The sequence below is a fragment of the Phocoena sinus genome, chromosome 1, assembly GCF_008692025.1.
Source record: "Phocoena sinus isolate mPhoSin1 chromosome 1, mPhoSin1.pri, whole genome shotgun sequence".
NCBI lineage: Eukaryota > Metazoa > Chordata > Mammalia > Artiodactyla > Phocoenidae > Phocoena > Phocoena sinus.
Window position 1 is genome coordinate 184,177,253 of NC_045763.1, and position 129,953 is coordinate 184,307,205.

The 129,953-nt window shown below is 44.9% G+C and overlaps 1 protein-coding gene, 1 non-coding gene and 1 pseudogene across 4 annotated transcripts; 1 reads left to right on the top strand and 2 right to left on the bottom strand.

Moving 5' to 3' along the window:
- The first annotated feature begins 21,233 nt into the window (after positions 1-21,233).
- Positions 21,234-120,178, top strand: CAMSAP2 (calmodulin regulated spectrin associated protein family member 2). Of its 3 annotated transcripts, none has more exons than XM_032631011.1 (17): positions 21,234-21,517; positions 40,586-40,845; positions 78,428-78,589; positions 87,265-87,348; positions 96,026-96,167; positions 96,463-96,602; positions 100,720-100,828; positions 102,557-102,641; positions 105,716-105,798; positions 106,066-106,135; positions 106,450-108,604; positions 111,294-111,430; positions 111,871-112,091; positions 114,028-114,100; positions 114,852-114,967; positions 116,501-116,619; positions 117,256-120,178. In XM_032631011.1, the coding sequence occupies exons 1-17, from the start codon at positions 21,379-21,381 to the stop codon at positions 117,559-117,561; spliced, it is 4,401 nt and encodes a 1,466-aa protein (XP_032486902.1). In that variant the 5' UTR covers positions 21,234-21,378; the 3' UTR covers positions 117,562-120,178. The 3 variants fall into 3 exon arrangements, with proteins under 3 accessions (XP_032486902.1, XP_032486917.1, XP_032486908.1); XM_032631017.1 differs by having other exon boundaries at positions 21,379-21,517; positions 100,720-100,813; positions 117,256-119,401; XM_032631026.1 differs by lacking the exon at positions 78,428-78,589 and having other exon boundaries at positions 117,256-119,401.
- LOC116753347 lies at positions 61,428-63,001 on the bottom strand (annotated as a pseudogene).
- On the bottom strand, positions 72,516-72,660 carry LOC116745357. The gene has a single exon (XR_004347402.1). It is a non-coding gene; the product is annotated as a small nucleolar RNA SNORA62/SNORA6 family (small nucleolar RNA).
- Positions 120,179-129,953: the final 9,775 nt, after the last annotated feature.

Consider the following 129,953-nt stretch of genomic DNA (forward strand, 5'->3'; position numbering starts at 1 on the left):
TTTCCTCGTGTCTTCCTCCTCCTTGGACTCCCACTTTGGTCTTATGTCTCCAGACTTAGCCTGCAGTAGATTCTCGGGAGTGTTTGTTGGTGGTGTCGACGGTGCTGATAATTCAGTGCTTTCCCGCCTCCTGGGAGCTTCCTGCAAGTCCTTATTGCCCGTAAATTATCTCCTGGACCGCCCAGCTCTGAAACATCCCAACACAAACCAAAACACGAGGATCGGTCATTTTACAACCACTTCCAAAAGGCCAGAATAACTAAACTGTATCTCTAATGAAGGCATTTCCCGACTGAAGGCATGAAGCGTTTCAACACAGCAGAGTCAGGAAATAGGGAAAAAGATAGCACGTCAAACCATGGGGGGCGGGGCTCCACCGGCTCACTCCCTGTTTTGCCAGCCATCTGTGGGCCAGGACTCTAAAAGGGCTTTGTGCCACTTTCTCTATTTCTGAGACGGGAACAACAATATATTTTCCTCTGCATAACCAGTAAACATATCCTCTAAAGGCTGAAACTTGTACCTAACTCCCGTCTTCCAATTCTTTCTCCGTTAGTCACCAGGAGTCTTCTGTGCCCTATGACGGCACAGGGCAGGTTAAGTACAAAATCAGCATTTGCTCCCAATGAAGCAAGTAGCCATGCTTTGTCTCGAGAAGCTGCCAAATGAAAGATGATGAGATTATCTGGTGAGCTTTAATTGCCGAGTTAATTGTCTGGCTAATTCAGGAAAACAAGTCCAGAAATGGAATTTGGACTAGATTATCTGTCATCACCTGGATCTGAATTTGCCTGTTCCACAGGTAAGTCAGTCCAACCTCCATCTTCCCCTCACTTGTTTAAAGCTAATTTGTAGTGTTTAAAGCAACATGTCCGACACGTGATCTTTATCCCTGGTGGTGGAAAGCCCGGGCTCTGACCTCAGCTAGTATCTCAGGAGGGGCAGTTAAGAGTGAGCAGTCCTGCCTGGGATGCAGGCAAAGAGCAACGGGGGCCAGAGGCTGGGGACTGATGAAGGGGTCCCGGGAAGAAGGGACGGAAAGTAAGGCAGGCTCAATACACGTGTGATGACAAGTATTTAATTTTCCCAATGAAAGATTTCTTTGTAAAATTGGAGCATGTCTTATATTTCCAAATATGGTGGTTTGGAAAAAGAAACCATCACATCCCTCAAACTTGCTTTTAATCTCGTGAAACTCCAGCTATAAGCCAACTCGAAAATTAATAGTTTCCTTCCTGAGTTTGGTGAATGAAAATAAGAATTCTAAACTTTTTAGATAATTGTTGAAAAAATCACCTTTACTCCTGAGCCTTGAGTCTAGTTGTTAGATATGACTACCTGAAATTAGAGAGTCCTTTCATACATTTTCAGGTTTACGTTATGATTATACTTGAGAGCAAATGGAGGCAAATGTTTGACTATGAGCACAGGGAAAGAGGTCTGCAGAGAGAAAGAGAGAAATGTGATGAACACAGGAAGCCACAGAGTCCCCAAGTAAGAATGCAGAGGCTTAGTTTTCTAGTTTAGTTGTCTAATTCTTCACATTGCCCCATTCTTGAGGTTCCTTGTGATAACCTAATGACTTATAATAAACCCCTTATATAGTATATTTTCAAGATGGCTCGAGTAGATTTCTATTGCCCAAAACCAAAACAGTTCTGATTAAGAAACCCTGCCATGTCATTGTAGCTGAGTATTTAGAAGTTGATTTCACCCAAGCACCACTTAAAGGACTTAGGACAGTTTTTATTGCTAGTGTAGATGTACGTCGGCTCTTTCAAGGTTTTTGGTAGGCAAAGTTAAGCCTAAATGCAAGTACTGGAAATTGATTATTGAAAAAATGGTTATCATTTCAAGTATGTTATTTAAAACACTTTCTATAAAATATTTAAAGCAATATGTTATTGATTTGTCATCAAAATTTCCCTCTCTGAATATTGAATAAGAGTAGTAATTCCAGGACTTACCTGGTGGCGCAGTGGTTAAGAATCCTCCTGCCAATGCAGGGGACAGGGTTCGAGCCCTGGTCCAGGAAGATCCCACATGCCGCGCGCGGAGCAACTAAGCGCGCGAGCCACAACAACTGAAGCCCTCGCTCTGCAACAAAGAGAAGCCACCGCAATGAGAAGCCTGTGCACCACAATGAAGAGTAGCCCCCGCTCGCCGCAACTAGAGAAAGCCCAAGCACAGCAACGAAGACCCAATACAGCCAAAAGTAAACAAGTAAATAAATAAACTTATTTTTTATAAAAGAGTAGTAATTCCAAATTTCCTTTAAGAGACACTTTAGAATTTAGGCAAAACAATTATAATTGATATTTAATTTTAGGGAATGAGTTACAGAATGCATTAAGATGATCTCATCTACTTTGCTGTATATTATAGATGTTATGCAAGATGAAACCCTTCTTGGCTAACATTAGAGTAATAACAGAATGATTAACGCTTCATGTGATAGTTGACTTAGTGCATGTTCAGATTTTCATACCAAATTTATTAGGAGATATTTGACTAAATGTTTCTGATAAATTCTCTAAATTTAAATAAATATAAAAATAACCTTACATCATTTACCTTACCTCTCACTGCTCATGCTGGAGTTTTTCTCAGGCCTTTTGTATGGCTCTATTTGGAGGTGGGGTCTTTAAGGAAGAATTAAGGTTAAATGAGGTCATAAGGGTGGGGCCCTGATCTGATAGAATTAGTGTTCTTATAAGAAGAGACATCTGGGGAGCCCGGTGTGTGTGTGTGTGTGTGTGCGCGCACGTGTGCACATGTGCACACCAAGGAAAGGCCATGTGAAGACACAGCAAGAAAACATCTGTCTGCAAGCCAGGAAGAGAGCTCTCACCGCAAACTGAGTCATCTGGAGCCTTGATCATGGACTTTCAGCCTCCAGAACTAGGAGAAAATTAATTTCTGTTGTTTATGCCACCCAGTCTATGGTATTTGTCCTGGCAGCCTGAGCAGACTAACATATACCACTAGGTACATGTGATGGAAAATTAAAGTGCTGTTTGTTGAGGGAACTTAGAGGCCGAGAACAACAGAGGGCACACGATCTTCCCATCTCTCATTATCCCCCAGAGAAATGTGCTCAAGTGGGGACTTTGTGATGTGTCACAGGATCCAAAAAGAGGTCCCCCCTTTATTGTTCTACATATTTCTAAGGATGTTGGAGGGAGAGGCAAGGAACATCTATTTTACAGCAAAACAGTGGGACCTTCTTGATGGAAGAAATGGACTTACTAGGAAGAGGAAGCTGGCACTACTAGGATGTGGTATCAGCCTGTCCTTCCATCGAGTTAATCTGCTGAGCTACTTTCTCCTTAAGCTACCAAATGTAGGAGGGAATGAGCCTCCAGGACGACCTGCTTGTCTCTCATCAGTAAGCAGGAAACTTAAAATGTAAGGACACCAAAAGGGTGAAAAGGTAAGATGGGAAAAGCTATGTTAGGTAAATTCTAACAAAAGAAAGCTCCATGATTAAGCCAAAGAGCATTATCAGGGACAAAGAGAGTAACTGTCCAATGATAAGAGGAAACAATTTTCCAGAAAAATATAATAACACTAAACTTGCAAGCACCCAATAACATAGCTTCAGAGTATACAAAGCCAAAGTTGTCCAAAGTACAAGGAAAAACTGAAACATGAACAAGCATATTGTTGAGGTATGAACAAAACCCTATGCAAACATGGTACTTAATTGTGAATTGTTAGAAGCATGACTTTTAAAGTCAAGAACAAATCAAAGGTACCCGTTATCACAACTTACATTCATCATTGTATTAGAAGTTTAAGCCTCAGCAGTAAGAGATGAAAAAAGAAAAGTGCAAAAGTTGGAAAAAAACAAACTAAACTATAATTCCCAAATGACCAATTATCACAGTTATCATAGAAAATCCAGAGAATCAATAAATTACTAGAACTAAAAATAGAGTTTTAGAAAACCAAATTGCATTTCTACATATCGTCAATATAATAGTACCCAAACCCATAAGATTCTTAGGAGTAAATCCGACAAAACATGTTGGGAACCTGTAAAAAAAAGATCTGAGGCTAATCAAAATAAATAAAAGGAGATATATAAACGTAGAGCTATATCTTGTTTATTGGAAGATTCAATATTGTAAAAATGTCCATTCTCTTCCAACGAATCTCTGAACTCATAGTATTTCCAACCAAAATCTCTACAGGGTTTTCGCAAATGAATTTTAAAATTTATATGAAGAGATGCTTTCAGAGAAAAAGAACAAGGTAAAAGAATTTTCCCTGCCATGTAAGAAAGCTTATTATAAGTTATGACTGTGCCTATTATAATTAATGTTGGTTCAGTGATGGGAAAATAGATCAAAAACACCAAACAAAAATTTGCAGAATGAAACCATTCCTACATGGAAACTGCATATGACATTACAAATTTGCGGGGAAAGGACAAACACTTCAGTAATTGACGGTGGCAAAACTGATCAATCATGTGGGAAAAAATAAAATAACATACCTATCGCACACAACGCACAAAGGAAAAGCCTAACTAAAATAAAGACTACTCAAAAGCAAAATGAGTGAAGGGTGAAAATAGGCAAGTCACAGAAGAAATTCAATTAACATGAAACAAGAATGATCCAACTCACTTGCAATCAGAGAAATGCAAATTCTAACGAAAATGATCTTGCATTTCCATACATCGGATCAGAAAAAATGTAAACATCTGATGATGTCAAGAGCTGGTATGGATGTGGACCAGGAGAAACGCACACACTTTTTTGCAACCGAGGAGACATCTTTTTTTCTTTTTAATTCATTCATTTATTTATTTTTGGCTGTGTTGGGTCTGTTGCTGGGCGCAGGCTTTTGTCTAGCTGCGGTAAGCGGGGGTTACTCTTCGGTGCGGTGCGCGGGCTTCTCATTGCGGTGGCTTCTCTTGTTGCAGAGCACGGGCCCTAGGCACACAGGATTCAGTAGTCGTGGCACACAGGCTCAGTAGCTGTGGCTCGTGGGCTCTAGAGCGCAGGCTCAGTAGTTGTGACACATGGGCTTAGTTGCTCCGAGGCATCTAAGGGAACCCGGTCTCCTGCATTGGCAAGCAGATTCCTAACCACTGCCCCCGCCACCAGGGAGGTCCCCTGAAACTCACACACTTTTGAGAGCCTTTGAGAAATACATATTTAGGTTGAAAAGGTGCATCTTTGTAACCCCCAGCGACTCTCACACACGTGCCCAAGAAAACAGGTACAAGAATATTTACTGTAACCCTTGGCAATAGCAAATAATTAGAAACCACCTAAATATCCACTAATAGTAAAGTGGATCAATAAACCGTAGTATATTCATATAAAAGGATGCTATACAACAATCAAAATGAATGAACTTGGGCTTCCCTGGTGGCGCAGTGGTAGGGAGTCCACCTGCCGATGCAGGGGACACGGGTTGGTGTCCCGGTCCGGGAAGATCCCACATGCCACGGAGCGGCTGGGCCTGCGCGTCCGGATCCTGTGCTCTGCAATGGGAGAGGCCACAGCAGTGAGAGGCCCGCGTACGGAAAAAAAAAAAAAAAAAAAAAAGAATGAACTTGAGTTGAGTGGGTCAACATGGGTAAATGTTAACATTGAAAGATGGTCTGATATCATTAATATAAAATTTAAAAGCATATGTCAGTAATGTGTTTTATTTGTTACACACTCATATGTACAAAAATTATAAAAAGAAGTAAGGGAAAAAACGTTCAGTGTATAATGTATACATGGGAAGCAGAGGGTGAGGAATGAGATGGGGAAAACATACAGAAGGTTTTAACTGTACCTGTAACATTTTATTTTTAAAAACTTGGAGCAAATATAGCAAAATATTCAGATTTGACAAAGATCAATGGTCAGTACTTTATGCTATTTTCTGTAACTTTCTGTAATGTTCTTGAAATATTCTAAGCAAGTTTCCTGAAATATTTTAAAACAAAGCAAAACCAGTCCTGCCTGATTTATACCTTCGAACAGTAGTTGCTGAATACAAGTCTTATTATTCTAACATTTTGAACTTGAGTAGGAATGTCTTATGATACATTGATTTAATACTAGCATTTTCTACTTATAACACAGTAAATGAAGAAATCATTTAAAATCAAGCAGTGTTTTCCAAAATTACTTTACTAGGGTGAAAGAGTGAAGACGCAGTCGTATTTAATAAAATTGGGAGAACGATGAAGGGAAAAGTGAACCAGGCTTGGTGGGGAGCATAGGGATAGAGAGGAATACAGCTGAGCAACCAGGAGAGAAGGGAACCAGAGGAAAGGAAAATAAGTTTTAAATAAGCAGGCCCAACACCAAAAATAAAGGGAGCAAATTGAAAATAATATGAGTGGGTAATGTTTTTTTTTTAAAGTTCAGAACCTTAATTTTCAATTTAAATATTTTTTATTGAAGTAGAGTTGATTTACAATGTTGTGTTAATTTCTGCTGTACAGCAAAGTGATTCATATACTTTTTAAAAAAATATTCTTGTCCATTATGGTTTATCATAGGATATTGAATATAGTTCCCTGTGCTCTACAGTAGGACCTTGTTATTATCCATACTATATATAATAGTTTGCGCCTGCCAACCCCAAACTCCCAGTCCATCCCTCCTCAATCCCCTCCCACTTGGCAACCACAAGTCTGTTCTCTATGTCTGTGAGTCTGCTTCTGCTTTGTAGATAAGGTCATTTGTGTCATATTTTAAATTCCACATGTAAGTGATATCATATAATATTTGTCTCTCTTTCTGATTTACTTCACCTAGTATGATAATCTCTAGGTCCGTCCATGTTGCTGCAAATGGCATTATTTCATTCTTTTTTTGTGGCTGAGTAGTATTTCACTGTATATATGTATAGAGTGGGTAATTCGTCATGTAATTATAGAAACGATTTTAAAAGGCAGACTTAGATGCCAAATGTGATTTAATTTAACTTAGGCCATTCCTAACGCCTTCTTCAACACCCTACTTCGAAATGGGAAAACTGAGTCCCAGTGAGGTAAGTCACCCTGTGGTCAAGTGCAGAGCTGGAAGAACGCACAGTCCTGAGGGCACCTGGATGCAGTGGTTCTTTCTCTTCACAGCACCACCTCATGCACCTGGGTCTCCATCTGCCACGAAGGGGTGCTGGGTGACAGTGGGGTGCGAGGGCAGTTCAAGGGACACACCCAGGCTGAGAAAAACCCAAAAAAGGCAGCAGAGGGACAGAGTGAGTTAAACTTTTACACCTGTGTAGTCTTCCTCTTGTGTTTTTAAGCCTTCTTTTTTTTTTTTTTTTTTTTTTTTTTTGCGGTACAGGGGCCTCTCACTGTTGTGGCCTCTCCCGTTGCGGAGCACAGGCTCCGGACGCGCAGGCTCAGCGGCCATGGCTCACGGGCCCAGCCGCTCCGCAGCATGTGGGATCTTCCCGGACCAGGGGAAGAACCCGTGTCCCCTGCATCGGCAGGCGGACTCAACCACTGCGCCACCAGGGAAGCCCTGAGCCTTCTTTAAAAAGGCTAAGTGGGCATGCTTCTTCTGTTTTAGGTATTTAAATTGGCAAATGATATAGGGAATTAAAAATGGACAACTGAGAATAAAAAATGTTGAGAACTGTTACATTAATCCATTCTTATACTATTTTTATTTCTGCTTTTCCGGGAGAACATTCTCTGTAACTCATTCCTTGAGATCCAGTAAAGTATCAAAAAGGAATCTTCTCTAATTAGGCCCTAAAAGAAGAGTACAACCTGCAGAGGAGAAGCTGGCCTCTGCACACCTCCAAGATGATGGCAATGATTGCCTTTTTTTAAAAAAATGACATAGATTTAAACAGTAAACTGTGGTTTTTGATGATTGTTTGACGTTGATGGTTAGGAAGTGGTTATGTGCTTTAAGACAGAATGTGAAGTTAAGGGAAAACAGCAAACAAAAACCAAATGGGGAGCATGATACACTGAGCTTGAAGTGTCTTAGTTCTGCTGGATGGTAAAAGCTCATTATTAGCTAATGAAATAATCCATGTGCCAAAATAATATTTGGTCTATCAGAAGCGCAGTGCATGGGCAGATGCCAGGCACCCTTCAATGTGTTTCTTTCCATGCCTTTGAGTTTTCCAGATAAACCCCACTAACAGCTCCGGCAGCCTCATGTTTAGCTGGTGACAGACTGGAGCGTGCAGTGTCCTGGAGACTCCTGAATGCTTCTTTGTTCCAGGGGCTCTGCTGACCTGAGGGCTCCATCCTGCCCAGCACTTGCCATTCAAACCTCCCTTTGCAGAGATGTATAACTTGGCTGGAATACTTTGTCATACAACTTTGCTTCAGGGGATCGTTGTGGTGGTAAGTTTTTTCTTTTGTTTTGTTTTTTTACAAATTCTGAAAACACACACACCAGGTAAAGCAAACCGAACATGTTGTGTAGAGCCTGACTTTCTCCATTAGTTATGCTTTCACTTTTTATTGTAAGACGTTTTGGGAGAGGATGCAATTAGGAAAGTGTGTGTTTCAATAAGGCCTTTGATCAAAACCCAATCGTGCTCTTGGCAAGCATCTTTTACATAATGTAGTTTTAGTTGCATTTGGGATTTAGAAAGAACTAAGATATTTGCCTGGAAAAAGTGGTAATTTGTTTTCTTTTAGAGAATTTCCTCTGCAAAAAAGTACCTGGGGTCCTACTGAATCAGTTAAAAAAAACACCTTGTAGTAGAGACCATGTAATGTTGTTCTAAACTACAATAATTAATAGATTTTTTTAAAAAGAGGATGACAAAACCATTTTTATTAACTTTCATGAAACTGTGAGAAGCCACTGAAGTGTCACAGAGCTCAAGGGTTGGACAAGCCCTCTGAGGCCACTCAGTCTGTCTTTCCGCCAGGCTAGACTGTCCCCTTCATTGTTCTATTCAGCATTGTTCTCTAGTCCCCTTGGAATGTCTAAAGCAACACAACACAGTCCTTGGAATTACAGTTGTTATTCCAGCATTTCATCAACTGAAGCAGTGCTGAGTGGTTTTCCTAAATTGAATGCGGCTTCTAATCTCCGTTAAGAGATTTAAAATTAAGGCAATGACCCTCTTTTCTTACGTTGGAACTCTGTTTGGGCCTGGATGTTAGGGTGGTATGCAACTTATAGATTAGCACAATTCAAACATTTACTGTATTGGTCATTATGTTTCAGAAGAGATAGTTCTGTGTGGAGTCATACTATAATGTGGTCCTGCTACAACACATCATGATTTTGAGGTTTTATTGCTTTCTTACATACAGTTGTTCTGTAAAATGACATACTATCCTTTTGGATGTTTGGTTGGAAGTGTCTGGTGGAACACAGTTTATTGAAGGAAAGAACTTACCTCAAGACACAAAACATATTGTAGCTGATGGCCCCCAAAGAATATTTGTCAAGGGACCTATTTAAAAAAAGGAAGAGGCAGGGCTTCCCTGGTGGCGCAGTGGTTAAGAATCCACCTGCCAATGCAGGGGACATAGGTTCGATCCCTGGTCCAAGAAGATCCCACATGCCACGGAGCACCTAAGCCCGTGCGCCACAACTACTGAACCTGCACTCTAGAGCCCATGAGACACAACTAGTGAGCTCCCGTGCCACAGCTACTGAAGCCCGCGCGCCTAGAGCCCGTGCTCCACAACAAGAGAAGCCACCGCAATGAGAAGCCGTCACACCGCAACGAAGACCCAACGCAGCAAAAATAAATTAATTAATAAATTTTAAAAAATACATTTATTTTTAAAAAATGCTATAAGTGGGAATTCCCTGGCGGTCCAGTGGTTAGGACTTGGTGCTTTCACTGCCAAGGGCCGGGGTTCAATCTCTGGTCGGGGAACTAAGATCCCAGAAGCTGCGTGGTGCGACCGAAAAAAAAATGCTATAAGTAACATTAAAAGAGAAGTGATACTACCATGTATAAAATAGACAGCTAGTGGGAACCTGCTGTATAGCACAGGGAGCTCAGCTCAGTGCTCTGTGAGGACCTACATGGGTGGGATGGGGGGTGAGGGAGGTCCACGAGGGAGGGGGTATCAGTATGCATATGGCTGATTCACTTCACTGTACAGCAGAAACTAACAACATTGTAAAGCAGTTATCCTCCAATAAAAAGTAAAATAAAACAAATGGTGCATCCATTTGGAATAATTTTTTAAAAAAAAGAAGTGATAAATTTGGAAAAATGGCTATTTGAGAGACAAAGCTAATATATTTAATATATAGTATGTCTCCCACAAATCAATACGAGAAGATGAATACTGTAACAGATAAACGGGAAACTAGTCTTATAAGAGAAAAAAGGCAAATAAAATTATGAAGAAATGTTTAACATCGTTAGTTAGCAATTAAAGAAATATAAATTTAAAAAACAATGTGTACTCTTACCTATGGCTGGTATGCATGAAAATTTGTACAACTTCTCTGAAGAACAGTATAGCATATATATCAAAAGACAACAAAAATGAATAGACAATTCACATTTAAGAACTTATCCATATCTAAGAACAATCAGTGAAGTAAGCAAAGATGTATGTTCAAGGGTATTCCTTACAGCTTTATCATAAAAACAAAAATTATCGAAATAACAAAAATATCCCGTAACAGCGGTTTGGTTACAAACAAAAAAAGTAATGCATCCAAACAATGGAATTCTAGTATGCATTAAATTGATGTTTTAGATGAATAATTATTAATATCAAGGTATATTAATAATACTATTATGTGAAAGAAACAAAGTACAAATGGGATATACAATATGATCTCACTTTGGTACAAAATATATGGAAGTATATACAAAGCACATCTCTGGGTGGTGAAATTACAGGTGTTTCTTTTTTCCATTTGCTTTTCTGTATTTTCTAAATCAAAGAAATAAACGTGGATTGCTTTCGCCGTGAGAAAAAATTGCGTTTTAAGTTTAAAAAATATACTCAATTGCAATTAGAAGAAAGTATTCTAAATTGTTTTTAGTATTAACGTAGGGTTCCTGAAGTTATTTGTACTGTGTTCCCTTTTCCTAATGAAAAAATACATACTTTAAAAAGTGCTGGCCACGATTTGGGAACAGGCTGTGGTTCTGACCATTTTTTTTCCGATCCTACCCACCCCGTCTCTGCTCTCATCTCTCACTTCCACCCTCACTCCCAAAAGTTAACCAGGCTAGCTAAGTGGCCTGTGGAAGGTAAACAACAAAACTCAGTGCAAATGAAATCAAAAGTTAAATGATGTACAAGCATCCAACCTGCTTGAACCAGCCCCGCTCTGTGAATATTCATGTGGACAAACGAGATCAGTGGTGAGAAAATGGTTTACTATTCGCACATGTCCAGGTGGCTCCGAGCATTTCCCATCCTATTTACCTTCAAATAAAAATCTCCTGATCCTCTTTACAAATGGTTGTTATTATTCTGAATTGTGTCCACTAATGTAACAAAAAATGTTTTAAAATGCAATAAGAAACAGGTTTAAGCAGATTTAAAATGGATTAGCTAAAGCTCCAGAGTCTTTCTTCTGTTTTCAAGGACACCTCTTTTGTTTGGGAATCGTGGAGGATGATCTCTGCACATTTTTAACCCTCTGGGCCATTTGTTGCTTTTCCTGCCTTTTCAACTCCAGCTTTGATTTTGAAGACCCCAAGTGTTTCTCAAGTGGCAAAGATAATGTTGAGTTACCCAAGTGCCGTAAGCAATATCATTTTGGATGCCACAGGCTTTTTCCTTTTCAAATGCTCAAGCTCAAGCTGTAATTTTCCTCTTCCAGTTTTATCCAGAACCTTTAAATCAACAACAGAAGAAACTAAACAGGAAGCTGCATTTCTCTGATGTAGAAAATGGGAAGGAAGATGGGGACAGATGAGAAAACTAAATCTGGAGAAGGAAGCCACCATATTTTGTTTCTGTTCATCAAAATCATATATTCATTATCCTCCCAGTAACCTGGCCCAAAAGATCAAACATCGGGGGGGGGGGGGGCAGTACATTTTTCTAGCTGTCTATAGGGCATCACGAAAGGAACGACCATATCCTATCTTCAGCAACAGTTCGAAATCCATTTAGAAAGAGGTCCACAAAAGTTGAAGCATAACTCCTAACAAGAGGTTTAAAGGAAGAATTGATTTATATTTTTAGTGACTAAAAAAGAAGGAAAATTTAGCCCATGTGCCATCACTTGTTCAAATACGAACATATTTGAAATGAGAGTGATAACTGTTTCCATAGCAAATATGATAACACAAAAATAACACATCTGTGCTTTGTTTTTCCGAATGCTATTTGGAGCCAGTTTTGTTTAAGAAGCCTAGGCAGGACCAATTCACTTAGTTCGGTCGATTAGAGCAGTGACCTCCAGACTGGGATTTCACAGAGCAGCGATGGTTCCCAAATGAATGAATAAGTAAATAAACTGGAGAGGAGAAAATACGGCGTTGTCCACTTTTCATTTCTCTAAGTGATACAAAAAGCTCAACCATCGTCAATAATCATGGTTATTCCCTGAGAGAAAGGACATTTTCACAGAAAAAAATCAGGAAGGGAACAATCTCATAATAAAAAACAGTCCTTCAGAGGAAGAAAATTAGTTTATGGAAAAAATCACTACATTTTCTCACTATAAATTCTAATAAAACGTAAGAGACTAGTATTTAGGAACCAATGGAAACGACTTAGTATAGCATTAAGGAGATTAGCTTTCCATTCTTAATTCCCATATAAGCTAGTTAAGTTATACTGGTCTGTTAAACGGTCTTAGGATGTGTGTTAATGTGTATTTTTTGTTACCTGTTAATTCACTGATTCTTTCTTCTATTCAACAAATACTTGCTGTGGTCTATTATATATTAGGCACTGATGGAGGTTATGAAGCAGAATAAGATTGTCTCTTCTCTTTTTTTTGTCTGTTTGTTTTTTACAATTTTATTTTATTTATTTTTTATACAGCAGGTTCTTATTAGTTATCTATTTTATACATATTAGTGTGTACATGTCAATCCCAATCTCCCAACTCATCACACCACCACCACCCCGCCCCCCGCTTTCCCCCCTTGGTTTCCATACGTTTGTTCTCCACATCTGTCTCTATTTCTCCCTTGCAAACCGGTTTCATCTGTACCATTTTTCTAGATGTCACGTATATGCGTTAATATACGATATTTGTTTTTCTCTTTCCGACTTACTTCACTCTGTATGACAGTCTCTGGGTTCATCCACGTCTCTACAAATGACCCAATTTCATTCCTTTTTATGACTGAGTAATATTCCACTGTATGTATGTACCACATCTTCTTTATCCATTCGTCTGTCGATGGGCATTTAGGTTGCTTCCATGTCCTGGCTATTGTAAATAGTGCTGCAAGGAACATTGGGGTGCATGTGTCTTTTTGAATTATGGTTTTCTCAGGGTATATGCCCAGTAGTGGGATTGCTGGGTCATATGGTAATTCTATTTTTAGTTTTTTAAGGAACCTCCATACTGTTCTCCATAGTGGCTGTGTCAGTTTACATTCCCACCAACAGTGCAAGAGGGTTCCCTTCTCTCCACACCCTCTCCAGCATTTGTTGTCTGTAGATTTTCTGATGATGCCCACTCTAACCGGTGTGAGGTGATACCTCATTGCAGTTTTGATTTGCATTTCTCTAATAACTAGTGATGTTGAGCCTCTTTTCATGTGTTAGTTGACCATCTGTATGTCTTCTTTGGAGAAATGTCTACTTAGGTCTTCTGCCCATTGTTGGATTGTGTTGTTTGTTTTTTTGATATTGAGCTGCGTGAGAAGATTGTCTCTTATGGTGCACAGAAAGAATTATAATTCAAGACAAAACTTACCATGAGAGGGCACAAGTCGATCCGGGAAGCCAAGGGTGGGGCAGTAAAGGCTTCATGGGGAAGGTGGCATTTGGGGCAGATATTGAAAGATGAGAGGATTTCCGTAGCTCACGTTGGTCTGGTGGAGGGTGTTATGGAAGGAGGTGAAAAAAAAAATCATCCAAACCAGTCAGCCTGGGAAAGGATTCAATATGTTCGAGGTCTTGAGAGCAGTATGGCTCGATATGTACTGGAGAGTCCTGGGGAAATACGATCATAGCGAAGGCCATTTCGTAGGGGATCCTCAGAATCAAGGCAAATGTTTAGACCGCGTCTAGGAAGCTAGGCGGAGCAAGCAAGCAGGTGTGTGTGGATGGAGAGATTCCTGACCTTGAAATCAGGAGGCGTGACTTTGAGCGTCCGCGCTGTTCTCCCCATGAAACCTTGCGGAATTCTCTTACTCTCTCTGGGCCTCCATTTTCCAGCTGTAAAATGCGATTAATACCTCGATGACGTGCTGTCGTAGTATTCAGTTCAATAAGCCGCAGTATGGGAAAGGCCTAGGACAGTATCAGACACATAGTTGGAAACCATGACAGTTTGCTGGTCGTGGATATTTGCCGAATCACCAAAATCCAGGTTTAGGAAGATTCTCACATTCACCTGTGGACTCAGAAAGTGAGAAATAGAGGGAGTGGATGAGAGGGAACGGAAGTGAGAGCTCTTCGGATTGGTTGGGTGCAGGACTCAAGCACAATGACACATGTTAGCAGCACGTGTGAGGCAGAAGCTGAGATGCGGGTTAGGGAACCGCCTGGTCCAGTGATGAGAGTTGAAGCCATAAAGACATCCCTGTGATGCCAAGAGCAGGAGTGTGGAGGAAGGAGGGGACCAAGGGCTGAGTTTTGACCATCTCCTCTGCTGGGCTCGGAAGGACAGCAGAGAGAACACGGGTCTCCCGGAGCCCACGGAACCTGAGAGAGAAGATGGCCTCGGGAACAAAGGGGCAGTTGTAAGTGCCGCACGTCACAGGGGCCAAAGAAACAGGAGCACAGGAGTCACCACGGGAGCTCCTGAGGGACTGTTGTGAGCACAGTGTCAGTGGTTCCGGGGGGGCCGAAGCCACATCGCAGGAAAGAGTGAAGAGGTGAGTTTAAAATAGATTAAGTTAATATTTGGAATAAGTAAAGCTGCCTATGAATCAAAAGGTACCAAAGCACATAAAGAGAAACCTAGGTCTCTCACCTACTCCTCCAATTTCTGTTCAAACGTTCAGGAATATCCATGGAGAGTCAATGAATAGGTATTTCTGGTTTTTGTTTTCGGGTTTTTTTAGTCCTGAGAATTTTTTTTATTGTTATTTTATGATAGTTTCACACATTTTAATATATACCTGATTCTTCATAATCTGAATTTATAGTAACATATCAGGCACGTTTTCGAAATACCAACTAAAACCTACTACTCTGCACCCCTCTTTCTACACCATGTGATGTCTTGGAGATCTCTCTATATGATCCCGATGTACAGCGTAATTTATTCGATCAGTCTTGACACAGTCCTCTACTGGTGGCTATGCGGGATGTTTCCATCAAGAACTTGATAAAAAGAACAAAATCTTCATGAGTGACTAGGTGACGTTCTAAAACTCTAGACCTTGATGACTCAAGTAGCAGAACTACCGGATTTACCCACAAACAGCTGCATCCATTCCCTCTTGCTAGACTCCTTCCAGGTTTTTTTTTTGGCCGAGTCATGCAGCATGTGGGATCTTCCCCCACCAGGTATTGAACCCGCGTCCCCTTCCCTGCTGCGTTGGGAATGCGCAGTCTTAACCACTGGACCGCCAGGGAAGTCCCCTTCCAGTTTTTTTTTTTTTTTTTTTTTTTTTTTGCGGTACGCGGGCCTCTCACTGTTGTGGCCTCTCCCGTTGCGGAGCACAGGCTCCGGATGCGCAGGCTCAGTGGCCATGGCTCACGGGCCCAGCCGCTCCGCGGCATGTGGGATCTTCCCGGACCGGGGCACGAACCCCTGTCCCCTGCATCGGCAGGCGGACTCTCAACCACTGCGCCACCGGGGAAGCCCCCACTTCCAGTTTTTATTTGGTCCTTGCCTTCACTGGAGGACCCCATTTCTTGTCCCGTAACCTCCCCTAGCCTTTTTGCATTATCCTATCATAATGCTTTCTGGAAATAAAAAAAGTAACTTCCGCTCTAAAGATTTAAATCTTGAGTGCTAGCCAGCTGACTGATTAAACCTTCAGTTACGGTCTGGTAAAGTACAGAGATGTCACCCTCCCATTGTGGACTGTTGGCATTGCGAGTACCTTAGAATTTGCGTAACTCGACCTCCTTTGTTTTACAGAAGTGGAAATCGGAGAGCAGAGAAGTGACATGTGTTCCCCCAAATCATGTGGCCAAAGAGTAGTGGACCCCAGTATCCTCACTACCTTTTTCTTTTTTTCGGTACGCGGGCCTCTCGCTGTTGTGGCCTCTCCCATTGCGGAGCACAGGCTCCGGACGTGCAGGCCCAGCGGCCATGGCTCACGGGCCCAGCCGCTCCGAGTCATGTGGGGTCCTCCCGGACCGGGGCACGAACCTGTGTCCCCTGCATCGGCAGGCGGACTCTCAACCACTGTGCCACCAGGGCAGCCCACCTTTTTCTTTTTTAAAAAATAAATTTATTTATTTATGGCTGCATTGGGTCTTTGTTGCTGCATGCAGGCTTTCTCTAGTTGCAGTGAGTGTGGGCTTCTCACTGCAGTGGCTTCTCTTGTTGCGGAGCACGGGCTCTAGGTGCGCGAGCTTCAGTAGCTGTGGCGCAGGCTTAGTTGTTCCGCGGCATGTGGGATCTTCCCGGACCAGCGCTCGAACCCGTGTCGCCTGCATTGGCCGGTGATTCTTAACCACTGTGCCACCAGGGAAGCCCTCACTCCCTTTTTTGTTTTGTTTGTTTTTTTGTTTTTTGGCCATGCCATGCAGCATGTGGGATCTTAGTTCCCTGACCAGGGATTGAACCCGGCCCTGGCAGTGAGAGCGCAGAGCCCTAACCACTGGATCACCAGGGAATTCCCCCAGATTGGGTGTTCTTTCTGTTTCCTCCAACATCCTTACCTGTCTTCAATGATTCTGAAAGTGGTAGAAGCATTGCCCATTACTGGAGACTCAGGTTTGAGCAGGGAATAAAGGACAAATGTCTTAGGGATCTGGGAAACGGGAGGGCCGCCCCTGGGAAGCTGAGGGCCAGGCTTCACGGTTGGGTTGAGACACTGACTCACCTCCCGCCCCGCTGGGAGGTTTCGGGGATCCCAGTGTTTCAGCTGCTGCAGCTCCACACATGGCCTCTGACCACACAGGCCTTGCTGGAGTCATTGTGAAGGTTGATGAGGTAATCCTTGTAGAACTCTGTTAGCTCTGCGGACGAAAACCACAACCGTGTCTAGAAATGATGGAGTGCCCGCCATTCGGCCCACACTCTTCTACCCCAACTTGGTTTATCAGATGCGGCTATACCTCAGCCAGTTTAACATCTTATTGTCATCAGTTAGCTTAGCATTCCTGTCTTTTTTAAACCTACCCCACCCCTGCCGGTCATTCTTAACTTGGATGATTCAAAGGTGACTTATTCTAGTTCCTTGAGTTTCAAAATAACATAAGGTCTCCACCACCTCCTTAAGTCCTCTGTACCTTGGTTATTCCATTTGCCAAATGAGGAAAATAGGGCTGTGGTGAAGGTTAAAAAAGTTAATGTATGTGGAGCAGGGCCTGATACGCAGAAAGTGTCAATAAGCGTTAGCTCCTGTCCGTGTAACTAATTGAAAATGGATGACAGTGTGTGAATACATGCCTTCAGTTAAAGAAGTAACGTGCATTTACTGTAGTGTTCAGTGTAGTGTAGTGTATAGTGTTTCTCTGTTTCCGAGGGGACGCAATGAAGATTTCTGTGGGTGAAGTACCAAGGCTTTGAGCCTACGAAGATGTAATCATGACAACGGGAGGAGAGCTGGGCTGCCCAGGCCCCGAGATCTCTCCGTTTTCCCATTCAAAATTTGCTTTCTCAGCTGTCTTGTTCGACACTGCAGCCTCAGCACCCAGGTACTCAATCAATATTGGCTTATGAATGAATGAATAAATGTATGAGTCTATCCAAAGACAGAGAAATGGAGGACGGCCCCAAGGAAGGAAGTCTGGCTGACACTGTGGATTTTCCAGGAGAAAGGAGATCAACTTTTAAAACAGAGAGGATGAGGAATAGACATGTAGGAATGGTGTAACTGTTGCCTGATGGCTAGATTCCAAGCCTGGAGATAAAAAATAGAGGGATGGCTGTGCAGTTGGGCAAGTTGGCCCAAAGGATCATTGGGTTTTGTTTCTGTTTTTTAATGAAGTCAGATACCTCAAGAAGGCCGCGGAGAGCGTTTCTTTTTGACAGCGGTGCTCTGCAGAGATTTCCAGTCGTTAAAAGGGATCATTCGGAAGGTATCACAAAGAGGCCCCTATTAGAGTGTCTGTCTCCCTGAAAGTAAATCCTTCTCCTTTGTACTCAGGGTGTTTCTCTGTTAATAATAGCCTCCTACTATGACCCCAAGTTTCACAGCCTCCCTGAAAGTAAAAGCTGCTCTTTGTGTCGGCATTTTTTTGTTTTCCGTTCCTACACACACTCCTACCCAATTGGGGTCGTAGTTATGCCATCGCTACCAAATGCATCACCACTGAATCAAAGGACAAGCAGAACAACTGCGTGTGCTCCCTTCTCCTCCTCGTTGTGTTTATTTAGGTTGAAATTGTTTTCCGTAAGATTCAACAAGCATTCACCCAGCACCCTCTGTGACTGAAGCGCTGTGTTAGGTCACAAACACAGCACAGAGTTGGCCGGGCGTGGTTTCTGGCCTCGAGAATCTTGCATTGGTTTGCAGATGGTCACGGTGACTGGCGAAATGCTTTGGTGTCGCTCTTCAACCTTTCCAGTATATAGGTTTCTCTTAATTTGACTTGTCACTTCAGGATTTCATTGAAGGTGAACTTGAGTGCATTCGGTTTGACAGAGTCTCTACGAAACCCCCCTGATTCCTCTATCCGGATGTCCCCTCTGCACTTTATGTGCACTTACATCATTCTTTATATTTATTTATGTACATGTCAACCTCCATAATCTGGGGAGGGAACAGGCACAGGGGAAGGAGCCCTGGGAGTGGAGCCAGAAGACCTGTGCTTGTTTTTGAAGCCAGCCCCAGGTATGAATCAGCCATGAAATCTTGCCCACGCAACTTAATCCCTCAGATCCTCAGTCCTGCATCTAGAATTGGAAGATAGTAATAACGCCTATTTCACAGCATGGATGTGAGAATTAAGGTAGTTATCATATGAATGGGCTCTGTCAACTGTTATTCATATGCTAGTTTTATTATCCCCTGAATGATCTAGCAAAAGGCCTGGCCCATGAGAAATACTTTATTAATATGTATTCACTCATTGAAAAATGACATCAACCACCCTGTGGTGTATTGTTCTTGTCACTCACGTTCTTTTCGTAGCCCCTGTTGTTAGTAGGTTTATCTGTAATGCCCTACTAGGTTCTGGGGGAGTATTTGTAGGGATCAAAGGGGCCTGCTTGCCAGTGGAGCTGCCCTTTTAGATAGTAGGGTCCAAAGCCCCCTCCCCACCCCCCATATTTCATATGTCCTGCTTCTATCTTAAGGGCAGGGAGTACCAGAGAAGCCCTAGTAGTTAAAGCATGGGCTTTGCAGTAAGACGGTCCTGGGTTCAAATCTTAGGTCAACCAGTTTACTAGTTGTGTGATCTGGGGTAATTTTCAAATTTTTCTGAGCTTTCCTTTTTTTGTATGTGTGTGAAATGAGGATAACACAGGGTTGGACAATTAAAAGTCAATAATGTATTGAAAGGAGATAATGTGAGGAATTCTGAGTTAAATAAGCTCAACAAGAGTGAACGACAATGATATCCATCCCGAGTCCTTGTACATTAATTGAGCAAGTACTATGGGTTGGGCCCTACACGGGTGCGGGAGATAGACGCTGTCATCAGTGGGAAGACAGACGAGTCCTAGATGATTGCATGTACAGTATGTGCAAGAGCTGGGACAGAACAAGAACACGGTGCTCTGGGAACAGGAGAGCACCTGCCTGGCAGCCCTGACCGGGAGGATCAAGAGCTGTCAGGGAAGGCTTCCAGGGGGAGGTGATTCCTGTGAGAGCCTTGCGGGCCGAGTAGGAGTGAGCCAAGGGGACAGAAGGAGTACGGCCGAGCCAGAACACTGACATCTGAGAAGACGCCCCTTCGGGAAAACGAGCGGCTCTGACAATATGCAGCCACGAGGGTTTGTGGATGCCAGGTCATGCGGTTGGCTCCGTGCAGGAACTGATGCGTTGTTTCGAGGAGCTGATGGATGTGCCCCCTCCCGAGAGAGCACATTTAAGTGGAGAGCATGGAGTAAAGTATCCTGAAGTCGTGAAATCAACACCGGTGCGGAGCTTCCCAGATCCTCAATCCTGGTCAAGCCCCACGTGTGACTTAATCACCCCACGTTAACCTCTATACCTTTGTGGTCAACCAGCGATCACACCCAGCCCCTCGGGTTACTTCGAGGACTAGATGGAATTGTTTAGGCACAAGTTGGTAGCAAAGTGTGTGTCACCGAATAAGCATTTTACTAAACATCAGTTCTCTGTGCCTCAGCACTGCGTCGCGAAAACACGAAAGCCACGGGGAGGCCCGTCTCCCCCTCCCTCCCCGCCTCTCCAGCAGGGTCAGCGGCCGCCTCACGCCGGGCCAGGACGCCAGGATGTGCACTCGGCTGACCAGCAGAGCCACCGCCGCCACCGCGCATGCTCCGCGGGCCGCCTGGACCCCCCGCGGGGCGGCGGGCGGGGCGGGCCGCGCGAGGACGCGTGCGCAGACCCGCGCCGCCGCTCGGTCCAGTGCGGCAGCTGGAAAACCGCAGCTGCGGCGGCGGCGGAGGCGGCTACGGCGCGGGCGGCCGCAGGGGAAGCGCGGGGCAGGGCTGGCCGGGCGGGGCCCGAGCTCCGGGCTGACGGCGTCCGCAAGGCGGAGGGCGCGGGGCGGCAGCGCGGCGGCGGCGGGGAGCGGGCGCCAGGAGGGACGGCTGTCGGCGCCCGCGCCGCAGGGACTTTGACGTTCTCCGCGGCGGCTCCGGCTGCGCCGGGTGGGGGCCGCCCGAGTCCCGCGGCCGCGTCTCCGGCGAGTCCCAGCGGCCCCGCGCTCAGGCCGGCGGGCGCCCCGAGGGCAGGGCCGCGAGCGGAGGGCGGCGCTGCGGGCGGCGCGATGGCGGGACGGCCCCCGCGACGTGACCGCTGAGGACGCCCCCGCCGCGCCCGGGCCCGGCCGCGCCGAGACAAAGGGGAGGCGCCCGCACGCGCGCTCGCGGGAGGCTCGCGGGACGGCCGGACGCGGCGCCGCCTCATCCCGGGCCGGGCGCGCGGGGCCGATGCTCTGAGCGGCCCGGACCCCGGCCCGGACCCAGACCCCGACCCCCACCCCCCAGCGCCTACCCCGCGGCCGGCAGCACCATGTGAAGGGCGGGCCGGCGCCCCGAGCGCGTGAAGATGGGGGATGCTGCGGACCCCCGGGACGGGAGGAGGACGTTCATTGTTCCAGCCATCAAGCCCTTCGACCACTATGACTTCTCCAGGGCCAAAATCGCCTGCAATCTGGCCTGGCTGGTGGCCAAGGCCTTCGGGACAGGTACGTGGTGCCCGCCCCCCATCCCTCCATCCCTCCGTCCCCGCAGGCTGCGCGCGTCCCCGTTTTGTTTCCCATCCTCTGGTCCCCTTCTCGCGTGTCTCCGCGCACAGGCTCGGGGACGCGATGGGAGAAGAAAGGAGGGGGGATAACGCAGGTTTGCTCTTCAGTTAGGAGCCCTTGATTTGGGCAGGTAGGATGCAGCCAGATTTCTTTTATTGGATAGCAAAAGTGGGTGGTTTTTTTTTCCCCCCCTCCCAGTGACCAATTTTGTCATGTTTTTTACATGGGGTGGTTTTAATTTGTGGTATTTTCCTCATTGTGCTGCATTCATTTCCCCCACAGTCATAGTTGTGATTACACCACCGAGAAATCTGAGTTGGTTTCGTTATTATTGGAAGGAGGTGGATGGCACACAGACTACATTGATTTTGACATTTGTAACCATGGCTGCGATTCAGGATCTGTGGACTGTACCGTGGCCTCTGTCGGAGCGCAGTATTAATTTTTGTCGTCATTTTTGAAGCCCGTGTCCTCCCGTACACGTTTCAGTCTCTATTAAACCAGCTATTTAATATTTAGCTTGCTGAGTGTCACGTCCTATTTTTACTTCGTGTTCAGACACATTCCTTTTCGCAAACATTTTGGCTTCATAAATTAAGAAAAACAACAACTCCCTACTGTGGGATTTTTTTTTTTTTTTTAATAGAAGAGTTTTTTGAGGGCATGTGCTGTTGACACAAATTGTATAGGACAGTAGGCGTCAGACACTCCCACCTTTACCCAGTCTTTGCAAAATGACAGGAAAAGGGCCTCCTGTTGTAATTCCTTAGCTGTTGCTTTAGGAGCCCATGTTGTGGAGCTCTGGAAGCATTACCTTCTCATGTGGAGATGCTCCTGGAAGGTAATTTAATCTGATAACCTTGAGTTATTTTGTAAGATTTCTGTGGCCTAGTTCATAAAGATTGGTTGTGTAAAATATTTATTGAGAAGTTTCTTAGTATTTACAGACTTTTCTCCGGATGTTAAATACAGGGTTTATTTTGTTTTTTTTTTTTTTTTTGAGGGGAAGAGGATGGCTTAATTCCAACTTTAGGACCGTGAAAATTTGTGGGTAAATGTTTTAATTCATTCTTACTGTTTAAACATACACAGCTGGATACATACACAGGTGACTATCAGGGCTGCATATTTAGTTAACTAGCAAATGAATCTCGGTGTTTAGAAAACTGTCTGAATTAGTTTTGAGGGAAACTTCACGTTACAGTGACTTTGTGCTTATGACAGCTTCTGTTTTATTTGAATTATCATGCTTTGATATTGAAGTAGAAAGATGTTAAAGGTTTTATTTATTTATTTATTTTTGGCTGCAGTGGGTCTTCGCTGCTGCGTGCGGGGTTTTCTCTAGTTGCGGCGAGCGGGGGCTACTCTTCGTTGTGGTGCGTGGGCTTCTCATTGCGGTGGCTTCTCTTTGTTGTGGAGCATGGGCTCTAGGTGCACGGGCTTCAGTAATTGTGGCATGTGGGCTCAGTAGTTGTGGCGCGTGGGCTCAGTAGTTGTGGCACGTGGGCTTAGTTGCTCCACAGCATGTGGGATCTCCCTGGACCAGGGCTCAAACCCGCGTCCCCTGCATTGGCAGGTGGATTCTTAACCACTGTGCCACCAGGGAAGTCCCGATGTTAAAGGTTTTAAAACTAGCATCAGGAGTAAATATAATGAAAAATTTATTCTGAAATAATTTAGATTTTAAAGATTTCTTTGGAACTAAATGTGTAGAGTAACACCTCGGAGGAAACACAAAGTGTTAGTATATTTTTGTTTTCTGGCACCACTGATATCAGTGGTGAAAGTAATTGATGTATTTTGGTTTTAACTTAAGCAGCATACTAAAGCTAATATCCGTTTAGAAGAGAAATGAAAGCTATTTAAGTTTTGGGTTTTTTTAAAAGATTTTTTTTGATGTGAACCATTTTTTAAAGTCTTTATTGAATTTGTTACAATATTACTTCTGTTTTATGTTTTTGGTTTTTTGGCTGGGAGGCATGTGGGATCTCAGCTCCCCGACCAGGGATCGAACCTGCACCCCCTGCATTGGAAGGCGAAGTCTTAACCACTGGACTGCCAGGGAAGTCCCTATTTAAGTATTTAGAAAAGATGGAAAGAGTAAAATTGATACAGTGACCTCTGTGGAAAAGCAGTGTGTACAAAATGGAAGGCAGAGAGAATAGCAAAAATATTTTCTTTCCTTCTGAAACTGAGAGGAAACTTGTAGTACAGATGTCACAACGTTGCCCTGGATTCACAAGGGTTCCTAACCAGAAAAACGGCCTACTCTCTGGATGCCTGTCAGGCAAGTTTACTAGATCCTGGACCACTTGGGAAACAAGTGTTGAACACACTTGGCGAAGAAGAGAAGAGGAAGGAGCAGAGTGTCAGTGGAATGTGTGCCGTGCCTGGGCACTGCGCTAGATGCTTTGCATTATGTTGTATGTTCGGGACTTACAGCAGCTCTGTGATGTAGGTAGCGTACTCCCCATTTAAAAAAGAGAGGACGCCAGAGCAGAGAGAGGTTAAACAACTTCCCCACGGTCACAGTTTTAGTACGGGCAGACATGAGCTTTGATTTGATTGTCTGACTAAAGGGTATGGCGTTGGTGAGGGCAGGCATGCCTCTTGTATGCCCGATACCTCAAACACATTGCTTCGTTTATTCCCACAGCATCCCTCTAGAAAGATATTGTCCTCATTTTGCAGGTGAGGGAAGAAGCTCAGATGAATTTGCTCAAGGTTAAACATCTGGCGAGCGGTGGATCCTGCGGGCCAGTGCAGGTCTTTTTGACCCTTAAGTCTGTGCTGTTTACCCTGCTCTGCAGAGTAAGCCTCTCACCTGCCAGTGTGCAGAATGGGCATACAGCACGCGTTAGAAGTCTGATTGATTTATTTTCTTTGAAGGATGGGCAGATCTTAACACACTCTCAGATGGCTTAGATGAACGCTGTTGGTACTCGCAGTTGTCTTGGCAACAGTTAGGGTGGATGAAAGTCATATTCAAAATGGAATGAAAATCAAGCTCAGAAGACCTTAAGAGTCACTTAGTAACGAGAAATTATATTATTAAGAATGTTATCTTCGTGCATTCTGTTTATTCTTTAATCAACAGTATTTGAAAGTATAAATTTACATGGAGTGAGCTGAAAAAATGTCATGTTTCATTTCTTTTGATGTAAATTTTGTGCATTTGCTGCAGACACTGTCGTAAGGCAGATGTTAGTAGACAACGTAGAATTTCAGAGGTGTTGCTGGTGGTGTTCAGCTAATCATTCAAAACATTAGCCCGAATTGAAGTTACGATTTACTAAAATCACTTCTTTAATGATGACATGTCCGGTCCTCAGTCACCAGTTTAGTCTTTTTCTGTGAGAAAGTTTCTAACTTTTGACATATTAAAAAGAAGTCAATTTTAAACCCTATGTTGGAAAATTCATTGAAAATGATAGCTAGAAATCAATTTTGGGGCACAGAATGAAGTTACTGAACTATAAAAAGTAAATAAAGCGCTAGCATTGTAGTACCTAGAAAGCAAATAGAGTATTTACTTAATTTGAAGTCTTCTGTCAGAGCTTGGAATCATATTCTTTTTCTTTACACTAAAAATATTCCACATAACTCAAATCTTCATAGTTTATTTTGTGGGAGAATGCAGGTACGGTTTTGATCAAATGAAGAATAAGTTTGTTTAGGTGAATTTTAATCTGTAAACCAAATAGATACTTTAAGCAAATTGCGGAAGACGGGGAAGTTCAAGTGTGCTGTGTGTACTGTATTTGAACAGCTGAACCCATCTAGCAGTGATATTACTGAGTTTGCTTTAAGTGCTTTGCGGAAAATGGTGGGTGCAAACCCTTTTATGACCTTCTTCCTTACTAAATTCTGGCATTTGGAGGCAGCTCTGTGAGGCTTGCAGGATCTCAGTTCCCCAGTCAGGGATTGAACCCAGGCCATGGCAGTGAGAGCACTGAGTCCTAACCCCTGGACTGCCAGGGAATTCCCAGCATTTGGAGTTCGTAACATGGAGCTTAAGGCCCAATTCCTAGTGTCGCTTTATCATTTCAACTTGATCAACTATCATTCTCCCTTTCGTACAGTGTAGTTTGATGCAAACTACAAAACATATAGCAGAATATAAAATCATCTGCTCTTTTAAATACCCCTTATTTCATTTCTTTATATATCCCAACACGTTTTCTCAAAAATCCCGTCTCACACCTGACTCTCATGCACGTGTGAAGGATGTGCTGTCAGCGGACAGCGCTCTGGTTAAGAGAGACTGATTGCAGAGAGGCCTGTTTGGGAAGTTCTTGTAGAGTCTGGGCAAGAGATGGTGAGAGCTTCAAGCAGCCGCGCGGAAATGCTGCTAATATTTATTGAGTACTTACTGTGTGTCGGTCACTCTCCATGTATCATCTCATTTTAATCCTCATGACGGCCTTGAGAGGTGGAAACTGTCCATCACTCCAGTGTTACTGATGAGGGAATGAGGCCCAGAGGGTTAGGGACTCACGCAAAGCCACCCAGCTAATGGTGCTGTGTTCTGAACCTGATTTCAGGCCGCCCACTTTACCACGTGCTGTTTGGGGAGAAGTCAAATTAATGGAAAAGAGGCAAAAGATAGAAAAAACATTGCAAAGGTATAATCCCTAGTGTTTCTAAATGACTGAATTCGGGGTGCATGGGGGGAGGATGAGGCCCCCTGAGCTGGCAAGGAGAATGAGGTTACTTGAGCTTTTGAGATCTGGTGACTGGGAAGGGTGAGTCCAGTGCCGTTGGCAGAGATGGAGAGCAGCAAGTTAAATGGCAAGTCGGCTTTGTTCTGGGGAACCTTAAGCTTGATGTGTTGGCCAGATACCTTATCTGAGAAATCTAGTAAGGTAGGTAGCTGTAAATGTGGGTAGGGAGTATGATTGACCAGGTGAGGCTACACAGTAGCACTTTGGGAATCTTCTGCGTATAAAGTGTGATTGGAATCAGAAGGAGATGACACCACAGAGCGACAGAAGAGATTTGAGACAGAATCTAGGGTGGTGAACACTTCGCATAGTTTTGGGAGGAGGCTGAGGAGAAGAAGGTGGAATTAGAGCAGAGAGTTAGGAAGAGAATTAAGAAAGTGTAAAGATATTGAGGCCCTGGAAGGAGAAAGTTTCCAGGCGGGTGGTCTTCTTAACAGTGTCAAAGGCTACAGGTATTTAAACCATGCCTGAGTGGCAAATACGGGTGGCGGGTGGAAGCACGTGGTCCGCGTGCCGGCACAGAGCTCGGAACCCGAGTACCGTTAGTGCAACAACACAGACCAGTAGGATTGGAGGAGGTTTATGTGATGAGTAGTGGGAGATGCAGCTTGAAAGGTAAATTGGCATTGTTTGAAGGGCCACGTTAGGGAATTTGGTATTTGCTTAGTAGATAAATAAATTATCCTAAGCACGTTGGATTTTTGAAAAAGCTACCATGATTTATTGAGCACATACTTCGTATTAAGTACAGTTTTGAACATTTTATATGCCTTATTTTAATTCTGAGAACGACCCTATTAAGTAGATATTATTTTATTTCTTCGTCTGCCACTCTAAGGTAGGGTTTCCCACTGCAGAACTACTGGCTGGCTCCTTCCTTGTTGAGGGGGCCGTCCTATGCATTGTAGGATTTTAGCAGCATCCTGGCCTCTACCCACTAGGTGACAGTGGTATTCCCCGCTCCTACTTCTTCCCCAGTTGTAACACCCAGAAACGTCTCCAGACATTGCCAGTGTCTCCTGGGGCCAATACGACTCCAGCTTAAGAATCACTGCTACGAAGACTGTGAGATACACCTTCAATTTAAAAAGGTTTTTTGGACATTGAAGTACAAATTTGTTACAATGTGTCCCGATTTCACAGATATTCCAATGGAAAATAAGAATTTAGGAAATATGACAGTTTGCCCTTTTAATAAAAGAGGAAATGGGTTTAGAGGGGTTAAATAACTTGCCCTTGATCATCCAGCTTGTAGTTGGTGGAACACAAATTCGAGTCAAAACCTTTATGATACTAAAGTTTGTATTTTCACCTCTGTGTTATACTCTTCCTAGAGTTCATTACAGTTTTGTAGTATAATACTGGAAGTAAAGGCACAAAGAAAGCGTGAAAACCGTTCAAACGTAAGTCTTAAATTTTTTGTTTTTTGTGGAATTTAAAAGTATGTTTAATTTTTCTTCAACAAACCTGTTTGTATTTGATTAGTTAGTACAGAAATAGGAAACATATTTAGCATCGGTCTGTCATTTCAGGGTCGTCCCCACCCCCCACCCCAGTGGATCTAGTTTTTTAGGTACTAGTTCATGGACCTTTTCTATTGGTAAATTATAAATAATGATCTTTAAATTAATATTACACATTTGTTAGTAGTCACAGCGTGGTGCTTCTGCTGAGATAATAATTGTATTCACTGTGATCACGTTTAGCACTTTCCTTCCTGTGCCTTTCAGGGTCTCTCCTTTTCTTTTTAAACACGGATTCTGCATCAACTCATTCTGGGTTAAAGGGCTACACCCCAACACTGTAGTGTCTTTCCAGCTCTCCTTCTACCACCTGCTCCCTTTTTGGGGGCCTTTTTCCTAAAGTCTTTGTCTCAGTTTCCCTGCTTGCCAAATAGTCATGATAATAAGCATTTGTTTTGCCTTCTTTAGAAGAGAAAGCATATACATTGAAACATGAATTGATCCATCTCACACTTAGGCTACTTTTGGATATTCTGTTTCCCATTGTGGAATGGGATTGTATTTCTTTAATAGTTTCAAAGAATTCTTTTTATTCAAAATACTTTTTTCAGGAACGAAATTGGGTCATTTGTAGAGACGTGGATGGATCTAGAGACTGTCATACAGAGTGAAGTAAGTCAGAAAGAGAAAAGCAAATATCGTATATTAACACATATATGTGGAACCTAGAAAAATGGTACAGATGAACCGGTTTGCAGGGCAGAAATTGAGATACAGATGTAGAGAGCAAACGTATGGACACCAAGGGGGGAAAGCTGCGGCGGGGGCAGGGGTGGTGGTGGTGGGATGAATTGGGCGATTGGGATTGACATGTATACACTGATGTGTATAAAACCGATGACTAATAAGAACCTGCTGTATACAAAAATAAATAAAATAAAATCCAAAAATTAAAAAAAAATAAACTTTTTCAACTATGAACTGGGAGAAATAAAACAGAGGCTGGGAATCCAGCACTAGAGAGAAAACCGAAGTCCCTCTGTAACCCTCACAGTCGCACCCTGAGTGTTAGGCCTAGTCGTGTTTATGAAGCACCTGAAAATGGTTTTTTGAGGTAAAGAAATAGAATTTCAGTTCACTGAAAAAGTGTTCGTCTCCTTACTCCATATTTAACAAATATAGGTTCCTGGGAACATGTGTGTATGATCTTGAAAAGTTATTTTGAATCTACCCCCGCTCCCACTCCCAGCCCTCTCCTTCAAACCATTTTCTGTCTCTAAATGGGAGTTACAAGGAAATTTTAAGTACTTTAGGCTCTTGGAATAAAAAATATTTGAAATGTTTGAAATACTTTAAAAGACATTTGTCCTCAGCAAAGGAACGTTTCAAAGTAGATGGTTTCATTTTTTTCTGCTGGCATTTTAATGCTACTTTCAAGATTCTCTTTCAACTGTCTTCTTGTTTTCCATTCTTTCTGTTTTATGACATTCATATGACGAGGGCGCTGACTTGTAAATTTTTCTCTAATTTACGCGTTTTGTAGAATTTTGTATTGTAACAGATTTTGAAACAGCAGAAATAACCTTTTTTCTTTTTTAGCTACCTCCATTTTTTTTTAACATAGACTTTAGAGGGCTTGATTATAAGTTCTTGAAATTTTACTTTTGACACTTAATAGTTTTTGAAGAGGTGAGACAGGCACCGATTCAAAAGTCCAGATGTGTAAAAGGCTAGGTCTAGTGGAAAATCTTCCCTCCTGGACCCTGAGCCACTCAGTTTGTGTTTTAAACTTGGTAATGTTGGAAGACTGTTTCTCGAAAGATCCCTGGGAGTGCACTTACAAATGGTTGACATGGTGATTTTAATGCTACGTGTATTTGGCCACAGCAAGGAAAAAGATCTCTTGGATACAGAGCAGGAAATGCATTGGAGGGAGACGAAGGGTTGTGAAGGGGGAACAGTTAGGAAGTTGTTACCGTCCAGGTGAGAGGTGGCATCGGCTTGGAGGTGGATGGATACGGAAGGAAGTGGATGCGCGTCAAAGGTAAGACCTGGTGGTTGGTTGGACACGGCGAAGGAAAGATGATATTGTGGGGCGTGTGAAGACTGATTTTCCTTACTGGGGAACAGAACAGTGGGAGAGGGCCAGGTTGTGTGTGCGAAGGAAAGAGGGCGGGACAGAGCAGCGCCGAGACGGTGGGGTGTGTGCGTTGGGCCCTTGAAGAGTCCCGCTCAGGTGGGGCTCAGAAGATCTCGGGGATGAGAGGCGAGGTGGTGATGGAGACACACAGGGTGGGTAGGTGCCAGTCACCCCGTGGGAGAGTGTGGGGAGGCCCCCAAGACAGGAGAGCCACAGAGAGTGACCAGAGGGGAAGCGAGGAAGCGGGACAGGAGGCCCAGCCTGGGGGGTGAAGGCGCGGCCGGAGGCACCTCGGGATTTCGCAGCTCGGCAGAAGGTGTGGAGGGGAAGCGGGGGAGCGAAGCGGGCGGGGCGGCCGGGGCGTGTTCGCTGCGGCACGGAAAGCGCACCTGGGTCGGCGGACGGCAGCGGCGGGGTGGGGGGGGGGGGGGCTCCTCCCGCGCCCCGCCCTCTCTTACGTCCTTTCCCACGGCACCCAGGGCTCCTCAGAGAAACTTCTCTGCCCTTCTCCCGCCTCCTCCTTCCTCTTCGAGCAGACAAAGCCGTTTGACGATGGCACATCCCAAACAGCTACGATGACAGCGAGCTCCCTGTACCCCGCGTCTGACCTCCACGGCCGGCGGCTCACCCCCGACCCAGCCGCCGGTTATTTAAAGCAAGTCCCCGACATCGTGTCATTGCATCTGTAAACATACTAGTGTCTCCGGCAGCCAGGGGCTCCCTTTTTATTTTTTTAAATTTATTTATCGTTTAAGATTTTTTGATGTGGACCATTTTTAAGGTCTTTATTGAGTTTGTTACGGTGTTGCTTCAGTGTGATGTTTTGGTTTTTGTTTTGGCCCGGAGGCATGTGGGATCCTAGCTCCCCAGCCAGGAATCGAACCGCACCCCGTGCCTCGGAAGGTGAAGTCTTAACCACTGGACCGCCGGGGAAGTCCCCAGGCGCTCCCTTTTTAAACTTTGCCGTGGTGCTGCCATCACCACGCCGCTCCACATCACCGGTCACCTTTCTGTTTTCACTTTTCTGTTTTACAGTTCATTTGTTCTAGTCAGTATCTAAATAGGGGCCAGCCTTTGCAATTTGGTATGTCTCTCTAAGTTTTTTAAATATATAGGCTCCCCCGCCATCTAATTCTGTTTTCCTTACAGTTTACTTACTGGAGAAACCATAGTATTTGGTATTTGTCCTGTCGTTTCCCACGGCCTGGATCGCCACGGGATGGTTTAACAGGTGTCATTTTGTCCCCTGTATTTCTTATACATTGACAGCTAAATATAGAGAATTGTACAGATTCAAGTTTGATTTTTTTTTTTTTTTGCATACTCCATAGGTTTGTGTACTTCCACCGGGAGGCACTTAATGTCTCGTTATTTCTCTTTGTGTCCTGGCTTCTTTGTTTGTTAGTGGGAATTCTCTTCCCTGTATTAAATGTCTGGGTGCCCTGGGGGAGAAGTTTCCACAGCGAACTGCCAGGCAGCCACCCTGGAGGTCACGGAGCAGGAATATTCACAGACAAACTCAGAGAGCTTCAATCACAGGGATTGTTAAATCGGTTTACCGTGAGAAGCGAGGGCAAAGAAAGGTGGGGTGAATTAACACACCCTCCCTGAATCCTCGTTCTTTGTGCTCCATCAGCCTTGCCCACAGATGGTACGGTTGCAACAACCAGCGCTGAGGTTTGAACAAGGAGGCCCACAGTGACACAAGGCCGCACACTTGCTCCATCAGAGACGCAGAGGACGTGCATGCCTGCCGCAGCTGTGGCTTGTCGGGAAGCCTGATGAATAGCCTTGGGTCCTGTGCGCCTTGGGCAGAGCACACGCAGGCCAGAATGTGTGTCGCTGATGGGTGGCCCAGTTAAGCATTCATGAATTTTAAGTGTTCGTGTATATTTAGTGTTCATTGCCTATTGTTCGTTCAGCCTCATGTATATTTAATGTATCATGAATATTTATTGCCTGGTGTATCTTGTGTATCATGAATAGTTAGCACGTTGGGACCTCATGAATATTAGGTATCTTCTGGTTTTTTCCATTCCTTGCTATGTTTAACATACATATGCTGCTAACCACTTACTTTTTTTTTTTTTTTTTTTTTTTTTTTTTTTTGCGGTACGCGGGTCTCTCACTGTTGTGGCCTCTCCCGCTGCGGAGCATGGGCTCCGGACGCGCAAGCTCAGCGGCCATGGCTCACGGGCCCAGCCGCTCCGCAGCATGTGGGATCTTCCCGGACCGGGGCACGAACCCCTATCCCCTGCATTGGCAGGCGGACTCTCAACCACTGCGCCACCAGGGAAGCCCCCACTTACCTTTATTTGGTACATTCTTTGAGTTCTGTCCGTGATTAACAACTTTTTGCTTACTAGTACTTATCTATACTTCAAATATCTTAAAAGGTTTCACATATATTTTTACAAACGTAAGCATCTTTTATAACAGAATTGGTTAGCCTCGGAAGTAAAAGTGCATTTTTCTGAGGTACAGGAAAGGCAGGATAACTGTTCTGTTGTTTCCCTTTATTGGACCAAACTGAATGGATCACTGGCCCCCCCGAGAATCTGGAAGGGAGGTAAAGAACGGGTAGGAAGAGCATTGTGAACAGTGGTGAGGAGAATGCGCAAAGGCTTGCGGGGGGAGGGAGCGTGCGTGGTTCAGGAACTGAATGGGCGCCAGGGCAGGGCATGTCTTTCTGTAGGTCAGAGGAAGGCTTTGAGTCCTTAAAGAAGCAGAGGTCATTGAAAACCCTGAGGTCTGGCAGGGTGTGTGACCTGCTCAAGTTTGCCTACGGGAAGTAAGCAGATTCTGGCTACAGTAGAGAATGGTTTGGAGTGGGGACAGGTGTGGGCATTGCAAAGACAAGTTGAGGAGTGATGCAGTAGTGCAGACGCAAAGTTCCAAGAGCCAGGACCAGGAGGTGGGAGTTGAGATTGCGAGAAGGGGAGGGTTGGGCTGGGTTTGGTGATGGATTTGGTCTGGGGCTTGAGGGACGACGCCTAGATGCCGCTGTACTTCTGTGACGCAGGGAACACCGGGAATGATTACGCTTGGGGAGAAGATTGATTTGGGGCGCTTTGAGGTTTCATGACTCTCTTCAGCGTAATTTCAAATGCATAAGAATAGGACAAAGGGGCTTCCCTGGTGGCGCAGTGGTTGAGAGTCCGCCTGCCGATGCAGGGGACGCGGGTTCGTGCCCCGGTCCGGGAAGATCCCACATGCCGCGGAGAGGCTGGGCCCGTGGGCCATGGCCGCTGAGCCTGCGCATCCGGAGCTTGTGCTCCGTGACGGGAGAGGCCACAACAGTGAGAGGCCCGCGTACCGCAAAAAAAAAAAAAAAAAAAAGAATAGTACAAGGAATTCCTGCATACCCTTTCCCCAGGTTACCAGTTGTTAACCTTTTGTCCCATTTTCTCCCTTCCCCTTCCCCCACACAAATCCGTGTGTGTCTGTAGATACATACACACACACACACACACACACACACACACACACACACGTAATGTTTTCTGAGCTGTCTGAGAAAGAATTAGAGACATTGTACCCTCTACCCCTAAATACTTCAGGCTCTCTCCTGATGAGAGATGAACGGTAAGTCTCAGGTAATCTCAGTAAAATTATAAAAATACGGAACTTTAACTTCGACCCCGTATTATCTAACCCACATCCCCTACTCAGATTTGCCATTGTCTTAACGTCCTGTGTTGCTGCTTTTCCCCATTTCCAGATGCAGTCCAGGATTGTGCACCACATGTAGTAGACTTGTCTCCGTCGGCCCCTTAACCTGGAACGGCGTCTCAGTCTGTCTCTGTCTTCCACGATCCTGACATTGTGTAGCCTCAGCACCCCTGCTGCCTGCTGAGCTGGGTGGCAGGCCCCTGCCCTGGGCACTGTCTTTGCCCTGTGCCCCTGGCACAAGCAGGCAGGTCCCTGCAGGCTCCACCTGGGCCACCTCCTGCCTCGTGGTCCTCTGCCCTCTCTGGAACGCTGGGCCCTCATTCCGCCCCTGGGTTCCATGACTGGGACGACGATGAGATTCTGGTGTGGCTGCGGGCAGTGTCCCAACAAGAAAACCTAGACAGTCTGAAGGAACAGTACACAGACCCCTGACCCAGATAAGAAGTGATGGAGACCCAGGAACCGGAGACCTTTCCCGCCCCCCCATTCCCCCCGCCCCCCGCTCCTGTCCCCTGGTGCCACCCCGTCTTCTTTGGCTTTCTTCCTTCTTGTCCTTTGACCACCTACTCTCTACTCTCCCTCCTTCCCTCCCTGCTCGCCTCCAGCTGACCCGCCCTCGCACCCCCTCTCATCCCTGCCACCTCCGTCACCTGTCTCTCTCCAGCAGCAGGTGTGCTTCGTTGCCCCCTGCCTGGCCGCATCCCTGCGTTCCTCAGGGGGCTTGGGCAGGGATGCGCGGGAGGCACCAGAGATGAACCGCTGGGCAGCCAGGCAGCCGCAGAGGAGAAGTATCTAGACAGAGCGCAGTTTCCTTACCCTCTGTTGCTCCCAGGATCAGACCGCTTGACATCCTCCCTCATGCACCGAGATGCTGGGGAGGGGGGGTCAGGAAATAGGAAATCCAGGTTCTCAGTACCCCCGAAATGTCTGAGCCTGCAGTGTCGATTTGCTCCCTTTATTAAAATGTATTTTTATCTTATGAAAACAGTAAGCCAGTTATTTTATAGAACGTCCCTCATTTGGATCTAACGTGTCTTCTTGATGGATTCAAGTTACACAAACCTGGCGGGACGACCACAGAAGAGGTGCTGTGTTTTCAGTGTGGGTTGTGTCAGGGGCACGCGATGTACGTTCAGTTGGTGGTGCAGATTTTGATCACTTGCTTCAGGCGGTATCTGCCACTTCTCTCCGCTATAAAGTTAATATTTTCCATCTTTAATTAAGAAGCAATTCGTGGGGAGATAATTTGAAATACCCTGTTCATCAAACCCACCAATTTAGCATCCAAAATGATTCTTGCTTGAATCAGTTGTTATCCCATTTATTTTATCCCATTTTTAGTTGGTATTCTACTACAAAGAAGAGTTTTCCCTTCTTTTTCTTTCACATACTTATTCATTTATTTGTTTCCATCAGGGTGGACATTCTTGTTTTATTCAGTGGGTTCTAATCTTTTATTGTCATTACTTATTTTGATGTTCAGATTGTCTCAGATTTGGCCAGTGGGATCTCTTTCCGGCTGAATCCTGTGACCTTTTGACATGGTCCCATCATTTGTTAGCTTTCGCACGCGCGCGCACACACACACACACACACACACACACACACACACACACACACACACACACACACACACGTTCTTAGCTGATCTTGCAGTTTTCCTGCTCCAGCCCGGGAGGAAACAGCCATTTCTGGAGGAGTCCTGGTGCGTTTTAATGGGAGGCGTATTAGAAACTGAGATACAGGTGCGAGGCTTATTGCCGCTGGGATTTAGCAGACAGAGCTAGGAAACACGCACGTCCAGATGTGACTCTCTCTGTCACAGATACATGCCAACCACCATGTGTCCACACTGACACTTCCCATCTCAGTCCAGCCCCATAGAGCTCGCTCGGACCCCCCCGCCCTTTCCATGTTTCTGAGAAACCAGGCTCTGGTTTGGGGTTCGTGAAGGGTTGTGAGGACCTGGAGCTCAGGAGAGGTCCCTGCGTCTCAAAGTATCCCGTTCTCCTCCAGGCTGCAATGTAGTGGGAGGGGGTAGAAATAGGCTAACCTAAATATTATGGGATAGTAGTCATTGAAACAGGACGACTGCGTGGGGTCAGGGAAGGTGTATCTGGGAGATGACCACTGACTGAGCTCCCGATGGGAAGGGCCGACCGCGGGAGGAGGGTGAGGGGCCGGGGAGTAGCTGGTGCCCAGGCCCCGAGGGACAGACATGGCACCCTGTAGCGTCTGCGGTGTGGTGGGCCCAGAGGTGGAGGAACTTGAAGTCAGGAGCAACCGTGACTGCACACCTGTGCAGGCTGGGGAGCCCGAACTCAGGACAGACAGTTCCTGCACTCACGGTCCCGGGTCAGGGAAGACACAGCTTTTAAATCCAAAGCCCCAGTTTTCCCCGCTCTGTCATGCTGCCTCCTGCTGGTAGTGAATGTAGGTTAACTGGAAAAGGTTTGGTTTTGAGAGGGATACTATTGCAGAAGTAAAGAGTGGCCTAGGGGAAAACTGTCAGGTTTTTCAAAGCAGGTACACGGAGTAAATTAGGATTACTAGTACAGAATCTGGGAGTTGAGGGGAAATTTGAAATCTGGGAGTCCCTTTAGGACAAGACTGATGACTAAAATTAAAAAAAATAATAACATTTTCATTCATCAGATATTTATTTTGTGCTCGCCATGTATCAGGCACTAAGATGCTACGGTTTGTATTATGGGGAATAATTATGGTCCTTGCCCTCTGGTCATGTAGGAGGTACTCTTTTTTTTTAAAATTAATCTTTATTGGAGTATAGTTGCTTTACAACGTTGTGTTAGTTTCTACTCTACAGCAAAGTGAATCAGCTATAGTATACATATATCCTCTCTTTTTTTTTTTTATACTAGTGTTTTTTACTTGTTGACAGTTTTGCTTTATTTATTTATTTATTTTTGGCTGCGTTGGGTCTTCGTTTCTGTGCGAGGGCTTTCTCTAGTTGTGGCAAGCGGGGGCCACTCTTCATCGCGGTGCGCGGGCCTCTCACTGTCGCGGCCTCTGTTGTTGTGGAGCACAGGCTCCAGACGCGCAGGCTCAGTAATTGTGGCTCACGGGCCTAGTTGCTCCGCGGCATGTGGGATCCTCCCAGACCAGGGCTCGAACCCGTATCCCCTGCCTTGGCAGGCAGATTCTCAACCACTGCGCCACCAGGGAAGCCCTCCCCTCTTTTTTGGATTTCTGTGAGGTACTCATTTTAATACATCCTTGTCAACTGTGGGTTTAAAAAATTACTTGCCATTTTGATAGGCAGAGTCTCATTGTAACTTTCTTTGATTACCGGTACTATGATTTTTTTAAAAAATGTTAACTGACCATTTTTGTGTCTTTTGGTTAATTTAGAGTTCCAGGTGTAGGGCTTACTTTTACTTGGAGATTTTGAAACTCACAAATTCTGTCTTAGTAATTGCCTTAGACATAATTTTTAGATTTGGAAAATAAGGCAGTGTTCCCATGGTTGAGTGGTGATATTTCTGAACTGCATTCCCCTTGTAACCCCTGACCATTCACTGTGTTAAGGAAATCTGTGTCATTTGCTGGTGCATGGATGCAACTAGTACTAACTCAGCTTTATAGAAAAGTGCCTTGGGCAAGACTGTTTCTGTGCCCTCTGCCTGTGCCCAAGCGTTTCAGGTGATTGTTAATTTCAAAGCTTCGCTCTAGTCAGGATTTATAATAACATGAGTAAGGTAGGTTCTTGCTTAAGTCCTGGTGCACAAGAAAAACTTGTCTCTTATCCTTTGCAATTCTGGGAGTTTCAGTTTCTTGAAGTATTAATTTCTTACCTTCTTGTACTCTGGAGGTGAGGGGCAGGGTGAAACCTCTTATCTTTGATTTTGCCTGTTTATTTTCTAATATGTGGTTTCAGGTCATTCATTTTAAAAATGTGATACAAGTCCAAACTGTTTTCTAAAAAATGATAGTCTTGTACTGTTGGCAAAATGATCGACATTTTCGAAGTCTTCTTTAAGCATATTTAGTTCTTGAAGACTTGTTCTTAAAAGTGACCTACTTTACAATACTCAGTATGCAGTTTTGCATTCTTTTGGGGTGGAATAATCTGTTTTTGTCATATTCTTGAAACATTCTTTGACTTGCTGGATTCCTTCCCTTTTCCTTGCATTGAGATCTTTTTTTGAAACTTACATCTTCATCACTTAGATTTGTGGGTTCGTCATAATAAAATGAAAATAGCCCCTAAGCTGTATGTTTTCCACCTTCCAGCCTGTTGATCCTGGCAAACCATTGTTATTTTTGAATCTGTTTAGCTACAAGGTTTCGAGCTAAGACTCTGCACTTATCAGCTATGTGTCCTTGGGCAAGGTAACCTTTCTTGAGTTCCTTATCTGTAAAATAGGGACAAGAGGGTTGTTAGTATTGAACGACAGAATGCATGTTTGTGACAGTGCCCGCACATAAAGGCCCTTATTAAGTATTACACATTCCTGATATTTTTCTGCGTATTGTCTGATTTGACAGTTCCACCAAGTTGTAATAAAGATCGTGTGTGAGAATGGATGTAAAAGCCGTAAATAAATGTAAGCGGATGTACAGGTGCGGTGAAGTTTGCAACCCTGGTGATGAGCAGTCACTTTTCTTTGCATAGCAGATGTTTAGGTACCAAGTCACTGCATTCGTCACTTTTTATTGTTATAGGGGGAAAAAATCTGTTATGTGTACATTTTATAATAATTGTCTTCAAATCAAATAATTTCCCTTTAAATTTGCTCTACGAGTAGCTTCCATTTAGCTCCCGTGATACGAGAATTTAAGTGAGTGCCAGCGCCCGTGTTCTGTAGATTACAACGGAGCTCATGTGTCACGCTGAGGCCGCTGCTGAGTTTAAGGCTGGCTCACTACTGGTTAATGCAGCCACGAAGGAAGGAAAGTGTTTTCAATTATTAAATGAGGATGGTATTTTTAGATGTCTCCAAAATCCCAAATTGGTACATCTACTCTTTTTTTTTTTTTTTTTTTTTTTTTTTTTTGTGGTACGCGGGCCTCTCACTGTTGTGGCCTCTCCCGTTGCGGAGCACAGGCTCCGGACGCGCAGGCCCAGCGGCCATGGCTCACGGGCCCAGCCGCTCCACGGCACGTGGGATCTTCCCGGACCGGGGCACGAACCCGTGTCCCCTGCATCGGCAGGCAGACTCTCAACCACTGCGCCACCGGGGAAGCCCGGTACATCTACTCTTGACCTCTTTCCAGAGTCCTGTATTCCCAGCTGCTTTTTGGATATTTCCACTTGGGTATTTTTGCTATTGTTTCAGACTCAGCACATGTAAAACTAAGTTTATGATCTTGCTTCTGGAGTTGATGCTTCCTCTGATTCTCTTTTCTCTTTTATTTATTTTTTCCATTTTAAATTTATTTATTTATTTTTGGCTGCATTGGGTCTTCGTTGCTGCGCGCGGGCTTTCTCTAGTTGCCGCGAGCGGGGGCTACTCTTCCTTGCGGTGCGCGGGCTTCTCACTGCGGTGGCTCTTGTTGTGGAGCACGGGCTCTGGGTGTGCGGGCTTCAGTAGTTGTGGCACAGAGGCTCAGTAGTTGTGGCTCGCGGGCTCTAGAGCGCAGGCTCAGTAGTTGTGGAGCACGGGCTTATTTGCAGTGCGGCATGTGGGATCTTCGCAGACCAGGGCTCGAACCCGTGTCCCCTGCATTGGCAGGCAGATTCTTAACCACTGCGTCACCAGGGAAGCCTCTTGATCATTTATTGCTCACTGTTGTCTCCAGTTTCTGAACTGCTGAACTTTACCTGTCTGTCTAGATTATTTGTAGACTACCGGCTCCTTGAGGGTAAGGATTATTTCCAAATCCTTGAATTCCCCAGAACCATACTCATATAGAAAGTGAACGTGCAATCATTATGATACTGTTATTTGATGAAAATATTTTTCTAAGTGATAGGACCTGTCAAGAACTTGAAGGTAAAATTGCTACGTTGTATATTAATACTCGCGAGTACACCTTTTGGAAGGCTGGCGTGGCTGAGCGCTGTGGCGTCGTCGGGCTCACGCTGAAGCTGCCTGTTGAGGAGGCTCCTCGAAGCCGTGATGGGTGGCGGGTGGCCCCGAGCCCTCATTCTCCGGAGGAGGCAGGCGGGGGCCTGGCTGGTGTCGGGCCAGAGCTGCCAGGTTCTGTGACTGTGGCTCTACGCCAGCTTCCTGCTCAGATGCCCGCCTTTCCTCGCGGGGGACGACGCCCGTCCTTGCCTGGCGTTCTTCCCGGGCGATGGCCTGGCCACCAGAGAGAAGCTCAGAGACCATCCCATCGCCCAGCTGCCCTGTCTGTCTCCCTCGAAGGGAGCAGCTGGGTGCCCAGGAAGGCTTTTGGGGGTTGGGGTGGGGTCGGTGGGAAGGCGAAGGAAACAGGGCTTGCTGGCGTTCAGGACTTGTAAGGGTGGTTCTCCGAGAACCGCAGCTGTAGCTGCCGCTCAGCAGCCTACGCGGGCCAACAGGAGGGAGAGGCCAGAGGCGGCGGGAGGCGGAGGGACAGCGCGCAGTGGGCGCGTCCTGCTTGGCAGCCGGTGAGCCGGGCAGCTTTGGGCAAAGGATTTTTTACTCCCAGGCGTCGAGGCCTAGCGGTGCCCGGAAGCAGCTGTTATCGTGAGCGCTTGAATGTGAGCGGATCCGCTGGAATGGGCTTTTCGGAGCCTTGTAGCTCGCTCGCTCTCTGTGTTCCAGCGTGCACGTGGGAATACTTTCCGCAGACTGCCCGGACTCAGAAGACGTCTCTTCCTTGATGGCTTGGTAGAGTCGCTTTTTAGAATATTCTCGGAACCGTATCTTCCGTAAAGGAAAATTCTCTCTCTTTCTCGTTCCAGATTACCTGCCAAGGTCGAATAAATCATCTTTTCAGCTAAAGGGTTATTGTTATTTTTAGAAGGAATCTTAACTTTTAAGACACGAATGATTGTTAGATAAGCTGTGTTTCTTTTATAAAAACCTTGTAAGAAATTGTTTCCCCTTAATCTTTGTAGAAAATGTGCCAGAGGAGCTTCGAGAGCCATTTTACACAGACCAGTATGACCAGGAGCACATCAAGCCGCCTGTTGTTAATTTGCTTCTCTCGGCTGAACTGTACTGTCGCGCTGGGAGCCTCATTCTCAAGAGCGACGCTGCCAAACCCCTTTTGGGCCATGATGCTGTCATCCAGGCTTTAGCACAGAAAGGTCTTTATGTCACGGACCAAGAAAAATTGGTAACAGAACGAGATCTCCACAAGAAACCCATACAGATGGTGAGTCTTTATACACCCAAGATTATTTTGTTTCAAGTGTGTACGTTTGTGAATTGTATTATAATACAGAGGGACATAGGTTTTACCATTGCATTGTCATCTCTGCCTAGAGTTTAAAAAATACCTTTTTTCTTACAAGCCTCATTTTCAGATTAAGATTTTTTAAAATTGAAGTATAGTTGATTTACAGTGTTGTGTTTCAGGTGTATAGCAAAGTGAACAAATTAAGGAAGATTTTAATAAACTATTGTGGAATGTTTGGTGCTATTATAATGCCTGGGAGAAACAATTACATAATTCCCAAGTAAAGTAAAGTGATTTCTTTTTTGATTTAAAAACTTTTTTCCATCATAGAGACTAGAAGAGATGTAAAGTGCATCCTTTTATTCTCATTAGGAAAGAGATGGGATTTGTAAGTGTTCATTTACATGCTTGAATGACCTCTTGGTAAATGTCTGTATATCAGATACTTCAGTTTACTTAACAACTTGAATGCGTTCTTGTGGAAAACACACAATGAAGGGCTCTGCGCTGGCTTGGGACTAGCAGGCAGGCCTCTCTCATGATAGTCTGTGGAGACACACAGACGCTCAGGTGCATCGCCTGCCGCTTCAATCTGCGGTACCGCTGTAGCTCAGGTTTACAAAACGCTGGGCATCGTCGAGAATGGCATTAGAACAGCAGATTCGCACGTTTAATTAAATCATGCTCTTGCATGAGACATTCCTTACTTCGGAGGAAGGAGAGAGATATACAAGAAGAAGATATGAAGTTTTGAAATTGAAGAATTTCAAAGAATGAACGAAAATTAGTTTACCGAATATAGTGCTGAAAGAGACGATTGACCCGCTTTTGCTTTCTGCCTATTTTCCTTCTTAAAAAAAACAGTTACTTTCAAGAAATGGAGAATAATGTCTCAAGAAAAACGTAATGAATTTAGTAATAGATTTATAATAGAATTATTAAGGAAAAGTAAGAGTGTTTATTATCAGATGTGAGATTTTCACCTCTCACTGACGGCTTCAGGTCCACCTTGCGGGTTCCCCCATCGTTGTGCACCTGTCTCTGCTCAGGTGTCCCCACAGGCGCTCACCGCCACCTCTCTGCGGTCACTGCGCTAGTGGGATGCTTCTGCTCTGATTATTTTTGCTTCCATCGTTCAGGCCAAATGGATGGTTATAAAGCACGTCCGCAACGTTGAGTCTGTGTCTGTGTTTGCTCAGTACCCGTTCTTTCAGGTACCAAAGATACACGTCACATGACCTGGTCCTTCTAGCATTAGAGGAGGTTATCTATTTTAGATCCTCTTTAGTAAGAGTGAAACAAACCTACCACATTTTCTTCATTCTTTTTCCTAGTGCAGCTTGTGTGTGTGAAGATACAGGTTTGGTAGACGACTAATCGCATTCCTGTCAGGTTTCTTTCACTCTGTATCGATCCTGCTATTAAATCTGACTCCGGTAGATGAGATTTAAGGAACGTGATGTAAACGATACGGCCTCTGGTCCTCTGGGTCTGGCTTCTGTCTGTGGGCATCAGGCACTCATGCTTGACTACATCACCTGCACCCTTGCGGTGTCACACCTAATGATCTGTGTTTTAATCGCGTACTTGCAGTTTTTCTTACAGTTTGATTTCAGGTTTTCCAGTTGCTGTGAAATTTTGACCGATGATGCCGTACTCTAACTATTTTTCTAAGACCCCTGTGAGAAAATTTCTCAGAGTACTAGTAAAAGCTTTGTTTCCTGAGAAACTGTTTGGTCTGGTTTTAGAGGAGTAAGAATCAGTTTCCTGCCTTGTCCTGCTTTTTGAGAAGTATAATGAAAACTGGTATGTTTAACTGTCCTGAATATATTGACCCCCACCACACTTCCCACCTCTAAATTATCTTGGTATGTTTGAGATCTTTTATTTCTGTATGCTGCCTCCCAGCCTTTTGGGGGGAAGAAATGTGTGGTGGTAGCAGAAATATTCTAAGGCAAGTTTGACTAACCAGATTTTATTAACTCGGGGTGGGTGGGGATTGAAAGCAATGCCTTTTTTAAAAAATGACAACACCCGTTGCAGAGCACATGCTTTCTATCACAGTGCTTTTAAAGAGAGATTTTGAGAGTATAGCCTTTAAAATGTTTTCTTCTGTATTTATATCCATGGGCAAGTGTTTTCAGGCATTACGTTTCAAAGCCAGGTAATAGTTATGATGTATTAAAGTTTATTCATAACTATTAACTGAATTATCTGTCAGATCGCTGGAAGGGGTTGTAGAGTCGTGGTCTGCCTGATGGCTGTCACACATATGTGAGTAAAGGACAGATTGTGAACCAGGCACAGTTGCAGGGCCGGACGCACAGGCTCTGAGAGCTGACGCTAATGCGTGAGTCAGCGTTAAACGTATGGCGAGTTGTGTGCATTAAAACCACAGGGGAGCGCCTTCCACCAGAAGTGTGTTCTGACCCAGATCAGGTTAGCTGTCAGATTATTTGTCAGCACAAACACTGGTATGTAGGATGGCTTGAAAGTTGAGGGACTTGTACAGCAAATGGAGCCAGATGTTAAGAATGATAGCTTTTGAACTTTCCTGCACAGCAAAATGAAGTTGCGCGTGGACTGTGTTCGATATCATCGGGTTGGGCTGGGGGACTTGATCCATGTCATAAAATCTTAAATTCATAGAACTTCAGAGCCATAAAGAGCATTAGAGATCAGAAACCAGTGTGTAGTAGAAGACTTCCCAAACAGGAGGAGCCTGGGGAACACGCGTCCGTGGGAACTCTGAACACAGACCCCCTGGCCCCCAAGGCAGAGCTGCTAGCATAGAGCCTTTAGAAGAGGGGTCAGTACGTGTATTTTCAAACAAGTGTTCAAGGTGATTTGTATGATAAGAATGGGATCTGGGAAATTTGATCTAATCCAGAGTCATTTCAAATATGTAAAACTTAGAATTTAGAGAGGTTAAGTGATTTGCCTAGGGTAGCACTGTTATTTAGTAGCAAAAGTAGAATTAGAATCTGAACGAGCTAAAACTGTGACTTTCTAATTTAGACTGCTGTCATTTGAAGGGAATTTGAGCACTTTAATATTTGGACTCATGCTATCTAAACCGTAGACTGCTTATGAATCAAACTCTTGGTTGTAAATCAGCTTTCCAGCCATGTTTGTATATGTAGGAAATAAGAGTTGATATTTACATTTATAAAACTCCATAAAGTAAATGCATATAGTATGTGTGATATGAAACAAGGAGATTGATTTTCATATTTGATTTATAAAATAACATTTATTATTTAATCAGATCTTGTTTTGGAACAGGTCCATCCTCATATAACAAAAAAGTTTATTTTGAAGTGCTTTCTTTCAATGAGTAGCAAAAAGATTTAATACTCTGCTTAACTAATGGAAATTAAAGTGGGCTGATAAATCATTTGATAAGTAAGGCATAAAATGTTCTCTCAGTGACTGTCAGGATTGTTATAAGAGATGTTTTTGGTTATTGAGAAAACATAAGCTAAAAAAGTTAGTACGTATCCCTGCTACTGTCCATTACACAGCTTTGTAGTAGTGACCGGCCAGTGAAGCTGTGTTTAGAACACAGAAAGATGATGGAAATATTCGTCTACCCTCAAGAAGGACATTCCTGTAGGTAAAGACGTGTTTACTTTATTTTATTACGTTTTTGTGGTCTGTGCATTCAGCTGACCACTGACACTCCACTTGAATGATGTGGAACTTAGACTCCAGTGAGGAAGAAGATCGGAAAAAATGCTAATTAGCATGAAACAAGTGCTCTAAGTATGAGTTTAAGCAATAGGCGTTGGGAACGTACAGATGGGCGTGATGATTTCTGCCGGGGAGGATGAGGAAAGGCTTCAGAGGATGGATGATTAATGGGCTTTCGGTGGTTGGGAAAAGGGGTGGGTGACAGAGGTGACTGCCCTGAAGGAATTCTTGACCCAAGTTGGAACTGAAAGCATATATGTCACTACTTACAGTGTTGCCTGTGTGGAGGCATAAATGTGAGATGAGGCTGAAAGATAGGGTGGGCTTCCTGGATGGTGAGGAGGCTCTGAGCCGAAGTTGAGGGTCTGTAGCTCTTTCTGTGGTTACAGGCTCATGGAGTCAGTTTTCATGCTGTTTTTCTGGGGTTTTTGTCGGTGGTGGTGGTGGTAGTGGTGGTTTTGTTGACTTTTTTTTTTCCAGCCTGCGCCGAGCAAGCGAAACATGGCAAAACACCGTGAAGCCCTTTGCATGCTGATTTGCTTCTATCCATCTGTATACGTGTTCACGTACCATCCCACCTGGAAGCCCCTTTGGTTTAGCTTACTCTGTGCCCGGCAGTGTGCCTCCACGTTTCATCCCCCGTCTCACGTAATTGAAATCTTACAACAGCCCTTAGAGGAGAGCGTATGGTCCCCGCTGTACGGATGAGGAAGCTGAGGCTTTGAGAACGCGGCCCCGGCCTCGGAGCCAGCGCAGGGAGGGGCGGAGGCGGGATCCAGGCCAGCTCCGCTGCGGCTGGCTGTAGTTTCGTCTTCGCCCGGGTACGGGAAGTCCTGGGAGGCGGGCCGACGGGAGCGGGTGGGAGGAGACAGGGGCTGTAGGCGGGAGGGAGCAGGGCCGTGTGCCTCTGGAAGCCTGCGCAGCCCTCTTGCCCTGGCTTCTGCTCCTGTAGCCTTGTGTGAAGGGCTGCGGACGGAGGGCGGGTGAAGCAGAGTTGTGATCAGGTCTTCCTGGGGGGTGGTTTAAGACCGTGCCTGGTGATCCCCCGGTTACCACCGATTCTGCTGGGCACACGGAAAGCGCGGAACGGACGAGCCGAGCTGGGGGAGCGTCGTGCGGTCCTCCTCCCTCCTGTTTTCCTTCCCTGCCTCCCTGCCAACTGCCGGCACACTGGTCCGGTCAGCAGCTGCTGTTGGGATTTCCTTGGTACCTCTGTCGCTGGAACTCGGGGTCCTGTACCCATGGAGAAGCTTTAAAAAATCTTTTCCCCGTGTAAGAAGGTTAAAAATTGCACTTTAGAGGAAAAGGATTATATACATGGAACGTGATAGTAGTGGTTGAGAAGGTACTTATTTCTAGTCACCCTTGTATAATAGTGCCTTACAAACTTAGGAGCAGAGCTTGTCTGTGAAAAATTATTTTAAATTCTCATAGCCGTTGTTGAGCAGGGTTTTTTCTTCATGCCTAGTGCCGGGTCTTTCTGTTTCCCACGGATCATGTACCTAGTTTGGGCTCCATCAGTATTTCTGGGTAGCATATACGCCTCAGTTACAAAGTCACAGTATCTCTTGATATCTTACAGCCGTGTTTATTGTGTTTGAGTTTATTTGTAACAGTTATTTAGAACTCCAAATTACTTTCTCGTAGAAATAACTTGACGACTGGTGCTTACTTTACCAGATGATCTCACAGTAACCTTTATATTTATAATAAAACTGCAGTCAGTCAGGCCGTGTATTAATTTATTCAGTTCAGTCGTGTACTCTGTATTACCTGCTGTGATGAAACAGAGTCCCTGTCCTTCAATGGCTCACTTTCTACTGGAGATTATAGAAACATAAGCACGCTGTAGTACATACGTTTCAGGAGTTCAGAGGCACCGAACTCAGTCCTAATCTTAGTCTGAGTCTTGACGGCTCTGAAGGGGTTGCCAGGTGGGCACAGAAGCGCCTGTTGTAGGTGGTGCGTGAGTGCCAAGGGTGTGAGAGCCGTGTGCACCGTCACAGCTTTAGCCCAGGGTACGTGTCGGGGCCGATGAGAACCGAGGCCAGACCGTTGGATGGGGCCAGGGCACGGATGAGCTTCTGTGTCCCCCAAGTGTCACTTCATCCTGGAAGTAATGGGGCTTTAAACCGGGGAGGAGGGCATCAGACTTGTGTTATAGTCACTGTGCCGTGGGAGAGACACCGCTGGAGGCCGTGGAATTTCAGGAGAAGCGTTTTTGAGGTGGAATTGAGATTTTTTTTTTTTTTTAATCTGTCCCTACCCCCCACCCTTCCCCCCTGGTAACCGTAAGTTCCTTCCCTAAGTCTGTGAGCCTGTTTCTGTTTTGTAAATAAGGTCATTTGTATCATTTTGTTTTAGATTCCACATGTAAGTGATATCATATGATATTTGTCTTTCTCTGTCTGACTGACTTCACTTAGTGTGATAATCTTCAGGTCCATCCCTGTTGCTGCAAATGGCATTATTTTACTCTTTTTTATGGCTGAGTAATATTCCATTGTATATCTGTACCACATCTTCTTTATCCATTTCTCTGTTGATAGACACTTAGGTTGCTTCCATGTCTCGGCTATTGTAAACAGTGCTGCAGTGAACACTGGGGTGCATGTATCCTTTTGAACCAAGTTTTCCTCCAGATATATGCCCAGTAGTGGGATTGCTGGGTCATATGGTACTTCTATTTTTAGTTTTTTAAGGAACCTCCATACTGTTCTCCCTAGTAACTGTATCAATTTACATTCCCACCAACAGTGTAGGAGGGTTCCCTTTTCTCCACATCCTCTCCAGCATTTATTGTTCGTAGATTTTTTTGATGATGGCCATTCTGACCTGTGTGAGGTGATACCTCACTGTAGTTTAAATATGCGTTTCTCTAATGATTAGTGATGTTAAGCATCTTTTCATGTGCCTCTTGGCCATCTGTATGTCATCTTTGGAGAAATGTCTCTTGAGGTCATCTGCCCATTTTTTGATTGGGTGTTTGTTTTTTTTGGCATTGAGCTGCATGAGTTGTTTGAAAATTTTGGAGACTAATCCCTTGTCGGTTGCATCCTTTGCAAATATTTTCTCCCATTCTGTGGGTTGTCTTTTTGCTTTGTTTATGGTTTCCTTTGCTGTGCTAAAGCTTTTGAGTTTAATTGGGTCCCATTTGTTTATTTTTACTTCCATTACTCTGGGAGATGGATCGAAAAATATATTGCTGCGATTTATGTCAGAGAGTGTTTGGCCTATGTTTTCCTCTAAGAGTTTTATGGTATCAGGTCTTACGTTTAGGTACGTAATCTATTTTGAGTTTATTTTTGTGTGTGGTGTTAAAGAGTGTTCTAATTTCATTTTTTGACATGTAGCTGTTCAGTTTTCCCAGCACTGTTTATTGAAGAGACTCTCTTTCCTCCATTTAATAGTCTTGCCTCGTTTGTTGTAGATTAATTGACCGTAAGTGTATGGGTTTATCTCTGGGCTTTCTATCCTGTTCCATTGATCTATATGTTGGTTTTTGTGCCAGTACCACACTGTTTTGATGACTGTAGCTTTGTAATATAGTCCGAAGTCAAGTCCTCAGTTGGGAAATGAAGAAGAGAACCTAGGATAAGGACTGGCCAAAAGATTTTAGCCCTTATATCAACTCCAAGTAATTAATTGTTGGCTAACTGCTAGAAGCTGGGAAAACCAGCTCTCTGGTTTCGCTTTGTTCTGGGAGCCTCAGGCTCCTCTGTTGCTTCTGGTGGTTTTGAATGCTGATACTTTTACCTAATAGGTTAAAAAAACAAAATAAGTAAAGGGACAGCCTTTTAGTTTAAAAATCTTGAGCTGATGGTCTTACGTCTTATTTTTGGTCAGAAAGATAAAGGTTACTCTAAGTCTCGTCTTAAGCTTCTCTTTTCTTCTTAGCACCTGTTGAAAAACATAGGGATGTATGTAAGTGAAAGTGGGTCTTTGTTGTACTAAGGAATGGAGTAAGATTGATATGCATTTTGTTAGAAACGTCTGGTTTTTCAGTTTGTTATGTTACATTTATGTTTTTACCAAGAAGGTGGATGGGAATTCACTTCTTTAATGTACTTACTGAGCTCCCACTGTGCACTCCAGGCTAGGCGTTGGTGATGAAGTCTATGGTCTCTGCCCTAAAGATGCTCCTGGAGACCTGAGGTGAGGAGTCACATGGATTGAAGGATCTGTAGTGTGAAAATGGGATAGGACCGAAGGTGGAGAGTTGTGGGTATAAAGTCAGGTATGAGGACAGTTGAACGTACTTTACAGATGTTAATTATCCACATGCAATATGTGATACGGGTATTAGTATCGCTGTTCTATAGATGAGGAAACTGATACTCCAAAAGGTGAGTTGACTTGCCCAAGGCCAGACAGGTGAGAAATGCCGATGCTCAGGCTTAGCTTGTATCTGCCGACTCCCAGGCCCACGCTCATCCCGTTTATACGATGGCCTTCCAAAAACCCTAAAACACACACAAAAAACCCGCTACTATTTCTGTAGTGTTTAACAGCTTATAAAGAATTTACACTTTTTTTTTTTTTGGTAACAACTAGGAAAAGTAAATAGGGCAGTTATTACCATCTCTTTTTATAACAAGTAAGGAAACTTTATGGATGGATGTTGTGAGTAACTACTTGTTCAGTTCTGACTGGAACAAGTGTGCAAAGAGGCAGTGAACAGATGGCGGCGATTGTGTAGCCAGTTGGTGACAGAGCAGTGACAGGCTCAGGCCTCCCTGACCCCTGACCCGGTGCTTGTTCTGCACATACACTGTGCCACCACCCTTGCTCCTGTCCTTGTGGATTTTATTCTGCATGGATTCTGCGGAGACCAGCAGAGAGTGTCAGCGTGAAGCAGGATGTGACACAGTGAGAGGGTGTGCAGCAGACACACGGAATGGTGAGAGGAGCGGGTTAGGAACCCCAAGAGCAGGGGAGGTCGGCGGGAAGGGGAGTTGTTCTGGTCGCCCAAGCGAGGGGCTGTCTTAGTCTCTTCAGGCTGCCATAACAGAATCCCACAGACTCCGTGGTTAATGAACAAGCGAAATTTATCCCCCCCAGTTCTGGAGGCTGGGAAGGCCAAGGTCAAGGAGTCAGCATGGTCGGGTTTTGGTGAAGGCCTTTTCTGGGTTGTAGGCTGCCAGTTTCCCGCTGTGACCTCACGTGGGGGGACAGGCAGGGAGCTCTCCGGAGCCTCTCTTACAAGGGCACGAATCCTGTTCACAAGGACCCCACCTCAGGACCTGACCACCTCCCAGAGGCCCCACCTCCTCGTACCATCAGCTGGGGCTTTAGGGTTCAGCATAGGAGTTTTGGGGGAACACAGACATTCAGATCACAGCAGGTACTCTTCTTACATAGGGACGTCTCATTTAGTGACAGCTGACGTATGAAGATACAGACTTTTAAAAATAGAGTGATTCACTTTGCAAAATAATTTTTAAATTTTAAAAATGCTTTACACCAGGATTTATTTTCACAACGTTGCTTTGGAAAAATACGACTTTTAATCACCCAAGTTTCTAAGAATATGTGAAATGAAAAATATCGTCCATATCATAATGCTCAGTGTAACGTTCATTTTTTTTTTGGGCCTCTCACTGTTGTGGCCTCTCCCGTTGCGGAGCACAGGCTCCAGACGTGCAGGCTTAGTGGCCACAGCTCATGGGCCCAGCCGCTCCGCGGCATGTGGGATCTTCCCGGACCGGGGCACGAACCTGTGTCCCCTGCATCAGCAGGCGGACTCTCAACCACTGCGCCACCAGGGAAGCCCACGTTCATTATTTTAAAAGACTTGCTCTTACGTATAGTGCACAGTCTCCTTTATCTGTTGAAAACATATTTTATATTTCTCATTTTTCCCCAGCTTTATTGATAAAACTTGCATCTATTTAAGGTATATCATTTAATGTTTTAATATACACATACACTATGTATACTGACCATATCGAACCAAATATTATGCCTAGTGCTTAAAAATGAAATATTAATTTCTGGCCATAAAAATCAGATGTTTTAGACAAATTGGGATGGTGGAGAGTTTGTTTCCCCAGAGACCATGTCTGCGCTCCCTCCCTGCTGTCGGTGGTTTATCCAGGAGTTAGGCTGCCTGATGTAGGAGGGCTGATCGCATTGTGCGGGGGAGAAACCCACAGCACTGTGGTGGAAGGCGAGGCCGAGCTTGCGGGTGCCCTGCCGAGGCCCCGGAGCCCTTCGGTTTCTGTCCTTCCTGAGCCCACTGGTCCAGCGCTCCCAGAGTCTGTGCGCTGCTTCAGTGTCCCCACCAGTAAGTCCCAGTTGTTGTTTAAATTAGCGTAATTAATTCAACAGACTCTGTTGCCTGCCATTAAAAGAAACATAGCTAAACATTAAATAAAGAAGCCACTCATTTCCCTTTATTTCCAGGTGAGGACAGACTTAACTGTAAAAGTAAAAGTTTTAGAGCAAAGGGACCATCACAGCCATCTGGCCTGGAGTTTTGAAATTCTCTTGACTGAGACTCACAGTTAGAAATGCATTCTGCCTCAGGACCCACGCCTGGTCTGGCTAGAGAAACGCATGTGACAGTTATCCTTGTAACTTGAGTTTTTTCCTGTTCTATTTGGAAAGAATGTGGACTGCAATCGACTGAACCTGCTTCACGCGTGACCGTGAGTGGGGCATAAACCCACGTTTAAAATCGCTTGTTTAGTTAAGTTTTTTTTTTTTTTACAGAGAAAAAAATGGTGAAATGACAGTGTTGGTACTGAAAACTAAATAACCATACTCATGTTTTTCTTAAAAATAGATTCTAATATACAAGTTACCAACGTGTATCTGTTTTAATGCAAAGAACTGTGGGAATAGAGTTTGTATGTGGACTTGCCTCCTTAAGATTGATGTTACCTAGGGACTTCCCTGGCAGTCCAGGGGTTAGGACTCAGCGTTTTCACTACCATGGGCCCAGATTCAGTCCCTGGTCTGGGAACTAAGATCCCACAAGCCACACAGTGAGGCAAAAAATATCTATATCTATATCTGTATCTATCTATCTTATCTAATTTCTATGGTATGCTGCTGCCAGATTAATTTTCCTGAAATGGCACTTTGATACCTGTCTTATTTTCCAGTTAAAAAATTTTAATCATTTTATTTGACTTGAAATGCAGTATACGTTACGGATTCAGATGCGTGTTCTTTTGAAAAAATTTGACTTTCAGAGCTAGTGTCTAAAGTGTGGTGTAACAAATTACTTCAAACTTTGTCTGTAAAATAGATAATTCACTTGTAAATAATGAAAGTTTTATTCTTTCTGTTTGTAATCTCATCTCCATAACATATTCAAAGTAGCAAAAGCTAAGATACTTAGGAAGTTGTCTGATATTACAGACCTGCCAGCAGTACTTTTTGATGATTATTGAAGGTGAAGTAAATGTATATGAACTAGGACTTTTCGTCTTTTAAAAAGGGAAGAAAGGTAACTATTCATTGTAGGTTACTAAACTTACGTAGGTAGTACTGTAGAGGATGGTTTTTCTTTATTTATATGATACATACAGCATTAGTATACATAATTGGAGCACCGAGATGGAGCTGTTTTAGCAGGTTTGGTGTAGAAATGCGGATTTTTCTAATCTGCACGCTTACAGTCCAGTGCTGTCTAGCGGTACACGGTCCCAGCAGTGGTTCGCAGCCACCGACACCCCAGTCTGTGTCGAACAGATCGATCCCCCATCCCCATCCCCATCCCCATGATACCGACCCATTTTTGTAGCTTGCTAGATTGTAGTAGTTTAGCAGATTGTTTTTTTTTTTTTTTTTTTTTTTTTTTTTGCGGTACGCGGGCCTCTCACTGTTGTGGCCTCTCCCGTTGCGGAGAACAGGCCCTGGACGCCAGGCTCAGCGGCCATGGCTCACGGGCCCAGCTGCTCCGCAGCATGTGGGATCTTCCCGGACCGGGGCACGAACCTGTGTCCCCTGCATCGGCAGGCGGACTTTCAACCACTGCGCCACCAGGGAAGCCCTAGCAGATTGTTTTTAATTAATGTCAGTGATGAGCTTTAAAGGAGGAAAATAGATGATTATTTTAAAACTGTACCAAAAAAAAAAAAAAACAAACTTTGCAGACTGTTCCATTTGAATGCTTGCCTGTGTTTAGACACCTGGATAAATGAGCTTCTGTAATGGGGGAAAGAAAAATCTTTGTAATACTCGGTTTCTTCTGAGCTCACGCTGTTCTGTGGTTGAAAAGAGGGTTTTAATGAGCTGTGTTACAAAGTGAGCTGTGTTACAAAGCTGTCCCTGGGGCCTGTCTTTTCAGGAAGTTCTTACATACTTTCAGGGATCGAAGAATGCTAATTATTGTTCTCCTGAAGCTAAAATATTTAGTTTGTGGTAAACAGTCCAGCTAGTAAACAGATTAAAAAGGTAACTTTAGAGAGTGATGAGGAAGGACTGTGGAGCATATAAAAGCGGGATGATGTGACGGAGCGATCGGGGGAATCGTATGCAGGTCCATCATGGATAGAAGGGTCGGGGCAGCCTCGCGTGCAAGAATGAGCAGAGGTCTCCATGAGGGTTCAGTTAGGCCGAGGCAAGGGGGAGAGCATCGCTGACAGAGGGAGCCTCAAAATAAATCAGCTTCACGTCTGGACGGTAAAGTTCCTACTAAGAGTTCCCTGGACGAAACATGTTCAGGAACTTGAAATTTTAGGGCCACATTTATTCGGCTTGTAATTCGTACAGCATGAACTACTTGATTCATTCAGTAATCCTGGTTGAGAATTACTGTGGGCCTAGGCGATAGGAGACAGAGATGGGAAGGCAGACCAAGCCTCGCTTGCACAGAACTAATATTTGAGTAGCAAAGACGAGCAATGAAAAGCTAAACCGGTTGTAATAATTGCAGATGGTAGTAAGCGCTCTGAAGAAAATAAATAAAAAAGAAAGAGGTGGAGGGAGTGAAGAATGCTGTTTTCATAGGAGGTGGTCGGGGAAGGCTTGTCTAGAGAGTTGACATTTGAACTGAGACCTAAATACCAGAAAGAAGCAGCGTGTGTGACAGCTGGGGAAAGAACAATCCAGGGAAAAGGGACAGCAAGCTAAAGGCCTGGATGTGTGTTTCAGGAGCTGAAAGGCCACGGAGGCTGGTCATGAGCAGGGTGATGAGTGATGTTCAGCATCTTTTCGTGATGCCTGTTGGCCGTCCATGTGTCTTCTGTGGAAAAATGTCTATTCAGGTCCTCTGCCCATTTTTAAAATTTTTTTTTTTTGGTTGCTTTTTTTTGGTCTTTTTCTTTTTTGGCTTTGTTTTTTTTTTTTTTTTTTTTTTTTTTTAGATGTTGGGGATAGGAGTTTATTAATTTATTTATCTTGGCTGTGTTGGGTCTTCGTTTCTGTGCGAGGGCTTTCTCTAGTTGCGGCAAGCGGGGGCCACTCCTCATCGCGGTGCACAGGCCTCTCACTGTCCGGCCTCTCTTGTTGCGGAGCACAGGCTCCAGACGCGCAGGCTCAGTAGTTGTGGCTCACGGGCCCAGTTGATCCGCGGCATGTGGGATCCTCCCAGACCAGGGCTCGAACCCGTGTGCCCTGCATCGGCAGGCAGATTCTCAACCACTGCGCCACCAGGGAAGCCCTTTGTTTTGTTTTTGATTTGAGTTGTATGAGTTCTTTGTATATTTTGGGTATTAGCCCCTTATCATTTGCAAATACCTTCTCCCATTCAGTAGGTGACCTTTTTGTTCTGTTGACAGTGTCCTTCACTGTGCAAAAGCTTTTAAGTTTGATGAGGTCCCATTGATTTATTTTTGCTTTTCTTTCCCTTGCCTGAGAAGGCAGATCCAGAAAAAGGTCACTAAGACCAGTGCCAAAGAGTTTTCTGCCTGTATTTTCTTCTAGGAGTTCAGGTCTTACATTTAGGTCTTTAAATGATTTTGAGGTTTATTTTTGTGTACGATGTGAGAACATGTTCTAATTTTATTCTTTTACATGTAGCTGTCCAGTTTTCCCAGCACCACTCATTGAAGAGACTGTCTTTCCTCCTCTGTATTTCTTGCCTCCTTTGTTGTAGGTTAATTGACCGTAGGTGTGTGGGTTTATTTCTGGACTCGTTATTCTGTTCCACTGATCTATATGTCTGTTTTTGGGCCAGTACCGTACTGTTTTGATGACAGTATAGTATAGTCTGAAGTCAAGGATCGTGGCACCTCCAGTTTTGTTCTTTTTTTTCACAATTGCTTTGGCTGGAGTCCATTTCTTATCAATATTTCCCTTTCCTGGGTATGGACTGAAGGGAAGGATGTGAGGGCTTAGAAGAGAGAGTGTATTTCCTTTTCCTTAAGCCAATTTCATGATTAAAAGGGTTTAGATTTTTGTTATTTAGATAAAGCTACTTCAGAAAAACACTTAAAACTAACTGGAAAAGCAGTGGTGGAAAATCTTGGATAATAATCTGGAAGGAAATAGAATATTGTATTTATCTCCATTTCTTTCTTACAGTGTTTTATTTTTATTGAGATACAATTGACGTAGAACGTTGTATTAGTTTTAGGTGTACAGCATATATGTTTCTATTGCTGGATTGCAGTAGGTTCCGTTTTATCCCTACTCTGAAGCCTTTTGGGTTTCTGTTTGGGAGATGAGGATGGAGAGATACACACAACAAATGGCTTTATCTGCTAAAGCTTTTTTCTTTTTCTTTCTTTCTTTTTTTTTTTTTAACTCTATAAGAAGTCGTTTTTTTAGAAAGAGTGAATCACAGAGTTCAGCTTATTTTTGTATGCTGGAGCCAAAATGAAATTCCTCAGATAAAGTGTAAACAGGGAGAAATCGTTTACTACTTCGCAGTTCTCCATCCAGCCGACAGGGGATGCGCTTTTTGTGCAGAATCAGCTCCACAAAATCAGGGCTGTGTTGATCATGTTGTGTTCCCAGCTCCTGGCCCAAAGATGCTGCCTCAGTGAAGGAAGAAGAGATGTTAGTGAATATTTAAATTAAGAATTAAATCTATTTTGAAAGAGAAGTCATTCAGAATTACAACCGAGAGAGTGGTAGAGATGTGGTTTTTGTTTTCGTTTGCCTACAGATTTGAAAAGCGTGAGCTGTGATTATTCATGACAGGACACGCATGTTTACTGAGCTTCCCCATGAGGTCTTCTGGGGGAGGGAGGCCCTGAGAATCTAATTAAGTGATGAGATTGTTGGCTTTCTACTTTACCGTTTTAATATAGTAAGCGCCTGTCTGCTTTCAGATAGTCAGCTGATGTTGACTTCCCTCTCCACCTCTGCTTTCTGTATCCAGCTGTGCCGTTTAAAACTTCACAATTCAGACCGCCTGGGGGGGTGGGAGGGAGGGAGCCGCCAGAGGGAAGAGATATGGGAACATAGGTATATGTATAACTGATTCACTTTGTTATAAAGCAGAAACTGACACACCATTGTAAAGCAATTATACTCCAATAAAGATGTAAAAAACCAAACAAAACAAAAAAACTTCACAATTCATATTCATATATCAAATCACCAGGATGTACATTTTAAATGTCTTAACAATTTTATGTAGGTAAAGCTGAAATTTTTTAAAAAATCACATTAATTAATTCTGTTTATAACACAGAATTAATTAATGCATTTTTACCAGTTTGTTTTCATGAAGTGAAGTATGCTTGAGCTATAATTAGGTCTATTAATACCAAGGATATAGTTTAGAAACTAAATCCAGTTACAGTAGATTTTAGGTTGTTGCTCAGATTCTTTCATTATAGAGTTACGTGGTATTTCTCTAGAAATAGTTTAATTGTAAAGTAACTTCAGAGTTTTATTGCATTTGGCCAGAGCCATTTTTTGGTAAGAGCAGATTAAATCCAAGGAGTCGTTGACCCCTAGCTTCTGCCTAGTTGCTTAGCCCAAGGTGATAAATGAAGCCAATGAGAGTCTCTGCTTCAGAAATCTGAACAAACCATGGAAGGAATTTGCTTGTTAGCAGATTGAGAAACTAAGCAGAGAGTCCTGAGGAGGGAGAGTTAGGGCTGGGAAGGCATGGCAGACTGTGGAGTTAGGGGCAGGGAGAGCGCCTGGAAAGGGTCATAGCCATCTTTCCACATTGATGAGTATAGACCCATGCCATCATTTTTCAAGACCGTACAATACTCTGTGGTGTGAAAAGACCATAATTTATTTTTTTATTTTTTTTATTTTTTTAAAACTTTATTTATTTATTTATGGCTGTGTTGGGTCTTCGTTTCTGTGCGCGGGCTTTCTCCGGCTGCGGCGAGCAGGGGCCAGTCTTCATCGCGGTGCGCGGGCCTCTCTTGTTGCGGAGCACAGGCTCCAGACGCGCAGGCTCAGTAGTTGTGGCCCATGGGCCCAGTCGCTCTGCGGCATGTGGGATCCTCCCAGACCAGGGCTCGAACCCGTGTCCCCCGCGTCGGCAGGCAGATTCTCAACCACTGCGCCACCAGGGAAGCCCAAAGACCATAATTTATTTGCCCAGTTCCTTGATGGATGTTTAGAACCTCCCCGCACTGAAAGGTTTGTAAGTATAACAATGACGTGATCAGAGTTCCATGTTCAAAACATAGAAATAAGAGACTGTGTCACTAAGACTGAGCAGGCTGAGTGCGTATTGTAGTGACCTTTCCTGAGGTCGGGAAACGGGGAGAGGACGAATTGCAGTGCGGGGAACGGCCACGCTACAGTGAAGAGATGCCCGTTGAGGTGTGTGCTGAAGATAGACATTTGGGGATCACCTGAGTAGTCCTGGATAGCTGAAGCCATGGGATTGAGATGACTGGGGAGGGCGTGTTTCAGAGGAAAGAGAGAAGGTTAGGGATGGAATTGTTAGAAGCAACCAATGTTTAAGTAATGCACAGAAGGCACTGTGGAGAACAGACAAAGGTGTGGGATGAAGAACTGAACATTTCTGGATAGTATCAGGAGTCTTCTTGTTCTGATGACATCTGTTTTTCTTAATGATTTTTATCCTCATTTTGCTCGGTAATTATTCTTTTGGTCTTACGTCCCAGACTGGGAAAATACTTTAACCTGTCTGTTCAATATGTAGAACATCATGGGAGATTAAGAGTGATCTCAGAGATTTTTCTAAAGTAGTTTTGAAAAAAAAACCTTAAAAGTTTCCTTTAAAAAAAATGAGGCATACAGGTTCAGAAATGCTTTGGGTATTTTGACATTTTATTAATTGCAGTATGGTGCACTGGTACCACTTGTTTATATTCAGCTTTTCCTTCCCATCTTTGGCAGAATTGATGCCACACCGCTAGTTTCCATATTAGCTATAAGAACGTTACTGAAGAAAGCCTGAAAATACGAGGAAAACTGATTTTTTTCTATCCTTCTTTTGTTAAACAGCATTGTTATTGATAAACAATAGCATTATTTCTTGAATTTTTTAATGATCTAAATTAGAATTTAGATTTGAATAATGTCAGTACTTAATGGGTCATTAAAAATTAATGTTTTAAAGGAGTTATGTTTGTTACAGTCTACCAAAATTATAGTGGTGGCATTTTATGTGGGCAGTAAGGTATTGTATTACCAGCTCAGAGGGTTAACAAAAAAACTTGATAGTCTTTTGATCTCTTTACACATTTCTTCACCTTAGAATGAACACAGGGGAGATTTGACAGTTTTATCGTAGGTAGGAGCATTTCTTGAGAGTTACGTCACCAGATTAGTTTGGGGGTCTCGTGCTGACAGCGTCTGTTCTAAGTGCACTGGCTCCTATACATATTGAAACTCCTTTCATGTAAGCACTCGTTTTCCTGCCAGTTACCTAGTGAGGTACCTCCCAGATCTACAGCTCTTTACCTCTGGCCAGTATCTATGTGTAGAGGCCGTGATGCCGACCTCGGTGAAGTTAGGTGTCTTAGTTCAGCCGCTGTGGCATGTTTGTCTCGGCACTGCTTGCCAACAGGCCTTCATCTGGAAGGAAATGGTGACCTCTACTTGGTGGGTTGGAGGAAAGGTGTTCCTACTTCTTACTTTGCTGTTTGAGTTTCTGCCGTAGCTGTGTCCAAATCTTGTGACATTTTGCCCACTGTTATTCAACTTTAACTTGTCTTTGTAGTTTCTGAAAACCTGGGTGGTAACCTTCCACGTCACCAGGGAGAGACATCATGACCTTCCTTTTTCTCTTCCCCGTAGACAGTGCTTGGCAGATGAGTCCTGACTGCATGGTGGGCAGATGAGGGAACAGCTATGATTGTGTCAGAACCTCGTGTGGTTCACTTTCTTTTTTTCTCTGGTAAAGCTAGTACTGTCAGGTGCAGTTTTCATACGTACCCAGCTGAAAGAAATCTGCTGACAAACTTCCTTTCGGGTAATTTTTTGAGTGTTAACTGGAGCTTTTACTGATGGTTATTTTTATATGATGAAGCATATTTCGGTGTATTTTATGCAACTTGTTTTCGATTTTGAGATTTGAGGCACAGTTTTTGGCTCAGCATATCCATATGCCTGGAAAACTTTCAAATCTGGAAAGCTATAAAACACAAACATACTTTGAAGTACACCATATGTGGCTGGTTCAGCTGCACTAGGAATGTCACATTGGTTAGCAAGTGAAAGAACATAGCTGTCATTCTACGTCGTTGGCATGAGGTGGCAGCAATTATGTTGAGTGGTGGTGGACGAGCCTGAGCTGCCATATGTAAACGGTCATAAAAATAAAACTTGCCCAGGTCACTATGGTTAGGACGTTTGAAAAGCACGAACGTTCTGTACTTAAATCGTGATGTGTTGGGTATAATCATCTACTTTCGTGGGTTTTCCGTAAAGCGGTGCACGCTTTGCTGTCCCCGTGGTGGCTGTCTTTTCCTGCTTCCACTGTCTTTGGTGGCTCATTGCAGCCCCCCCACTCTTAGTGGGCCAGGCGCACTCCTAATTTCATTCCTTAAAGTATCGATCCATGTAGCATTTGTTTGGGGGAACATAAAAATAAATGATTACGGGGCCTTCCCTGGTGGCGCAGTGGTTGAGAGTCCGCCTGCCGGTGCGGGGGACGCGGGTTCGTGCCCCGGTCCGGGAGGATCCCACGTGCCGCGGAGCGGCTGGGCCCGTGAGCCACGGCCGCTGAGCCTGCGCATCCGGAGCCTGTGCTCCGCAACGGGAGAGGCCACGACGGTGAGAGGCCCGCGTACCGCAAAAAAATAATAATAATTTAAAAAATGATTACGATGAAGTTTGAAGATTATCTTTAGGTAATAAATTATTCTGCAGGCTAATCCCATCGTCATACACTGACTGATACCCGAAATAATAAAACACTACAAATCATTGTGTCACATAACAACTTCTAGAGTACTTTGATGTACTTTGGTCTCATCTGATGCCTTGTGGGATGAGAAATTATGTATTATCCACATTTAACAGATGAAGAAGAAGACCCTCAATGAAGTCTGAGTGACTTCCAGGTCAGAGCTTTCTTTTTAAAAATCAGCTTTGTCGAGGCATAATTTAAATAAAGTGTACCTATTTAAAGTAAATAGTTTTGAGTTTTGACAAATGTATACACTCATGTAAATACTACTCCAGTTAAAACATAAAATGTTTTTATTGGCCCCCAAAATCCCTTCGTGCCTCTTTGCTGTCAGATCCCCATCTGCATCCCGTGCTAGATCTCCATCAGTCTCCTTCCCGTCCCTGTAGGTGAGTTTTGCCTGTTCTAGAATTTCATACAGATGAAAGCATAATGTATGAACTTTTATTTTTTAATTTATTTTTCTTAGAAATGTAGAATTTATTTATATTCACCGTAAAATGGTGTCACATTTTGTACATGGTTACCAGAAGAGAAATGACACTTGGATGACGCTATACTGCTATCGACATGGCTTATGCTGCAGAGTCGGGAAACACTTACTTTCCCCTTTAAAAAAATTTAAAGCTCGGTTTCCAAAAGGTAGTCTTACCACTTCTTTTCCTGTTCAAGAAACTGGGGAAATTCTGCAATAAAGGACGAAGGGGTGGAAGGGGAGGAACAGTGCTTCCTTCACTCCTGCCCCTGCTGAAGACACTCAGTGGGATTCGCAGTTGTCAAAGGTTCCTATTTGAAATGTGTTTGGTTACAAGATAAAACAAATCAGTAGATGGGAGAGGCCTTAAGTATAGATCTTTAGCATACAAACGAGGAAGACTAAAAACTCTATCACCTATTGCTGGCTAACTTACTCGCAAGCTGCCTACATACAGATGTGCACACACAGTAACGTGGACTCCTTTTCTTTGGTAAAGCTCACCAAATAGAAGGTCTCTTCTAACACGCTAGTAAAAAATATTTAATTTCCTTTCAACTTTCAGATCAAGTGGCCACAAATCTGTCCTCTCTCCTAAATACTGTCCTCCATTTTTCTTTTCAACCTTGTGGTAGAACAAAACCGTAACAGTAACTCGAGTGATGTGAAATCCATGTTTAAGTGATAGAAGGAAATGGGAGGAGGGGGCCCGAGAAAGCTAATCGTGAACACAGCTCGGGGTGTTTTCTTGAGAATTACTGTATCAACGAGTTCCAAACACAACTGAGTTCCACAGATGTTTTAGAAGTACTTTTTCCGGTGCAAATATTTCATTCAATTCACAGTGACACAGTCGTTTTACAGAAGGCAGACCATGTTGAAACTCAGTAGACTACTTAACAGCTCGTGAGGCTAATGCTGGAACAACAACAAAAGCCAGCAAGGGCACCGTGGATTCTGCCTCTGGCATAAAGGTCGAGACAGTCATCCAGTAGAAAAGATTAACAATAAAAAAACAAAAACGGTAAAACAAAACAGTGCACACACCCCCCCCCCCCCCCCCCCCCCCCCCGCCAAAAAAGAAAGCTTCACCACATTCCATTTCCGAGGGCTAGTTCTGGAAAGCCTGGGTGGCATTCAGTCTGCTTCCGTGTTGAGATACCCATTGCCCACAGTCATCTTGCTGTGCTTCCTCTGTGGCTCTGCCTTAGAGACGTCCTTCACCTAGGCTCTCTTCAGCCCTCTATCCCAAGGGAGCTCAGTCAGCCCTCCTTGTACAGCAATAGCAGACTTAACCCTATTAGCAAACTGGGCTGCATCTTCTCCTTTCTCTCTGGTCACGGGGGGCGCGTACCGCACAGCACAGACAGTGGCCCAGCTGGTCATCACTCAAAGCAGGTAGCTCACCGTGTTGTATTTACTGCTGTTCCAAAATGCATCACCAAACTAAGGATCATACTTAATTGCAACTGGGTGTATGGTTCCTCCAATTTTAAAGCGTCCCTTTTTAAATACCATGACTGAAGTATTGTTGATGCAAGTTCCTTCAGGAAAGATGAGTATGGGTAGTTTTTTCTTATCAGCAATATGTTCTTTTAGTCTGTTGGTAGCCAGGCGTCAGGCCTTCCTTTCTGAGCGTTCGGACCAGACGTGTGGACAAGCCTTGACCGTAGCTCTGGATAATTCCCATCCACCGTGCATGCACCTGGCCAACCGTAGCATAGCATCCATCCATTGTCAAGATGAAACATCTACAGGGAGGTATGGTTGCAACACAAATGCCTCCCTTCTGGGGTCTGTACTGCGTGTTATGATAGCGAGTAGTACAGGGAGGGCATGAACATAGATGCGGCAGTGGACCAGTTCACTCAGCCGGTTTCTGAGGCTGCTTCCTGACAGCTGTCCAACCAGGGTACTTGCTGTAAAGCAACAGACTGATCCTAGTGAAAGCCAAGGTAATTCTCAGAGGCAGTAGGACACAGTAGCGCACTGTGACACCCAGCACCACACCATGGTGAGACACGGACTGATGTCTGGAAATATACATTGGTCCTTGCGAGGAGATTCCATGACACTAGCTCCTCTGAGGAGAACCGCTGGGTCACTTCATCTTCCACAGTGGCCTCCAGGACCTTCTTGGAGAAATAAAACACGTCAGACAGCTCCAAGTCCCTTCCTCACAGACCGGACAGCCCATTTCCCACGGGTGACTCATCTCTGGATAATACCAACAGAAGCTGAGTTTTTAAGACCTGACTCCTTTGAAGCTCCTCTTCCAATCTGTAATGTGGTCCACTCTCAAGTTTTCACCAGGGTCTTCACGTTGAGCTCGGAGATGCCCAGAGACGCCCCAGAGGCCGAAGCTCCTAGCACCAGAGTCAGGCCGGTGTGAAGGATCTTCCCGGCCAGCCCCACACCATCCATGGGTCGGCGCACCCAGAAGGGGCCCCCGGAGGAGGTCCGAGTGTGCCGGCTGTCCCTGTGCCCGGCTCCCAGGAGTCAGTGCCGCCACCTCCCAGCACTTACCGCTGCAGGGAAGAACGAACTTCTGAATTGGATTCTCTCGCTCATACTTGGTTGATTGAGTCACGCTGTTACGTGTCGTCTGTTCCTTCTTATTGCCGAGTATCATTCCAGTTTATGAAAGCCACGATATTCATTCACCTGTTGGTGTACACTGATGTTTACAGGGTTTGACCTGTTATAACTAAAGTGGCTGTGAACATTTGTGTGCATTTTTGTGAGGACATATATTTTCATTTCTCTTGGGTAAATACCTAGGAGTTGAATTGGTGGGCCATATGTAAGCACGTGTTTAACTTTTAAGTAGCTGTCCAGCAGTTTCCCAAAGTGGCTGTATTTTTTTTTTTTTTTGCGGTACGCGGGCCTCTCACTGTTGTGGCCTCTCCCGTCGCGGAGCACGGGCTCCGGACGCGCAGGCTCACGGGCCCAGCCGCTCCGCGGCGCGTGGGATCTTCCCGGACCGGGGCACGAACCCGCGTCCCCTGCATCGGCAGGCGGACTCTCAACCACTGCGCCACCAGGGAAGTCCAAGTGGTTGTATTTTTAATTTTGCCACCAGCAGTGTATGAGGATTCCAGTTGCTCTACATCCTTGTCAACACTTTTGGTGTTGTTTTTTTAATTTTAGCCATTCTAGTGTGAATCAGTATCTGCGTATGGTTTTAATTTCCGTTTTCTTGATGACTAATGTAGTTTAGTGTTTTTTATATGCTTATTGGTCATTCATATGTTGTCTTTTGTGTGTTAAATCTTTTTCTCATTTTCTCACTGGGCTTTTTATTTTCTTACTGTAAGAATTCTTTTATATTCTGACTACAAGTCCTTTGTCCGTTATATGTATTACAGATATTTTCTTCTAGTCTGTGGTTTACCTTTTCATTTTCTTAATAATGTCTTTCCAGAAATTTAAAATTTTGATGAAGACCAATTTATAATTTTTCTCTTTTATAGTTAGTGCTTTTATGTCCTAAGAAGTCTTTGCCTACGTCACGGTTGTAAAAGAGTTTTTTCTTCGGGTATTTTGTAGTTTTAGCTTTTACATTTAGTTCTGTGACTCATTTTGGATTGTTATTATTTTGTATAATGGGAGGGAAGCGTCACGGTTTATTTATTTAACCAGAATATTTAGTTGTTCCAGAACCATTTGTTGAAGACTGTCCTTTCCCCACTGACTGACTTTGACACATGTGTCTGTTAGGCCAGTACCACTCAGTCTTGATCACAGTAGTTTTACAGTAAGTCTTAAATCTGCCAGTGTCAGTCATTGAGCTTTGTTGTTCTTTGTCAAAATTGTTTCAGTTATCCTAGGTTCTTTGTATTTCCACATAAATTTTAGAGTCACTTGTCAATTTCTACAAAAAAGCTTAGATTTAGCTTAGATATCGATTGGAATTGTGTTGAACCTATACATCATTTTAGGAAGAATTGATATTTTAGCACTATGGACTCTTCCTGTGTGAACATGCTATCTTTTCTCAGTTTACTTAGGTCTTCTTTAATTTATTTCAGCAGTGTTTGTTGTTTTTAGTATATGAGTTCTACACATATTTTGTGAAATTTTACTTTATTTCATATTTTTTATTTTGATTATAAATGGAATTTTAAAAAATTAATTTCCAATTGTTCATTGCTAATATGGAGGCATACAGTTGAATTTTGAACATTGATTTTTGTACGTTGCAACCTTGCATTTGTTCCGGGTAGGTTTTTTGTGGAGTAGTCAGAATTCCCTACATGCATGATCCTGTTGTTCATGAATAAACGGATTTACTTCTTCCTTTCCAGTGCGTTTGCCTTCTTTTTCCTTCTCTCATTGAACTGCCTGAGATTTCCAGACAATGTTAAATAAAAGTGGTGAGACCAGACATCCTTGCCTTATTCCTGGTCTTAAGGAGAGTGTATTTGGTTCTCATTGTTAAGCATGATGTCATCTGTAGGAGTTTTGAATATCCGTAGGATGTTCTTTACCAAGTTTAGGAGGTTCTCTTCTATTCCTGGCTTGCTAAGAATTCTGTGTATGTGTGTGTTTTAAATCATGAATAGGTGGCTGTATTTTGTCAACTGCTTTTTTTGCCTCTGTTGATATGATCATATGGCTTCCTCATTTATTCTGTTAACATGTGAATTACATTGATTGATTCTCAAATATTATACCAGTCTTGAATTCCTGGAGTTAAATTCATTTGGTCATGATGTATTATCTCTTTTATATATTGGTGGATTTCATTTGTTAATATTTTCTCAAGGGTATTTGCAGCCATTTTTATGAAAGATATTTTTCTTCTAATTTCTTTGTCTGGTTTCAGAATCAGAGTAATACCGACCTTACATGTTGAGTTGCAAAATGTTCTTTCCTCTTCTGTTTTCTGAAAGACTTCGTCTAAGATTGGCATTGTTTCTTCCTTAAGTGTTTGATAGAATTCACCAGTGAACCATCAGGGCTTGATGTTTTCTTTGCGGGAAAGTTTTAAAATTACAACTTCATTAAAAAAAGTAGGTTTAGGGCTTCCCTGGTGGCACAGTGGTTGAGAGTCTGCCTGCTAATGCAGGGGACACGGGTTCGGGCCCTGGTCTGGGGGGATCCCGCATGCCGCGGAGCGGCTGGGCCCGTGAGCCACGGCTACTGAGCCTGCGTCTCTGGAGCCTGTGCTCTGCAACAAGAGAGGCCGCGATAGTGAGAGGCCCGCGCAACGCGATGAAGAGTGGCCCCCGCTTGCCACAACTAGAGAAAGCCCTCGCACAGAAACGAAGACCCAACACAGCAAAAATAAATAACTAAACTCCTACCCCCAACATCAAAAAAAAAAAAAAAAAAAAAAAAAAAGTAGGTTTAGGTGGGTGGTGAATGCTATAAATGCTGTAAATTATATTTACAGCTATAATTTTTTTTTTGTTTCTTATGTCAGTTTTGGTTATTTTGTGTCTTTTCAAGGACTTTGTTTATTTCATCTAAACTTGTCAAATTTACTAGCACTAGGTTGTTCATAATATTCCCTTATTATCCTTTTAATATCTGTAGAACCTGTGGTGATGCCCCCTTTTTCTTTTCTGATATTATTAATTTGTGTAGGGGTTTATCAAGTCTATTAATCTTTTCCAAGAACTAGCTTTCATTTCATTATTTTCTTTTTGCTTTTTTACTGTTTCATTAATCTCTGCTCTTAGTTTTATTGTTTCCTTTCTTCTCCTTATTTTGATTTAATTTGCTCCTCTTTTTCTAGCTTTTTAAGGATGGAATCATAGGTAATTGATTTAAAAGTATTCTTTTCTGTTATAAACACTGAAAGCCAAAAGTTGCCCTCTAAGCTCTGCTTTAGCTGCAACCTGCAAATTTTGACATGGAGTCAAAAACCAATGAATGTTGTTCATTACCGTTCAGTTCAAAATATTTTCTGAATTCCCTGGTGATTTCTTCTTTGCCTCATAGAAATTCAGATGATTTGATTTCCAAGTACCTAGATGTTTTCCAGATACCTTTTTTTTTTTATTATTGATTTCTAATTTACATCTGTTGTGGTTAGAGAACATATTTTGTATGATTTCAGTCCTTTTAGATATGTTGAGACTGTTTTATGCCTCAGCATTTGAATCTGTCTTGGTGGGTGTTTACGTATACTTGAAAGGAACTGTTCTTTGGTATCGCGTTCCGTAAACATCAGGTCGTTTTGCCCGATGCTTTTCAAGTCTTCCATACCCCTTCTGATTTTCTGTTCAGTTGTTCTACTGATTCTTGAAAAAGAAGTATTAAGAACTTCAACTAATTGTGGATTTCTCTGTTTCTCTTCTTAATTCTGTTTTTCTTCATATATCAATATTTTGGCTTCTTTCAAGATTTCCCCTTTTTTCAGAAGTTTGACTATGAGATGCCTATGTGCATTTTTCTTTATGTATATTCTGCAAAGGGCTCACTTAAATTTTTGGTTCTATGGGTTGAAATCTTTCATTAATAATGGAAAAACCTTGGGGTTTTTTTGGTTGTATGACCAGTTTATCTATTTATCTGTTTATCATAAACTATATAAAACATAGAACTTACCATTTTAGAGAGTACAGTCCAGTGGCATTAAGTACAGTGCTGTGCAGTCATCGCCATCACTTAGCTCCAGAACTTTCCACCGCACACCTGAAAGCCTATGCCCATCAACAGTTACTCCCGAACCTCCCCACCCCATTGCCACAGCCCACAGCAACCATTAGTCTCCTTTCTGTCTCTGTGGATTTGTTCGTTCTGGACATTTTATATGAAAGGACTCATACGATATGTGGCCTCCTTTTGATTGGCTCCTTCACTTTGCATAATACTTTCAAGGTTCTTCTAGGCACGTAGCCATACTTCATTCCTTTTTATTGCCAACAAGCATTCTGTTGTAGGGGTAGAACACATTCTGTTTATCCATTCATAAATTGATGGACATTTAGGTTGTTTCTACTTTTTGGTTACTATGAACAACGCTGCTATGAATATTCATTTGCAAGTTTTTGTTGGAATACCTGTTTTCAGTTCTCTAGGGTGTGTCATGAGAGGACTGGTTCTCCCAGTCAGCGTTACACTGTGTTTCTTACATGCTCATTCGTGGGCAGGCACTTCTCTGTTGATCACCTAATGTGTGTTAATACAGAGCTAAACCATCGGAACACGTAGAGTCCAGCAGGAGGGACAGACAGGGAAGAGGCACCTGCTTCATGGTACCTGCTGCTGCTATAGGTGCTGGGGAACCTCCCAGAGACGCACCTAAGCCTAATCTAGTCAGAGGTGGGGAGTAGCGATCAGGGAAAGCTTTCTGGGTGGTGCCATGTTTAGTCCAAGACCTAAAGAAATGAGTAGAAATTAGCTTAGATTTTTTTCTCATGAGTTAAAAATAGTCAACTGAAGATTATATACAAAAGCCCAAGAACTAAGATGTGCATTTTATCCACTGCCCGACAAGTCCTTGTGAGATCCTTAAGGCTTGGCATTTTTCTGTATGTGTGTACAGGTGCACACGTGCGTGTGCTCGTCCGTTTCGGGCTGAGCACGCTTGGTAGGAAGTGGATAACCCTGTGTGTACAGGTATCTCTGAGCCCACCGCCTCCTGTCGCCGCTTGGAGAGCCTGACATGCCACTGAGAGCTGGAGCGGTCTGTTACATTTCTAGACTTTTTCCTGTGCTGTCCATCGAAGGTGTGTTCTGGGGCAGCTACCACCTATAGTTATTATTTCCTTAAACACCTTCACCGACGTTTACCTTTCGTATAAGCTGGTTAGGTTAAGAATTCAGTTAATACTGACCAAAAATAAACTGCTTCTTACTTTAACTGTGCCACTACAGCCTTCTTTTTAAGAGTGCGAACTTTAGTTAGAGCTTTAAACGTTCATAAGAAAGGTAAGTTAAACTGGGAAAGTTCAGCCACCTATGATGTTGACTCATTTAGTACCTCAGTGTAATCTATTTAGCAGGCCCCTAAAAGAGTAAGTGAGATAGTTTCTGTTGGATGTTCAATGTGTAGCTCAAGCTGACGTGTTTACACTTATAAAAGTGTTAACAGTCATAATCTCAAGTAATCAGTGTCTTAAGAGCTTTATTGGGACTCAGCAATAAAAAGGAACAACCGATGGGTAAATATAGCAGCTTGTATGAATCTCCATGGAATACGCTGAGTAAAAAATGCCAACCCCCAAAGTTTCGTAGTGTGTGATAGCATCCGTGTAACACTCTTGAAAGGACAAAATTGTAAAAACAGAGAACAGATTAGTGTTGCCAGGGTCTGAGGAGAGGGAGGGGCAGGAGGGAAGTAGATGTGGCTGTAAGAGGCCAACAGGAGGGACCCTTGGGATGGACAGGTTCTGCAGTTTAATTGTGTCAGTGCAGTCTCCTGGGTGTGACATTACGCTGTGCTTTTACAAGATGTTACCGTTGGGGGAAACCAAGTAAAGGGTACGTGGCGTCTCTGTGTTAACTTCTGACAATCGCATGTGAACCTGTAATTATTTCAAAATAAAAAGCTTGATTTAAAAGAAGTTTATGAAGGATGGACATTTAAGATTGAAAGGAAATGCTGCAGTTTGGAGCAGAAATGGTTTGTGCCCTTTGGCAAACGCGTCTCTGCTGACGAGGCAGAGTGGTGTGCTGGAGCCCTTTGTCGCTAGAGCAGGACAGGCTCGGGTGGCAGCAAATAGCTGTCTGCCTTTGGACTGCTTCTGAAACTCTCTGCGGTCCAGCTTCTTGTCTGTGTAAGGAACGACACTGTTGTCTACCTTCCACAGTTGTGAGGGTGAATTAGAGTAGGCCGGGGAAGCGTCTAATGTAGTACTTGACCTGTGATAAGAGGTCAGTAAATTTTAGCAATTGTGATCGGTTTCTGTTGCCCTGTTTCTCTTCCTAGGTCTTTTGTAAACTGAATATTAGTATGTGAATTAATTCAAAATAATATATTTACATACTTATTGTTATAAAAATGGTTACTTAATGTGTGGTAAAGCAAAATAGTAACTAAAAGAAATAAAATTTATTTTCACTTTAGGTCCTAAAATTTCTTAGGAGTGGCACTGTTTCTGGAAGGGGTGCCGCAGAGAAGCCGGCGTCATCTGGATGGCACTGATGCCAGGACAGTTTTCCGACCTCTTTGCTCTGTGTACTGACGAATCGTTTAGGGGGCTTATATGTAACCTCAGTTGAAGGCCTTTTATTCTTTAAGCCTTTTTCTTGATTTTATATATATTTTCTTTTTGGCTTATTGAAAACTCCTCAGTTTCTGTATCTAATTGTAGCAACAGGACTGGCAAGTATCGCTTCATTAGAACTTCATTAAGGCCGTACATTCTCCTGTACCCATCTGATGACTTGTTTAATGGACAGATACACATTTGGAATGCATTCCTTGTGTGGTATGGTTTGGGGAGAAAGCCACCAACAATTACCTAGGAATTAAGAAGGTAAACAGAAACCGCTTATTCTGTGCATGTATCAGCAGCTCCTGTTTTAGCTAGACAGCATTTAAAGCTTGCTCTGTAAACGTAATTTTGTGGGATAAGAATATCAATACAAGATTCAGAGTAAAATCTTTTTCTTTTTTTGTCGGTACGCCGGCCTCTCACTGTTGTGGCCCCTCCCGTTGCGGAATACAGGCTCCGGACGCGCAGGCTCAGCGGCCATGGCTCACGGGCCCAGCCGCTCCGCGGCATGTGGGACCTTCCCGGACCGGGGCACGAACCCGCGTCCCCTGCATCGGCAGGCGGACTCTCAACCACTGCGCCACCAGGGAAGCCCGAGTAAAATCTTTTGACATGAACGCTATGACATGAATAGGTGATATGTTATACTCTTGATTAAATCTTATCATGTCCCGTTACTGGTGATTCTAAGTTTGACCACTTTTCCCTTTGTAACCGGGGGCGTTATGTGGAGTGATACTTCGACACTTGTTGCACATTGTGTTTCCCAGTGATACACCACCTAGCGGTTTTGGCATCTCTGGGTGATCTGTGCCTGAATGAATTACTGCAGGGGTGGTTGGAATATGGTGATTTAAGAATTCTCTCATTCCTTTTATATTTCTTACCTGGCATTGTTCTGTGAAGAAAAGCTTTCTCATCCACCTTTCCCCTTTAGTGATTATCACTGTGGACTCATGGGTTCATCTTGGTTTTGATTACTTGTGTTATGATTCATTCTTGTTTTTAATCTTTTGTGTATTCACGTGGGCCCATATTTGGCCAATGGGACCCCCCAGTAGGCTGACTCCTGTATCCTTTTAACAGCTCCCCAGCAGTCTTTGAATACTTTTTTCTTTCTGACCCAACTAGCTATTCCAGGCTCACTTTGTGCTTTTCCTGTCTCTGACTTGGAATCAGCCATTCTCTAAAGAGCCTGGGGTTTATTTTAATGTGGAGATGTTATTTAGAAACCAGGATCTGGGCACAGGTATATTTATTGTGTTACTGCTTCTAGGCTAGGAGAGATGTACACGTAGGATAATGAGCTCTTAGGGCAACCTCCAGTCCAAAACTGACACCACAGCCTTCTCTCCTGTTTCATTCTTCAGAGGGGCATCTGCCCAGGGCCCTTTCCCGAGGGCAGCCCCGGCCGAGTGCAGTCTTGGCTGGGGACAGCTGCACTGCTTCCCGGGTCCACCTCTGCTGGCTGAGATCCACGTCCATCTGTGTCATCATCCACCAGCCAGCCTCTAATTAGAAAGCACGCAGCATGTCCACACTTGCTTCTGTGCACTTCTCCCTGCGCACTGGGGCAGCTTCCAGCCCGGTGGAAGCCGGGCTCTCCAGGTTACCTCCTGGTCACAAAGCTGCAGATCTTGCGAGTGGTCTACCCCAGCCCTGTTCTTGACGTAAACCGTGTTGTTGTTAGGGCACGAAATGCCCGTACTGTTGTTGTCAGCCCACTCTGCAGTTGAGGGTAGTGAAGCATAAAGAAATGGAGGGCTTTGCCCAGGGTTACGTAGGAGGTGTAGAGTCAAGGCTGAGCGCAGGCACTCTGCTTGCTCATCACATAGGTTCACGTAGAGAAGCAGTGAAAGAGGAGACCCTGGAAGGGTGGTGGGCCCCGGGAAGCCCCTGACGGCCTCGGGTTGTGGAGTGATGTCATTGTCAGTCTGTCGTGCTGAGGGCCTTTGGGGGCAGGATTCCTGTTAGGATGCTATTCTGGGGCCCCTCTGACGTTTGGGGCCAGGAAATTTGTGATTTTTGATGATGAGCCAGATTCAGAGCCACTGCTGTAAACCATTTCCTGTGTTTACCGTATTTATTTGCTACCAATGTGCAGTCCCTGTCTGCGTCCGCCCGGTGCAGCCTCAGGCAAACATCCTTAACTTGCCAGTTGAGGTTAAATATAGTCCAGGGGAAGTGATGGAGCTGCTCAGGAGACATCATTTCTTTCATTGGTCTGGGACTTGCAATTTGATAGACGTTTGGGCTGCACTGTTTCTTGCACGTATTCCTTTTGTAATAAAGCTTGATGTCGGTTTGGTTCAACATTATCTTGGAAACAGTTCTCCATTGGGTGTGTGATTATCAGATTCACCAAACGCAAATGACAGAATGTAAGCCAGATGCTCCTGCCGCCCTGACGGACACGGATTAAAGAGAACTCTCGACTGCTTTATTGTGTGTCCTACGGTATGTTTTCAATTTAGGCAGAGTTAAAATGGCAGCTAAATAAGTATCACTGTGCTTAATAGTTCCATGCTGGTAATCGTACTTTTTAACTTTCTCTCTTTACCCCATTCACATGTCTAACCAGATGCGTCCAAATAAAATCGACGTATCACTTTTGTGTGGTCACAAGCAAATGTCATTCATGTTAAGAGTTTGAGTCTCACGGACATCACCTCCCTTGCCAAGGCGCCCAGTTCCACCGTTCCGTCTGGTGTAGCAGAACGACGCTGGCCCGCTTTGGTCCTGACTGTGTTTACTACAGGTTGAATACAGCATCATTATGACTGGAACAGCCATGCCTGGATCCTCCTGTAGGTTACAACTAAACTCTTTGCTGTCTCAGTGATAGTCTGCCTCTGTTTTTTTTTTTTTTTTGGCCGCCTCTCATGGCACGTGGGATCTCAGTTCCCCGACCAGGGATCGAAGCCATGCTCCCTGCAGTGGAAGCGTGGAGTCTTAACCACTGGACCGCCAGGGAAGTCCTGCCTTTGTTTTTAAGGCCAGTGCTTTTTGCTCCTTGGACCAGCCTACCTTTCTTTTTCTTTTTTTTTTTTACATTTGTAGCAAGTATTACTATCAAACCCCACTCATTGGGCCAAAGACCCTTGTGATGTTAGCAAAAAACTTGCCCCTCACGTAGCACACTACCTACACTTGTGAGTCCAGCCTACTTTTGATAGCCTGAATTTTTGATACGCTAAGATTTTCTTATCATATAAGGGGACCGACATTATGCTTGGAAATAAATTGTTTTTCTGGAAAATTTCTATTCTCACACCAACTATAGAAATCTGTCGCTAAGATTCTAGCTACTAAAATAACAGTATCTAAGAAAGATCGTAAATAATAATCTTTTAAAGTAAACTATATATACCTTTTATCCAGGTTAGTTGGAGCCTTAAGAAAGTGAACCTAAAAAAAAAAGAAAGTGAACTTAAATATCTGTGGGAGGAAAATAGAATTAACTTAGCGTATTTATTTATTTTACTTTTTGTCATCAATTCATATATAGATGTTTCCTGCTTAACGTTATGTAGAAAACAAACTTATGGTAGTAAGCAAATGTTAATTTATTTTTTAATAATATCTAAAATACTTCACTGTCCAGAAAGATAAGTGTCCCTTCACCTTGAAGTCCTTCTGAAGATACTTTGCAAACACATGGATATAGCTAACTGCCTGACTTAGACCTAAACGGTCGTTTTTGAGGTGTTTACACTGGAAGAGGGTCAGCAGAGCGTCATAAATCCATCTGATCTCTTGGGGGGCTAACGACTTGAGGTATGATCGGCACACCATACAGTTCACGCATTCCAAGCGTAGAGTGCAATGGTTTTGGTATATTCAGAGTTGTGTAAGCACTGCCACAATCCATTTTAGAAAACAACATTGTTTGCCAGGTTCACACATGTTGTGGCCTATGTCAGGCTTTGTTCCGTTTTATTGCCGAATTATATTCCATTCAGAATATCGTGGCTGTATCATTTTCGCTTATCCTGTCCTCAGTTGATGGACGTCTGGCTTGTTTCCACCTTTTTGGCTCTTACAAATAATGCCACTCTGAATATTTGTGTACAGATTTTGCGTGGACACGTGTTTTGTTTCTCTTGGGTATACTGAACGTAAAAGCAGAGCTGCTGGGGCAGACTCTTTGAGAAAGTGCCAGACTCTTGTACAGTGGCTGCACTATTTAACATTCCCGCCAGCGGGGCACGAGGGCTCCCATCTCTCCACATCCTTGCCAGTGGTTGTTATTATCTGACTTCTTAAATTATAGCCTTCCTGGTGGGAAGTGGTATCTCAGTAGGGCTTTAAGTGCTGTTTTCCTTGTATCTCCATGTAAATGAAGGGTAAATGAAAATTTTGGTGAACTCGTTTATATAAATAAATGATGTGTAAAATATTATTTTCTGAATCGGAATTAACTTTGACGAACTGTAGCGTGATGTGTATATGCTGTTGTGTGCCACTTTAGCAGAATAATCCCAATTCTTCCTGTTCGTGTCCGTCTGTTAAGTCTGTTCCCTCCCGTGTCCCTCTAGGAGGGCTTGGACACGGTTGGTGCACTGGCCACTGCGCCACAGGCCTGAGTTCAGTTTAGGAAATATTTTCTTAGTCCTACGTCTGATAAAAGAATAAAAAAGCCATGAAATAGTAGAACTTGGATGTTATTAATCTGTGAGGCTCATTAATAGCCTTCTTACCTACAACACTTCGATGCTCTTCTTTATTTAATAGGCTTAACCTTCATTTCTGATACCTAAATGTAAATCATTTTTGTCTAGACTCCACTGGTCGGAGATAACAAAAATGTAACCTGTAACCCAGATCTAGAAGCTAGTAGAGGCCTCAGTGAGTTCCCGGGCCTCCTTGTCCTTGCCTTTTTCACTAAAATGCAGGGGACCTTCCTGCTTTCCTTCCGCACTAGCCTTTCTGCTGCTGCTCCTGGGTGGCGGGCTCTGCACTGCCTCCGCGGTGCCCAGCCCTGGGGTCTGCAGGCTGCTGCTGGGCCGTGTGAGCTCCGCACCTCCCGGCTCTGTAACCTCGGACGGGTGGCTCCGTTCTCTCATCTGTGAAACAGGTTTAATAAGAGCGCACCTCAGGGCGCTGTGTTATCAAGTGAGTTGACACAAATGCGGGAAACATTGCCTGGAGCGTAACACTCAGTGCTAGCTGCCGTTATTGTTATTCTGACCTTAATGCTTTGGGTAAACAATTAAATGCGTGTATTTTATTTAGAGACATAAATCGTTCCAAATGGATTGATTGTAGCCTACAGCTTAGTTTTCACTGTCGATGCTTTCTAGATTCATTATGTATATAGTTTCTGTTATATATAATTTCTAAATTTACTTCTACCTCATAAAGTTAAGGGGTAAAAAAAAAAAATCATAATAAAATTTGAAGGTTCTCAGTTTAAAAGTGGGTGGACATGTTATGGAAATATCTGTAAACACGGTAGTGGAATTTGTTTAAGTCTGTTTTTAAATTTAGGAAGTGAAGTAATCAGTGAGATGAGCTTTGTTCTGAAAATGTATTACTAATTATACTTAGTGTTTACTATCCTCTAAGTTTTGAAGTAAACTATAGATTTTATATGTATTTTTTGCATATTATAACGTGGTCATTTCTAAGTAAGTTTTATTTTTATTCATTCCTTTTCCCTTCCTGTTATATATATATATATATATATATATATATATATATATATATTCTATGTATATTCAAGGTGTATGCGTACATACACTTGTGTCTGTCCATTCATGTGTGTATATTTATTTTGAGCATTGTTATAGTATGGCGTTGTTTCTTCTACTCAACATTGTATTCTGCACATTTCCCCTATCCTTAAAGAGCTTAGCATGGCAGAAGTTGTTAATTGTGCTTGTAACGTTGCTTCCTTTCTTGTTATATACAATTCTGTAACCGTCAGTTTCATTCCTACAGCTCCGTTTTCTCTCTTAAATTGTACCTGTAGAATAAATTGCCAAGAGAAAAGAGTCTTAGTGAAGAGGAGGTGGATGGTCTTACAGCTCCTGAGATGTTTTCCCACATGTTTGTTCAAAAGAGTTATGCTTCGTAATGCTGTAAATACTGATTACTCAGACTTTGCCCTCAAAACCTTGTGCTGGGAACAAAGATGAGAAAGACGGGACCCCGCTCCCTAGGGCTCGAGTGAATAGAGAGAGGACACAGAAATCACCTGAGTGGAAGGGCGCGCTGCGGTTGATCCCGTGTCCACTCTGAGTCTGAAGAAGGAACTGGGGTCTCTCTCTGGACAGTAGCCGCCCGAACAAGAGGGAGAATGTGAAAACATGACTTGAGGTGCAAATAATGATGCTGAGTTTTCCTTCTTGCATGTGATGACTGTTTACCATTTCCAGAACATATTTCTTGCCTAACTATTGGTACGTGACTTAGCTTCTGCCAACCGCACTACGCAATAGGAGGAGTGCGTGGGTTTGGACAAACTATTTAATTTCTGGAGCTTCAGCTTCCTCACGTTAAAAACATAAACGATGCTTCCTTCAGAGCTTTAAGGGTTATAACAAATGTATATTATCTCCAGCCTCACTTCCGCAAAGATTGGAACTGGAAGAGCTCGTATGTTAATAAAGCCCTCAGCACAGCACCTGGAGTCACCGTTGGTTTTCCGATTGCCGTAATCAGGCATTCCGCTTCAGACAGAGCACCTGCCTTCCTGTAAACGCCGCTAAGTTTTCAGTACGCTGGTCCGCCACGTCCAAGTCAGAACCCGCTTCCTCAGCCTCCAGAGTCAAGCTAGCTCTTCGCCCTTTACAGTGAGCAGTAGGCCAGCTCCTTTCCTTCCTTTAGCCCGTGCTCGCTGTCAGGTACCGTGTGAGGTGTAGGGAGTGCGAAGATGCTCAGACAGTGCCCTTGCCCTTGGGGTCTCGCTGTCTCACCAGGGAGATGGTGCCTGTCCTGCAGCCGGACAGTCTATGGTCCTCAGCCAGCTTCTCGTTAGCCTCATCCGGGGAGCTTCTTACAGATACTGTTTTCCGTGCCCTGCTTCAGATAATGAAGTCAGAATTCAGTGCACGTGGCACTAAACCTGTTGTGCTCATCATTTCACAATATCTGTGTGTCCAGTCTTCAGCTCACACAGCGTGGTATTTCAGTTACATCGCAATAAAACTCAAAGAAGAAAAGAATTTCATGCAAGTATAAATAGTATACTCACTCTGTAGGCAGAATGATCCATCTTGATTGGAAACGGGGTCGGAAAGAGGGTGACAGTCAGACCAACAACAGGACTCGGTCTGCAGTGTGAGGCGGCGACAGCAGGGAGGGCACGGGAGCTTGAAGCCTGGCGACGGGTTTGCGGAGCAGCAAACACTCTTCTGAGGCTGTTCTAAACGGAATGTAGATTGGGGGAAGGAAACGTGGGTTGTAAAACTGGATTGATAGGGAGGGGCCTTAGACTTTATTATACAGAAGATGAGGTAGACTTTAGGGGAGCATGATATGATGACGTCTCTGATATGATGACGTCTCTGACATGATGACGTCTCTGATGTGGAAAAATAACTAGTCCCTAGTTGATAACATCTTCAAAAATAAATTCCACGTGGATTTAAAGTATCGTTAACAGAAAAAGTAGAGGATACTATTTCTATATTCTTGGGGGTGTGCGGGGGGAGCCTTTTGTAAGCTTGGGAGAAATTCCAGAGTCGTGAAGGAGAACGTTAAGATTGACAGGTTTTACCGAGTAAATACTTAGAACTTCTCTGCAGCATAATATATTCCGAATAAAGTTGAAAGTCCAAAGACAGGCCGGGAAAAAGTATTTGCTACCTGAATGGTCCAGAGCTCATGTACCTAATAAATAATGAGCCCTTACAAATCAAGAAATAAAGAAAGGTGAGTATACCTAAGGGAAAAATACCAATAATTGCCCAACATACAAAAGATGCCCGTCCTCAATCAGAGAAATGCAAAGCCTGAACAAGAGTGGGGTTTTTAACCTTCAGACCAATACAGATGATAAAAAGGCAGTGATGTCTAATGTTGGCAAACAGCGTGGGGAAACAAGCACCCTTGCTAACATTCTTGGGGGATGTGAAAGTTGCCGCAGCCTTTCTAGAGAGCAGATCAGTGATTATTCATCAAAGCTTAGCGTGAGGTTTGCTCTCGGGCCCAGTAGCCGCACGGTGGAGAATCGTCCCTGGAGGCACACAAGGTTGTAGCGTTGTTTGTGACGCCAAAGAATAGGAAGCAGTGTAAATTCTTACCAAAATTACATTTTTGGTAAGAATACGTACCAAACCGTAGACGCTGCTTGGGAAACAGGAGGGGGAGAGGGTACTTTCGACTTTAGATACTTTGTAATGTTGGGAAATGTTAAGAAACACCCCCCCTCCCCCCATATAACGTTTCTGTTTGAAACCTCCACCCCGCAAAAAGCAGCCACAAAGGAAAGACTAGAAGTCCTGTGCTGGATGCAGAGCGTGAGGAAGAAGTTGGAGCCACAGGAAAACCAGGATTTTTGCCTTGTTCAGGGGAGAGACATGGTGGTGTCCGAATGGGAGCGGAGGCCGCCAGACCAGGCGGGTAGCCTTGAGAGACAGCTTACAAGTAGCATGTGTACATTTCTGCCACGTGGAGGAGAGGAGTGAGGAGAGCACTTACTCAGAGACTGCTCTGAAGTTTGAAGTTGCGTTGCCGAGCCGATGATTGCGACATTTTCAAAGGCAGGACACGCGGGAAAAGGAGCGTGCTCTGAGCAGGAGGTAACGTGTGTCTTGAGCATAGATCCTCAGGACGTGTCTGAGTGACAGATGACTCGGGTTCCGTCAGCTCACCTCCGGCCTGGACCACTTGTGCTTTCTCACCAAGGCTCGTCTTCCACAGCCTTGAGTCCTGCTCCCGTTCATAAGGAAATACTATTAATATGTAAACTTATATAAGCAGCAGTTTCTGACGGTCGTTCTCGGTGTCTGTTTCCAGAGCGCTCACCTGGCCATGATGGACACCCTCATGATGGCTTACACCGTGGAGATGGTCAGTGTGGAGAAGGTGGCCGCGTGCGCACAGCAGTACTCGGCTTTCTTCCAAGCCACAGATCTGCCCTATGACATTGAGGATGCCGTCATGTACTGGATAAATAAGGTAGGGGTATGCTCCCTCGGGTAAAAAAAAAAAAAGTCTCAGAGCCAGAAAACATCACACATCCCCACTGTGCTGCACACTGAATGTTTGTGTCCCCCCTGCCCCCCAGTTCATATGTTGAAGTCATAAGCCCCAATGCGGTGGTGTCAGGAGGTGGCTAGGTCGTGAGGGCCTGGCCCTCCTGCGTGGGACCTGTGCCACTGTCTTTATCAGGAGACCCCAGAGAGCTCCCTCGCCGCTTCTGCCGTGTGACAGAGCGGGCTCACCAGACACAGTCTGCTGGCGCCTTGATCTCGGACTTCCCAGCCTCCAGAACTCTGAGGAATACGTTTCTGTTGCTTACGGACCACCCAGTCTGTGGTATTTCTGTTGTAGCAGCCTGAACGGACTAAGACAGATTCCATTAACTCTTTTTGTTTGAAATCAAAGTGAAAACGAAAGCTGCGCGCTCTTACTTGAAATTTCCCGTTCCCTTTAGACTTAAAAATATATATATACTGTTAAAATGATGGAAATAGATTTCATGTATTCCACAGTATCTGTAGTTACATTTAATGATTAATCTAGTTCATATTAGATTATTAGAAAACTCAGAGCCCTCCACGTAGGGAACTAACTATACGCTGCAAGCGCTCAGTAAGTATTTTTTACGCCCAGGGATGAGATAAGTTTCTCATCTCCAACTAGATGATTTTTAGGTTTGCTTGGCTGACTTGCATAAGACTATATAGATTGTAGATTCCTCCTCTTGGAAATTTTTATAGAGCTGTGATCCGTTATTTGTGCTCTGAAGATGCTCCAATTGTCGATTTATTGCTCCCTTTACCAATTTGAATAGTTAATTCCTCCTGACTCTCTTTCATTTACAACTGTAACCCCAGAGAAAATCAAACCTTATCTGTGAGCAAGACAGACCTGAACGGATTTAAAAGAAGTTACATCTTCAGGTGTCCCCGCCTTGAGTGCTTGCATGGAGCTTGTAACAAGAAGCTAAGTGTGAAGACTCCTGCGTCTGCCATCGTGGTCCGTAGTATCAGCGTCAGTGTCAAAGGCCCGTGTGGCACTCTGCCCTCCGCTCGTTAGCTGTAGGGATCACGGTCCTATCCTGGACCCACTCATCGTCAGAAACCACGTGACCTTCACGACCCACCGCAGACCTTCCGTTCTCGTTTAACTCTTTTCCCTCACTCTCACACCCCCACTATTAAAAATGTTCACCTTTGGCTTCCCTGCTGGCGCAGTGATTGAGAGTCCGCCTGCCGATGCAGGGGACATGCGTTCGTGCCCCGGTCCGAGAAGATCCCACATGCCGCGGAGCGGCTGGGCCCGTGAGCCATGGCCGCTGAGCCCGCGCGTCCGGAGCGTGTGCTCCTCAACGGGAGAGGCCACAACAGCGAGAGTCCCACGTACCGCAAAAAAAAAAAAAAAAAAAAAGCATCTCCTGGGAGCTTGTAGGTCTGGGCTGGGGTGGAGAGTCTGCGTTTCTGAGAAGCTCCTGGCAGTGTCCCAGCGCTGGTCTGTGGGCCACACTCAACGCTCCTCTGTCACCCGACTCCCTCCCTGTCGGGTCATCCTCGTAAGAATAAGGCTGCTCTGCTGTCTCCCGTCCTGGTAAACAAAGCTTCCCCATCCAACTCGGACCCTGTTTCTCTGCACACAGAACCTCTCCATCCCCTCCCCTACTCCCACCCTGAAGTCGCTGCTGAGGCCACTGCAGGCTCCCATTCGGACAAATCCAGTGACTGCTTTTCTGTCCGCGTCTCGAATTCACATGTGAGCCTTGTGAAGCCTCGGGACCGCCGGGCGTTCTCCAAGCCCGAGCGCCACGCCACCTCCCTGCCGGGGTCCCAGCAGTTGTCCCCTTCCTGGGCTCCGGGGCCCCTTCCTGCTAGCACGGTGCAGGCCAGCCAAGGATCTGTGGCAGTTTCCGTGTGGGTTGGGGTCCCCTCCATGAACGAGTCCTTCCGGCCAGGCTGCTCCTCCTTGGTACCCAGCCACGCCGGTGACTGCCCCCTTTGCTCCTCAAGCCACCGAGGCTGCAGCTCCCTGCTTGAGCCCAGCCACTCAGCCTCGCGCGGGTTGAGGGCAGAGCCGCGCAGGCCGACCGCACTCGGCGCGCTCCTCCTTCAGCGGCTGGCCCTCCCGGTCCTGCCGTCGCGTCCAGAGCTCTCCTCGGTGTCCCTGGGAAGCTCCGGGTGACACCTGCTGCCTCAGCAGGACCAGAGCCAGGACCCCCAGGATGTTGCTTTCAGGCCACTCGGACCATGCCGGGTTCACATTTTACACTGAAAATGTCAAGTGGACCAGCGCCGACAAAGTACCCCCCAGCCCGACCCCGTGTGCACCTCCATCCCAGGTCAGGGCCACTGTTCCTCTTCTGCCCTCCCTCCCTTCGTCCCAGCTGCGGGGCTCACCTCTGGCCCTTGGACGCGATGCTTCCCGTTCCCGGGTGGCCCATCGCCCAGCCTTTTGTGCGGCTCGGTGCGTCTGCGCTATCATTTCTCAGCTTGGATGGCGCTTTCTCCTCGCAGCCTGTCTAAAGTAGGCACCTGGCAAGTCTTACTTCCTACTGTGATGCTCTGTTTCCTTTATAGCACTTTTCAGAGTTTAATCCTTTGAACAAACTAGAATAATCGATGTGAGGGCAAGTACTGTGCTCATCTTTCTTTTTTAGCGCTAAGCGCCTGGACTAGTGCTGTGTTTGGCAAAGCGATGGTGTTTAATACATCGAAGAGGGAGTTTAAGCCACAGAATCGGGCTCGGCACTGTAGAACTTTGGGAGTCTACGGAAAGTAAGGAGATCACCTGATTTGGAACGTCCAACACCTTTAGGCAGCCGTGTCCACCCTCTTCAGTTTTCAGGTCATGATTGGAACCAGATGATTGAACCTGCACCTCAGAGTAGCTCAGAGTAGCTTTTTCTCGCTGGTTCCACCAGCCCCGGCATGCATCGGCGTCTCTTCTCTGGGTGTGACGTCACCTTCCGCTCTCCAGTGGAGTACGTACCGCTTCTTCTGGCTCTTATTTTGCCTTATCCTGACCTAGTTGCCTTTTCTTCTGGATAATACAGGTATTTAAAAAAAAAAAAAAGCTGCCGTAGAAAAATGGGAATTACATGGCTAGAATAGTTATCAGCATTGTTGACTGTAAATGAGTTTAAACTTAAAAAAAGCAAGATCACAGAGGACAAGATTGTAATGGCTAAGCCAGGCGGGGTACACAAGGGTTGTGAATACAGGAACCTTCTGTTACTTGGCCCTACCTCTCTCTAGTTCCATCTGTAGCCTCCCTTGGGTTCACCAGGCTCCAGCCTTACTGTTCTCTTCAACTCCCTCAAACACAGCAGGCTTTCCCACCACAGGGCCTTTGCTTGTGTTTCATCCTCCTCTCTGTGTCGTGGCTGCAGCTTCAGAGGCCGCCTCTGGGACAGCGTCCCTGCCAAGATAGGTCTCCCCACTCCCGTGATTTTCTACTCACCTCTTTATTGATTTGTACCACTCCTTACAGATTGCTTTTGTGGGGGGGGAGAATTTTTCACCCTTTTTTCCTTTTTTGTTCCGTCTCCCTTGTTCCGTGAGGACGGGGACTAGACTGTATTTATGCACCGTTGTGTCCCTATAGCCTCTTAATATAATGTCCGGAGTTCAGTAAGTCGCTGTTGACCGTGTGGATGAGTAAGTGAAGGAATAGTGGTTCAGAATGCTCACGTGTGACCAGTTTGCTTTTCGGAGAGAATCAGATAAGGACTTTTTAAAAAATCATGAAGATATTTCCAAACTGACAGATCAGTTACAACTACCTGATATTGAATTTGAAAGTGTTTCTTTTTTAACTTAAAAAAGAAAAGAAAGAAAGAAAAGAAAATGCTAAGAAAAAGGACCAAACCAAAAACCCAGAAAAAGTTATAAACTTTCCCAAGTTTGGGCCCTACCAACCCCTCCCCCCATAACTGGTAAATGGTCAAAATGCTTCAAGATGCATGGGCGTTATGACGCCTTGTAACACATGTTGCCGAGACAGGACATTGTAGCTATTTTGGCAGCGTGTCACATTCAGCGGTAGCCCTTCCTGTTACAAGCTCCTGGACATGTTTGATAAAATGCAGTTGGAAAGGTTTATGCTACAGAGCTGAGCATCAGAGACAGAAAAGGAAACTGTCGGGTGCCAGAAACGAAGCGGGGCTGCAGGCTTTGGTAGCCTCTCAGGGGCCGTGGAGCCTCTGCCGGGGCTCGAGAGTCACTAGATGCCAGATGAGGCCGTGCGTTTTGCCGGTTACGGGAAGCTGGAACCGTGACCTCTGTGTAGACCCACCAAGAGCTCGCGCCCTCAATGGAAATGAGCACACCAGCCGCGATGTCTTTGCTCTTAAGTGCCACCTGGAGGTGGGCCTTGACGGTGTTAGTGTCATCAGTAATGCAGGGGTTCCAGCTTTGCCACGGGGCTACTTCCACGCATGGTTTTACGATGGCTGCGGTGATTCCAGAGGTCGTACACGTGCGGTCATAACGATGTCCGGCAAAGATGAGAGTAGGGTCTTCTGGGCGCTGCTATCAGCAAAGGAACCTTCCCGCAGAAGGTCTCCCCCAGGAGGGTGGTTCTCAGGCCCACACCTAAACCACCCCCTGGCGAGAAGATGCGGCCTGTCGGGTCGTCTTGGGCTGACTTTGTGTCTCCCTCCAGGTCTGGGGAGGAGGCCTCCTGGACTGAGCGTGGGGTGGGGGGCGACAGATGACCAGAAAGCCCAGTGCCAGGCCAGTGGTATCTTCCTGGCACCTGGCAGACCAGCAGAGGTAAAGTTGCTCTGAAGGTCACTTCTGCACCCAAACCGTGGGAGTCCCCAGCAGTGGGGGAGGGATACTCTTCTCGCAGATGCAAAAGTACCAACGACAAGTGTTTAGGAAATGATGAAGATGCCGTCACGTACGCGGGAGAGTCAGCAAACCTGACAGACAAGGCCCACACGCTGAGAGCTGCAGAGAGGAGAGCAGTCGGAAAAGACAAAAATAAATGCTTGAGTGGCTGAAAATAAAACACGGAATAAAGGCCATAGGAAAGAATAAGGCAGCGTGGAGGGTATATTGGAAAAAGAATAAAATATAACTTCAGGAATTGAAAATTTTAGTCGTTGAAACAAAAAGATTAAACAGAAGATTAGACGTAGTTGAAGAGGGGAGTTAATTAACGAGAAGAAATTACCCAGAACCAGCCCAGAGAGATGAGAGGGGATATGTGACATTGAGGTTAACAGACTTGCCTAGAGGTCTGATTGGAATTCCAGAAGGAGTTAACAGGGAGTGGGTGGGCTGGGGAGAGAATAATTGAAGAGACGTGGATGAAAATGTTTTACAATAGATGAAAGGCATAGACGTTCAAATTCAGGAGCCATCGTGAGTTTGAAGCAGGAGAAATGAAAATAAATCCACGCCTACACATATAGCAACGAAACTGCAGAATCCACAGATAAAAAGACAGTCTCTCTCAAAGGAACGCGACAGTAGACACCTCAGCAGTAATAGTTGAGCCAGAAGACACTGCAGCAAAATCGTCAAAGTGCCAAAGAAAAATAACGACGAGCCTAGAGCTCTGTACTTCCGCCCAGGACTAAAGCTGTAATCGAGATTGGTTCAGACAGGTGGTTTATCATTCAGACCTTTGCAGAAAGAAGTACTGGAAGGTTGTGCTTCAGGAAGAAAGAAGGGGAACCTAGAGGAAGAGGTGGGGTGTAGGAAGCAGTGATAAAAAGGGGAGTTGGTGTGCACATGGGTAAATCTAAGCAAGTGTCATTAAAAAATCATCCTCGTGCCTAATTCTGAGGCCCTTAAAAAGGAAGAGCTATGTTGCTAGGTTAAAGTAACGTGAGGGGTGAGAGGAGGTGATCTGAATTAAAGCCTTTCTACGGTTTTTGTATTATTCAGGAGGAAGGAAAAAGTATTGACTGACTTTAGACTTACATCAAGGCAAGGATACACATGACTGTTTTGTATTTTTAAATGAAAAAAAATTAAATAAAAGCTCGTGTCCATTTTTAAATTAATGGATATTTAAAAATGCATGTGACGTTTTAGCACATTTATTTTTAATTCATATGCCAGCGCCGGCTGTTCGTTGTACGTTCTCTAGTTCACTGGTCCTCAGCGCTCGTTCCAGTGGTGAACTGCCTCCAAGTCATGGTGGGCTCTCTGATACACACACATCTTGAACTTTTTATCCGTGAGTTGCGCAAAGAATGTCATGACTCAACTTTAGTGCTAGAACTTTCTAACCAGCATCTGGGAACTGGCTTAAGAATTACTAAGCTAATTATCTCATTTATCTGTCTTGTGTACCCAGGTAGGTTAAGTAACTTGAAGTGACCAGGTCTTGTACTTTCCGTGTAGTTTCCCTATTAGAAGGTTAATGAATTATCAACGTGTAAAATTTTCTTATAATCATGAGTTTGGTATTTTGGATGATTTATGCCATTGCATCAACTTAAAGTATTTTGAGTAGGACTTGTTAAGGCCCTTACAGACATGTAACTATCTGGAATTACGTTGGGGGTGTATCGTTTCTAAGTAATGGTAGTAGTTTCTATTTATGGGGTCTGTGCTCTGTATTATGCACTTTACTTGGTACATTTTATACACTATCTCTTTTATTCTCTGTATTAGTTGTTTTGCCGTAATAATTACCACAAACTTAACTGCTTAAAACTTCTGGTAGCTCAGTTATTTACTCACTTATTATAATCATCTCAGGATTACCAGTTTCTGTGGGTCAGGGGTCCAGACCTTGCTTACCTGCATGCTCCATCTTCAGGGTCTGTCACAAGGTTGGGTCAAGGTGTTGCCCAGGCCTGGGGTCTTATTGGAAAGTTTGGGTGTGGAGGGTCCACTCCAAGCCCACATGGTTGTTGGCAGGGCTTAGGTCCAGCAGTTGGATGGAGAGCCTCGGTTCCTTACTGGCTGCTGGCCGGAGGCTGCCCCCAGCTCCTTACCATGCAGGCCTCTCTGTAGGGCAGCTCGAGGGATGGCTGCGTGCTTCCTCAAAGCCAGGAGGAGAGAGCGGGGCTTAGTGTGCGAGACGTAAGCGCCAAAGTGGTATCCCATCCCCTTAGCTGTATTCTGTTGGGTAGGAGCAAATTATAGGCCCTGCCCACACTCAAGGGGATCATTGGGGACCGTCTTAGAGGCATCGTCTCCAAACCTCTTGCGAAGTAGGTTTTATTCCAGCTGGCAACGAAGGCTCAGGTATCAGGAAATTATTAAGGTCGTGGCTTGTGAGTAGGGGTTTTGAGTCAGAGCCGGGTCGCTTCTGCTTCTGCTGTCTCTTCGGAAGAGTGTTTTACACTGCCAAGTCGGTGCCCTAAGATCTTAGAGCACGGCAGCCTACTTGGCAGTACAACCCAAGATGAATCTGTGTGTTGGTTAAATTCCTTCTAACGCCTCGGAGTGTATCGTAACTGTTAGTTAAATTTATCATAAATTCAAATTCTTCAGTCTTTTTTTCTCAGGCACTGAACTGAATTTTAAGCAGCAGAAGAGATTAGAAAATTATTGATTTAGTTTAGAGTTACAGTGGTTGATAATACCATTCAGAGTTTCCAGAATGCCATTATTAATTAACTTGAACATTTGCTTATTATTACTGGACTGACCTTAAAATCAGTGACTCAGAATCCAAACTTGTCTAAACTATTCTGAAGAAATACTTTTGCACCAGACAGAGTGTCTCTTAATCATCTTGAATTATGGGCTGTTTGAACAATCTCATAGATAAATCAGACCTTCTCCCTAAGAAGTTCCCATATGCAAAAATTTTTCATGTATTTTAACTGTGGCCTTATGACCACACTAAAACCTACTCACGATCCAGGGACATGCCTATGAGATCACAGCCTAAGAATTTGATTCAGGGCTTCCCCGGTGGCGCAGTGGTTAAGAATCCGCCTGCCAATGCAGGGGACACGGGTTCGAGCCCTGGTCCGGCTCAGAGGTCCCACGTGCCGCGGAGCCACTGAGCCTACGCGCCACAGCTACTGAGCCAGCACTCTAGAGCCCCCAAGCCACAACTACTGAGCCCACGTGCCACAACTACCGAAGCCTGGGCGCTTAGAGCCCGTGCTCTGCAACAAGAGAAGCCATTGCAATGAGAAGCCTGCTCACCGCAATGAAGAGTAGCTCAGCTCGCCACAACTAGAGGAAGCCCGCATGCAGCAACGAAGACCCAACACAGCCAAAAATAAATAAATAAATAAATTTATTTTAAAGAAAAGAATAAAAGACAAGGAAGACATTTGAAAAAAAAAAAAAAAAGAGTTTGATTCCGAGTGTTTTTGAGGAAAATAATTTTCACTTAGCAGTCCTAAAAGAGATTGTAAACTTTTTACTGAAAAAAGTTTTATTGTTTCCCAAGCATTAAAACAGAAGTTATCAAGTACCTTTTTTCCCCCCTAGCACTCCAGCTAGTACCTGACATGTACTAGGTACTCAACAAGTATCTGGTAAAGTCATGGATTTTAGAATTTCAAACAGAACACCTGTAAAATACTTTTTTCTGGTTGGGAAAATGAATTCTGTTCATTTGCATGGTACTGGTATTTGACATCAGAGATCTGAACACAGGCATTTTAAGGTACATGTTATTTTACTGTTATATTTGACTATAAATTCAAATTAATGTTTTTATATTTTAAGGTAAATGAACATTTGAAAGACATAATGGAACAAACACAGAAATTGAAAGACCACCACACAGTGGAAGCTTCAGGAGGCCAAAAGGTACATGTTCTTAAGAAAAAAAGGCGCCTTTGTGAGACCCTGTGTTCATACGTGTGTGCTCTTTGGGGAAGCGTTAAGAGTGTGTTCATCAAATTCGTTTTTGGTGATCTTAACTGTACCGTAGAAAGCCTTTCCATAAATACCAAGTAAGTAGCAGTGCAAAATGAAGGTTAATTGGATGACGGTGTTTAGGAAAATTTGTTAATGACTAGAGCTCAGCTTCTGACATTCTTCTGGCAAAAAATAATGGGTTTGTCTTTGTTTGGTAAAATATATGAAACAGGAAAACATTTTTTAATATATCAACCTTATAATGACTTGTAGTAAGACCAGCCTCTAAAATTACATTCCAGGAATCATAAGTTGTACATATGGTTGTTTTGTGAAGGAAGAAGAAACATTAACACGGATTAATTCTTTAAACTTCTTGAACAGGCTTTTAGAGTTTTTTTTCTCCGAACACTTGTGTGTTTGTGTTTGTTCTATACTAAGACCTAAAGTATATTGCCTACATCTTTTAAAATATATTATAATGAGGGCCCTTTAAACATGTTGTCTAGCATTTGAATCGAGGTATAAGAAATTATCGTGTGCAGAGACTTTATTTTCCACCTGGGTTATTTTAAGTCTCTTCATTATTATACAGCACTTCTGTTCATTTTGGGCGAATGCTGCTAGTTACTGATACTCTGTAAGAGAGGAGACCGGAGGAGGGAAAGGGAAAGAGCTGGTTTGTGCATCACCAGCTGCGCCAGGCAAGTTGTGCGGAGACCACCTACACTTCTGTCTCAATCTGGTGCTCGGGATCACAGTGGTTTCCCTGGGCTTGATTCTTGTCTTTGTTGACCACCTTCCCCAGTGGAGATCTGCACCCGCTTCCCTGCTTCCCCCAGCTCTGCCCCCGCCTTGTCCCTCAAGTCCCCCAGCCCTCTCCAGTTTCCCCCCTTGCTCTTTCCCTCCCTTTAGTAGTAGAAATCCTTGCCCTGGAGATGGATTTAATCCTGCCCCCCCCACCCCCCATTTTGCTCCTGGCTCTAATCAGGAATGAGGTTCGGCAGCATCCTGTGTTACAGGATTTCCATGGAAACCTCGTTTATTATATCTATGGTTTAATTCTGTAGTTTCGCCTACACATTATGAACTAAATGGGGATTTTATATGCTGACACAGGATCCAGTAAACCTTGTTTCTATGGAAAAAAATGCTATTTGTGTTCCAAACAACTGCAGATTAAGTGACCTTTAAGAAAAGCAAACTGTGGTATCCGGACACTACTGGATCACGTCACTCTGACTTTTTCACGGCACTTGGCCCATGGAGTTGTACATACTGACCTCACAGCCAGTATTTGCTGAGTGAGTGATTGAGTAAATGAATGAATGAGTGTCCTTCACTTAAATATTTGGGTCAGTACACATTTTTACTTGAGCACAAGCATAGCATTTATACCTTCATTTTCTTTTTTTTCCTCTTTTATTATTTGTTTTCATTTACTTTATTATTGAAGTCTAGTTGATTTACAAAATGTTGTGTTAATTTCTGCTGTCCAGCAGAGTGACTCAGTTATACACATATATACATTCTTATTCATACTCTTTTCCATACGGTTTATCCCAGGATTTTGGATATAGTTCCCTGTGCTGTACAGTACGACCTTGTTGTTCACCCGTCCTATATGCAATAGTTTGCATCTGCTAATTGCAAACTCCCACTCCATCCCTCCCCCATCTCCCCTCCCCCTTGGCAACCACAAGTCTGTTCTCTATGTCTGTGAGTCTCTTTCTGTTTCGTAGATAAGTTCATCTGTGCCATGTTTTAGATTCAATACCTTCATTTTCAAATGAATTTTACCCTTTTTCTCATTGTGAAAATCTTTGTGAAGGTAAGTGTTCATTTCACATACTCTGTGAAGTACAGGGGTCCTCGTGAAGAGCACACTGCCAAGCACAGAGTAGGTGATGAAGCCTTGCTCTGTTACCCAACAGTGGGATTTTGGGCATTTGAACTATTTGGTCTGGCTAGAAATATAATCATTTTATTCTTGATTTACATTCTTATAAAAACAAAGTTCTTCCTTATAAACGTCCACATTTACGTATATATTTAAACATTTTTAAAATTCAGAGATGGTACCATAACTTTTTTTTCTCCGAGCAATATTTTATAAAGATGATTTGGTCTGAAGAAACTTACACATTAGTTAGATATCCTAGTACCGTGATTTTAATCTTTGCCTGAGTACTATGAAAATTAGATTTCTTCAGCAGCTTTATAGATCAGTAGTCTTGTGCATTTGGATACAAGACCCTACAAAGATTTGGATTGGTATGGATTTAATATAACTTGTTAAGAACATTTATTTTGAAATATTTCTGATTTAACAAAAAGTTGCAAGAATAGTTCAAAGAACCCTTACGTGTCCTTTCCCCATATTCATCAGTGTAACATTTTGTGTGCTCTGTGCATTACATGTTGCACACACAGATGTATATATGTGTACATTTTTCTGAAACATTTGAAGGAAGGTTGCATGTATCATACCCCTTCACCCCTAAATATTTCAATGTATATGTCCTAGGAAGAAAGCTATTCATTTACATGACCACAGGATAGGTAACAATGTCCATAAAGTGCTCTGATCAGACTTACAGCCTATGTTCTAGTTTTGTCAGTCATCCCAATTGAACTTTATATATTTTTCTAGTCCAGGATCTAGTCCAGGGTCAGGTAAGGTATTTAGCTGTCGTATCTCTCATCTTCTTTAAACTGGAACAGTCCTCAGCTCTTCTTTTTCATTCGTGACCTTGACATTTTTTAAGAATACAGGTCATTCTCATAGAATATCCCTTGATTTCAGTTCTTCTGATATTTCCTCATTGTTAGATTAAGCTGTGCTTTTTTTTAGCCTAGAATACTATGTAAAGTGTGTCCTTTTCCCAGTATTGTACCCAGAGGCGTGTGATATCCGTCTGCCCCTACTAGGTGATACTAATTTTGATCAGTTGGTTAAGATGATGTTTGGGTTTTTTGACAGCATGATGATAATATTTCCTTTCGTAATAAGTAATTTGAGAGGAGGGTACTTTGAGACTGTAAATATTCTGCTCCTCTTCCGTGTTTCCCCACCTCCTAGACCTAGCATTTATTGACGATACCTACTTCAGTTACTTTTTACTATGGTGGTTACGAAATGGCGATTCTCTAACTTTATCATTTCTTCTACGTTTATTAGTTAGGATTCTATTATAAGCAAATTTGACCTCATCTATTCATCAATCTACCTATCCTCTCTTTATTATCTGTGTGAACCGATGGATTCTTGTTTTATTTAACGGGTTATAATCTGTTTCTGTCCATCATTATTCATTTGTTCATCAATTTGTTCATTCCCAGTTTTATTGAGATCTAATTGACATACGGCCCTGTGTCAATTTAGGGTGTGCGCCATAATGATTTGACTTACATACGTGGTGACCACAATAGATTTAGTGAACATTCATCCTCTCGTATAGATACAGCATAAAGGAATAGAAAAACCTGTCTCTTCCTTGTGATGAGAACCCTTGGGATTTACCCCCTTAGCGGCTTTCCTGTATAACACGCAGCAGTGTTGACAGCACGCTGCACATCACATCCCTAGTACTTATTATCTTGTAACTGTTCGTGCCTTTTGACCACCTTCACGTAATTTCGTGTGTATTTATTTTTGAAATCAGCTTTGTTGTGGAATAATTTTAGATTTACAGAGAAGTTCCAAAGATAGTACAGCTTCATCCAGCTTCCCCCAATGTTAACATCTTACGTAATCGTGGCCTATTTGGCAACACCAAGGAAATAGCATTGGTGCGTTACCATTGACTAAACTACAGACTTTATTTACATTACCCCAGTTTGTGTACTGACCAGCTGTTTTACCAGTGTCCTGAACTGGGGTTTGTCTCCTGTGTCCTGTGATGAGGTCGGGCCTGTGGGCCTTTGAGAAGAACAGCACAGAAGTGGCTTCACATCTCATCACGCCACATCAGGGAGCACGTGTCACTGACGGTGTCCGCCTTGACCACTTGCTGAAAGTGGTCTCCTTCATTGCAAAGTTTCTGTTTCCCCCTCTGGTGCTCTTTTCTTTGCAAGTGGGTCACTAAATCCACCCCATGTTCCAGGAGAGGGAAGTTAAGCTCCCCCTCCCTGAAGGGAAGAGTATATACACCATCTGGAATTCTGTAAGTGAGATTCGTACTTTCTCCATTTATTTATGTCCTTCAGCCGTTTATTCGTATCAATGTGGATTGGTGTGTATGTGCTCTGTACTTGGTGTTACAATCCAGCCTGTGTTAATCTGTATTGTTACGGGCTCCTGTGTATGTGTTGTATAGTTTGGGTTACGATCCAGTCTGTGGTATTGACTTGTTGTTCAGTTTTTCCAGCTGCAGCCACTGGGAGCTCTTTCAGAGTTGTCTGAATTAGTAAAAAGGTCGAGTATTGAATATTTTGCAAGAAATGCAGACTCATTTGAACCACGAGAGACTCCTTTGCTTATCTCCTGTTTTGTATAATCCATAGTAATTTCTTATTATCATCAGTTTCTGTGTTACGGATTCTTCTAGTCTCAAAAACAAGAAAACTCCTGTTTTTGAAAATTCTGTTATTCACCAGGGATCCTGACACGTTCACAGGGGCTTCCTGCTCTTTGGTCCTGCTCGGGCACTTTTTATGGCTATTATATCTGCAGCTGCCAAAAACTTTTGGTTAAACGAGAGATTCAAATACATGCAAAAAAAGTATTAGGGTTATTCTTCCTGATGCAGTAAGAAAAAATTATTGGAAATATTATCTCTTTGTGGGAAGCTGGTATTTTTCTGATTCTTGAGATGACATTTTTCTGATTTTTGAAGTTCTTGAGAATACCTCATTCATATTATTTTTCCAAATAATGTTATTTGTGCTATTAATTTCCGTAGGAAAAACTTTCTGCATAGAAGTTGAATATGAATTTTAACTCAGACCCCATTTAGTCTGGTTCACTTCAACAAATATTTATTTAGGGCTGCCAGAAAACTGTGCTAGGAAATACCAAGATAAACAGTTACAAATTATGCTCGTATTATCTGAAATTATGAGCTTTTTGTATATTCATCTTCTTAAAGACATAAAATTATATTCTTTGGAACACCCCTAGATAGTAAAATTAATAACGTTTACATTCTCTTTGTGTTAGTAGCTGCTCGCCTTAGAGACTCTATAAAAATACTAACTGGTGAGAATTGCCAGCTGGTTTTTTATCCCCCATTAATTGAAAGAAATTCTTTATGGCATTAGAAGAAATGATCATTGTGTTCCGTTCTACATTGTTGTTTGCTTTTATTCCTGCACTTATGAAACAGTCTTTCTTCTTTTCCTTCCGGGAAGAAGTCTGCCTTATCAGACTTGGCCTCCTAATGTCTTAAGAATTTTAATGATTGCAAGTCCAGCCCTAGAATCTCTCTACTCCCTCTTGTGATATAAATTTAGTTTCTAACGTGATGTGTGATCCCAGAACTGGGAGGTAAAATTCTTTGCTGCCGAAGTACACAGCGTGTCCTGGGTACCCTAAAAACGCACATCCATGTTGGGAGAGGAGGGGGGGGAGGGAAGGTGGTGGTCTTTATCGTTAGGAACCTCTATAGTTTAAGCTAAATTGTAAAGTGTTAACATTTAAAAAATGTTTTGAGAACTATAAACTTGGAACTCCACTAACAGAAACTTTACTATAACTTGTTAATTTTAAAAACTTCTGATGAATTTTCCCTTTACCTTTTGCTTCCCCTTTTTTCCTGCTGCTTCCTCTGAAGTCTCCTTCCAAATGGTTTTGGAAATTGGTTCCAGTAAGTTTGCACAGCTTCTTCAACTTGCTCTCCAGAAGTGTAACTGTAGAATGGTATCGTTTCTGTCTTGCCGATATGGTCATTACGTATAATTCTGTTAGTCACAAGTAGAGATTGGATTTTAAGGTGTTTTTGATCATAATGTAAAACAGAAAAATTTTTTAAATCTAGTCAAATTTTGGATTAGAAGCTTTAAAAATAATTTGAAGTGTGAGCTAGTCTGTCGGTATTCACAGGCCATCAGTAACTAGGTAACAAAAAAAGTAAGGATGTAGATTTGCATTAGTTTTAATAACGTTAGTAAAAGTGAATATGAATTGCACATGTAAATTATTTGTATTGTAAAGTCACCTTTTTGAAAGGATCCTTTCCTTTTGGCCTGAACTGTAGAGGACACTTTTTGTGTAATAAAGAAGTGACAGGTTCTGTGTCCCTCCCAGCACTGGACCTGAGCTGGATTCAATTCTGGTTTGACTTGAAGAGTTGATCTTTCACGGTGACATCTGGGGGTTAGACCACTTAAGTATTTTACACCCTCAGAAACAGAAATGTAACTTAGAAGTGCACCATAGTGTTGAAAGATAGAAAGTATGTCCCTTTTAGATGCCAGATTTCTCCATCTGTAGAAAGAGCAGTAAGTCTGTAAGGCATAGAGCATGTTCGAGTATAAAAGACGCTGTAACCTTTGTGAATCGCAGATGAACTTTCAGGGAGTCCCACGTGACTTCAGTATTAGAAGTTGGTTTACCTGATGCCCCTCCTAGGATATAACCTTCAGGAAGGTGTTTCGGCATGCCACGTATAAACCTCTGATTGGTCTAAGCCGTGGGCCTCTGTGGCTGCAGCCTTATGAAGCTCTGTGCGTGTGTGTCTGTGTGTGCCTTGTGCGGGGTGCGGTACAACACAGCACACGATTCAGTTCTTTGTTCCACGACTCTGGGCACTCAGCTCAGTCCAGTTCAGACCGTGGGCCGAAAACAAGGGCAGACCTGGAGATCTGGGAAGTTTGGTCCTGAGCCCAGCCCACGTAGGGGATTCCCAAGAGGTGACTCTTTTGTTTCTAGCCGGCCCAAGAGGACCTGGAAGGGTGCTTACTACCAAGTGTGAGGGGCAGCAGCGTAAGGCCGGAAGAGGCCACCGGCTGATTTCTTTCTCTCTCCCCCTTCCTCCCCTCCTCTCTCCTCTTTTTTCATGGCTGATTTTTAAACCATCTGCCAGCAGCAAAATGAGGACGTTTTCTAAGGATTATGTAAAAGTCAGTAATCAATTAAAGAATTTATGTAGTGTATCTGTGTGATTTTTTTTTTTTTTCTGAATATAGGTAGTCTGTGAGTTTGGAACATAGCATTAAACACAGATGTCTAGTCCCCACTGATTCATAAGAACAAGCTCCTCTGAAAATCTTCGGAGGAAGAGATGTTCCATGACCCTTGCTCTTGAGTAGCCAGTGACAGGGAAATAGGGATAAATGTCTCCTTGAACGTGTGTGCTCTTCTGAGGGATATCATTTAGAGGAAATCTGACCTCACCACCAAACAGTAAATTTTCTCTTTCAGTAAATTATAATATTTTTCTGTTATTCTCACGAGAGTATTATATGTCATAATTGTATTTTAATTATGAGATATAATCAGGTTAGATGGAGTTAGAAGAAAGATTAGTTTTGATTACTTAAAAAAAAAACTATTTAAATATCAGTAACCACTATAATTGTAAAGTTTGCTAAGAAAGCACTTCAGTGTGCATCTTCATTAAGCCTTCGGCATTACTCTTCTTGGCCTGAGGAGAGCTGATAGCTAGTAGCAGCTGACCACCGGCGATTACCCGCTGTGTGCCCGTGTGTGCATCGCACTTTCTGTCCATCATCTTCTGTAGTCCTCCGTGCTGCTGTGAAGTAGGGACTGTGGTTGTCCCCAGTTCACAGGTGGGAAAAGCGAGAGATGAGCACTGAAGTACCTTGTCCAAGATCACAGAGCTAAGAAGTGGCAGAACCAGGACTTGAGCCTGGGTCATCTGGCTTAAGAGCTCGTTCTCGTAACCTCTGAGTTCTACAGCATGTCTCATTTCTAGAGAACCGCCTTACACGTTTGTATCCACTCACGCCAGCCAGTCTTTAGAAAACAAGAGTCTCATCTGTTTTTCTGCTAGGGAGCAGAAACCCTCGCGCTTGCTCTGTTATTGGTTAATGCAACCTCCACCAGGAGGGTGTTTTTCAGTTGCAAAGTCGTTACACTTTATTTGCATTGTCTCAGCGTTCAGGTGAGGGGCCAGAATACCTCCATGGTATTGAATGTTATTCCAGTTCCTCAAAGTAATGTTTCTTCTCGCCACGTTTCCTCTAAGAATGGTTTCACATTCTTCTGCCCGCTCTCCCAACTCTGATGCCTCTCCTCATTCTTTCAGCTCGAGTCCCACTCTTTCCACGTAAGAACGTGTGGTCTACGTGAAGTCTAACCTTAAAGTGAATGAATTTCATCATCTGCAAAAGAGCAGAACTGATGATTCGGATAACAAACGTTCAAAATCCATTTGTGATGCTTTCACATGTAAATTCTTAGGCTAAGTGAATTTCACGTAAATGAGCGCTGTAATGTTACGTTAAGTACTTGGCTTCAGAACCAAAGTGCTGTTGGTAAAGGGAGGTCTAGTGGTAATGTTTAGAAAAGAAGGATGTTGGTGAGTAGTTCTCATTTCTCTTGACTTATATTTTATTACTGATACATTGGAATCTACAATACTGTCTTTTTCCTGTATGTTGCTAAGTACTTATTCATTTTCACCTCTTTTTTTTTTTTTTTTTTTTTTTTTTTTTAACGTAGGCTCGTTACAGGAAAGAGCAGACATTGCTTAAGCAACTGCCTTGCATTCCGTTGGTAGAAAATTTGTTGAAAGACGGCTCGGATGGCTGTGCGTTAGCTGCCCTTATTCATTTTTACTGTCCTGGTGTCGTCAGATTGGAAGGTAAGTGTTCCACTGAAATGTCTCGAAACTGCAGATAGATGGTAAGAAATATTTAAGACAGTAACTTTAATAAGTAATGACGGCTTCTTTTAAGAAGAACATTTATGTATAGTTCTAGGAAGTAGTTGAGCGAAGGAGTGCTTGGTCTCTAAGCCTCTGTGTAGTGATCACTGCCGTTACATGTGTGGGTCAGACAGATTCTACGTAGTTGTGTATCTGTATTAAGGCAATGATTACAAAATGAACATGAAATGTACATTATCAGAATTAACCCCGGCTCTTTTCCTGTTTGAAGATATTTGCCTGAAAGAAACCATGTCATTGGCTGATAGCCTCTATAATCTGCAGCTGATTCAAGAATTCTGCCAAGAATATTTGAACCAGTGTTGCCATTTCGCCCTGGAAGACATGCTGTATGCCGCTTCCTCCATAAAGGTATTTCAACCATCCTCTTCCCCTTTGTTTGTTCAGGTTTGCCGAAAAAACATATAACCGGGTACATAAACAGTATAGCTGCTTTAAGCTTACAAAATTAACTGTAATTTCAGGCAAAGGAACTCTTGAAAAAATCGTTTTTGTTGGATTTTTCTGCTGATTTTATTTTATTTCTTATTTCTTAAAAACCCACACTGTCAGCTACAGGTTTCTTTTGTAGCGCGAAGCTAAACTTAATGTCATAGTACAGAATTAAACCGTTGTTCTGATGTTGTTAGCAAAATAGAGGACGAGCCAGTAAGCATTGCTGGGTCCCGGAGGGCTGCTGCCGCTTGCGGGGAGCGTGCGGGAGGTGTGGCCGCTCGGGACACTCAGCAGGACTGTGGACTCTGTCTGGGAAGAAGGGGCCCTCAGGTCCCAGAACTTGAGGCAAAGCCTTGGGAAAGGAAGAGGGAAGGAAATATTACAGTTATCTGGAAATGAACCTTTTAGGAAGTCATCGCATTTATTAGCTATACACTTGTCCCTTGCTTCAGGACGTCACACGACCTCTTAGCTTCGGGGCCGTTGCTTAGTGCCTTTCTCGCAAGAGATGTTTATTGAGCGCCTCAGAGTGTTCTAGGTGGTTGGGATAACTCAGCAGACAACACAAAGACCCCCCCCCCCCCCCGCGCCCCCGTCCTTTTAGGGCGTTCTTTCTAGTGGTGAAGACAGACGCGTGTCTAAGGCGTGATGGCTTCTGAGCTACAGGTTCACGGCTCTCGTACACCTGCCTGAAGTTAACACTTCTGTTTAAAGGCTTTAGGAATAAATGATCTTACAGTCGATTTGTTTGAAGTCTGAGGGGAACAGCTTTATGTCAGTCCTAATTGTCCCTGCGATGCCCACCTTCATAGAAGCTGCTAAAGGACCCCTCCCAGCGTAATGCTAGTGCCCTGTGATGCTTTAAATTCTTGTTCTCCGGTCTCTCTCTTTCTCCTGTACCCGTTTCTCGGTTACCGCGAGGCAGACTGACGGAGCCAGGGGCAACGGCGTTTCCAGAATAAGCCACTGCCCCTGTTGACCAGAATAGCGCTCACTCCCCAGTGTCCAGCACATCACAAGAAAAACCTGGACTGATTTTGAATGTTTACACTTTGCCATTTTTACCAAAATGGAAGTTAGGAGATATTTTCGTATTTATCTTAATACTTTTTCTGGCGCTTCCTATTAAAACTTTTAAATACTTTTACTGAGGTCTCAAAGAAAAAAAATGACCTCATTAAATACATTGAGTTGTAAGGTTACATTTGCTTAAGTTGTATACCTTGGACTTCCAATAAATAACATATATCCCTGATGTTTAGATCAATTTAGTCTGGGCATGATCCGGATACAAAGACATTTTCTTCAGTCAGGCACTTTAAAAATAGATACTTATCTGCAGAGAAGACTTTGGTCACTTTCTGTGTTCTCTGCTAAATTATTAGAACCACAGTTTTGACCTCAAATGAGTATTTTAAGGCTCTAAGCCCGCAAGAGGTTGCTCGGTCCATGGTGCTGGCCACCTTGTCATTTGTTAACTTGAGTAACAACTGTTTGTGGGGAATAGGGAGTGAGCCCTCTTTTCCCCTCGCGGCGGACTTGTAAACTGGTGTGCTCTTTTTAGAGGGCAGATGGGCATTCTCTAACCGCATTTAAAGTACACAGAAGGACGTATAAGGATTGTTCGTGGTGGTGAAGAGTTGGCAGCGGTTCACCTTGGGAGGGCCACACTTGAAACGTCTTGTGAAGTAGCTGTTTGAAGGAGGCAGCAGTATCTTACTGATGCGGAAAGCTCGCTAGGAGTTACTAAGGGAAGCGTGCGGGGAGCACACATTATATACGGCATGATGCAATTTACATATATTTTAAAAATCCTTTTTCTGTTTGTATGCACATCTACACACATACAGAGGCGTGGGAAAAGGTCTGTAGAGAGACAAACACGGACCTGTTAACAGAGGTTTCTTCTGACTGCAGTCTTAGGATTTGAGGGAGGGGAGTTAAAGCATACTTCTACTTTTTATTCTATGTTCCGTATGTTTGTATTCTTTGATATCATTTACAGTGTTTAAGAACGTTAATGTAGAGCTGCGTGGCTGTCTTAAGTGAAAGAAGGAAAGAAGAGCTCTTAAATGAAATTGATCTGGTACCATTCCAGGAACTTGGTGACAGATTTATTGCTGAAAGACATTCTCTTCCTAAACTAGTTACTGGGAAAATTATTTCTTACTATGCTGACATCTAGTGGCCAGACACAGTACTACTAATTCTGTTATTAGGACAGTTATCTTACCAAGGTGCTTAAAATAAATTTTTTCCATAATTGACATATAACATCGTGTAAGTTGAAGGCGTACAGCGTGTTGATTTGATCCACTTACATGCGGCAGAATGGTTATCACCATAGTATCAGTCAGCACCCTCATCACGTCACGGAATTACCATTTTTGTTGTGAACGTTTTAAGATCTACTCTTTCAGCAATTCTCATGGATATAATACAGTTATCATTAACTATAATTACTTGATCCCCAGAACGTATTCATTTTATAATTGGGAGTTTGCACCCTTGACCAGTACTCCCGCATTTCCCCTACCCCGGTCCCTGGGAACCACCACTATGTTCTCTGTTTCTGTGGGTCTGGCTTTTTCAGATTCCACGTACAAGTGATGCCGTACAGTGTCTGTGTTTCTCCGTCTGACTTACTTCACTTCGCACAGTGCCCTCGAGATCCGTCTGTGTGGTTGCAGATGGCAGACTCCCCTGGTTCCTCGTGGCTGCACGTACACCACGTCTTCATCCATTCATCTGCTGGTGGACACTAGGGTCGTTTCCATGTCTTGGCTGCAGTGAACATGGAAGTGCAGATATCTCTTCAAGAGATCTGTTTTCATTTTCTTTGCTTATGTACCCAGATAGGATTGCTGGATCATATGGTGGTTCTATTTTTAAGTTTTTGAGGAGTCTGCATACTGTTTTCCATAGTGGCTGCACCATTTTACATCCCCACCAACAATGCACAAGGGTTCCTTTTCTCCACACCCTCATCAGCGCTTGTTATTGCCTATCTTTTTTTTGTTGTTTTTTGTTATTGCCTATCTTTTTGACGATGGCCATTCTGACAGGTGTGAGCTGGTAATCTCCTTGTGGTTTTGATTTGCGTTTCCCTGATGATTAGTGATGTCGAGCTCCAGGGTCCTTAAGATAGTAATTAATTTCCTATCAACGGACAATTATGGGGTACTTAAACAGTGTTCTTCCAAAAGATATACATAGCTTTCAGTGAACTGTACTAGTAGAGCTGGAACCTAGCACCAGTGCTTTAGATACAATTTTATACTTTGGTTTTAGAAAGTACACGATGAGATAAGTATAAAGAAAAACTATAAATCACAGTCATCGCACTACCCAGAGATGTTCCGTATCAGCATTTCGATGCTTTGCCAGGGACTGGCCTTTCTTGTAATACGTTTATTCATTCATTTATATGTTCACTCAATACATATTTATTGGGCATCGATTATGTACCAGGCACTGTGTTAAACACTGAAGATGTAGTGGCGAGCACAGCTTTGTCCTTTTGACCATATAGTCTAATGGGTAAGATGGGGAACCCTGGAGAATATGGTATTAGATGAAGCTGGGGAAACTGAAAAGGGACCCAGTCAGGTACCCGCTTGTAAGCTATAGTCAGTCTCCCAAGGGCAAGGGCAAGTGGGGGAAGGGGTGTTGCATTTTGAAAAGTTTGGCTTCATAAGCCGAAGAAGAAACGACCGCGTGCTAACCAGGAGGCGGGAACAGTTTGAGTGAGGGTAGTGACGATGCAGGGGGAGAGAAGTGGGTGGATTCCAGGGCTGTTGAGGCGCAGACCTGCAGGCCTCGGCGGGTGAATCGGGTATGAGGGGAGAAAGAGGCCGGTGTCGCGGTGACTCCCAGGTTTGCTCTGTGCACGGGAAGGTGGCTGCCATTCAGGGAGATAAGGATGGGATGGGTGAGTGCTATTTCGAGCTGTGTTTTAATAGGCAACTCTCTGTCATTGCTTTCTGGTCGGGCGTTACCTGCTTTCTCTCTTAACTTCTTGCCTCTCGCACAGAGTAACTACCTGGTGTTCATGGCGGAGCTCTTCTGGTGGTTTGAGGTCGTGAAGCCCTCCTTCGTCCAGCCCCGCGATGCTCGTCCGCAAGGAGGTGATCAGTGTTCCCGTAAGCAAGCAGGATGGAGCGTTCGGATAGCCTCACCCGGTTATTCTTTTACAGGGAAGCCTGTTGCTGTTTCCCAGTCTAGCCTTGATAAATTCTCTCTCAACGTTTAAAGCCACTAAATTCTCCGTGACAGACGTGGTGTAGGGGAGGAAAAGGGGGTGGCGAGAATAGCCCTGCCTTCCACGGCTTATGCTGTGGAACTTTTAGCTTTAACTGTTTTCCCACTTTCCTCTTTGCATCTTTTACCCCCGTCCCTAGCTTTTTGTTCCCTGTTAGAGTCTGAGTTTTTAACACTGTTGCCCAGAAGCCACTCAAATCATGGCTCGGCTTTAATCTGTAATTTGAACTTGCCCTTAGACCATAAAGGGGCTTTTGTTATATTTATTTTTAACCCTAGTAGGTTTTGTGACTGCTACAGTACCACGATCTATTGATTGCTCATAATAAGGACACTGGTAAGAAATAAAGGGGTAAGTTACTGTAAAGGCCTCTGGAAATGAAGGGAAAAACATCTTTCTGTATTTTCTCTGAAGCAGAACAAATTTTCCATCAGCTTCCATTGTAAGACCAGAGTTTTATTTCTGTAGGGGAAAATCAGTCCCACATGGTAAGTGTGGGCCCACCAGAGAACCTGCCCCCGTCATAGCAGGAAATGAGTGTTTAACCTGTTGTGCCTCCGAGCTGCTTAGGGCAGAGCTGTCATGTAACGAGGCAGACCTAGAGAGCAGCTGAGGCCCTTGCCGAGGGCCACTGCGTAAAGCCAGGTGTCTTCAGTACTTACCACAAACGATACTGTACAGCTTTTCACCGTCAACATAGAGTTTTCACGTACGTCGCTTGTGTGATCTCATCTGTGAAGCCCACTATTCAAAATATTCAGCAGCTGTTATATTAGGCCTCCAAAGCAAAAAATAAATGAGCGTTATTTACAAAAATGTAAACTATACCAGTGGTTTTAATTACTAACCAATGAAATTCTGTCTCTAATCGATTACCAAAATACCAACTATTTCATAGATGTAAAAGTGACCATGTGTAACTGAAGTTCTGTGAAAGCTTTTAGCAAAATTAGACACTCGTTTATTTTTGTTTTAAATACGTTTATTTATCTTATATTAAGCCTTTTTTTCCCAGTTAGCCTTAATCAAGTGGATTTTTAAAAATTCATTTATTTATTTTTGGCTGCGTTGGGTCTTTGTTGCTGCGCGCGGGCTTTCTCTAGTTGTGGCGAGCGGGGGCTACTCTTTGTTGCGGTGCGCGGGCTTCTTATTGCAGTGGCTTCTCTTGCTTCAGAGCACAGGCTCTAGGGCGCGTGGGCTTCAGTAGTTGTGGCACGTGGGCTCAGTAGTTGTGGCTTGCGGGCTCTAGAGCACAGGCTCAGTAGTTGTGGTGCACAGGCTTAGTTGCTCCTTGGTGTGTGGGATCTTCCCAGACCAGGGCTGAAACCTGTGTCCCCTGCATTGGCAGGCGGATTCTTAACCGCTGTGCCACCAGGGAAGCCCCAGTCAAGGGGATTTTTTAAGCCAGAACACTTCCAAGAACAGTTTAAAGAAAATCTGTCCTTTTGAAAATTATTTAAGGAGAAAATTAAATACGCTAAGATTTCTCTATAAGTAATAAGGAAAATTGTGGTTAAACGTAAACATATATTTGTGGCTCATAATTCCTGAAGCAGTGTTGGAAACATGCTAACTATGTAATTCTGAGGGTTTTTTTCCTTTCCTGTAGCTGAACCTGTGGACGATCTGCCCTCAGTTCCTGTCTTAACTGCTGCCCAGAGAAACGCCTTGGACAGCTCTGACTTCACCCCAAGGTAGAGTCCAGAACATCGATTCCATTCACTCAGGAAATCAAAATCTTATTACATTAGAGTTTTTAAAGTTTCAGTTGGACTTTGAACTAAGTAAGTTTCAGTTAACTTACCCTATTAAAGCCTGTTTTAACAACACCGTAATTGAAATTTACACTGAAATGAATGTTTCATAAATAGGCTTTTATGAATCACACTGAAAAGTGGGGGAATATTATCCGAAGGTCCAAATAATCAGCCTAAAACTAAACTTTTGCTGCACAACTTGTTTATAATTGAGACTATATGATGCTTAAACGATAGGTAACTCTTAGGCCAGGGGGAGATTTTTAAATTCTCCATTTTTTAATAATTTTTTAATCTTTGAGGCAGTTTTCCCTACTGTTTTGTTTGCTGGTTACTGTAGCTATTCATAGAGCACAGTGGAATATTTATTGTCCTGTTGAATCTTTATCTCATGCTTTAGTTCTTAGTATCAGGAACTGAATTGGAAGCAAAGTGAACATTTAATAGCAGGGTAATCCTGACTTCTGACCCAAGTATGTGATAGAGACATTCATTTGTTTAAAAATGTCTTTCAGCAGATCCTATAAGCACTTTTTTTTTTTTTTTTTTTTTTTTTTTTGCGGTACACGGGCCTCTCACTGTTGTGGCCTCTCCCGTCGCGGAGCACAGGCTCCGGACGTGCAGGCTCAGCGGTCATGGCTCACGGGCCCAGCCGCTCTGCGGCATGTGGGATCTTCCCGGACCGGGACACGAACCCGCGTCCCCTGCATCGGCAGGCGGACTCCCAACCACTGCGCCACCAGGGAAGCCCCCTATAAGCACTTCTAATGCGTATTTATTAGAACCCAAAATGTGTATCGACTTTGGGCTCCCTAACTTACCTGATTTTTAAGTTTAAAACGGATGTATTTTGGGATTTTTTTTTTTTTTTAGAAATTCAAGCAGATCTATTAAAAATACATTTTAAAAATTATGAGTAAGAAATTGAATCTTTCTGCATGAAATATGAACTTGTACTGAAGTTGTCACCCCCTCCTCACATCTAAGAAGTTTCTCTCTCCACTGTGTGCTAATGAGCATGGACAGAACCCTTACAGTACTCTTACTGCCTTTGGTAGGGCTTCTTAGCGCTGTGAACTTCTCATCTCGCTAAGTATTTCCTTCAGATTAAGAGGGCATTTTCCTTCCCTTACCCTCTGATTGACTCCTATAAATTTTCTTACTTCCACTAAGTTTTCTATTTCGTAACCACCCCTGAGATTTACCACAAAGGGATTAGGTTAGAATGTGGCTGATCTAGGAGCGTCTCTGTTTTATCCCGTCGGAAACTTCTTTGTACACGCTACTTCCTCAGTGCTTTCCTGGGTTGGTTAGATAGTGGCATTTCCTTCCCTGAAAATTTAGAAAACACTCAGTATTCTGGGTCGTAACTCTTGTACTGTTAAATCTTTAAAACCTCTGAAACTTTCCAGTTAAAGACTAGGTTATTCCATGATTATTATTTCTAGGAACTTGAGTGGACGATCTTCCACCTTTCTGACACTGGGAAATGTCTTAAGATTCTCTGGAGGACTCATCCCTTCTCTGTCTCTCAGATATCTGAGTGGCTACCTTTTTCCTTTCTCCCAGCAGAAGAACTTCCTATAACCAGATGGATGTCTGAATCCTTTTCCTTGAAGAGTCATTGTGTAATCCTTTCATTTCTATGAGTTTCCATATGGTCCATTTGTAGTTCTCCCATTGTAGAACTTTTGGGGAAGGAGTCAAGGATTTCTGCTCTTCCTGGGAATAATGCAGCCACATTTACAAATGTTATCGCACCTGAATGGTGACCTTACGAGGAAAAAAAGCCAAAGGAAGAAGACAGCAAAGCAAGACGTTGGTAGCAGCTGCTGCACACGCTTGGCTACTAACCTGTACGGGAATCGCCCCACATCAAAATCCTCTGTGCAGGCGGGAAGTAAGGCAACTGTAGGAAGGTACCGCAGTTTAGCCATTACTTGGGGAAGAAGAAAAGAGTGAACCTATTTTAATAACTGAACTTGCATCTCTTCAGGATTATGCCCCTGTTGTAGATGTAGGAAGGGGTAGAGGTTACGGAAAGGCTACTGGAGCGGGGATGAGAGAGACGGACGAGACAGGGAGCGGCGTGGGGTCCCCTCCCCGGGTTTCCCAGGAAACGACCCGGGACGCCAGTGAGAGGAAACTGAAGTGCGGGGCAGGGGCGGGGGGCTGTGGGAGCTAAGCGACAGCGAAGGTGTGCACGTGCTCCGGGCGTTGTTGCTTCTGGAAAGCTCGTGAATTAAGCTTTCATTAGATAATAAGAATGCAGCATTGTGGTTTACCTTTGTATCCTTTAGCTGCTTGTTCACCTTCGCGGTTTGCATTAGCCGAGAGGTAGTGCGGTCGAAGAGAGCTGCAGAGGTCAGGGCGTCCTGCTCCCAGCTTAGTCTCCGCCCACTGGGGTCGGGATGCTTAGTTTCACCTGCTACAAGGTAGGCCGTGGTGGACTGAAAACGTAGAAAAAGAAAAACTAAATTGTGGCCAAATGTCATCAGAAACTGAGAAGTAGACTGTGTGATCCGCTGCATTAACTGGAACAGGGTGGAGTTAAATCAGAAAAAATGTAAGTGTTAAAGACGTGCAGGCTGCCCGCGAGCAGGAGGTGCCAGGCTCTTTCACAGGGATTCATCGTTCCTGTACTTTTAGAGATTGAGATTCGACCAGAATACTGCAAGTTGACGACTTTACTTTCTTTAATTCTCAGTCTTTCTATTTGTAAAATGAAAATAATGTGCCGTATCTTGTCTCATAAGGACATCGAGCTGTACATGAAAGTAGTGTTTCAAGCTCTTGGGCTAAAAGACATAAGATACATAGAGATACATATAATCACCGCCATTCTTTGGTTTAAACACTATATTATGTTTCCTTATTATTATTATTTTTTCACTTAGGATGGAGAGTCGGAAGTGACAGTGTTGTTTCCGACTTCAGCTGTTGTATCTAAAATGTATATGCAAGAGCTAGACACTTTATGACATTTGACTGACGTGTATTTTACGTTGCAGTGGGGAAGGAGCTGCGCTTACACACTCTCGTCCTCATTTGCCTTCTAGACACTCACGTCCCCAAGCTCATCCTTCAGCCTCAGGTAATGTATTTGAAAAAGCCTAGGAAAATGCCATTTAAGTGGTTAACTAGAAAATGATTGAGAATAAATGTAAATAGAAGTATCCAGTTCTTTTTTCTAAAAAGTGTTACATATGACACACTAAAAGGGCTGCTTCTCTATGCTTGCTTTTAACAAAATGATCTTTATTTCTCCACATGTACTTACCTTATGTGAAATCTGTTAAATTGTTGTAAGTTAAATTTTTTTTACACGATTTCAATGACTTTTACTTTTATGCATTTGAAGGAGGAATAAGAAGGTCTTCATCTATGTCCTATGTTGACGGCTTCATAGGGACATGGCCCAAGGAGAAAAGGTACACAGAGACTTATTTTTAGTGTACTCACGTTCTCGAGAACTGCTCATCCCCCGCCCCCACCCCCTTGTTAGCCAGATTGCAATTTAATTAGTACCTGCATTTGAAAAGGGCAACGTGGGCCGATGATAGAGTGACCAAAGGGGCCAAATGTGACGGGTGGCCCAACAGCCTTACCCTCGCCTTGAGGACAATGTGATTATGAGAAATGGGAAAGAAAGGAAGCATAATTTCAAATAACTGTTGCTGTTCAGTGATATCAGATTGTTTCCTTTCTGGGATTATTTAAAGATTTTCTCTTTAATTTTTTTCAGATCATCAGTGCATGGCGTTTCATTTGATATTTCTTTTGATAAAGAAAGTAGTATACAGAGATCCACTCCAAACCAAGGAATCACTCGTTCTATTAGTAATGAAGGACTTACTCTGAACAGCAGTCGTGTATCCAAGAACATTAGGAAAAATCTGTCCTTCAAGCCAGTAAATGGGGAGGAGGGAGCAGGAAGCATTGAAGAAGAACTTCACGTGGGCTCTCACGGCCACCTGGCAGCCTACGTGCCCCTAAACACAAACGAAGTGGGTCCTAAGCAGAACATGGCTCACAGGCTTCCGAATGGAGCTCTGCAGGGCAGAGTGCTCCTCGATGAGTTCGGCAGTCAGGTCGGGACCCCCAGCATCGAAGAAGCGCTACAGATAATCCACGACACCGAGAAGCCTGCCCACACCCCTCGGCCGGAGCAGCTTGCGAACGGCTTCTTCCTCCACAGCCAGGAGATGGGCGTCCTGAACTGCAGCGTCCCGCGCAGCCAGTCCAGTCCCGAGAGCATGGCGGACACGAAAGGCGCCTCGAGCCCCGTCACTGACAACACGGAGGTGGACACGGGGATCCACGTCCCTTCGGAGGACATTCCGGAAACTATGGATGAAGACTCTTCCCTGAGAGACTACACCGTGAGTCTGGACTCCGACGTGGACGACACATCCAAATTCCTCCAGGACTACAACCCCAGAGAGGCCTTGAGTCCCTGTCCCAGCACCGTCAGCACCAAGTCCCAGCCCGGTAGCAGCGCCTCCTCCAGTTCCGGCGTGAAGATGACCAGCTTTGCCGAACAGAAATTCAGGAAGCTGAATCACACCGACGGAAAAAGCAGCGGCAGCAGTTCTCAGAAGACCACGCCGGAGGGCTCGGAGCTCAACATCCCTCACGTGGTGGCCTGGGCACAGACCCCAGAGGACACGGGCCTTCCGCACGGCCGGGACACCACGCAGCTGCTGGCCTCCGAGGTGGTGCATCTCAGGATGAAGCTGGAGGAGAAACGGCGGGCCATCGAGGCCCAGAAGAAGAAGATGGAGGCCGCGTTCACCAAGCAGAGGCAGAAGATGGGGCGGACGGCCTTTCTCACCGTGGTGAAAAGGAAAGGGGACGGCCCCTCCCCGCCCCGGGAGGAGGCGGCTGGCGCGGAAGACGGGAAAGTGTACGCGGAGCGGCCGCCGGAGAAGGAGCCACAGAAGGCGAACGGGCCGAGGAGCGGGTCCCCGGCGGACCCCAAGGAGGGCACGGAGAGCCCCGTGGGCAGGTGGCCGCCGTCCCCGAGCGCGCCCGGCGACCCCGAGGGGCCGTGGAGCCCGGCCGGCCCCGCGGAGGAGCCGCCGCAGGACGGCGAGCTGCTGGAGCACACGCGCTCCATCGAGAGGCTCAACGCCTCCCTGCTGGTCCTGCAGCGGGAGATGCAGCGCCTGGCGCTGCAGCAGGAGCTGCTGATGCACATGCGCGAGCAGCAGGCCTGGGTCATCTCCCCGCCCCCGCCCTCTCCGCACCGGCCGGCCCGCGCAGGGAAGCCCCACCGGCCGCCGGCCGAAGCCCCCCGCCCTGCCCACCCGTCTCCGCAGCCCGCCGCCAGGAAGAGCGCCTCCTTCTCCGTCAAAACTCAGAGAACTCCCAGGCCAAATGAATTGAAACTCACGCCCTTGCACCGAACGCTGACGCCCCCTCGCTCTGTGGACAGCCTCCCTCGGCTCAGGAGGTTCTCCCCGAGTCAGGTCCCCATTCAGACCAGGTCCTTCGTGTGCTTGGGGGGCGGCGGAGAGCCGGAAGCGAAGGAGTCCGGACGCGAGGAGGGGGAGGAGGAGGGGGAGGGGTCCACGGGCCCTCGGGAGCAGCGCGGGCACATCCCGGAGGACGAGGAGGCGCGGGCTCCGCCCCCTGCGGCTCCCGAGGGCCTGGCGCGGCCCGCCACGGAGACCGCGTGGCCCACCCGGAGCGAGGACTGCGTGAGTCGGCCTGCAGAGCCTCCTTGCAGACCCGCCTTCCCACCTGCTGCTCCTAAAAGTGCTAATCTCATTGAAGTCTCCCTCTCAGATTTGAAAGCCCCTGAAAAGGCTGACGTATCTGTTGAAAAATATGACGGAGAAAGTGATAAAGAACAAGTTGATGACGACCAGAAAGTATGCTGTGGCTTCTTCTTTAAGGTAAAGCTAACCCGCGTGGCCCTAGGCCTCTTCACTGGTGGGTGTTTTCAGCTGGCGCGCTTGCTCCTTTAGCAGCCGCCCTTCTCGTTACAGGTCTGCCATTAATCCTAAAATGTATTCTGGCCCGCCCCTTGTGGACTGCAGTTCTGTTCGGGCGCGTTGGTTTCTAGAACAGCCCTCCTTTCATCACATCGTGGTACATGTTTAGACGTGCTGTTTTTGTCCCTCTGACTCTCTCTCACTTTCACCAAAGCCTTTTGAAAACCAAGCGATTCACACTCTTCCAAAAGATGTTCAGTGGCCACTTTGTAAAAAGCTCATAACTTGGCATTGCATGTAAGTCTGTTTTAGTTTATTTTCTTAATACTGACCGTCTTCCCTTGTATGTATTGTTTTTTAAAAAATCTTTTGAAAACTGACCAGACAGACTCTTGCAAGGTGAAACATTTAGAAGTATATAATTGGAACAGTTGTCATTGAAATAGCTTCTCTAGAAGCATTGGCGAAGGTGTAGCATATGACCCCTAATCTCAGGATCGGTGTTGGATATGACATGTGTTTAAACAATACTACAGCCAACTAACGCAAATACTGAACAGTATCGCCTCGTGATGGTAAGATCTTGAAATTTATCATAGATATTAGAACCAGAAAAGCCTAATATTATTTAAAAATGTTTCTCCTGTCATCCCTTTTTTCATCTTTATATTTTTCCAAATTCCCTATAGGGAATAATATAGGGTTTTTTATAATCAGAAACATGTATATGTGTGCTACTCATGTTTCTTTTTTTAGTCAAGGGGCTAAAGTAAACAGTTTGTGATCCTGAATAGCTCCACAATTGGGAACATAGATAGAAAGACAGCACTCAGTGGCAACAGTTTATAATTTCGGGTTTTAAATGACGCGTACAGCAGTCCTATTGGGGTCAAAACCCGCGAATACTGAAGTGGTTACAATTGCTAGTTTTACTTAGGATCGTTCACTATTGGAACCTGGTAACTTACTTTGAAGTTGGTCATAGAGAGATGGCCCTCTCGGCCCTTTTTAATGTTTAGAAATTTGAATGTGGGTTGTGTTTTGTCTCTTAACCGTGTAGAACTACTATTTTTTTTTTTAATAGGCTGCTACTGTAGACAGTAATAGATGTGTTTAATTTTAGAGAGCTTGCTACCTCTGCTCCTGCAGAGAAAGGAGAACAGAGGGGCATCCTTGGATGGAAAACGTACAGTCCATCTCTACCCTCGTTTCCTCACTTCAGTTTTCACTGCCCGGTACTCCCCCCTTGGACCGTGGTCATAGCTCATTCACGGGGCTCCCTGCCTCTGTCATGGTCTCATTCGTCACACTGCCACTTGGTAGCATAGCTCGACGGAGTCTCTTAGAGTTGCCTGTTGGATAAACTTAAACCCCTCAGCATGTATTCAGGGGCCTTTCACAGACTGATCCAAGCCTGTTGGTCCACCCTCTCCCCCCATAACTCTGTTTGGGATGTTTTGTAAGACTAACTTCAGGCCTCATCTATTTGCTGCAGCCTTTCATGGTTCCTTGGGTAGATGTGAGTATGTTCTCCTCTGTGTCTCTTGTATCCTAAACATCCTCATAGTAATGCTGCTGACCCAGAACTTCCAACTACCTTGTGATTTGCTTCTGTTATGATTTCTCTTAGACTGTGAACTCCTAGAGACCCTGCATCTCCTTATCCCCAGAGCATAGTAAAGTGCCTGGCAAATTGCAGTGTGTGTCGTTTGTTTGACACAGACGTGTGAATGTTTGGACTGACTGTTTGAATGGTATCTTCTGACTTTCTCCATTCAGAGTTCATCTCTCTCTGGGTTTCTGTGCAAAGCACCTTGTTTGTACCTCTTCCCCGTGGGATCTAGAAGCTCCTTAACCTAAGGTGCCCTATCTTTTTCATATTTTAGTATCTGTAACGTCTGACACTATGTTGTGAATGTATTAGACACGCAGGAAACACTTGTTGAATTAATAAGCAAGGCATCGTTACGACGGGGAACCACTTCTACAGCTGGTTACTTGCCCGACTTCTGAGCTCCCTGAGCGTTCAGGTGGAAGCTGGGGCAGGCTCAGGACACCTACAGGTCATGAACTAGCTCTGGGGTTAGGAGTATAAGTGTGCTCGTCTTCTCTTCAAAGGAAAAACCTGTGGTATATAGTTCAGAACCCAGCAAGCAAACTGTCAGGACCTCAACCTTTTTTAAAAAATCATGCAGCAATGGCTTCATTTATGTGATACAGCTTTGGGTAGCTAATTTTTTTGATGCTTTGACTTGAGTTTTCTATATTAAGCATGTATTTAAATACAATTTAAATGCAGTTTTAAAAATTGTGGGGAAACTCTCCACTCTCAGTTATTTATCAGGGCCCAAAAAAACTTTGTCTTTTTTTTCCCTTTTTATGTTGTTCTTTGCTAACTTCCTAAGTTTTGAAAACATGTAATCAAAGAAGTTTGCGTCCTTTGTTACTTGACAAAAGTATGACCACTTTAATTCATTTCTTCCCTCATGATTTTGGAACATGTCCATCTATGGTGCGATTGGAGTGAGCTTCACTAGGCAGTTTGGATTTTCAGTTATTAAGAGTGACCCCTCCCTGTGGCCACAAGCATTGAACACGAGGATATTGGTGCCTCAGATGTTTCCTCTTTCTCAATGACATTCACTCTTAGGATGATCAAAAAGCAGAAAATGATATGGCAATGAAGCGGGCAGCTTTGTTGGAGAAACGATTAAGAAGGGAGAAAGAGACCCAGCTGCGGAAGCAACAGCTGGAAGCTGAGATGGAGCACAAGAAAGAGGAGACCAGGTGGGGGCCGCTGCGCGGGGTCTGTGGGAGGTGGTGTCCCCCTGACTCTTGTTAACGGTGTTTAGGGACCTTTGCAGAATATAGAAACAAGGCTGATTTGGGGTGCTTTTTAGAAGTTATTTTCCTAAAGTGTTACTTGATTGCATATTTTTATCCTGAGTTTGAGGCATCTTAAAGTTCTCCAGAAACATTAATTGGAAGTAATTTTCCTGGGTTTTACACACACACACACACACACACACACACACACACACACACAGACACACACAGACACACATGCATTTTTTAAGTACTTATTAATGGTATATTTAAGTGACCTAAATTATCTCAAGTACATTTTAAATGAACCACTTTCCCAGGGGCTGAATCATTCTTCCTTCTCACGTAAGCGCACACCTGACAGTGTTGTGCACAAAGAAATGTACCCGCTTGTTTCCTAGGCGTAAAACCGAGGAAGAACGTCAGAAGAAGGAAGATGAGCGAGCCCGCCGGGAGTTCATCCGGCAGGAGTACCTGAGGCGCAAGCAGCTGAAGCTCATGGAAGACATGGACACGGTCATCAAACCTCGGCCTCAGGGAGCAAAGCAGAAAAAGCAGCGGCCGAAGTCTATCCACAGAGACCACATTGAATCCCCCAAAACACCCGTAAAAGGTCCTCCAGGTAACACGTGCATTGTGAGGAGTCTGTTCATAGCCACAGCAGCCCGGGCAGTCACGCCGGCTGTGGGTGCTCGGGGCTGAACTGCACACTCCCTGTGTGCAGAACCAGAACGAGCAGAGGATGCTTCCGGTGACTTGAGTGTATTATGTGTGCATGCGTATGGCCAGCAGAGCAAACGCAGGGGCTGAACATCCAGCTTAAACACTAACCTGGCAGGGAGCTCGCCCTCAGACGTCAGCTCCCTGGATCATTAACTGCATTGTGTGCCTGGCATGTGTACAGAACATGTCAGTATAACCAGGAATATAAGATCAGGAGTTCATGAGCCCCTCCTTTAAGATATAAATGGTCAAAAATCCAAATTTATAATTTCTGGAGTTGAGATAATACTTTTTTCCAAATTCAACATGCATACTCTTATTTTTTTAATGTTTACTTTATTAAAACTAAATGCCACAGAACATTTTAGAGAATTCCTAGAGTAATTCTAAAACTGAAGGAAAATAACATAACATTGACTGTTTAAAGAGACCTCTAATGCTCACAGACATAGAAAACAAACTTAGGGTTATCAAAGGGGAAAAGGGGCGGGGTGGGTGAGATAAATTAGGAGTTTGGGATTAACAGGTACACACTACTATATATAAAATAGAGAACCAACAAGGACCTACTGTACAGCACAGGGAACTATATTCAGTATCTTATAATAGACTTATAATGGAAAAGAATCTGAAAAAGAACGTGTGTATATATATATTATATATATAACTGAATCACTTTGCTATACACCAGAAACTAACGCAACATTGTAAATTAACTATACTTCAACTCAAAAAATAAAGAGAACTCTACCTTTTCTAGTCAGTGAAAAATTTTGATACCCAGTATTGGCTGAAATTAATAAATTAATTTTCTACTTGGTAAGAAGAATAAATATACTTTATTCTTCTTGTTAGTTTCTTTGTTAATTTTTCTTATTGTTAACTTTTTTCTTATAATCACTGTATTATATCTCACATTACCACGTTGTTTCTGGAATAAATCCTAACAGCAATTAATTTTGTCATTATTTCTTTTTTTTTCTTCCAGCCTTATTGAGATATAATTAGCATACAGCGCTGTATAAGTTTAAGATGTACAGTATAATGATCTGACTTACATACATCATGAAATGATGACCACAGTAAATTTACTGAACATCCATCATCTAATCTCGTATAGATACAACATTAAAGGAAAAGAAAAACATATTTGTTCCCTGTGATGAGAACTCCTAGGATTTACTCGTAGCAGTCTTCGTGTCATATATCGCACAGCAGTGTTAGATAAATTATAAACCGTAATCGTCTTGCTGTACGTCACATCCCCAGGACTGTTTGTCTTATAACTGGAAGTTGTACCTTGCCACCACCACCTTCCAGTTCCCCCTCCCTCCCCCCACCTCTGGTAACCACACATCTGATCTCTTTATCTATGAGTTGGTTGGTTTGTTGAAGTATAATTGACCTGCAACACTGTGTTAGTTCCTGTAACACAACATAGTGATTCATTTGATGTTTCCCTACGTTTCAAAATGATCACCAGGGTTAGTCTATAGTTACCACCTGTCACTGTACAAAGATATTACACAGTTATTGACTATGTTCCCCACCCTGTACATTGCGTCCCCGTGACTCATGTATCTTCCAGCTGGAAGTTTGTACCTCTTAATTCCTCACTTATTTCATTATTTCTCAAAAGTAGTTCCTTGCTCATTTTGAACAAATTGTGCGTACATGCACGCGAGCATGTTATGCACCTAAAAAGGAAAAGAGACTACGTGAGCTCCGTTTTCATATGCTGGTGTTACCTAATGAGCAGGCTCTTTTCCGGTTGTTCCTTTTGAATTTCTAATCTCGTTTTTATTCAGGATCACAAATTTATCGTGTCTTTTCAGTCTCTAGCCTTTCTTTGGCGTCACTGAACACAGGCGACAGCGAGAGTGTGCATTCAGGCAGGAGGACCCCGAGGTAAGTTGCAGCATAAGTGTTTCCATAGAAAACGTTACTTTATGTTTCCCAGTGAACGGACCATAGTCACAAATGTTTATAAGTGTTGCTCGCTAGGACAGTTTGGGTTTCTGTTAAAAGAAATTTATATGGAAAGAGGTCTGTTCATCTTTCAGTTTTTTATCTTTCAGAATTTTAGAATTATGACACCAATAAGACATTAACCGTACTTGTACGTCAGTCGTTGCCACTACGGTTGTGATATAATCATGGTAAAAACAGAAAGTACCTCATCGGTGTAGCGCCGTCCTCTAGTTTTCTTCCCCTTTAGAATAATTCCAAAGTAAGGAATTATTGCTCGTGACTTAGGAAAGATCTCTTTTGTACGCTGTCTCTTTCTTTCTCTAGGATGTATGTACCTTAGAAGCTAAAAATCAGTATTTCATTATTTTATACTATAACACCCATATACAGAAAAGAGCGTTTCTAGGGACAGTCATCAGCTCTGAGCTCTGATCTTTGTATTACCACCCTGCTGCGTGAATTGCCGATTGTCATGTGGACAAACCATTCATTCTGTCATTCAGCAGACACTTAGGGAGTGCCTGCTGAGTTCTCAGGACTTGGATGTATAGCTGTGAATGAGACGAAGTTATCACCGTCCTCTCGTTTTAAAGCCTCTGGGTTGAGTTTGTTTGGTGCTCACGTATACCCTTCTGAAGCCCAAATGTTCTTCTCTATCTGAGGCATTAAAATGTTATTTATTATTTAGATCAGAGTCTGTAGAAGGCTTCTTATCTCCAAGCCGTTGTGGCAGTAGAAATGGCGAAAAGGACTGGGAGAACGCTTCGACCACTTCTTCTGTGGCTTCCGGAACAGAGTACACAGGTCAGTGCCTGTGCATTTTTAGGGAAACAGTTTAACATGGGGCTGAGACTAGCCGCAGGCTGTGCTAAGAAAGGTTCACTGACTTGCCTCTCGGTCTAAACACGGAAGACTGATCCGAAACAGTGAATGCAGGTGGTCACTTTCGGTTTCAGTGATATGGTTTGTCCCAGAAGAATTAAGGTAAGTTTCTAAAAGGTAGTAGTACCCACCTCATTCCTCTACTCCTCCCTTAAAAATGCAGGCCGTTTCTGTGTTGTAGTTTGGGTTTGAAGAAGTTTTAGAGAGGGTCCCTCAGCAGTGCATCGGTCCTGAGTACTGGGAACAGCTAGAGTCCACCGAGCCCCTCCTCTAACGCTGGGATTTCAGTATCTGGAACAGTGCGTCTTGAAAAAGTGTTGAGAGGCTCTAAAAGACACGGGAATGCATTGGGTCTAGGAGGGCACCCGGCCTTGCACGTCCCCGTCAGGCCCTCCTCCAGCCTCTGTTTGCAGAGGTGTGATTGAAGGAAAAGCTCATAGAATGGAAAGAAGGTAAGAACTAAAGAAAAGACGCAGGAGAGGAAATGTGAGCGCCCTGGAGAGGTAGGTGGGAGGACAGGAGAAGTGCGGAGGAGCAGAGACCGCCCGCGTCCCGCCTGCATCCGTGTGGCCCTGGAAGTGGCCCCCAAAGGCCCAAGGAGGCAAAGCTGGCTGACTTGGTGTGAGCTTTCCCTCCCCGTTCTATGGCTTCTAAGACAGCCCCCTTCAGCAGCGTGTCAGCCTTTAAGGCCAGCTTAATGGCCGTGTTGCAGCACCGCTGGGAGCCCAGAGCTGCAGGCCTGCGGCAGGCACCTGACCTGCTCAGACCAGCTCATGGGCTGACAGTTAAAATTCCAGGAATTATGCAGCTGCAGAACAATTGCTGGCCCTGAGTCAGCCATGGTAGGAGTAGTTTACTCTAGAAATAGGTAAAGATCAGGGCTCATGTTTTTTCTTTCCCAAAGAACCAGTTTCTCGGCACACTACCGAGGGCCTTTCGGGGCAGAGCTGAGTTAGTGTGAGGGGGAGGGAGCCTGCCAACACACGGCCCTTCACGAGCGCGAGTGTCCCAGCAAAGTGGCAAAAAGGGTTTCTGTGCTTTACAGACATCGTTGTGAAAAGAAAATGCTAAGAAAAAACCCCAGAGGTGTGGAAGAAGAAAAAGATGACGCTTTTTCTTGTCTTTTAAAAGCTAAAGTTACTTGCGGTCCCATTGTGCGTTAAGCTCACCAATAACCTTACCAAACCCGAGAAAGAGGTGAACCGGGCAGTGTGACGATCACAGCAAGGCCCGCGAAGGCCCCCAGGGGTGTCCCTGCGGATGCAACAGTGCTCTGACCTGCGCTCTGACCTGCTCTGACCGCTGCAGAGCAGCCAGAGGCCCTCAGGCACAGAATGTTGTTTTCCATTACAGAGTTTAATCAGTGTAGGGACAGTCGCATCGTTTAAACACAGTCGTATTTCTGACTTAGGAGTGCTGTTTTTGTTTTATTACTGTTATTAAATTCTGCCATAGGACCAAAGCTCTTCAAAGAACCCAGTGCAAAATCCAATAAGCACATAATACAAAATGCTTTAGCTCATTGCTGTTTGGCTGGAAAAGTAAATGAAGGTCAGAAGAAAAAAATACTGGAGGTAAGCATGTTTGCATGAAAATTAGATTTGGCAACATTGTAAAACTGTAGGAGTCTTCTCTTTCAGTTCAGGAGGAAATACTCTTCAGGGGACTCCTAGAATTTCAACAGCATATGAAAGATCTGTTAACTATGTTCTCATTGTTAGACTGAGTTTACTTTCAAACGGGATTCTGGAAGACCGCAGATTTTATTAAAGACTAGGCATAGACTTAAGATGATAATATAAAATTATAAATGATTTTCTTGCCCAGAGTCACTCGTTCACGTTTCATAAATGTAGATAACATGATCTGCCTTTTTAAAAATGAAGCTCTGTTGCGAAGGAGATCGCCAGTGCCTGGCTGTTAGTGGTAGAGACAGTCTGACTGAGACCGAGAGTTAGCAGACCCTGCAGCCCTTTTAAGTCCCTCCGGGGTTACAATTCCGGCACAGCCAACAGGACCTCAGCGGTAAGGTCTCTGCACACATCTCAATCCCCGTGTGCTGGACGTGGATTGCACGCCTCATTTTGGCTACAAAGAACTTATATTTTAAATTACATGTCATAAAAACTGGCCAAGAAATGTAACACAGTTATATAAATTATATTCAGCAAAATGTTTAAGGGCTTTTATTTTTGTTTCTTATCCTAAAGGAAATGGAGAAGTCAGATGCCAACAACTTCCTAATCTTGTTCCGGGATTCAGGCTGCCAGTTCAGGTCTTTGTATACTTACTGCCCAGAGACTGAAGAGATTAATAAGCTGACTGGGATAGGCCCTAAATCTATCACTAAAAAGATGATCGAGGGCCTTTACAAATATAATTCTGACAGGAAACAGTTCAGCCACATCCCCGCTAAAACTTTATCTGCCAGTGTTGATGCCATTACCATTCACAGCCATTTGTGGCAGACCAAGAGACCAGTGACGCCCAAGAAACTTTTGCCCACTAAAGCGTAGGAACCGGGAAACACTCGCTTCAGAACATTCACGCTAAATTTGCACTTCATCTTTCCTGCCTATAGAAAACCTTTCTAATTGCCAACAGACTTTTATTAATTGAAACTGGACATCCAGCTCTGTTGTCATGACAACTGGAATGTAGACCGCAGCGTTTGGAGTGCAGGAGGACCCACACGGGTGATAGGCCAGGCGGTGACGCGCTGTCCAGCTCACAGGTGGAGGTTCGCCTGCTCGGTATTCGATACGTCGAAGCACTGAGTTCTCATATGGACCCTAGTTGAAATACGGCTAAGATTACGAATTGTGTGTTTTGTTTGTTGCTTTTTTTTTTTAAAGAACTTTTTAACGTACATGCCTGTCTTCAGATGGTTTATTTTGCTGTTTTTCTCTGCTGGGGGTTTGTTCCAAGACACCTTTGTATTTTGTTTCACGTGGAGATCACGCGAGTAGGAAATAGGCCTTCAGAGGTAACTTGCGTCTTTCGTAGGATGCTGAGAGAAACACTAGTGTTCAGTTTTACAGCAACCCTCATGTTTTAATGGTGTTAGAGCATTTGCAAGAATTATTCTGCTAAGTATTTACAATTCCATATTTATTATTCACTCAAGTATTAATGTTTCTCTATTAAATAAGAGAAGTTGTGAAGAGCTGCTATAGGTTCACTTAAACCACATGAGCTTAACCAAGAAGATGTTATAAGAAGTTGCTGATTAAATCAGTGCCGTTTTTACACCACTTCTGGCCAACTCAGAATAATTTGGATTGTTCTTTTAACAAAAAGGCTTTCTGTCTCTCTTAAAGTATGTCACTTTATAAGCTGGCGGAAGTGAAGGACACTTGGAGAATAGTCTCGGAATCTGAGGATGTAAGACTTCCTGCCATGACTTCTCAAGAGGTCTTTACATTATATTTATAACTGATATAAAAAATTATATTTAGAATTTTTAAACATGTACAAAGGGCTACGTTTTAATTTTCAAATGGCTTCACATTCTTTTGCTTATGTTGCGTTTTTCTTCTTCTTTATCCTTTTCGAGTGGTTCAGCTTAGATTAAGTACACACTTGAAACCTTCTCTATGTGGTCTTTGTTCCTTTAACAGTGTATACCAGAGGGTTAGTTGGGGAAAAACTTCATTCTCAGGAAAAGACTTGAATGATTCTGTGACCCTGTTATGTTTCAGTGTTGTGACAACCGTGTAAACTTAGAGGGAAAGACAGTATTGTAGCATATATGAGATGTGTCGTCTGTTTTCTTTCACGGGAAGTAGAGACTAAAATTTATACATTTCTCTAATTGAGTTGTTTAGAGAAATAACTAATATCTCATATGATGTATTTACTTATTTTTTAAAAAGAGTAGGAATGAAATGTCCCTGAACTGTACTTTTCTATTATTATAAGGCCTTTAGGCATCAGTGCATCTGGGTTATCAACATTTTCTCAAATGCTGTCAATATTTTACTGTAATTTATGTTCTTATATTTATGTATATTTGTTAAAACTGTAAAAAAAAAAAAAAAATTCACAGATTTTTTCCAGTACCTGTGCAAGATATATGTGTAGCTCAGAACTATTTGTGATCTACTGTTTGCATGTAAGAGACCAGGATATATGTAACTCTTATATTTTAAGTGTATACATACTGTGTATATAATATATGGAGATTTAAACTGGGGGACTGCACATGTTACCTTTCAGACAACCGTTTCTATCACAATGAGAAGGAAATGATTGTCAAATACATGTTCAGATTGACTAGTTTAAAAAAAAAAAAAGTAAGTGAATCTAATCAAAATGTGGTAAATAATAGAGACAAAAGGAGAATTAATAAGCGTTCTACATTCCTAAATTTGTTCTTTTCAATCAATTAAATTTCCTTTATCAAAGCAATCTTCTTGCTGATATTACTTGGCCATAAATTTTTTTTTAATTGGCTGCCAGACAATGGAGGAACTAACTATGTAAAACCGGACAGGACCACCCTTTATTCTCAAATTTGTGTGTGTCCAACAATGTCCACAGTGTCTAAAGGTAGAATGTGAATGTTGCCACAAAAGTTCCTTGCTCTCAGTATGTTTTACTTTCTTCATGCAGAAAGAATATGGATATATTTAAGTCTGCAGATTTTCTTTAAATTATGTTTGAAAATTATACACATGAAAACTACGCTATTTCATAAAGTCTGGAGATATCCATCAACCTTATCGAACCACATTGGTGCTTCTCATCATTGGAGGGTCACATTATTAGGACAATTATTCAGTTAAGTTTGCCAAACAAACCCGTAACGGTTACCAGTGCGGCCTGTCAAATTCTGCCACGTGACACAGCCTTGGAAAGCTTCTCATTCCTCTCGGCTTTTCCCTTTTGCTTTAGAACGACTGTTAACCGTTTTTATTTGGCTGTTTTTAAAGCCGAATTCAGCTTTTTAACTGTGGTTTCATGGGCACTTCGGGCGGTGCACAGTATCTGGTGTGCTTACTGTGTACCCCGGAGCATCGCTTACAGGTTTTTTTTTACGATGCTGTGCTGTAAAATACTGTCCTATTTGCTACTTCCTGGTACCGTGTAGTTTTTCCCCTTTCATTTGAATAAAAGCATGGCACCAAATGACCTTTTCTGTTTCTTAAATAACATATGGGTTTGGGGGTAATATTTGAACTTGGGCAAACTCATCATATCGTTTTTCCTGTCTCTTCACCTCTGTTTAAATTGAACCGTTGAGATATTCATAAGAGGCCACCAACACTAGATGTTGTTTGAACCCTGACTTAGGCAATGCTGAGAGTCTGTTGCCTTCCGTGCTCGGCTCAGACGGTCTGTGTGGTGGCGTGTAAGTGTTTGTGCCCCTCCTACGCTGATTTTGTCCGTGTTGCTTCACTTTCTTCTGGTGAGTTAGTAATTGTGTCAGAACTAACCCTCTGTACCTTTGGAACTGAACGGCTGCCGAGGCGACCCCCTCACCGCCTGCCCCGCTGTCTCTGGCAGCAGCGGGAAGCCAGGTCTTGGCCATGATTCTCTAAATTTCACTTTGATTTTGCTGATTCTCCTCGTTGAGAGCAGAGCAGTTAAAAAAAAGAAAGATCTAACAACCGGTTAACAGCAACAGAAATCTTTCCTGCGTACTTCCACACCTGAAGAAATGTCTGCAGTTGCCAAGCCCGAGTGCGTCCTCCGCCTTTGGTCCTTTGACGGGACACTCGGGCCTCAGCACAGAGTTGCACTTCCAGTTTCAAAACTGAAGGTATTTAACCGTGAGACTCAGGCGACACTAGAGAAGCGTGCGCAAACCGTGGTGCCCGGGAGTGTGCCCCCCTGGCCTGGCTCATTGGGAGTCCTTACTTAGAGCAGAGGAAGGTAGCCTGGTGGATAGGAACAGGCGCCTTTATTTCGTCACCTGTCCACGCGGAGAGATAACAGCAAAGGGAACACGGCTGTGAGGCTCTGACCTAGGAATCGGGCGTGAGTTTGAAACTCTGCCCTCCCTCAGAAGTCACGGGTGCTTACAAAGTAGACCTGCATCTCCTTAAAATGGCAGTTTTGCTTTTCAGAGACAAATGAGAAATTAACTATTTGTGTCATTTGGGGGGGGGGGGGGTACGTCAGCTGCTCTTCACGTCGGGGCTCTAGAACCTCGTCTCGGTGGCCCGCTCTCTCCGGGTTCCCTTCCACGTGCCCCGACAAGAGTGAGTTCCTGTTTATGTCGGAAAGAAAGAAAAAAAGGATTTTTTTACTTTCCATGGAAGAGGGTAAAGGCAACTGAGTTAACAAAAACATATTTCAAGGCCCGCTAAGGGTTTCTGGGGGTTTTTTACCATATGAAGCGAAGCCGCTGTGGAACCTCAGCTCCCGACGCATTTTATTCTGCTTCACCCCAGCCTGCGGCCTGAGGTGGTCGAATCCTCGCCTTCCGTCGGGAGCACCTGCTGGGGTGCGAAGCATCGCGGGCTGAAGACACGCAGGGCGGCGTGTGTCGCTGACAGTTACACTCGGCTGCGGTGTTTCGTTGTTCGGGGTGTGCACGTCGATGTGAGAAAGGAAATGTGGCTCTCGGCCCCGACCAAACAGAAACCGTCCCCTTTCACATCGCCTGAGGACTTAAAGGGTCCTCTGATTTGCCCTCCGAGGGGACGCGAGCATTGACATCTCCATTTTACAGACAAGGGTGACGAGGCCTTGGAAGGTTAGTGACTCTGTCAGGGACACAAAGCTAAGAAGTGGCGGCGTCCCGGCCGGCGTGTCAGCCTGGGGATTTCAGATCCCCTCCCCGCCCGGGCCACCCGGGGCAGCATTTCCCGCTGCTGTAGGTGCTGTGGCATGAAAAGACAGCGGAGTCTGACGGTTGCAAAAGGCGGTCACACATTCACCGGCGGTGGGAAACAGCCCTTAGGGCTGAGGTGAGCTTCCCTCTGGTGCCCAGTTCTCTAAACACCCACACAGCAGCAGCAGCTAAAACCAGCCGGGTGTGTTCCCGTGGCCTTGAATACCTGGATTCACAAGGATGGGAAGACGGAGAGATCGCGAGTGTACTGGAGATAAACGAAGCCTGCCAACAGGTTGACTACACGTATCGAGGAAAGAGTCGTCAGGTGCGAGGGTCACCACGGTAGGGTCCCTTCCGTCAGGGAACTCGACTGCCTCCAGGCAGACGCACTCAGGCCTTGAAAACAGCTGGCAGAGTCTCTGCTGTGATGGGGGCAAGCGAGTCCTCTTCTCCTTAACGGGCAGCAAGTTCAGTCTCACGAGAGCCGGTTTTGTAAGGAACATAAGACGGTCCCGCAGTATTAGCTGGTAGGACGTACGTGCAGCGTGGTCTCAGACCTGAATTTTGAGTCGCCGTAAGGGCCTACTTTTACGACCACGGCCCTTCAGCAAGGTAGCGGCTTGTAAACTGCCCCCTCTTGGCTTGGAGCCAGAGGCAGCCCCCGTGTTGCCCGTCCCACGTCCCACAGGGTGTGAAGGTGGCGGAGCGCGGGGCCCCGGGGGAGCACACAGCTGTGTCTGCGGACGCTGGAAGTCTGTGCTTGCATCCCTGACCCTGCGATCCGTGTGCAGACATAGCAGTGCTGAGTCAGTATTCGCCAGATGAGTCAGTGGAGGCCCAGAATTGAAAATCAGACCCAGACCTAGTCTGCTCTCTGCTGGGCCACCCCTGCTTTCCTACTAAAGATGTTTCTGCCCTCAAAATAAGAACCCCACGTCGGCTTTCCCGCTCTGACCCCTCCGGTTCACACAGCATTCCCTGGGACCCGGGGGCAGCTCGAAATTCCAAACTGCCGGGTCATCACGACGGTGACCTTCTGACCTTCTCTCTGGGCCCCCATCTATCCCCCGCGAGTTATGGGCCTGTCTCAGAGCTCCGCTCTCCCCGACGCCCACCCCAGGCCCTGCTCACCCCCTGCCCGCCTTCGGGGCCTCCAGCCCCTCAGGGTCCCGGACCCCCGCGCCCCGCCCGCCGCCACCATGCGTCTGACCTGTCCCCTGGAAGTTCACGGCCATCCCCAGCTCAACCTGCTCAGGAACCGAACAGCAACCTCCCAGTGGAACCAACTCCCTCCTGGCAGCCTCCAGCCACCAAGGCCGAAACCTTCAAGAGCATCCTTTCCTCCTTCCCCCGTGCAGCACGGAAGGCACCCAGGCCCGGACCCCCGTCACGCGTCCCATCCTCGCCTCCCTCCGCCCCCAGTCTCCTGTCGGACGGCTCTCGCAGGTGAGCTCGGGTCCCGATGCATCTCGAGTGTCTCCCCCCCCACAACCCCGGGGCCGCCTCGCCTGGGCCCGGACCTCGCCTCGGGAGCCCTCCGCAGCCGGCCGGGTCACTGTCATGGCAACCGGCAGGGAGATCCCCAGTAGACACCGCGAAAATAAGACAGTCTGACATTCCGAGGTAAGTCATCAAGGTAGTCGTAGAAAAGGTCAAACTGTAAGGACGGTCTTGGGCTTATCTTAACGGCTCCTCTTGTGTCTGTCGAGCTGCGGGGAGGATGGTGCTGGGGTGACTGTGACCCCTCGGCGCTGGGGCCACTCAGGACATCACCCCACTTATCACGTTGCCCCCGACACAGTCTTCTTCTCCGCGAGGCCGCCCCGCTGCCCACACCCGGGACAGGATGCCGCGGGCTGCCTCGAGTCATGCTGATTCATGTGGTAGAATTCATCCTCTCCAGTAACGTGAGAGCGGTTCTCAGGGAAGCAGTGCGTCATTTTCTTGTCTTTTGTTACCTGACAGGTGGGGCATCCATCCGGTGGTAGGAGGGGCAGGACGGGGTGAGAAGGGCAGGGGCAGGGTCGGATGGGAAGGGCAGGGTCGGGCCGGATGGGGTGGGAAGGGCAGGGTCAGGGGCAGGATGGGGTGGGAAGGGCAGGGCCAGGGGCAGGATGGGGTGGGAAGGGCAGGGCCAGGGGCAGGATGGGGTGGGGAGGGCAGGGGCAGGGGCAGGATGGGGTGGGGAGGGCAGGGTCAGGGGCAGGATGGGGTGGGGAGGGCAGGGCCAGGGGCAGGATGGGGTGGGGAGGGCAGGGTCAGGGGCAGGATGGGGTGGGGAGGGCAGGGCCAGGGGCAGGATGGGGTGAGGAGGGCAGGGCCAGGGGCAGGATGGGGTGGGGAGGGCAGGGCCAGGGCCAGGATGGGGTGGGGAGGGCAGGGCCAGGGGCAGGATGGGGTGGGGAGGGCAGGGGCAGGGGCAGGATGGGGTGGGGAGGGCAGGGCCAGGGGCAGGATTGGGTGGGGAGGGCAGGGGCAGGGGCAGGATGGGGTGGGGAGGGCAGGGCCAGGGGCAGGATGGGGTGGGGAGGGCAGGGCCAGGGGCAGGATGGGGTGGGGAGGGCAGGGCCAGGGGCAGGATGGGGTGGGAAGGGCAGGGGCAGGGGCAGGATGGGGTGGGAAGGGCAGGGGCAGGGGCAGGATGGGGTGGGGAGGGCAGGGGCAGGGGCAGGATGGGGTGGGAAGCGCAGGGTCAGGGGCAGGATGGGGTGGGAAGCGCAGGGTCAGGGGCAGGATGGGGTGGGAAGGGCAGGGCCAGGGGCAGGATGGGGTGGGAAGGGCAGGGCCAGGGGCAGGATGGGGTGGGAAGGGCAGGGCCAGGGGCAGGATGGGGTGGGGAGGGCAGGGTCGGGCAGGATGGGGTGGGGAGGGCAGGGGCAGGGGCAGGATGGGGTGGGAAGGGCAGGGCAGGGCAGGATGGGGTGGGAAGGGCAGGGGCAGGGGCAGGATGGGGTGGGAAGGGCAGGGTCGGGCAGGATGGGGTGGGAAGGGCAGGGGCAGGGGCAGGATGGGGTGGGAAGCGCAGGGTCAGGGGCAGGATGGGGTGGGAAGGGCAGGGTCAGGGGCAGGATGGGGTGGGAAGGGCAGGGCCAGGGGCAGGATGGGGTGGGGAGGGCAGGGTCAGGGGCAGGATGGGGTGGGAAGGGCAGGGCCAGGGGCAGGATGGGGTGGGGAGGGCAGGGTCGGGCAGGATGGGGTGAGAAGGGCAGGGTCACAGAACCAAGAGAGCCGCCCCCCAACCCCCACCCCGCTCCAGTTCCTACTGAAATGACTAGAAATGTGCACCCACTTTCCCACTCCAGCTTTCAGTGAAATCACTGGAAAGTAATGGCAGGTCCTAGCGAGCAGCCTGTGTGGGCTGAGTAATGGCTACCGAGAGCTGTGACTTCCTTTCCAAACACGTTCTGGGGTCCTGGTCCGGCCGAGGGACTTCCCTGCCGCCCATCTGTCAGGTTCCTGCCGCCTTGTGTGCGCCCCGGCCGTGGAGGGGATGGAGTCTCCCTTTCCTTGAAAGCCACCCTCCGCCCCCCGACCCCCCCCGACCCCCGACCCGCAGGCTGGCAGTGAGGTCGCAGCCCTGAGGCGCTTTCACTCTGAGTCACCTCAGCGCACCTGGGGTACACTGATGCCCCTTCCCAGCCACCCAGGTTGATTTCCTGAGAGTTTCTGAAACAGTCAAGCATGTGACACACTGCTCGGCCGGCAGCCAGGGTGGGGCCCCTCGGCTGGGCAGGCTGCAGGGCAGGGGCAGGACGGCCGCCTCCTTCCCTGGACAGCCCTCCCTGCCCTGCACAGGCACACGGATGCACACGCGCCATGCACACACAGGTACACACACGGGCCGTTAACCCGTCGACCGCAGAACTGGCAGAACGCCACCTGTCTGCGCCTCAGCCCTGTCAGCATCTGTAGCAGAAGCCCCCTCACCCCGTGGAGTTCACCACCCAGGAGCCCAGGCCCAGGGACCTGTGGTGGTCAGGGCTACAAGCCCCCAGATGGGGATGATCCCTTGGTAGGTTCCCAGAGCAATCCCAGATCATTACCCACCACCCACTGTGTGCACAGAATGCAAAGAGGGGATGGGGCTGGGGGAAGCTGAGCCTGGCAGCTCCGGCTGGGGAGGAGCCCTTGACCCCCCTGCTCAGACCCTGCTGGAGGGGGGCCTTCTGATGTGATCCTCACCCGCTCAGGGAGACCCTCTCCCGCCCGCTCTAAGACACAGGAACTGGAGCCCAGCTGCACACAACTGTCAAGTTATAAAACTGACGTGGGGGCCAAACTCAGGTCAGTAACAATCTGACCCGTTTGTTCACTGGCCGGAAGCAGACACTCGGACACAGCGTGTGCGGCGTGTACGTGATGAACTTGACATAACAACACAGCAGGGTTTTAAAAAATATTTTTAATTTAGTGGTGTTGGGAAAGTTCGACAGAAATCTAAAAGGAATGATTACACTCTAGGTGGATTTAAAAAGATACAAAATTTTAACAAGAATAGAATTGAATGTTTTTAGATCATCAAAGAGAAGATAACATTCTAAACTCTGAAACTGCTAAAAGCAACAAATGACTATGGAAATGTAAAACAAAAAATTAAAAATCGCTAAGAAAAAGGTCTGGGAAAATATTTAAACCAAATGGGACAATGGTTTATCCTAAATAAAACAGTCCATACACATTAATAAGAAATACAAAAGATTATAATAGATAAATGTCTGAAAGATGTAATTAGGCAGTTCACCTAAGAGGAATTACATCTAGAAAGATTTTCAGTCATTGTTTTCAACGAAATGTAGATTTCAATGAGGTACCATTTGACCTCATTACCTATTAAAGTGGAAAAATATATTTTACCGATGAATATCTCTAACAAGATTGCACTGAACCCGTACCCTCCTACAATGCCAGATGATTACTGATCGCTGCAAGCATTTGTATCAAACCAAGAAAATGCTTATAGCCTTTGACCTTCACGAGGGCATTTATACCCTGAAAACAGTGAAAGAAGAAGAAACCTGTAAGTGCAGTTACTCATTACAAATCTCCATAACAGCAAAAATTACTGCAAACAACCTAAATGTCCAAAATTAAGGGATTAGAAAATTCAGCAACAGAGAAATATGTGAATTTGCGTGAACTGAGAAAAGCAGACTATAGAACAGGGCACATTCTGATTACGTACACGCCTCTGAAACAGTTGTGTAAAATGTATGTGCGTGGAGAACATCTGAAATGGAATGTTGACAAAATAGAAAACCCAAGAATAATGGGATTACAGACGAATTCTCCACTTTTGAAAATGTCTTTCACTGGTAGGAAAGAAATTCACCACGTTGCTTCACGAGGGCTGGGACGCCTTTTCTTATTCCACGTTCTGCGACGTGACTGTGGTTTTTATGATGAAAAAGGCGAGATAATTTTCAAAATTTTTCCGAAAAAAAAGAAAAAAAAATTTTTCCGAAAGAGTTAAGATGATTATTTGTACAGAAAAATTAACATTGAGGGGGAAAGTGGTAAGGGCTTAAATGTACAGCCCATAAAGGGCCAGAAATAAAAATACTCCTGGAAGCCATCTAGTTCAAAGCATTGGATATTTACTTATTAAGTATCTCCTCTGATCTCAGGCTTGTACCAGCCGCGGTGAGGGCGAGCCTCCCTCACCCCAGGAGCTGATAATCCCATGGGCAGGGTGAGGCTGACCCAGGTGACCAGGCCACCCGGGCTCCAGCCGTCCAGAGGGAGGAGGGCCCGTTGGTGTAGGAAGGCCCCTGGGTGGGATGGAGAGAGGGAGGACCATTTCCTCTCTGCTGTGTTGACACCCATCAGCAGTGGCCTGGATTCTCAGCTGACCGCGATGAGTTTCCACTAATGGACTGTTTCTAACCCTGAGGGGGGTCCCCTGAAGAGGGGAGGAGAGACCAGTGTCATGGAGTTGGCCTTAGTCACTGAAGCCAGGCTGGACACGTGGCAGGCCAGGCCCAGAGCGGCACCCCCAGCTCTGGCCCGAGCTGCTTCCTGCCACCAAGAGACATGCGGAAAGGCCCAACGCCCAGGCCCTGGCAGAGAAAATCCGCCATGTGCTCGGGACCACAAGACCACAGCCCAGGAAACAAGAATCTCTGTGTTTTTAATAAACAGCCCACTCTGCCTCCCCTCCACCCCCTGCCTCCATGACCCTCTTGGTCTCTTTGCCCTATTCTCTTCCACCTGGAGGTTTCCGGCCGTTCATCTCGAGCTTTCAGATTCACGCCCCTTCTATGCCCCAGGCTGAGAGGTGCCCGGGCAGGTCTGGGCCTGTCCCTGACTGTCCCGGGCTCCTGCAAGGCAGCACCACCTCGGCTGGCCTTCTGGGGAAGGAGGCTGTGGCCCCCAGGCCCCCCAGGATGAGAGCGTCCCTCAGCAGCAACCATGTGATCAAACATCAGAAAAATCGCTCCACATCTCCCGTGGCCCCTCAGGTGTCCATGCTGTATGTGGGTCTTGAGGAGAAACCCAGGCTTGGGGACTGGGATGCCGTGGAGGGCTGGGCCAGAGCCATCCATTCCCCAGCCTCTTCCCTTGCCTGCCTCTCCCGTCTTGTAACTGGCCCAGGACAGAAATTCCTGACCGGAACGGCGTGGACACACGCGCCCACCCCTCCTTAGGCTTTGTCACCCCTGGGGATCTCCGTGGACCGGAGGGGCCACAGTTAGGGTGACCTCATGTCCCAGTTTGCGCAGAACGGGCCAGGTTGCTCGTGATAATGCTTCTTTCACACTCAGAAGTGTCTGCTGTGGATCAAGAATTATTCCGTCAGGGCTTCCCTGGTGGCGCAGTGGTTGAGAGTCTGCCTGCAGATGCAGGGGACGCGGATTCGTGCCCTGGTCTGGGAAGATCCCACATGCTGCGGAGCGGCTGGACCCGTGAGCCATGGCCGCTGAGCCTGCGCGTCCGGAGCCTGTGCTCCGCAACGGGAGAGGCCACAGCAGTGAGAGGCCCGCGTACCGCAAAACAAACAAACAAAAAAAAAGAATGATTCCATCACCCCACCTCAAATCAACATGAAACGGAATGCACACACAAGCCGTTCCGTGGCCCCGACCTCAGTGGACGGGCAGTGCCCACGGCGTTCCCCACTGGCCGTCCAGGCCCAGCCAACTCCTCTGCGCTGAGGTCCTCGATGCCACAGTTCTCTTGAACAGATCCTCTCCTTTCTGTCCCCTCGTCCAGTTCCCTATGTCCGACCCTGCCTCTCCCCAACACAAACAATGACAACAGCCCACGGTGGGGTCCCCCGGCTGGAGCTTCTCCCCGTCCAGTCCACAGTTCTGCACTGACCTGTGCAAAGCAGATGGGGGGACTGCCCTCCTCAACATGTCCAGGGGCTCCTACTGGTGACATCCAAGTCCCCTGTTGCCTCTCCTGCGTCCCCTCCTAACACCCTCCTCCAACCTGGGCCCTGCTGCTCGAAGAAGTCACCTTTCAGCTCCTTTCTGTAACTGACCTCAGGTGCCGGGAAAGGTTTCTGACTCTTCCCATCAGAGGCAGCTGCTCCCTCCCGTCTGAGCTCCAGGGGGACTTTGCTAACATTCACTCCAGGCCGTCTGACCTCTAGCACGCTGGCCCCTGCACGTCCTACACGTGAATCTGTCTGCCTTGCCTCCTAATCAGACACTCTCCAAGGTCAAGAACGGCATCTCTGTGACGCCCAAACAGGGCCTTGCGCACGGAGGAGCTCGCTGTAACGGGACGGTGTGCTATAAAATGGATAGATAATCCACCTCAAATTTTTAACGCCAGATGGCCCAATAGTTCATTCATTCCTGGTGACGATGGGGCGGGGGCTCTGGGGGGACACGCACACTGTCACATCAGCTGCTACACAGCAGCTCATGGGAGGAAGTCTGCTAAGAAGAGTTGGGACCTAACTGGAGTCGTCCAGCATCCCCGCGCACCCTTCCCCATCCCCTCCCTGGCCCCACCGCCTCCTTCAAGGCCAGGCTTCACGCCCACCCTTCTCCGTGTATCCTTCCCCACCTCTCTCAGTGCACGGGGGATCTCGCCCGCCTTCTAAGCTCCTGACTCCTGATTTAGGACAACTAATCTGCTAAGTCAGGTACCGTCTGGTGTCATCTTTCGTACTGA

Coding starts and splice junctions, on each gene's coding strand:
- CAMSAP2 (XM_032631011.1), top strand. CDS start 21,379: ATGGGGGATGCTGCGGACCCCCGGGACGGGAGGAGGACGTTCATTGTT. Junction 105,799..106,065: donor AGCTCATCCTTCAGCCTCAG/GTAATGTATTTG, acceptor ATGCATTTGAAG/GAGGAATAAGAAGGTCTTCA. Junction 111,431..111,870: donor CACAAGAAAGAGGAGACCAG/GTGGGGGCCGCT, acceptor CTTGTTTCCTAG/GCGTAAAACCGAGGAAGAAC.